The sequence below is a fragment of the Aulonocara sp. 'chitande type north' Nkhata Bay genome, linkage group LG3 (genome assembly GCF_057382095.1).
Source record: "Aulonocara sp. 'chitande type north' Nkhata Bay isolate Kocher_YH1m ecotype deep benthic linkage group LG3, A_spYH_male_GT1.1, whole genome shotgun sequence".
Classification (NCBI taxonomy): Eukaryota; Metazoa; Chordata; class Actinopteri; order Cichliformes; family Cichlidae; genus Aulonocara; species Aulonocara sp. 'chitande type north' Nkhata Bay.
Window position 1 is genome coordinate 4,207,154 of NC_141346.1, and position 111,211 is coordinate 4,318,364.

General features: G+C 42.3%; 8 protein-coding genes across 8 annotated transcripts in view; 3 read left to right on the forward strand and 5 right to left on the reverse strand.

The window, feature by feature from the left end:
• Nucleotides 1-1,560, reverse strand: part of LOC147333589 (endoplasmic reticulum chaperone BiP-like) — a 2,572-nt gene extending 1,012 nt beyond the window's left edge. Inside the window, exons 1-6 of the mRNA XM_086286348.1 lie at nt 1,446-1,560; nt 1,121-1,352; nt 887-1,024; nt 709-821; nt 217-607; nt 1-128 (exon numbers count right to left, since the gene is read on the reverse strand). The exon at nt 1-128 is cut by the window's left edge and continues 110 nt beyond it. Coding sequence (XP_086142474.1) covers nt 1-128; nt 217-607; nt 709-821; nt 887-1,024; nt 1,121-1,352; nt 1,446-1,558 — 1,115 coding nt within the window. The 5' untranslated portion in view covers nt 1,559-1,560. The remainder of the gene's footprint in view (nt 129-216; nt 608-708; nt 822-886; nt 1,025-1,120; nt 1,353-1,445) is intronic.
• Nucleotides 1,561-10,293: 8,733 nt separating this feature from the next.
• Nucleotides 10,294-11,176, reverse strand: LOC147333590 (putative C-type lectin domain family 20 member A). The gene is made up of 2 exons (XM_086286410.1): nt 10,882-11,176; nt 10,294-10,640 (listed from the first exon to the last, which is right to left on the reverse strand). Exons 1-2 carry the CDS (start codon nt 11,174-11,176, stop codon nt 10,294-10,296), a joined length of 642 nt encoding a protein of 213 aa, XP_086142536.1.
• A 5,170-nt stretch (nt 11,177-16,346) lies between these two features.
• Nucleotides 16,347-20,944, forward strand: LOC147333591 (stonustoxin subunit beta-like). The gene is made up of 4 exons (XM_086286396.1): nt 16,347-16,581; nt 17,213-17,264; nt 19,688-19,734; nt 19,901-20,944. Exons 1-4 carry the CDS (start codon nt 16,347-16,349, stop codon nt 20,440-20,442), a joined length of 876 nt encoding a protein of 291 aa, XP_086142522.1. The 3' UTR covers nt 20,443-20,944.
• A 7,596-nt stretch (nt 20,945-28,540) lies between these two features.
• Nucleotides 28,541-40,519, reverse strand: LOC147333592 (endoplasmic reticulum chaperone BiP-like). The gene is made up of 8 exons (XM_086286352.1): nt 40,395-40,519; nt 40,071-40,302; nt 39,837-39,974; nt 30,379-30,491; nt 29,885-30,275; nt 29,559-29,796; nt 29,300-29,467; nt 28,541-29,165 (listed from the first exon to the last, which is right to left on the reverse strand). The coding sequence occupies exons 1-8, from the start codon at nt 40,508-40,510 to the stop codon at nt 28,654-28,656; spliced, it is 1,908 nt and encodes a 635-aa protein (XP_086142478.1). The 5' UTR covers nt 40,511-40,519; the 3' UTR covers nt 28,541-28,653.
• Nucleotides 40,520-58,899: 18,380 nt separating this feature from the next.
• Nucleotides 58,900-60,392, reverse strand: LOC147333593 (histone H1-like; the record flags this gene model as incomplete). Its single annotated transcript, XM_086286424.1, has 1 exon — nt 58,900-60,392. A coding segment is annotated over one exon (435 nt), but the record flags the coding sequence as incomplete, so codon positions are not given.
• Nucleotides 60,393-72,936: 12,544 nt separating this feature from the next.
• LOC147333594 (uncharacterized) lies at nt 72,937-80,352 on the forward strand. The gene is made up of 6 exons (XM_086286393.1): nt 72,937-73,034; nt 75,344-75,385; nt 75,466-75,732; nt 77,509-77,748; nt 78,062-78,298; nt 79,031-80,352. Exons 1-6 carry the CDS (start codon nt 73,004-73,006, stop codon nt 79,126-79,128), a joined length of 915 nt encoding a protein of 304 aa, XP_086142519.1. The 5' UTR covers nt 72,937-73,003; the 3' UTR covers nt 79,129-80,352.
• A 320-nt stretch (nt 80,353-80,672) lies between these two features.
• On the reverse strand, nt 80,673-103,566 carry LOC147333595 (uncharacterized). The gene is made up of 10 exons (XM_086285810.1): nt 103,530-103,566; nt 94,985-95,341; nt 93,102-93,215; nt 92,327-92,671; nt 91,420-91,758; nt 82,978-83,319; nt 82,568-82,903; nt 81,884-81,968; nt 81,456-81,522; nt 80,673-81,338 (listed from the first exon to the last, which is right to left on the reverse strand). The coding sequence occupies exons 1-9, from the start codon at nt 103,564-103,566 to the stop codon at nt 81,480-81,482; spliced, it is 1,998 nt and encodes a 665-aa protein (XP_086141936.1). The 3' UTR covers nt 80,673-81,338; nt 81,456-81,479.
• LOC147333596 (uncharacterized) lies at nt 88,410-89,030 on the forward strand. Its single transcript, XM_086286411.1, has one exon. The coding sequence runs from the start codon at nt 88,410-88,412 to the stop codon at nt 89,028-89,030; it is 621 nt and encodes a 206-aa protein (XP_086142537.1).
• Nucleotides 103,567-111,211: the final 7,645 nt, after the last annotated feature.

Consider the following 111,211-nt stretch of genomic DNA (forward strand, 5'->3'; position numbering starts at 1 on the left):
ACCAACTGCTGGATTTTGGGGATACGAGTGGAGCCTCCAACCAGGACAATCTCATCAATGTCAAACTTCCTTAAGTCAGCATCTTCCAGCACTTTCTGTACAGGCTTCAGGGTGGACCGGAACAGGTCCTGGGTTTTAAAGAACACACAAGTTGTCCTACCGCTTCTTCATTAGGATTTGATATGCAATATTTTCAAAACCAGATTAATATCTTACCATGTTCAGCTCTTCAAACTTGGCACGAGTCAGGGTCTCAGCGAAGTCTTCCCCCTTAAAGAATGACTCAATCTCAATGAGGGCTTGGTGCCGGGCAGATAGCTCCCTCTTGGCCTTCTCGACCTCGCGACGCAGCTTCTGCACAGCACGGTTGTTTTTGCTCACATCTTTGCCAGTTTTCTTCTTGTACAGCTCCATGAAGTGCTCCATGATACGGTGGTCAAAGTCCTCACCCCCCAGATGAGTGTCACCATTGGTGGCCACCACTTCGAATACACCATTTTCAATGGTCAGAATAGAAACATCAAAGCTGCCACCGCCCAGATCGAAGACAAGAAAGTTCTTCTCTCCATCCTTCTTGTCCAGGCCATAAGCAATACCAGCAGCAGCTCTAAAGAATACAGTGAGAACTTATTGTTAGAAGGGAGGGCAGGGACATTTTTTACAGTTTCAAATAGCAGATGATCAAATTCATTTTGATTGGATGCTTACGCCTCATTGATGATTTGCTTAACATTCAGACCAGCAATGGTACCAGCATCCTTAGTGGCCAGGCGCTGGGCATCATTGAAGTAGGTTGGGACAGTTATCACAGCATGTGTGACCTGAGGAAAAAGGATAAAGTCAGATTTGACGATACACCAATTAATTAAGATTAGCATTTTTGTACCTTCTTGCCCAGGTAAGCCTCAGCTGTCTCCTTCATCTTAGTCAGCACCATCGCACAGACCTCCTCAGGAGCAAAGGTCTTAACCTGGCCACCACCAATGTCAACCTGGATATGGGGCTTGCTCTTCTTCTCAATAACCTTCACAGTAATATACATCAATATTAATTTAACAAGAATTTAGCTCAAACATGACCCAAAGAACCAACAAGTTTTATTTTCAGTTTACAAGCTCACCTTGAAGGGCAGGTACTTGATGTCCTGCTGCACAGACCAGTCATCCCATGTGCGACCAATCAGCCTCTTGGCATCAAAAATGGTGTTCTCAGGGTTAGAGGTCAGCTGATTCTTGGCAGCATCACCAATCAGACGCTCACCTTCACTGGTGAAGGCCACGTAGGAGGGGGTGATTCGGTTTCCCTGGTCATTGGCAATAATCTCCACACGCCCATTCTTGAACACTCCAACACTGCAAGATAACAGCTTGAATTCAGTCTGAATCTCACTTTTTTTTTCCAACAGTGGTATCGTGTCATTATTTAAAGAGTCTGAAGTGACTTACCAAGAGTATGTGGTCCCCAGATCAATCCCAATCACAGTCCCAGTGTTCTTGTCATCATCGGCGGCGCCAAACACTGTGCCGACTAACAGAATCACAACCCACAACAGCTTCATCTTTGTTTCCTCTCCAGTCTACAAGGAGAAATGTAGAAAAGAAATACAACATAAATCAATGTGGCCTTGAGATCAATAAGTGGACTAAGCCTCCCAAGTTCAAAAAGCCAATGGTACAGATGTGATTTGGTGAGTCCCAGAACCATGGCAGACTTGAAGTTGGTCTTAGAGAATAAATACTATAAATATTTTATGACTGTGTTATTGTACCTAGAGTAGAATCAGTCCAGTCTTCTTTTAGCAACTTAAAATATATTGACAAAACTGTGCAACGTTTGTTGCGATTTGTAAAAATAAAATATTTGACTGAGTGAATGACTTTTTTTTTTTAACTAATATTTTAATTTTTTTTTCACAAATCATGGTCACAATACATAATGAAAACGTTGCCATTATACAAAGAAAAAAAAGAGAAACATCCCCCCCTCCCTCCCCACCCGAGGCTCATGTAAACAGAAACAAAACAAAAACAAACAAAAAACGTATGTCACACGTCTGGAAAACACGTTTCTATATAGTCAATAAATAGGTTCCAAGTCGCAGAGAATTTTTGTTGTGATGAGAGAACTCTGTATCTAAGTTTTTCCAGTGGTAAAAAGAAAAGCACCTCCTTTAACCATTGTATGTATGAAGGAGCCTTATCAGACTTCCAGTGGAATAGAATAAGTCTACGGGCAAGCAACGTAGCAAACACTATGGCATTTTCCTGAGATTTACTAATTTTGTATTGAAATGGCATAACTCCAAAAATGCCAATGCGGAAATCAAGCACTAAATTTTGCGCACTGATGTGAGATAATACTTTAAATATATTTCCCCAGTAATTATCCAGGTTCGGACAAGACCACATCATGTGACCCTCATTTGCTGGATTATATCCACACCTGGGACAGGCAGGATCGGCTTCTGGGAAAAATTTTGAAAGCCTCTCTCTTGTATAATGAAGACGATGAAGAATTTTAAACTGAATGAAACCATGGCGCATGCAAAGGGAGGAAGTATGTATACGATTCAAACAAGATCTCCACTCATCATCAGATCAATCCACCCCAATGTCTTTTTCCCAATTATTTTTAGTTTTTTCCCAAGTAATAGGCCTTAAGCTCTGTATCAGTTTGTATATGACGGAGATTCTCCTTTTGCCAAAAGGATCCATTTCCAAAATGGTATCCACTTGATTTTTAGGAGGTAGGTAGGGGAAAGAAGGAAACAATGTTTTTGCAAAACTTCGTATTTGCAGATATCTAAACATATGTGAGGTTGGTATATTGTAATCTCTCAGCAGAGCGTCAAAGGTGTTAAAAGTTTCTCCTGAAAATAAATTGTAAAAAAACTTCAAACCATTATTATGCCAAATTTGGAATGCTTTATCTGAAATGGATGGCAAAAAAAAAGGGTTAAAAGCAACAGGAAAAAAATTACTAACCTGTTGCAAACAGAAGTGCCTTCTGAATTGAAGCCATATTTTAATAGATGTTCTTTATTTTGTTATTTGTTATTTTCTGTTTTTGATTTAGAGCTAGGGATGAGGTTAGGAGGGGAAGTGGATTTGACATCAGTTCCATTTTTACCCAAGCCTCACCCTCGCTGTTCTCATAAACATATTTCCAGTGCAATAATTTGGTGATATTAGCCGCCCAGTAGTAAAAGATAAAATTTGGCAACCCTAGCCCACCAGCCTCTTTTGGTACTTCCAAATATGTTTTTTCTATTCTGGGATTTGAATTTTTCCAAATAAATGTTGCTATTAATCTGTCTAAATCTTTGAAAATTGATTTGGTTATGAAAACAGGAATCATTTGGAAAACATAGAGAAATTTTGGTAAGACCGTCATTTTAACTATATTTATTCTGCCTGCTAATGAGATCGGAAGTGTTGCCCATTTTTTAAAATCTTGTGATGTTTATTCTAACAAAGTGTCAAAATTATGAATCCGCAACTCGTTCATTGTACGGGTTATATTTATTCCCAAATATTTAAACGTTTCTTTTTCTAATTTAAAAGGGAAGGCAGAGAAATCTTGCTCTATGTTATTAATAGGGAACAGTAGGCTTTTTGAATAGTTCAATTTGCATCCAGATATGCGTCCGAAGTGGTCTAATACCTTGAGCAGTTTAGGGATTGATCCCGTTGGATTAGATATATACAGCAATAGGTCATCTGCACACAATGATACTTTGTGCACTGTCCCGTCCCTAGAGATTCCGGCAACCTGACCGTCCTCCCTAAGAGCGATAGCTAAAGGTTCAATTACTAACTTGAAAAGATAGGGAGATAAACTACAGCCTTGCCTGCAGCCTCTACCAAGCTGAAAAATGTCAGAGGTTACTGTCATGGTCCCTGTGCCTCCCCGGCCAGCCCAGTGTGGCCACAAGTGTTTGTTGTTTTTCTCTCACTCTGTCTCTCCTACCTGTCTGCCTGGGCGGAGCTCTGATTGGGCTCCTGCCCTTGGCCCACGCACCTGCAGCTGATCTCGAGCGAATTGCAGTTCTCTGGCTCTTAAGGCTGGGGCTCTGAGCTATTCGTCGCTGGAATATTGAATAACTCTCGTTAGTATTGCCTGGCTTCCTTGCGATTCTACTGTTCCCGTGTTTTGCCTTCGACTTACCCTCGTCTGTGTAACAGGTTTGACTGGATCAGCCCTTTTGTGACCCCTGGACCCCGTGAGTAGGAGAGTGAGCTGAGCTGCTTGTGTGGAGACTGTTTGGACGAGGAGCAGAGCGAGTGCGAAGAAGTGTGTCTCCCCAGCCTACTGATCCCCGGGACCCTGGTGTTTCCCCCCCCCCCCCCCCCCCTTCACGTGTATATAGTGCACCGGTGTGATTAATAAAGTGTCGTTGAGCTGTGCTACCTCAGTCTGCGCCTGAGTCCGTTCCACCGCCGTGACAGTTACATTATTTGTCCTCACTGCTGCAACTGGAGAGGAATACAGTATTTTAATCCATTTTCGAAACAATGGGCCAAATTCAAATTGATTTAGGACCACATGAACATATGGCCATTCTATACGGTCGAAGGCCTTTTCTGCATCAAGAGAAATTATTATTTCTGACTTTTCTTTTGGTTCTGATGCATATAAAATATTAAATAGGCGGTGCATATTATAAAATGACTGTCGCCCTGGTATAAAGCCGGTTTGATCAGGATTAATAATTTTTGGCAGTGTAAGATCGATTCTATTAGCTAAGATTTTTGTGAGAATATTGTAATCACAATTTAAGAGGCTCACCGGTCTGTAGGAGCTGCATTGTGAGGGATCCTTACCCTTTTTGTACAACACAGAAATTATGGCTTGTTTCATAGTATCTGGTAATTTCTCTTGAAAGAATATTTCCTCTTGAAAGAAAATATTTCTCCATCTTTGAGTATTGGTGCTAGTTTGTCTATAAATATTTTATATAGTTCAATAGGGAAACCATCAGGTCCTGGTGCCTTGTTACTTTGCATTGATTTAATTACTTTGACAATTTCACTAATGGTTATCTCTCTATCAATTTCTGTTCTGTCATTTACAGATATTTGTGGAATCGGTAATCTATCAAGCATTTCAGCAATCTTTTTTTCATCAACCGGATCTAAAGTATAAAGACTGGAACAGAACATTTTAAACTGGTCATTAATGGTTTTCGGATCGGACGTCTTTTCTCCAGAGGTTTTACAGATTTCAGAAATCGTGTTAGCTGATATGGATTGCTTAGTTTGATGTGCCAGAAGTTTTCCGGCTCTTTCTCCATGTTCATAGAACTTTTGCCTTGATTTGAAAAATTAACGTTCTGTTTGCTGAATGGACTGAATTTTGTATTCTGAATTTAGTAATAATTTTCTCTTATAGAGGTCTGGTGTTGGATTTTCTGCATATAAGCAGTTTTTAAGCACTCTTTTATACTGTTGGCTAGGTTGTTCATTTGTTGTAAGTATTTCTTTTTTGAAATGATACATATGAAATTATCTGGCCTCTAAGATAGGCCTTTAATGCCTCCCATACAACAGTCATTTTCATCCCTTGGGTTTGATTTGTCTCTAAGAAAAACTGTATTTGCTCAGAGACCATTTTTTTTAAATGAGTCTTTAGTTAGGAGTAAAGGATCAAGCAGGCCGGTTTTTGACTTGAGCGTTCATAAAAATTTACATCTAATTGTACTCGACTATGGTCTGAGATAACAATAGAGTTGTATTGGCAATCTAAAACCTTGGGAAGAATTCTATTATCTAAACTATTATCTTATATTATCTATATTACTATTAAACTATTATCAGCATTGTAGCAATAACTGCCGTAGGTTTCCCGGTGTTTTCAAAGCCCTCCTTCACCCCTACAATGCGTGCATTGCACCGGCGTTGTCGCCCCTCGATGTCGTCCAACTTGCTGGTCAACTTAGCAACGTCCGATTTCAGTTTGCTAACCTCGTTTTCCAACTCCACTGTCCGGTCTGAAGAAGTATTCAAAGCAAACTCAACACTTTCCAAACGGGTCTCTTGCTTCTCCAGATCTTCTTTGATTGTGTCTATTTTATCATTTAAATCTTTCGTGCTTGAATCGATACGGTCCAATATCCTCTTTTCAGAGCTAGCAATAGCTCTCATAATCTCACTCATGTCATGGGGTGGTGCCTCCGGTCTGTCCTCAGCATGGTCCTGTCAGGATCTGACGGCGCCCTGACCGGTCGACCTGCCAGTGTGTGTATATCTGTGTGCGTGTGTGTGTGTTCACCCAGAGATTGACGGAGGATTTACGGACACTAAGGAAGCACTTGGAGGAGAGACGGGCACTCACTACCACGCACGGGCTTACACGGAAGGAGGGACGCACTATCACCATTGTTGCACATTTGAACTGTTGTCACCTTGCTGCACTGTAAATAAATGCACTGTCATTATTTCTGAGCTCCGCGCCTGAGTCCACTCTTTAACAACCGTGACAGGTCCGAGGCTTTTGCGGCCTGCTCTTTCCCCGATCTAGTTTTGCTCATATTTCGTACACCGTAGCCTTGAAGATGTAAAAAGTGCCTCAGAGCAGCACACGGGCGTGTTATCGTACTGTTGTTAAAAGTTCGTTAGTTTTGGAGCAATGGAATTATGAAAAAAGTTAGTCCATTGAGGAGCCCTGTACAACACGTCTTCACATGGCTACCAGACACGCCCCCCTCCAATCTGAGTGGGTGACTTTTAAGTCACTCAACATTTTTAAATAATAGCCTTTCTTACTTCTTAAACACAGACTACTGTAATTTATGATTTTGCCAGTTTAGCTCACTATGCACCAACCTAGACCCCAATTTAAGACAACCGGCACCAGTTCGAGTCTCACCTGCTTGACTTTGTTGTTGAAGTCTTGAATCCTCTCTTTTAGAAAATAAAATAGTATGAGCAGCGATAACCTTTAGAAGTTTCTCTTTCCCTTCGTGCTCTGTTTGTGGCAGCACTCAGCAGAGAACCAGTGTCAGGTTTCCTAGTAGGCAGTGCAGAGCAAAATGAAACTTCAAATCTCTGTCATCAAAATCACAGCGACTTGTGAGATAACGACTCAAAAACACATCTATATGTGTACAGTCAGTGGGAGACTAATACATTGTTCTTCTCACAGTTTCAGTTTGGTAGAGAAATGTTTCTCTCTGCGTCATTCAGACCCGCCCCATTTTTCAACTCTGCCGTCACCAGGTTCCTCGTTTCACATACTGACGCTATCACAATAATTTTAGTAAAATTCTTTCACTTTCGTTACATAAAAGAAAGAGGAATTTGGTTATCTTGGCCCATGAGAAGTCTAAAACAAATAACATGGATATGGTTAAATCTCGAGTTTTTAGCAAGGAAAGTAGGAGACTGTTGTGATAAAGTGGCTTGAGGAGAGTGGAGCTATGCACTTGCAAACAGAGTTCAGTTCCTTGCCAAACAAACAAGCTTAAAACAAGACAAAATCTGTTGTTCTGCAAATTAGTTTAAGAATTTAAAAAGACATGGTGATTTTTTTTTAACTACTATACTAACCCTTTTTAGTTTTGCAATTATTTGCTATATTGAGAGGATTTACTTTATTTCTCTATTTTTCTTTATTTTGCCCATTAATTTGCAGTAGGCCATTCAAGGATGAATTTGTTGGTGTTGGGTGTAAAGATCTGGAGGGATATTTTTGTTTTATTCTTTCTTTATTTTTTATTCTATTTTTCAGTTTTATTGTTTTAGGACTTGATGAGAGAGTTACTCCATTACACCTTGTGTCACTTAAAAATGTGAATTTGAGTGATGGCTTTGATGTTTGACTAACACTTTCTGTTTGATCACATGACCAGGATTTTCCCAGTTACAGGAAGTGTGAAGGGACATGTGCAGTGAAGTGTGCCAGGCGCGTGACCAGGACATGGCCTCTCCTCTCAGACTGATGAAGTACAATCTCTGTGCATCTTAGCTGTGCATAATAAATGAATGAAAGGCAGGTTTGTGATGATGCCTGAGGTACAAAAGAAAACCTGGGCTGCTAATTAAGTGAAGCACAACATACAGACACATTTGACTGCTTGCATCACTAAAAAACCCACTGATACAAATGAAAAAGAGCGATAATGAAATCAGCTTGTTAAAACTCTGAAGAGGAGATGTTTGCTAATATGCAGGTAAGTAACAGCAAGGCATACCTGAGGTGATGTTGCAGGAAGTTCTGAGTAATACAGCAGATCAGTGATGTATCAGAATGTTCAGTCAAAGCACTTATGGCTGTATATAGACCGATTGATCACTGTAGTTAGTTTACCTGCCTTCTACTTTAATTCTGTGTAATTAAAAACAGATGACAACAAAGTAAAGACAACAATCGCTTTTGCTGAGCTAAAGGAATCAAGTAATCAATCAGTAATTTAAGCTTCTTACTGTAAAGTGGTATTATGTTTATTATACTATATTGCAACTAACCTTCCCACCTCTCTCTATCTAACTGTATTTACCACAGGGAACAAACCCTCTCATTACCGGGAAGAACCCCAACGTACAGGCAGCAAGCCGAGGGGATATTAGAAAACCCAACCCAGCCCACCGCCTCTCACCAGGGGCAACTCCAGACTGAGACAGAGTCCAGCCGCTCTCCAGGAGACTGGTTCCAGAGCCCAAGCCATACGTTGAGGTGAGCCCGACTATATCTAGCTGGTACCTCTCAACCTCATGCATCTCGGCTCCTTCCCCACCAGAGAGTTGACATTCCATAACCCAAGCACCAGTCTTGGTAGCCAGGGTTCAGTCCTCCAGGGCCTTTGCTGCTGCCGCCACCAGGGAAACAATGCACCCGACCCCTACGACACCTCCTGTGGGTGTTGGGCCTGCAGGAGGATGGGCCCATGTCCTCTTTTCGGAATGTGCCCGCCGGGCCCCATGGATTAAGGTCCGGCCACCCGACGCTCGCCCTGGGGCACCCTACCCCGGGCAGGGTAGACTGTTCCCTCTGTGATATGCCCACAAGGGTCTTCTGAATCGCTCTTTGTCTGGTCCCTCACCCAGGATCAATTTACCATGGGGGACACTACCAGGGGGCAAAAGGCCCCGGACAAGCCCCTAGGATCACACAAATGCCTCCAGCACGATAAGGTAGCAATTCGCAGAGGGAATAATCTCTCTATGTAAAAGTCTAGAGCCTCTGAGGGTTATCTGAGTACTTCTTACATTACACAAAGTAAAGGTTTCCATCATGGTGTTCATGAAGTGCTGGATTTTGTGGTGGGAGACACCACCACAACCAGAAACAAAGGTTAGATATTATAGTTTACCAGACAACATCGAGTTTGAGAGGTCATGGATTTATAATTGAACAAAAAATTACAGCTATTATGAATTGGACTGTTCAATCGCACTGCTATGAAAGTGGTATATCCCATCTGTCCACCATTGAAAAGTCTTTGATCTATGGTTGACTGGGAAATTAGTGAAATGAGGTTGATTTAAAATTGACACAGAATTTCTGCCAAGCCATTTATTTACAGTTGAAAAAGTAGGATTTATATTTGAGTGGAGAAAACGAGAAAACCACTGCTCAGCTAAATCAGATTGAAACAAGTTGCTTTAGGATGAGGTTGATAAAAACTTCCATTGTGACCAAATTCAAACAATTCTTTAAAATAGACAAGAAAAAAAAACTCTTCCACAGTGATGTGAAAGACTCATTGACAGTTTCTGCACATCTATGTTTATGGAGCTACATGTTTACTATGCTGGTTTTACCATTATGTGGTGCTGTTTGTATTAGTTCTTGTGAAAGCTGTAACAGTGACAGACTTGGTTAAATGAAAGTGTATAAGTCATGTAGCTTCTTGCACTTACAGTGGTTTATTTGCTTCATCAACACACATGATCAGAATGTAGAACTGGAGTCATGACACAAACATGTTTTTACCTGCTTTTAGTGACAGGCTTTGTAATTCAAGCTGAGGATACAATGGAGCGATGCAAAGATTTACAGCACATGAAGCAGAAACATTAAAACCATCACCTTATCTGAACTAAATACAACAAGCATCCTGCTACAGTTTAATAATGAACCAATCCAGCAACAATGAAGGAAGAAACCAAGATGCTCCTGACTCTGGTAAAGGAGAGGACATGAAACACAGACTGCTCTCTGCAAATGTCTAAGCTGCAGGTAAAAATCTGTTGGTCATTTTCAAACCCAGAGACTGTAAACACTGAGCAGAAACACAGAGTTCACCCCAGAACATCTACATGTGCAGCTAAGAAGTGACTTTAGGTTTAAACTTTAGTGTTTTATACAAATAAAATTAAATGTCTCATTCTCCCTCTGACTGACCCACTCGTGCTGCCCTCCTGTGGTCATGGCTGCAGACATGCCACAGGCTTCAGTCCTTCCCCCTGAAGCCCACCTCTCATAGCACACTACATAATCAGTGACCCAAAGCCACAAACGTGCAGCACAGCCATACTGCAGTCCCAGCCACACGAAAGGAGTCGAGGCATTTTTGGCTCTTTCCTGGACCCATCGCTGCTGATGAGGGTTGCTGATTGTAACCAGGCCATGATGTGTCTGTCTGCAGTAATTCAAGGCTTCCTCCCAGGTTTTGTTTTCCCTGATCAGAATCAGTTTATCTGCCATAAAATCAGAGAAAACATTAAATCAGTAAAATCTGGACTTCAAGTCTCTGGATGTTTGGTCCAGTTTCACTGGAAGAACAAAAGAAAACATTTCAGTGATTCTTCAGATGAATCAGTCGCTCTACAGAGAAATCTCTGTTCCAACCATCAGCTAAACATCTTCACCTGCAGAAATAAGTGGCTGAAGAAACACACTGACCTAAATCCTCTCAGAGACAAATCTGTGTAAACTCACCATCATAGCAGAAGAAAGGCTTTCTGTGGTCACATCCAGTAGAGCTCCATCTTCCTGATCTCTCTAACAGAGTCGTTGCACATTTCCTGTTGTTTAGTCCATCATTAAATGAGTCCCAGTATCTGAAAGAGAAGCTACTCCCATCTGACCACCTCCAGCTGTCTCTGAACAGGCCGATCCACAAGGCTTTAGAGTTCTTCAGCTTCTTAAACTCTTCACTGTATATCTGATCGAGTCCACTGGCCAGGTCGGTGTGATGCTGTCTGCAGTATGCCCGTGCTTCATCCCAGCTCATCTCTTCTTTAATAAAGTGGTACTCATACAGCTGACATGTGATGAAGACACACTGACCTGAAACAGAAGAAATACTGTTGAATATCTGCTGATACAAGCAGGAAACTCATGTTCCCATCAAACTGTCCAGTTTACAGGTCAATCCTTGATTGTCTCAGTAAGAGTTCATTTGTTTAATGAGTCCTGATCAAACTAAAGGATTTCAGGTGGAAACAATCAGGAGCCCTGGTAAAAGGGCTTGTATAACATTAATCCCTGTTTCCCCTGGAGCACCGGATCCCTCTCCCTGCCACACTGTATATATTTCTACCTTGTGTTTAACTGTAATTAAACGCACACTCTTTTGCCAAAGATTTCTGGTCTGCGCCTGAGTCCGTTTCAAACACTGAAAGTCTCTTGCAAGCGGTTGCAAGTAAAAATGGATCTAGCTATGTTAATGACTCCTTTCCATGCCTCTTCACTATATTGAATATTAAGATCTCTCTCCCATTTATGAATAGCGCTCAGTGTGCTGCTACTGAGAGTCTACAGAAGAGTATAAAACACAGAAATACAACGAGTTCTGGCTTTTCGCTTAATAAGAAATGTCTCCATTTCATCATATAAAATGATTTCTAAACACTGTGGAGTTTTGGAATGAACAAAATTACGAACCTGGAGAAAGACAAAAAAAAAATGGTTTCTCGGAATATTAAAATCTGACTACAGTTGCTCAAAGTTCATCAATTTGTTGTTTTGAAACAAGTCGCCAATTACCCTTAATCTATTTTTATGCCACTTATCGAACATACCGCGAGACATTCCTGGAACAAAGTCTTTGTTTCTCAATAAAGGAGTCAAGAATGAAGTCCAGTCTTTTCTACCCAACATTTACACATTTCCCTCCAAACCCTTATTGTAATATAAATAATTGGGTTATTCGTAATCTCTGTTTGTAATTTTTTTTTGTCACAGACATCTAAGCTTCAAAGAGAAGAAGGTGAAGAAGACCAAGAGTCAAGGTGGGAATGAGAGTTTAGATGAGCATGTAGCCACTCCCATAAGAAATGGCTATGATATTATGCCCAATTATAAAAACATAATTTTAAAAAAACTCTGAGGTAATCTTAATAAACATGTCAAAGAGTTTTTCTGTGTAGTGATGGAGCAGCAAGCCCGCCCTCCACCATCACTCATCACCAGGTTGTCATCTATTATTGGGGTTGCAGAGCTCAGGCCTCGTCTCCTTCTTCCTGTCAGATAATCAGCTGCAGTACCTAAAAGAGTTTAGTCACTACAATCTGCCCACTCCCACCCACCCACTCTCTGCTGCTCTGACACAGTTTCAGAGTGTGCCCTCTTCTGTGTTTGACCTTGTTGCAGAAAAATAAACGGAGCACTCAACCCAAACAGACTTTTGACAGAAACCTGCGAAGGCATGAGTCCATCATGAATAATGATAACAGCTCCTTTATGTCCACTGTGTGGAGACAATCTTTGTTCATCTGTCAGCAGGGTAGCTCCACAACTCCCATAACTACAAACCACACCTTTAAGTCCACCAGACTGACTGTTTAAACATGTCTGTGTTCCTCGTGGGTGACTCAGACTTCAACTTTGCGCTCTCCGGTTGGACGAGGGCAACTCGCTGTAACTGATGGAGCTGTGAATTCTGCTCTGCACCAGAAAATCCACAAGGATGATGTCTGACCATCAGGTCATGGTGAGAAGGTCAAAGCACTCAGATAGCAGGACAATGATCTGAAACACAGCACCAAGTCCACCTCTGAATGGCTCAGAAAAACCAGTGGCTGAGTGTAGACTTTAAGCCTGAGATGCTTCATCCTGACCTTAAACCGCCATTCGTGCTAAAAAAAACTCCAATGTGTCTGAATTCAAACCATCCTTCAAAGAAGGTAAGACGAAAATCCACACATCTTTGATTTGCAGTTCTCGATGCCAAGGTTGACACAAGGTACAGACTTTTGCACACAGGTAGGTTTGGATAACATTTTCCCTAAATAAAATTATCATCTTTTAAAAACAACAGTTTTATTACTCAGGTTATCTTTGACGAGGTGGTGGCAGATACCTGCTAAGAACACTGCATATTGTGTTTCTTATAAGCTCATGATTACCTCTGCTCCTCAGTATCACCACCTGAATCCATACATGACACTTCTGCTTCTCTGCAGAGGAACCGAATTCATTTAAACCCAAATTACCAATAAAAATATTCAGTCACAAACAATATTTTCACAAAATGCAGATGATTTTTTTCCACACATGGATCATTGAAGTAGGAAACATTTGAGCCTTTTGAGCTGTCAGTGTTAAGCCTGCACTCAATACTCACTGCAACCAAAAGACGCCCAACAGAAAGTGTCATCATCCATGTTAAAGGATGGAACAATGTCCTCCTCATGATGCTCATAAACAGAAAATCTGCTTCACGAGTTTTTTCTCTTAGAGCTCAGACACTCACCTGCTTCCTCTGACAGATCCAGATCTTACGTGTAACTCTGACCGAGGGAGCAATGATCTCTTCAAAGTCTTCATCACCACAGTATGAGAAGAAAACATCATCAGCTCAGCCAGTAAAAGCAGGAGCTGGTGTTTCACTTGAATGTGTTTGTCTCATTGCTGACGGCAGGTCAGAGTAACTGATGATGATTTAGTTTTGGAGTCCAGCGATTCTGTGGCTCAGAATACCAGAACACAAACTCTGTGTCCTTCCATTAGTCGAGGTTTTCCACACATGCTCAGCAAACTGAACGAGGTGACCGTGGTCGGTCCTGCTCTACAGCAAAACCAGCAAAGTATGACTTTTATTCTGTTGGGTTTGCTTACACATCCTTTGTTCTTTGTGTGACTACGTCATAGCCCATCCATCTATTTTCTGTCACTTTTCTAAAGCAGACAATATACATACAGTCTGTTGTCATAGGTTACGTGGAAACGTGCTTTGTGGTCAGTTAGGCTTTTGAATTGTTCCACCACGAGACACACACTAGCTCAATCCTAGAGCGAAGCTTCGTGAAACTGTGAAACATCTGAAGCATTTGATGATGCTGTTCTGTGAAACAGTGAGGGGACAGACTAGTTAAACCAGACTGTTAATAACTGTGATCATCACGTGCTCTGAAGAAATCCTCACACACACAGAAAGCTGCGACTGTAATGATCAGTCAGTAAAATCATTCCTCTGTTAACATTTGTGTTGATCACAATAAATCAGTTTATAAGTCAAACACAGAGAGGAAAAACTGCTGCGTTTACTGTAATAAGCACACAGGGTTACAGTTTTCCATGGACTCAGTCAGCTTAGTTTGGTTGATGTTTAAGTTGTCTTTGACTTCCTGTCATCAGGTTTGTTCCACACAGTGTTCAGCAAAGCTAGAAGGTTTTAACTAACTCAAAATATATTTTTAAATGAAAAGGTTGAAAAATGTGATTTCCTTCACTATAAGAAGTGAACATTTATCACATTTTCACAGGTTAGACCAATCGCAATAGTCCATTTCACACACACCTGTGAACCTTCCTCTGATGAGTGACCTCTGAACCCTGGAGAAACTTCCTGCTGCTGTGGATGTTGTATCCTGTAACAGTGAGGTGATGTTCACTGAGTCTAGAGTTTGGGTCACAGTGAACCTGCAGGACTCCTGTTGCTTATCAGATATTCACAACAGAAGCTTCAGTGGGAATAAAAAAGAAAGAAAGAGATCACCTTGAATTAATTAATGGCATGTTTTTGAGTTTTGATTTTTACAATAGAAATATTTTCCTTACGGTGGTGCAGTGTGTGAGTAACAGGTTATAATGAGGATGACGTCACTTAATACAGTAGTTGACATTTTCTTTTAAAAGTAGAAGAAAGTAGAGCCCACACCGAGTCAGAGCTGAAACCTCTTGCTGTTATATTTTCTCCCTGAGAGAAGAGATGAGCTTTTACTGACATATTTCAATGAGAGTATACACCAGTTTTTACGTTTTAATGACAGGCCACAGTTGGGTCATTGAAACCAAGCACACCATTGTTGTTCTTGTGACAATACCAATAAGTTTGATGTGTCACATGGCCCTCTTCCTATTGAAAAAACAAAAGTTGTATCCAAGATGGCCGACTTCTAAATGGCTACCATGGTCACCACCCAGCTGGAGGAGTTTGCCCCTCACATATACTAATGTGCCACAAACAGGACTTTAATATCACCAACCAATCCCATGTTATTACAGTGTATCCATATAAATGGCCCACCCAGGTCAAAAGGTCATCGATCAAGCTTGCATTCTTTAGTGACACAAGCCGTATACATGTGGTTTTTTTAGCGTGGCTCTTGTGGTCCTCCATACTTTTATAGTTTAAAGTGTCAGAGACGAGCTGTGATGAGTTTGTTCACTCTGAGCCAGTCTGAGCAGTCAGACAACATATTTGTAAATCAGCACATGAAGGTGTCAGCTCTTATCATGTTCCTGAACCTTCTAAGCTGGACTCCTTTCTGATATTTGGAGGCTAAGCTCAGAGCTCTCTGAGAGGATTCTCAGGCTTTTTGAGAATACCAACACGGTGCGGAAAAATCCTCTCACTCCCTCTTCTCCCAGATGGCTGGGTCACTCAGATACTCAGCACCAATCCATCTGCCGATCTCCCGTGTCCTCCCCTCACTCGTAAACAAGACTTGAGACACTTAAATTCCTCCACTTGGGGTAGTAACTCACCCCAGAGTGGGTATTTCACCATTTCGGGTGCTGAATCTCATTTCCATTGCAAATGAGAGGTGAAGGCCACCACCTGAAGAAGCCAACAGAACCACACTAACTGTGAAAAGCACAGATGAGATTCTAAGACCACCCAAGTGGAAACCTTCTGCCACTTGGCTACACCTAGAAATTCTGTCTATTAAGAAGAGAATCAGTGACCCACAGTGTCCATCAGTGGGTGATGGACACTGATGGAGTCCATCACCCACTGGGAACTAGTCGGACTTTTTGCCAGCAATGCGGCAAAAAGTCCACAAAACACATGACCTCATGGTTGGTGAAACTCACATGCACCCAATTATCCTTGAGAGAATAAAGAGCTGGTCCAGTGACTGGGACAAAAACTCAGTCTTTCCTCCTGTATCCACAGTTAATGGATAATCTCTTGTTCTTTCAGATGAAAACGCCCTCTCGTATTTTACAGATCAATGATGGCGAAGTCTGTTCCATTGCAACTCCTGGAAATGCTGGATGATCTGGGAGAGGAACAGCTGAAACGTTTCCACTTTTACCTGCAGAATGAACCTGTAGGTGATTTCCAGACTATCAAAAAGAGTCGTCTGGAGAATGCAGACAGGCTGAAAACGGTAGATGTGATGATACAGAGCTATTCAGACCATGCAGTGGAGGTGGCAACGTTGATTATTATGATGATGAATAATAGTAAGTGAAAAAAAAGACATGAAAACAACAAAATAAATACAAAGGTTTATTTTATTAAGCATGTTGAGAGTCAGGTTGTGTCACTTTATGTTTTTAAATTTCTCACGTTTCTCCTCAAATTACTTAGAGGAAATATCCTAAAGATATTTTTTTGTTAGTTTTTTGTTTTAGCGATTCAGGTTAGTTAATATTTTTATTTATTTATTTTTCTTCCCAGTTACTCCCTTAATAAATAGCATGCCATTAATTTGTTAATTGTCCAGCCAAACTATTAATACATTAAATAATAACATTTCTAAAAAGATTATCCTGTTATGCCTGTTTTACCTTTACCTCTCCAAAAATTGCATGAAGAAATTAACACCTTTGATTTATTGATATTTAAGCAATTCATCTTGCTTTCATCTTTTCATTTCATTTTCATGAACTGACTTTCGTGGAAAACACGCTACACCCAATGTTATGTTTTTACTTTGTCTACTTTTATTATTGAGCTTAAATAAAGTTATAAAACAGGTAGTTACTACTGCAGGTCTCTGTGCTGTACATAGATAGCAATTCAATTGAAGTACATTTTGGAGTTGTTGCCCACTGACTCAATGTTTTCCTCTCTATAAATTGAAAAATTAAGGAAGAGTGCCGAATAGTGGTCTCGCTCAGGGCAGTGAAGTAACCCAGAAACTGTAAGTAAAGTTCAAAAATCCATTTTGTCTGTCACTCAATAAACCTTTCAGATAAAGACGTGGACAAAATGGTCGGTACCCTTCATTCAATGAAAGGAAAACTCACAATGGTCACAGAAATAACTTTAATCTGACAAAAGTAATAATAAATACAAATTCTATGAATGTTAACCAATGAAAGTCAGACATTGCTTTTCAACCAAGCTTCAACTGAATTATTTAAAAAAGATAAATGCATGAAACAGGCCTGGACAAAAATGATATTACCTACAACTTAATATTTTGTTGTACAACCTTTTGAGGCAATCACTGCATTCAAACGATTCCTGTAACGGAGACTTCTGCACCTCTCAGCAGGTATTTTGGCCGACTCATGAGCAAACTGCTCCAGTTGTTTCCGGTTTGAAGGATGCCTTTTCCAGACTGCATGTTTCAGCTGTTTCCAAAGATGCTCAATAGGATGGAGGTCAGGGCTCATAGAAGGCCACTTTAAAATAGTCCAGTGTTTTCCTTTTAGCTATTTTTGAGTGTTTTAAGCTGTGTTTTGGGTCATTGTCCTGTTGTAAGACCCATGACCTGTGACTGAGACCAAGCTTTCTAACACTGGCCAGCACATTTCTCTCTAGAATCCCTTGATAATCTTGAGATTTCATTGTATCCCGCACAGATTCAAGACAACCTGTACCAGATGCAGCAACGAAGCCCCAGAACATAACCGAGCCTCCCCCATGTTTCACAGTTGGGACAGCGTTCTTTTCTTGATATGCTTCATTTTTCCGTCTGTGAACATAGAGCTGATGTACCTTGGCAAAAAGTTAAATTTTGGTCTCATCTGTCCATAGGACATTCTCCCAGAAGCTTTGCTGCTTGTCAACATGTAGTTTGGCATATTCCAGTCTGGCTTTGTATGATTTGTTTTCAACAATGGTGTCCTCCTTGGTCATCTCCCATGTAGCCCTCTTTAGCTCAAACTACGACGGATGGTCTGACACTAATGTTCCTTGAGCTTGAAGTTCAGCTTGGATCTCTTTAGAAGTCTTTCTGGGCTCTTTTGTTACCATTCAGATTATCAGTCTCTTTGATCTGTCATCAATTTTCCTCCTGCGGCCACGTCCAGGGACATTGGCTATAATCCCATGGATCTTAAATTTCTGAATGACATGTGTAACTGTAGTCACAGGAATATCTAGGTGCTTGGAGATGGTCTTATAGCCTTTACCTTTAACATGCTTGTCTACGATTTTCTTTCTAATCTCCTGAGAGAACTCTTCTGAAGAATTAACCACATATTCACAGGCTACTGGCCCTTTCTGCCACACACATGTAGTACACATGTAGTTTAAATGGCGTCTGGCCTTTTAAACTTTGAGAGGCTGAAACTTTTTGGCATTGTTAACACCTGTTTTTAATCGTTTGAGCAAATAGAATCACTGTAACAATGCCATGTTCACTTAACTCCAACCAATCAGAAGTTGCAGCCAAACCCCACATGGGCCCAGATTTACAGCATGCGCCGTCTGTCCAGTGACGTGTCTGTAGTAGGGTCGAAAATGATGGTTTTGGACAGAGGTGGCTCTGATGTGCCCAGTTAGCCATGGTAGCTGCTGATATCACAGGGCTACTGGCTACCGCAGAAATAATGGAAAAAAGAAAACTCAGGATGGTAAGCCAACTTCTGTCTTAGTGCATTTGAACCGCTATGTGATTTTGTGGTCTTCCTTTGCAGCTCTTTCAGTGAATTATGGTCTGAGCATGATGAACATTGGTATTTGGAATCTGTGATAGCTCTGAAGGCTAGCTAGCCTTTCTTTAGCTGGTTACATGAGAATTTCTGGTTCAGTTGTTTGTTTAGTGGACTTTTACATAACTGCTCTTTTAATCATCACTTGTTTTCGTTGTTTCTTTGGATACCACACATGTTTGGACTTATACTTCTAAACCCGTGTTATGATGGATTAAATGCGATCTCCTCCCTTTTCCCCTAATTTTTGGGGTGTGGGTGCTTAACAGGACTTAAACTGCAATAAATATGTAGAAAAGGGTGTTCTAAAACTTTTGAGTTTACGTTTTGAGTTTATAGTGTTAGAAAGCATGAAACACATTTCAGATCGCTGGATGCTACAGGAAACTATGAAAGGTCATTAATAAAATCAAAGGCAGGGAGGTATCCTTTCCAGCTAAACAGAAGAGGAATATAAAAATAATGAAGGTGACAGTTTGAATCAGTTATATTTCATTCAATACAGTGTTGTACTGAGTGCAGATCATTAGCAGTTTGAGCCACATATGGATTGAAGTGTATTTGTGAAAATCTCGGACTGTTCCTTTATCGGTGTCTAACAGTATGTGTATGAAAGCCATGTAATGTCCATGTGTGCATGCTGAAAGAGACTGTGCTGGTTTGACCCCCCTCCTCCTTTCAGGGTGGAGCCTGCTGGAGTCCTATCGCTCAGACAAAGTCTAAGGAAGTGTAAGTGTGTTTTTAATGGGAGTCATGAAAACAAAGCAGCACACATTCAACCATCTTCAAACTGTCACATCACTCATTCACATCTCTGATGTCAGGAGTCATCATCAAAGTGTCAAGTGATGATGGATCAATAACTACAGCTGGATTGTGTTTGTTCTCTCATCAGATTCCTGTCAACTTACAATCGACACAATGACAGCACAAAAATACCTCAAACTGTCTGACAACAACAGAAGGGTGACATGTACATTTGATGAGGTTCAGTCATATCCTGATCATCCAGACAGATTTGATGGTGATCCTCAACTGCTGTGTAGAAATGGTTTGACTGGTCGCTGTTACTGGGAGGTTGAATGGAAAGGAGAGGTGCATGTATCAGTTAGTTACGGAAGAATCAAAAGGAAAGGAATCAGTATGGACTCTACGTTTGGAGGGAATGAGCTTTCCTGGTGTCTGATCTGCTCTAATGATGACACTCAAGGTGTAGTTCACAATAACAGATTAACCTCTGTTTCCTCCTCCTCCTCCTCTTCCTCTTCCTCTAACAGAGTGGCAGTGTATGTGGACTGTCCTGCTGGCACTCTGTCCTTCTACAGAGTCTTCTCTGACACTCTGATCCACGTCTACACCTTCAACACCACATTCACTGAAACTCTTTATCCTGGGTTTGCAGTTGAATATGGTTCATCAGTGCTTCTGTTGAGTTGAGTGTAAAGAGTGCCCTCCTGTTAGAGAAACACTGTAACAGTTGTTGAAAAGATAGTTCAGTCTGTACATGTCTGTCTCTTTCACTCAGAAACATGTTTTCAGATTCATAGATTCAATCAGTTGATGTTTGAAACTGTTCTAAATGATTTCTTGTAAACTTCTTCCTCTTCAGTCTTTTAAAGATGCAAGCTACTATTGTTCCAGGCCCACATGTTGTTTTTCTATATTTTTTCCACTCAAAGCTTCACAGTGAATATCAGTATGTTGTGTTTCTCTGAAGCTCAGTTCACACAGTTCCAGCTCCTCTGGATTTTCAACAAGTCTGAGCTCATGAAAATTAATCCAAATGTTTGATTAATGGGACTTTTTTAATGGGATTTTTCCAAACTCATCATATGTTTAACTTATTGTTGGAAGCTCATCATTTATAAACACTTTTGCCATAGAAGCTGCAAATATTGGCTCAATGGATTTTAATGCAGTTATAACGATAAAATGATTGTCTGGGAGTATCATCATCAACTAATAAATAAGAAAGACTGAATTTACCAATTGAAACTAGTCTTGTGTCTTCTTTCTGAATGTCTTTTGACAAAAAGACACAATGTCTTTAGATATATATATATATATATATATATATATATATATATATATATATATAAACTCCACCGCGGAATGCAGCGGCGGAGAAAAAAAGACCAACCAGGTACGGGAACAAACCACACGGAAAGCAGTGGTGGTGACAGAGCAGATCCGGAGGCCGACCGCGAAGCCGACCACGAAGCCAACCGCAGCAACGAACTCGTTCAGGAGGCCGCCTTTCACAGTAACAATGTCCAGCTAGGGGCCTAGAGAGCGGCCGGCAAAGGTGAGGTGGTACAGGCCGAGCGGGACCTAACGGCGGTGTAGCAACTGCCGGACAAGACAAGGCAGGACCAGACGAGGCTGGACCAGGCAAGGATGGTGCTGGATGGGCTCATCTGACCTCCAGTGGAAGCAGGCTGCAGCGTAGGCAAACGAAGGCTGAAGCAGTCCCTCGTACCATCCAGCGGAGACAGAAGGTGGAGCAGTCCCTCGGACTCTCCAGTGGAGATAGAAGGCTCTAGTGGCCCCTCGGACCACCCAGCTGAGACAGACTGCTGAACGGGCCCAGTCTGGAGACGGAGCAATACTGGAAGAGCATATGGGAGAAGGACGCAACTCATAACGGCAATGCTCAGTGGCTAGTGGATCTGAGGGCAGACGATAGCGACCTCCCTGAACAGGGTCCAGTAACCATCACAGTGGCAGATATCCAAGAAAGGGTCTCCAGTATGAAGAGTTGGACAGCACCAGGCCCTGACATGGTTCACGCCTACTAGCTGAAGAAGCTGACTGCACTGCACGAGCGCCTGGCAGCACAAATGAACCAGCTGCTAGTTGACGAGAGACACCCAGAATGGCTAACCGAAGGCCGGACGGTCCTGATCCTCAAGGACCCCAAGAAGGGACCAGTCCTCTCCAACTACTGACCAATAACCTGCCTCAGCACCACGTGGAAGCTCCTGTCAGGCATCATATAGCATCATATAGCAGCTAATATGAAAAGGCACATGGGTCAATACATGAGTGGGGCACAGAAAGGGATGGGCAAGAATACCAGAGGCACAAAACACCAACTACTGACAGACCAAGCAGTCAGCCGAGACTGCAGGACCAGACTGACCAACCTGCACACTGCCTGGATTGATTACAAGAAGGCCTATGACTCAATGCCCCACAGCTGGATACTGGAATGCCTAGAACTATATACCTGCAGAGGGTCAGGCAAGTCCTGAGAAGTCAGCTGAACGGTAAGAACAAGATCCGGGCTATCAACACCTACGCCCTGCCCGTGATCAGGTACCCTGCTGGGGTAATAGGCTGGCCAATGGAGGAGATAAAAGCCACTGACATCAAGACAAGAAAGCTCCTTACCATGCATGGAGGGTTTCACCCCAAGTCCAGCACCCTGAGGCTGTATGCTAAGCGGAAGGAAGGGGGCCGGGGACTGGTGAGTGTCAGCACCACAGTCCAGGATGAGACAACATACATCCATGAATACATCACAAAGATGGCCCCAACTGACCGAGTGCTCAGTGAATACCTCAGGCAGCAGAAACCCAAGAAAGTGGAGTAAGGCGAGGAACCATCATGGAAGGACAGACCCCTGCATGGTATGTACCACCTGCAGATAGAGGAGGTGGCTGACATCCAGAAATCCTACCAGTGGGTGGACAAAGCTGGACTGAAAGACAGCACAGAGGCACTAATAATGGCAGCACAAGAACAAGCTCTGAGCACAAGATCCATAGAGGCTGGGGTCTATCACACCAGGCAAGACCCCAGGTGCAGGCTGTGTAAAGATGCCCCTGAGACAATCCAGCACATAACAGCAGGGTGCAAGATGCTAGCAGGCAAGGCATACATGGAACGCCATAACCAAGTGGCCGGCATAGTGTACACGAACATCTGTGCCGAGTATAACCTGGAAGTCCCGAGGTCAAAATGGGAGACGCCCCCAAGGGTGATGGAGAATGACCGAGCTAAGATCCTGTGGGACTTCCAGATCCAGACGGACAAAATGGTGTTGGCTAACCATAGTGGTGGTAGACAAACATGAGAAGACAGCTGTAGTGATCTATGTAGCAGTTCTGAATGACAGCAACATCAGGAAGAAGGAACATAAGAAGCTGGAGAAATACCAAGGGCTCAGAGAAGAGCTCGAGAAGATGTGGAGGGTGAAGGTAACGGTGGTCCCCGTGGTAATCGGAGCACTAGGTGCGGTGACTCCCAAGCTAGGCGAGTGGCTCCAGCAGATCCCGGGAACAACATCGGAGATCTCTGTCCAGAAAAGCGCAGTCCTAAGATACTGCGCAGGACTCTCAAGCTCCCAGGCCTCTGGTAGAGGACCCGAGCTTGAAGGATTGACCGCCCACAGGGGCGAGTGGGGAATTTTATATATATAAATATATATATATATTTTTTTCACACATGGTACATCAGCAATTCACTTCCTACACACAACCTTCCTTTTAATTGAAGTTACACTGTTTCCAAGCATGAAAAGGAGCTGTAATAAGTATAATGGTTTCATATTAGTCACATATGTATTCCCCCATACTTCAACACAATAACTCAGGTAAGGTAGAAATAATGAAAAATATAATATTTGCATTGCCTTGTAATCTAATTTATATCTAACATTACCCAGGATATAAATACTTTTAGCCATTTTTTTTCCAACATGTTCAATATGAGATTTCCATGTTAACTTGTCATCCACTATTACACCCAGAAAATGGAATTGTGTCACTCTTTCAATTAATTCTCCCTCTATAGATGATACTATCTCTTCCTCCTTTAGACGGTTTCTGAATATCATAAACTTTGTTTTTTCCAAATTCAGCGATAACTCATTTACTTAAAACCATTTTTTTAATTCAATTATTTTTTTAATTTAAGTTAACTCATTCATTTCAATAACCATAATTTTACCAATTCTTTCAAGTTTTCTCCAGAACAATAAAGACTTGTATCGCCTGCAAACAAAACGAAATGTAACATTTTTGAAACAATACAAGTGTTGTTTATATATAAATTAAAAAGTTTTGGTCCTAAAACATAACCTTGAGGGACCCCACATTCTATTTTCATTCTTTCAGATGAAGCCTAAACACTGCACATACTGAAACCTATTATCTAAATAGCTGCTTAACCAGTTCAACACTATTCCTCTCACACCATAAGTACTTAACTTGGAAATTAAGATGGAGTGTTGCAGTGTGTCAAAAGCTTTTTTTAAATCAATGAATATCCCTATAGTATATTTATTATAATGTGTTGCTGATGAAATGTCTTCAATAGTATTCATTAATGCTATTGCTATTGATCTGTTCCGTCGAAATCCGAAATGTATCTATTATTGTACGATCTACTGTACGATATAAAGGGCCTTAAGGCGACTGTTGCTGTGATTTGGTGCTGTATAAATAAAATTGAATTGAATAAAAACTTAGAGTTCACCAGGTGGCATCAAAGACATTGAAAAGTGATGGATTTATAATTGACTGTGAACTTTTAGATATTATCAGTTAGACTGTTCTATTACATCCCATCTGTCCACAATTGAAGTCTGTGATCTGGTTGACTGGGAAATTATAGTGAAATGAGGTTGACCCAGAAATTCTGCTAAAAAGCCAATATTGAAATTAGTATTTATCTTTAAGTGGAGAAAAGGAGAACACCACTGCTCAGCAAAAACAACACAAACACTCATCTCACATCTGCCACAAACATCTGGATGATCCTTGTGGAAAACTTTCTTTGGATTGAAGAGACAAAAGCTGAACTCTATGGAAGGTTTGACTCCCGCTACATCAGACATCAAACTAACAGCATTTCATAAACAGAACATCACAGCAGCAGTGAGATGTGATGTGATGGTCTGGGCTGCTCTGCTGCTTCAGGAAAACATGAATTCTGCTCTCAGAAATCCTGAAGGAGGATGTTCAAACACCATTTTATGTCCAGAAACTCAAGAGCACTCAGGTTACGCAGAGAGACCAGCAAGTCCAACTCTGAATGACTCAAATAAATAAAATCAAGGTTTTGGAGTTTCCAAGTCAAAGTCTAAATCAGACTGAATCACATCAAGTGTATTTGGGATGAACTTGAAAAACCTCCAATGTGGCTGAATTCAATCAATTCTGCAAAATATACATAACCAAAACTCCTCCATAGTGATGTGAAAGACTCATTACCAGATTCTGCATACTTACGTTTGTGGAAATGCAGGAGAAATCTGCTCTCTCTTTCTAGTCCCTGACAGCATTTTGGATCAGCTGAAGGCTTTTCAGGGAGTTTTTAGGAGATCCTGATAATAATGAATTACAGTCATCCAGCCTGGAAGTAATAAATGCATGAACTAGTTTTTCAGCGTCACTTAACATAAAATTATTTGAACATTACCTAATAAGACTGATTCAGGACAGACAATTAGTTATGTTAAACTTTCCTAGCAGTCTTTCACAAACAGGGAACAGTCTGTCTATTCTCTCCATCTGTCAGTTGCTGCTGGCTCTTCCTCCTCCTCTTCCTCACACACTGCTGAGTTTGTCCTGGTGGATCATCAGGGGTGCAAAGCCTCACAGATGATGTGCAGCAGTGGGTCCCTCAGTCTGTCCTCACTCTGGACACTTGCAGTTGTCACACATGGAAATCAAATGTGTGATAAGCTGCAGGATTCAAAAACATGTGTAACTTATAAATACATTTTCACTGCTACACAACAGCACCAGAGAAGCAGGATTTAGTGTTTGTGTTATTACGAGTGCTAAACAAGAAGAGTTCCCAGATGGTGCAGTGGACACATGTGTGACTGCTGTGATTAAAGCATCTTTCAGCTTAACGAGTGAACCGTCAGCTCGTTCAAACACACGTTAAAGTCCGTTTGGCTCGACACCACCGAACAGAGGCAGCAATATAATACAGCTAACATTAACAGTGCAGTGAATCCTGTTTGTGCCGTGATGTTCAGGACTGCAAACCAAGCAGCATCACTGACTTTCAGCTTGTTGTGTTTGTGGATATATGACTGACTTTAATTATCCATAAAATCATCACATTCTCTGTAAGATTAAGGTTGACTATTGAACGGCGTTTATTTTACAGTAAAGGCTTTAAAACCAAGTTAGTACAAACATTAATAATAATGGATTGCATTTATATAACGCTTTATATATATCTATATATATCTATATATATATAGTCAATAGGCGGTGGTTTACGACACCAACTGTCTGCCATCTATAATCCAGTTTTGAGATCCCTTACCAGACGCCTTAACACCCACTCACATCCTGGGCCATTTCACCTCAGGAAATCACATGATAGGGTGGGGCCAGGTTTCACAATGAGCTCACCCGAAACTCTGACTGATTAGGTCCCAAACCCGCTTTCACACCTTGGCTCATGTGATTAGGTAGAGGATCATCAGGGGGTCCTTTGTCCCCGTTTGGAGGGAAACTCCCACTAGGTTCAAATCTGGGACTCTCCACCATTTGACCTTAGAACTGAAGAAGCTTCTCGGATGAGAGGTGAAACGTCTTCAAGCAACTCAAAGAAGTCCAGACGCTTTTCTTTCCAAGCACCTTAGTCTACAATGACCCGGATGACTGAGAACCTTCACAGACACTATTAATTACTATTAAACAAATGACTGATTTTAGACTTTAGTTTACTTCAGCCATATTCCATATAACTCAGGTATCATACAAAAATAAAAATAGCTTCAAATACAGTCATGACAATAAAATAATATGACCTTAAGGACTTAACAACATTACTTCAGTTATTGTACACCAACGTCTCTCATACTGTACATTAGTACTAAGGGAACACTGCATTACCTGGTGGTTTTTGTCTAAGATTACCACAAAGTAAAAGGTCTCTCAGCAAAATCATGCAACATTTTAAATGGCCTGTATTTGTATAGCGCTTTACTAGTCCCTAAGGACCCCAAAGTGCTTTACACATCCAGTCATCCCTCTGGCCCTCTGACCACCACCAGTAGGCAACGTGTAACGTATCTTGCCCACGGACACAACGACCGAGACTGTCCAAGCCGGGGCTCGAACCGGCAACCTTCTGATTAAAGACAAACGCCCAACTCTTAAGCCACGATCGCAATAGGCACACTATTGCCCCTATCAAATCAGTGAGCTGGGATTTTTTATTCTAAACATGAACTACTGTTACAGCAACAGACATGGACTACTGGTGCCCCACACAACAACTCAATGTCCACTATGTGAAGGAGCCAAACACATGCCTTCTCCTCTCATTAACTGAGATAAAGTGCTGGCATATTTGTTTTACATCTATACTGTCCAGTCTCTCCTGGTGGACATAGCATCACGTTATTCATGGTTACATACAATTTTAGACTGATGTGGGCCAAAGCCTAGCACATACTTGCCAACCTGGGATATGGTTTTTCAATTTTGTTGTCCGGGTGGAAAATCAGGAGAAATTGGGGAGAATGACGGCTCTGGGAGATTTTCAGGAGGGGCATTGAAATTCAGAATTCTCCCAGAATAATCGGGAGTGTTGGCATGTATGGCCATGAAAGGCACAGCCAATCACATTGGCCATATTTGTCACATGAGGTAGGACTCCAGTAGAGAACGTAATTTAACTCTTTTTGCACCGCTGGGTGAATGAGACGTTGACAGATCTTTTTTTTTTTTCTTTCTATCGGGTTTGTTTTTCTTTACTCGAAGAGGTCAAATTATAGGTGGGGACAATTCAATAATCGCTGGATATTGGTGGGGACATGTCCTTTCTGTCCATGCCAAATCTACGCCCTTGATCTTATCATTATCTATCGTTCACACATAGATGAATCATTAGCAACATGGGTATCTTGGGCAAGATACCTACCAATGACTATGAGTATCTTGGGCAAGATACCTACCAACCTGGTCTATCACCTGAGTTACAGCCACACACTGAAACTTATTTTAAAGTCTTAGAGGAAATTCAGTGTATCAACTCTGGTCAAAAGAATCCACGCTTCGTACTGATGTCCACAATTCTTTTTTATTCCTCTCACTTACTCTCACAATCATGAAGCACCGTGAAAACTAGAAACAAGTAAAATAATATTAAGAGCACATACGACATCCATCTCAACCAGTTATTACTTTTCACAAAGTGCACAAGTGCTTAACAAATTAGCCAGCATGTTTTTACTGTGTACGCCTTGTAAAACCAGCAGTAGAGAAGTTGTAGATTCCATGTTCCGTGTTATCGTTGTCTTGTCTCTCTTGTCTCACAACTTCCAGTTCCCGCGACTCACAGGAAGGAACTACTTCAGAATAATTTTTAACAGAAACATTTTTTATAAAAATGTATCACTGGACTCATAGATTATCTCTTTCTACTGTAAGTGTACACAAACATGAGTCCCAAATACAGGAAAACAAATAGAAAACAATACAACAATCTCAGACACGCTTCTGGTGTTGTCATGGCAACCCACACAAACATTTTATCATCAGCTACATTCAGTATGGTCACTTGTTATTGTTAGCCCCTTCCCAACCACTTCTGTTCCAATTTCAGTCCCATCAGTCCAATATGTACGCCAACATGCCAGAGGGCCAAGGAGTGTTAAGACTTCAAACCTGCCTACAACTCATCCTTCTCGTTTTGCTTACTGCCGTCTGCTGGTGGACCACCTGCACTACCACAGAGCTTACTGATAATGGACTGAACCACTTCCTCAAGCTCCTTCTTCTTGGTCTGGAAGTCATCCAGGTCAGCATCTTGGTGGGACTCCAACCATTCAATCTTCTCCTCCACTGCCTTCTCAATGGATTCAATCTGGTTCTTCAGGGAATATGCGTAGCCTTCCAGCTCATTGTGAGCATTGATCCTCTCCTTCAGCTTCTTGTCTTCTTCAGCAAAGTGCTCGGCGTCGTTCACCATGTGTTTGATGTCCTCAGGTGTCAGCCAGTTCTGGTCAGTTATGATCTCGTTCTTGTTTCCTGTGGCCTTGTCCTCAGCAGTGACACATAAAATGCCATTGATATTAATCTCAAAGGTGACTTCAATCTGCGGTATACCACGAGGAGCAGGAGGGATGCCAGTCAGGTCAAAGGTAGCCAGGAAATGGTTGTCTTTGGTCAAAGGATGCTCACCTAAGAAAAAGAAAAACAGTCACAATTAGACTTGTGGAACGTTAAATTCCAGTGTCACACATTTCTTGTCATTAAATCCTTTTTTATAAAAACACTATTTGGCAACTTTAAAAAAACAACATCCAAGCTCTTACCTTCATAGACTTTGATGGCGACAGTTGTCTGGTAATCAGAGGGTGTAGTAAACATCTGGGCTTCTTTGATGGGCACCACTGTGTTCCTGGGGATCAGCTTGGTCATTACTCCTCCAACAGTCTCAACACCAAGGGTCATGGGGCACACATCCATAAGAAGCACATTACCTGCAAGTGAGGGAAAAGGTTTACTAAACATTTGATCACATTTGAAAGCTCAACCCTATTTAATAAAATATTTGTAAGAGTCATTATTCACCAGTGTCCTCCTCTCCAGAAAGCACACCAGCCTGCACAGCAGTTCCGTATGCCACAGCCTCATCAGGGTTAATGCCTCTACATGGCTCTTTGCCATTGAAAAACTCCTTCACCAGCTGCTGGATTTTGGGGATACGAGTGGAGCCTCCAACCAGGACAATCTCATGAATGTCAGACTTCTTCAATTCAGCATCTTCCAGCACTTTCTGTACAGGCTTCAGGGTGGACCGGAACAGGTCCTGGGTTTTAAAGAACACACAAGTTAAAAAGCTTGTTCAACCGCTTTTCCAAAAGGGTTTGAATTAATTAACCAAATTAATATCTTACCATGTTCAGCTCCTCAAACTTGACACGAGTCAGGGTCTCAGAGAAGTCTTGTCCTTTAAAGAAGTACTCGATCTCAATGTGGGTTTGGTGCCGGGCAGATAGCGCCCTCTTGGCCTTCTCGACCTCACGACGCAGCTTCTGCACAGCACGGTTGTCTTTGCGCACATCTTTGCCAGTCTTCTTCTTGTACAGCTCGATGAAGTGCTCCATGATACGCTGGTCAAAGTCCTCACCTCCCAGATGAGTGTCACCATTGGTGGCTATCACTTGGAATGCACCATTGTCAATGGTCAGAATAGAAACATCAAAGCTGCCACCGCCCAGATCGAAGACAAGAATGTTCTTCACTCCATCCTTCTTGTCCAGGCCATAAGCAATACCAGCAGCAGTTCTAAAGAATACAGTGAGAATTTATTTTTCAATAGGAGGGCAGGGACATTGTTTTGCAGTTTCAAATTGCAGATGATCAAATTCATTTTTGACTGGATGCTTACGCCTCATTGATGATTCGCACAACATTCAGACCAGCAATGGTACCAGCATCCTTAGTGGCCAGGCGCTGGGCATCATTGAAGTAGGTTGGGACAGTGACCACAGCATGTGTGACCTAAGGAAAAACGATAAAGTCAGATTTCATGATAGACCATTTAACTCTTTAACCCTTTAAGACCTACCATAGAACCAAGTCCGCCACAGCTTATCTTCATATTTTTATATCCTGTAATGCCATTTTTGGGAGAATTTCAAGTTGCTATACATCAATACAATCATTATATAGCAAATTTAATGACACTGTGCTGCCACTGCTGGGGTGCAGTAGCTCCACCACCCCACTAGGGGGAGGAAGCGGGTTTGTGTACTCAAGTTTCGCTAGTAAATATAGAAAAAGTTCATGGAGTCTGGCCAAGTTGATACTAGTATTAGTATTTTTTTATTTATTGTCATTGTCAAGAACAATGAAATTGCGTTTGGGGCTTCCATACAACCCAAAAAAGAAGAAAATAATAAATACCCCTTAAAACCCAAGTGTACATATTTAACCCAGTGTGACTCCAATGCAATAGACAATCCTTAGCAATAACATGAGAACATGACAAGTAATGTTGGTAGAAATTCAGACAAAGACCTGAGAAACTAGCACACAAAATATTAGCTCTGAAGTTGACTGTACTGGAGCATGAGAAATATATGCTTGTAAGTACGATTATATTCTGTGTTCATGTTAAGCATGTGATGTAAAATGGGTTGTTGACTCTCATATTTGAAGCCGACATGTTAGCTGCACTGCCGATGCTAATTGTGTTAGCATGTCAATAGGAAATTCCATTATGTGTTAGCATCAAGCTAGCGGGATTTGGCGTTAACATGTTTTCATTTATTTTTCTTGGTTATGCCAGCTATAGTTCAAGTTGCTAAGTCTTCAGTCTGTACTTTGTAATGTGAGAAATATATTATGTTCCAGATGTATGTTTTAATATGCTTTTCTTATGTTTGTAGTTTTACAGTGCCTTCATTAGGGAGACAAATAAACCCTGCAATGAGAACTGGAAGCCTTTGCCTCTCCTTTTGAAGAACTGTTTATCTATCTGCCAAACTGGGCATCAACGTACAGGGAGGGCAGAATAGACACAAATGCATTAAGTCCTTAGTAACTATAAAGAATTGCAAAAAATTGCAATGAACTACAAAGAAATATAAATTATTATAAATTATTTATTATACAATAAAGTTGCACAAAGTAGTTTCCAACCACAGGAAATTTATTTTGAGGGTCTTCATAGTTTTATTTTTGAGATACACCAACTTTTAAATACTGTGGGGAAAATATGAATTAAATATTACATTTCAAATTTGCAAAACAAACAGCATGTTCATCAAAAAAAACGATTTCCAACAGTGCGATTTGAGGTCTAAGCATCCCAGAAACTAAACAAAAAAGCATAAAGTCAAACATAACTTTTAAAATCACCAGTATAGGCCTATAACAGTCTTAAAGGGAAAAACTACATTACCCACAAAATATGACATCACTTCTGATTTTGGGCAGGGGATGGAGGACATGCGATAATTGGCACTGACGTCTATTCCAAAATGGGAAGTGCTATGAACAGCTGATCTGATCAGCAAAACGTGTTTCTGAAATATAAGGTTTTATTGCTGCAAGTGGTTGCAATCTTTGCAAAGCCATATTTGGAAGGAGACCGAGGACAAGTTGAATGCATAAGATGTAAGTGTCATGGTCCTGGGTCGGCGACCCAGCGCTTTAAGTTTATTATTATCATTTTCCAATTTATTATCATGATTATTATTATTGTTTGAGTTCTACGTGTTACATTCGGTCTGCCTCTGAGTCTGCGTCTGTATCTCTGTCTGTCTATGGTGTCACCCCGTCTGTTTGTGAAGCTGTCTGTTTAGTTCAATGTCTTGTCTGGTTCCATGTGTCTGAGTTTCCTGTTTTATGGTGAAGGTCTGTATCGTAGGTGAGTGTGCTCAGTTCACTTTAGTGTTTGTTTTTGTACCAGCAATTAAGCTGAGGATTTTGAATTTCACGTTTGTGTCTGAGTCCTGCGTTTGGATCCTCCTCTCTGCCTGCCCGCACACAGAGCCTTGACAGAACGACGCGACCAGTAATGGATCCAGCGGACTCACTGTGGAAGCGCAGCTCCCGTTTTGACGGGACCCGGTTAGCGCTTGGAGGGCCTCCGTGCTGCCGTTCCTCGCTGGCAGCCTACCCTTCGGCCCACTCGTCTGCTTCCTCACCCAGCGATTCCATACCGCAGGAGGAGCAGCCGCTGCAGAGTTTTGCCACGTCACCCTCAGCCAGTCCCGATCCCTCTTTGACGGGAAAGCGGCGGACCCGCCGCCAGCATTCACAGCTCCAGTGGGAGCCTAGGACTTTTTCTGAACAGCTGGCTAGGGTGAGTGGTGGGGCCACTCTTTCGCCCCCTGCTGAAATAGGGGGGCAGCATGCTCTTTGTTTGTTACGTGTCCGTCTGTAATTAGTTGTTTTTAAAAGATTTTAAAAGATTTTTTTTGTATTTTGTATTTTTTAATCTATCTCTTAACGTATTTCTTAACTAATTTTTTTTTAACGTATATATATATATTTTTTATTTATTTATTTTTTTTTTAACCAGACAGTTAATATTGCATAGATTGTTTGGAAAAATGTGTGGTTGGTAGATGCTTTGGAAGTTGATGGATGCATCTTCCTGGAGCTAACAGGCCTAGCCTGGCCCTGTATCGTCCTCCTGGAGTTATTTGGCCTAGACCCGGCTCTATTCCGTCTTCCAGGAGCTAACTGGCTAGGGTCTGGCCCTGCACCGTTCTCCAGGAGTCAATTGGCTTAGGCTTAGGCCTGGCCCTGTGCCATCCTTGTGGAGCTAACAGGCTAAGGACCAGCCTCGCATTATCCTTGTGGAGTTAACTGGCCTAGGTCCGGCCTTGTACCATCTCCCACGAGCTAACTGGCTTAGGCCTGGCCCTGCACCATCCTTCAGGAGCTAATTGGCTTAGGCCTGATCCAGCATCTTCCCACAGGAGCAAATTGGCTAAGATCTGCCCCTGCACTGTCCTCCAGGAGTAAACCGGCTTAGGCCTGGCCCAGCGCTATTCTTTTGGAGTTAACTGGCTTGGGTCTGGTCCTGTACCATTTTCCTGGAGCTAACTGGTTTGCTTCACCCAGAGGTCTGTACTGTTCACTTCTGTTAAGTACTAAAATTGTGGATGATGGCAGTATTTACTATTCTTATATGCCTCTTGGCCTTTTTGGACCCTCGGATAAGCAATTGCTTATGGACACATAGCAGGGGAACCTCTGAAAATGATTTTTACCTACAAGAGAACTCTGAAAAAGACACATGCTCTATAATGTTGCAAAAATCAGAGCAGTTACCAACTCAGTTGGATCATGACATTAGTTTTATGCATATTTTGCCCAGAGACTTACCTAAACTTCAGTCTATTCTGGCTTTGCATACTTATTTTATTTGCCCATTTAATGGAGGTTTCAGCTCAGGTTCAACGTATCAAAGCATTGAACCCAAATCAAAGGCGAAACAGAGGTTGTTGATTGTCTTGCTTCTACTTTTGTCAGGAAATGTGCAACCAAATCCTGGCCCTGAACTGCAATATTCCCAGACTCCTTCTGATTTTAAAATAATGTCTGGTGTCAAATATATTCATCTTAATGTGCGCAGCCTACTACCGAAGATGGACATGGTCAAAATTTGGGTTAAATCTACAGATGCAGATGTTGTTATAATCTCTGAAACTTGGTTAACTAAATCTATTACTAATGAAGACATTAATATATATGGGTACAATGTATATCGCACTGATAGGCCAAAAAAAGGTGGCGGTGTAGCTATTTATGTCAAATCAAGATTTAATGCTTCGATTGTTCTGTCCCAATCGATATGCAAACAAATGGAGTTTTTGGCCTTGAATGTAGATATTGCTAATACTTTTTCGATAACCATTGCTGGGTGTTACAGGCCCCCATCTGCTTCAAAAGAAGCATTATCTTCATTAAAGCACCTTTTGGCTAAATTAAATTATACTGAACTACTAATGGCTGGAGACTTGAACTGGGACTGGCTAAATGCAACTTCTTGTGAATTTAAAGATTTCTGCGATTCAATTAATCTTACCCAGCTAGTCTATCTTCCTACCAGGCCAAATCTTAAATGCCCTGAAAAGTCTACATTAATTGATTTGGTTTTAACAAATGTACCTCATAAATTCTCTTCGCTTGGTGTCTTCTGTAATGACCTAAGTGATCACTGTGTTGTTGCTGTTTGCAGACATGCTAAAATTCCAAAATGTAAGCCACGCATAGTGTGCAAAAGGAATCTTAAACAATTTAATGAACAGGCTTTTCATCATGATCTGTCATTAATTAATTGGGAAAAAATCGGACTATTACCAGATGTAGAGCTAGCTTGGACATATTTTAAGGAAAGTTTTATGGGAATTGTTAATAAACATGCCCCTCTACGGAAAGTTAGAATTAAAGGTCGAGAAAATCCTTGGTTTTCGCAGACACTCGCAGATAGCATACACGAGCGTAATAGAGCATGGGACAAGGCGAGACAAACAGATACTTCCACTGATTGGTCTGTTTTCAAACAGCTTAGAAATAAATGTACTTCTCTTATTAAAAAGGCCAAATCTGAATATTTTTTGTCTGTCACCACTGAGAACCTCAATGATCCACAGAAATTTTGGAAAGTAATCAAGTCTTTTTCTGCTAATAAAATGACTCAAACCTTTCCTAAATCTGTTGTAAAAGATTCAGCCTCAATTAATGATAAAACTGAAATTTTGAATTGTTTTAATGAACATTTTCTATCAGTGGGTTCCTTGTTTGCTTCTGCAGAAACTTTTTTAACAAATACTTGCCCAGAACTCTCTATGTTTTCTGGAGACCGTTTTAACTTTGTACCTTTTAGTGTTTATGAAGTGCATAAAGCTTTAAAGGCTTTGGACCACAGAAAACCTCCTGGTCCAGACTTGATGGAACCTTATTTTTTGAAGTTGGCAGCTGATTTTATTGCAGAACCACTCTCAATTCTATTTAATTTTTCAATTAAAACCAAAGAAATTCCTTCGGTTTGGAAATCAGCTTTCGTTTTGCCTTTATTGAAAGTGTGTTTTATCCAAAGTCCTGGAATCTCTAGTTTGTGACCAGCTGAAAGAGTTTTTGTACTCTAATGATATTGTCTCCAAATTTCAGTCAGGCTTCAGGAAAAAACACAGTACTAACACTGACACTATGAAAGTGATAAATGATATTATAGTGGCACTTGATAAGAAATTGTACTGTGCGTCACTCTTTATTGACCTCTCAAAAGCTTTTGACACTGTTGATCATGCAGTCCTAAAAAACAGACTGCTCAGCCTTGGATTATCAGAACATGCATTAGCGTGGTTCTCAAATTATCTGAATAATAGAACCCAGTGCATCAAACTTGAAGGTCTTTGTTCTAAATTTGTTACTGTCCACAAGGGGGTGCCACAGGGCTCAGTTTTGGGTCCCCTTCTGTTTCTTTTATATATCAATGACTTGGGTCAAAATGTCTCAGACACAAATTTGCATTTTTATGCTGACGACACAGTTATTTACTGTTATGGATCATCTCTTGCTCAGGCCATTGAAACTCTACAGAAAGCCTTTGTTGCTTTCCAGCATTCACTTATTCAGCTAAAATTAGTTCTCAATGCTGTTGTTTTCCAAGTCAACGAAGGTCCCGGAGCCTATTCCAGTGGTGTCCACCCTTGAAGGAAATGTCATAGAGATAGTTCATGAATATAAATACCTTGGTGTCTGGATTGATGACTCCTTCACCTTTAAACCACATATAGAGAAACTAGTAAAGAAACTGAAACTTAAACTTCGTTTTTTCTTCCGTAATAAACAATGTTTTTCTTTTGCAGTAAAAAAACGTCTTGTCACTGCAACCTTTTTATCTGTGTTAGATTATGGTGACATTCTGTATATGAACGCTTCTTCTTCATGCCTTTTAATGTTGGACACGATGTATCATGCTTCCTTGAGGTTTATTACCAACTGTAAATACCTGACCCATCACTGTGATTTGTACTTAAGAGTAAAATGGCCTTCTCTGGCCATTAGAAGACAGGGGCATTGGTACACTTTTATTTACAAAGCTATGCTTGGATTGCTGCCTCCTTATATTTGTACTTTGGTCACAAGGACAAATAGTGGCTCTTACTCCTTGCGCTCAAATGATCAGCTGCTGTTGTCTGTTCCCTTTGTCCGCACAGAGCTGGGTAAGAAAGCCTTTGTCCACTCTGCGCCTTATTCATGGAACATGTTACAGAAAGACTGGAAACTGACTGAATTGTTGTCTTTAAATGTTTTTAAAACTAAACTCAAACGCCTACAGGCTGCCTCAATAATGTGTAATTGTTTTGTGTAATTTTAACTTTGTTTGTTCATATGTCTTTGTCTTGAAATGTGCTGCCTCTTGGCCAGGACTCCCTTGAAAAAGAGGTCTTTGATCTCAATGGGACATTCCTGGTTAAATAAAGGTTAAATAAAAAAAAAAATAAGAACTGTAAATGAAAGGAGTGATTATTTGAAGGACAATTCTCCCGGTTCATTGCACTATTTAGACTGTCCCATACCTCACCTTTCTAAACCTGTCGATGAAACCAAGGAGATCTATGACTCTATGCCTCAAAAGGTTCCGGGTGATTATCATGCTCCTGAACCTGTCAAGCATATAGTGACTGCTGTTCGTCCTCAACTCAACACTTCTGTGAGAGCAAACAATGTGTGTGTCACCCCAGAGACTCTTAAGCCCGTGTCAGCTCAGTTTTCTGCTCAGCAGCCACCTGTAGCACAGTTTCCAGTGTCACCTGCTCAGCAGCCACCTTCAGCTAAGTTTCCAGTACTTTCTGCTCAGCAGCCACCTGTAGCTCAGTGTCCTGTGTTTCCTGCTCAGAAGCCACCTGTAGCCCAGTCACCAACTCCACCACCACCACTTTCACCTCAAGTTCAGTCACCCATAGCTCAGTCTTCACCCCCGCTATCTATAGCTCAGTCGCTACCACAGCCAGACATATTACAAACTCTGTTACAGTCCATGGCCCAGTCGGTAGCTCAGTTGGTAGAAGAATCATTAGCTTTATCATCGGTTCCGTCTCCTCCTGTTCTCCAGTCAGTTCCGTCTCCTGCATCTCAGTCGACCTTAGTGCGCTCTCTGGTATTGCCAGCAGCTCAGCCATTAACACAGCCTGCTTCTCGGCCACCATCTCCACCCACTCACTTTCACGGGGAGAATACCCCACACAGACTTTCATTGCTCCTCAAGACCTAGCTCAATTTGGGACTTCTACTCTCTCCAGGGCCTCCCTAGAGGTTAAATATCAGCATTCAATTAACTCTGGACCCCTGGACATAAAGAAGCCAGCGCAACCTGTTTCGTCCCTGCCAGAGGCCCGTGGGCACGCTGGTCCTGTTCTGTTACTGCCAGAGGCCCGTGTGCCTACTGGTTCTGATCTGTCCCTGCCAGAGGCCCGTGTGCCTGCTGGTTCCGTTCTGTCCCTGCCAGAGGCCCGTGTGCCTACTGGTTCTGATCTGTCCCTGCCAGAGGCCCGTGTGCCTGCTGGTTCCGTTCTGTCCCTGCCAGAGGCCCGTGTGCCTACTGGTTCTGATCTGTCCCTGCCAGAGGCCCGTGTGCCTGCAGGTTCCGTTCTGTCCCTGCCAGAGGCCCGTGGGCCTACTGGTTCTGATCTGTTCCTGCCAGAGGCCCGTGTGCCTACTGGTTCTGATCTGTCCCTGCCAGAGGCCCATGTGCCTGCTGGTTCCGTTCTGTCCCTGCCAGAGGCCCGTGTGCCTACTGGTTCTGATCTGTCCCTGCCAGAGGCCCGTGTGCCTACTGGTTCTGATCTGTCCCTGCCAGAGGCCCGTGTGCCTGCTGGTTCTGTTCTGTCCCTGCCAGAGGCCCGTGTGCCTACTGGTTCTGATCTGTCCCTGCCAGAGGCCCGTGTGCCTGCTGGTTCCGTTCTGTCCCTGCCAGAGGCCCTTGTGCCTACTGGTTCTGATCTGTCCCTGCCAGAGGCCCGTGTGCCTGCTGGTTCTGATCTGTTCCTGCCAGAGGCCCGTGTTGCCTGCGGGTTCTGATCTGTTCCTGCCAGAGGCCCGTGTGCCTGCTGGTTCCATTCTGTCCCTGCCAGAGGTCCCCGCCCCCGCTGGTTTTGTCCTGTGTGTTCCAGGGGCCCCTATGCCCACTGTTCCTGAGACTGTTCTCGCTTGAGGGCCCGAGGAGCCCGCCCAGCCTCCTGCTTCGCCAGCTGGGGGCTTCATTCGCTTCGCCTGGTCCAGCCTCCGCGTCCGCTTCAGCCTCGCCTGGTCCAGCCTCCGCATCCGCTTCATCCTCGTATGGTCCAGCCTCCGTGTCTTCATCCTCATCTGGTCCAGCCTCCGCGTCTTCATCCTCGTCTGGTCCAGCTCCCGCGTCTTCATCCTCGTCTGGTCCAGGTCCCGCATCACCGGCTTCGTTTGGCCCCGCCTCTGCATCAGCTTCGCCTGGTTCAGTCTCCGCATTCGCTTCAGCGTCGCCTGGCCCAGCTTCGGCTTCAGCCTCTGCCTCGTCTGGTCCAACCTCCGCTTCGCCTGGTGCTGCAGGGGCCACGCAGCCTTCGGGTCCCCTACTACCACCTCCACATCGTCGGTCATCTGCCAGGCCGCTTGTTGGGCATCATCACCACCGTGGCCGCCCTCAGGACTTCTGTTGCCGCCACTGCCTTCCGCGTAGCCGGCCTCCAGGCTTGCATTCCCGCCACCGTTGCCATCCGCACGGTCGGCCCCCAGAACTGCTTCCTCGCCATTGCCGTCCGCATGGTCGGCCTCCGGAACTGCACTGTTTTGGCCTCCTGCGCAGTTTACGTTTCCCCTGTCTCGTCAGCTGTGATTTCTCCCAGGTGTGTTCCCCTCCTGTTTCTTATCCCTTGATTACTGCCATCTGTGTATTTAAGCCCTGTGTTTCTCTGTGTCAGTGTCGCGTCGTACCCTCAGATCATGCCTGTGTGTTTTTGTTCTCCATATTCCGTGTTCACTTTAGTGTTTGTTTTTGTACCAGCAATTAAGCTGAGGATTTTGAGTTTCACGTTTGTGTCTGAGTTCTGCGTTTGGATCCTCCTCTCTGCCTGCCCGCACACAGAGCCCTGACAGTAAGTACAACTCCTCCAGTTTCATATTACGAACCCACCCGAGGGATTAATAAAGATTTATCTTATCTCTCTCTTATCTTATGTGAAAAAAAACCCCATTGCGCTGGCTTATCTAATTGCAGTGCTACCGGGATTTAAAAATAGTTAAGCTAAATGGAGCGTGCCCGCTCTTATCGCTCTTAATTAGCCCATAAAGATAGCCCATAAGATTTGCATCTTCACTTATTTAGAATCTCTGACATTTTTGTACCTTCTCGCCAAGGTAAGCCTCAGCAGTCTCCTTCATCTTAGTCAGCACCATAGCACAAACCTCCTCAGGAGCAAAGGTCTTAACCTGGCCACCACCAATGTCAACCTGGATATGGGGCTTGCTCTTCTTCTCAATAACCTTCACAGGAATATACATCAATATTAATTTAACAAGAATTTAGCTCAAACATGACCCAAAGAACCAACAAGTTTTATTTTCAGCTTGAAAGCTCACCTTGAAGGGCAGGTACTTGATGTCCTCCTGCACAGACCAGTCACCCCATGTGCGACCAATCAGCCTCTTTGCATCAAAAATAGTGTTCTCAGGGTTAGAGGTCAGCTGATTCTTGGCAGCATCACCAATCAGACGCTCACCTTCACTGGTGAAGGCCACGTAGGAGGGGGTGATTCGGTTTCCCTGGTCATTGGGAATAATCTCCACACGCCCATTCTTGAACACTCCAACACTGCAAGGAAACAGTTTGAATTCAGTCTGAATCCCATATTATTTTTCCACAGAGACATCATTCCATTATTTAAAGAGCCTGAAGTGACTTACCACGAGTATGTGGTCCCCAGATCAATCCCAATCACAGTCTTCCCAGTTATCCTTTTGTAATCGGCGGCACCAAAGACTGTGCAGACTAACAACATCACAACCCACAACAGCTCCATCTTTGTTTGTTTGTTCTCCAATCTACAAGGAGAAATGCAGAAAAGAATTACAACATGAATCAACATGGCCTTGAGAACAATAAGTGGTCTACAGGTCCTTCTCAAAAATTAGCATATTGTGATAAATTTTTTATTTCCTGTAATGTACTGATAAACATTAGACTTTCATATATTTTAGATTCATTACACACAACTGAAGTAGTTCAAGCCTTTCATTGTTTTAAAATAGATGATTTTGGCATACATAACTCATGAAAACCCAAAATTCCTATCTCAAAAAATTAGCATATCATGAAAAGGTTCTCTAAACGAGCTATTTACCTAACCATCTGAATCAACGAATTAACTCTAAACACCTGCAAAAGATTCCTGAGGCTTTTAAAAACTCCCAGCCTGGTTCATTACTCAAAACCACTTAAGAAGCTAGCAGCTAATGGTGCAGATATGATTTGCGGAGTCCCAGAACCATAGCAGACTTGAAGTTGGTCTTAGAGAATAAATACTATAAATATATTATGACTGGTGTTTAAGAGTAATATTTGAAAATGTTGAGTGACTTTTAAATATGTTTTATTTATTGTTATTTTTTTAATTACCATTGTGCATAAATGTTTTTGTATTTAAGAGTAGCTGGCAAAGAAGTTGGTAAGAATTGCAACAAATATTACATCAGTTTTGTGACTATATTTTAGGACTAGACTGATTATACCCTAGGTACAATAACGCGACTACTTCCTGATAAAACGTGTTGTAGAAAATGTAAATAATTATCATGCTGATGATAAATGTTTTAACCCTCATATATACCTCTGTGACACTGTTTCTGAATTTGCCAGTTTAGCTCACTACGTTAAACCCTAGACCCCATTTTAACACCACTGGCGCCACTTTGAGTCTCACCTGCTCGATTTTGTTGTTGAGGTCTTGAAAGAATTTCTTTTAGAAATAAAATGGTATAAGCAGCGATAGCCTTCAAGTTCCAATCCCCACCTCTCTTTCGCTCTTTCTGTTTGCTCTCTGTTTGTGCCAGCACTCGGCAAAGCACCTCCCCCTCCACCCCCCAGCTAAACATTTAATCACTTTTAGTACGCAAGTTAGTGGGTGTCAGGTTTCTTAGTAGGCAGGGCAGAGCAAAATGAAACTGCAAATCTATTTCGTCAAAATCACACTGACTCGTGAGATAATTAACAACTAATAAATACATCTGTATTTGTACAGTCAGTGGGAGACTCCTTGCTCTAAACAGTTTCAGTCTTGTAGAGAAGTTTCTCTCTCTGTGAGCCTGTCTGCTGCATAGGAGGACCTGTGTCTGTCAGACCTAACACAAAGCACCGCCCCAGCTTTCAACTCTGCGCTTAGCAGGTTCCTCATTTCAGATACTGATGTAATCACAACAATTTTAGTAAAGTTCTTTCACTTTCGTTACATATAAGAAAGAGGAATGTGCTGATCTTGGCCCATGAGAAGTCCGTTATATAAACCATGAATGTATCAGTTAAGATAGATTTTATGTTGTTGGTTGTTAAGATTAGGATTGTGAGTTTAATTGAATACTTTGACCTCAGAAGTTTCCACCTTTCACGTGACCGAGACTTTCCCACTGACAGGAATCCTGCAGGGATGTATGCCAGGCAGGTACGTCAGAGCAAGGCATACCTGAGGCGTTGTAGCAGGAAGTTCTGTGTAATACAGCAGATCAGTGATGCATCAGAATCTCCAGTTAAAGCACAAAGGGCTGTATAGAGACAGATTTATCACAGTAGTTAGTTTACCTGCCTTCTGCTTTGAATTCTGTTTTAAAGAAACACAGTTGAAAAATAAAGTAGAGGCTGTTCCTTCAAACCATCGCTTTAGCCGATAACTCAGCTAAAGGGATAGGTTTGTAAGACCAGCCTTTACTTTGAATCAGTGCAGTAATTTAAGCTTCTTACTGTGGAGATTAACGTGGTAAAAGGTACATGTCTGTGCCTCTTACAATTATCGGCTTGCAATTTTATCTGTGAACGGAGGGGTTAATGAAGACAGAGTTTTATCACATGGATTTATAATTTATAACCTGGTGTAGCTGCTAAAATGATGACTCAATATGTTCTTTTGCCTGAACTGTCTGTATTTTGAGTGGTTGCAGGGCTCTGAGACAGAACCTGCCACTGTGTGCGTGGATGAAGTTTTTATGTGTAATGGTTTACTCTCTCACTACCACTCACTTACCCTTTTCTCCCCACTAAAACAGTAGTGTGATTCCCAAATTTTGGCTCAATAAACAAACAAAGACTCTAAAGTCAGAACAGAAAGATAGAGCAGGATCATTAAAGATTAATGATTGTGTTTTATGATGTGTAGTAAACTATCCTCTTTTTCACTGTCCTGGTGTGTGTGTGTGAGTGTGAGTGTGTGTGTTTGTGCACCTTAGACAAAGGTCAAACTAGGAAAAGTTGCATTTCCTGTGAAAATGCAGTCTGAATGCCGTGTAATGGAATGTGCTAAAAAACAGATGAAGAAGCAGAAATATCTGCTGAAAAGAGTTATAGAAGCTGAAGTGTTTGCTTAAGACAGCTTTATTTGAAAGGGTACACTGAAGAGTAAAACCGTATTATAGATAGCAGATAGTTGGTTTCGTAAACCAACAACACCAACTGTCTCCTATCTATAATCCACCGAACTCAGTTATCCATGTTTTTATGAACCTGCTTTGCGGCCATCTTGGAACATAAAGAGCCTATCACCAAACTGTTCCCACAAAGTTGAAGTATGAAATAGTCCAAAATGTCTTGGTATGCTGAAGCACTAAGAGTCCCTTTCTAAGAACCGAAAACCAAGCCCAATCTTAAAAGTAGAGATAGTGTCTGTCTCCTGAATCCAAACAGGAAACTGCTTACATAGAAGTGGGGGCTTAAAAACTGAAGGCTCTGCCTTCCATTCTACTTTTAAATACTCTAGGAAAAACAAGTAAGCCTGCAGTGTGAGAGTGCTCTAATGGGCTGATAAGGTCATTAAGATAAGATGGGGCCTGATTATTTAAGACCTTGTATGTGAGGAGAAGGATTTTGAATTCAATTCTCGATTTAACAAGAGAAAACACCAGTGTACTCAAACAGCAAGATGAAGTGATATAAGACTACAGTGAGAGCTAACATTCTTAAATGTCTGATCCGACAGATGATTTGTAATTCTTGAAAAGTTATGTACAGCATTATATTTGAGGGGAACTTTACAGAGACCTATGGGAACATTGTCTGTACCTGAACTACTGATGGAGATATTATCGCTCTTCTGTCCAAAACTGGATTCACACCAGTAATCTGCACTTGAAACTTTCATGAAGTCAAGAACACAGGGGGAACCATGAACCTTCCCAAAGCCTGCAGCTGCTCCACAGTCCTCAGTGAGTCCTCCTCTGGTCCTCCTCACTGCCCATCCATCAACTGTCTGTCCATCATCAACACAACTCAGAGACACTGAAGATGATCCACTGAAGAACTGCTGAAGGTTTGGACTGACAGACAGAAAGACTGGAGGACAGACAGACACACAGACAAACAGACAGAGTAAATGTATTTGTGTTCTTGTTGGAGTCTCACTGATTGTTTTACACTTCCATCAACTCACCTGCAGAAACAGTCAGTGCAGACTGCAGCAGTACACACACACCTGCAACAAGTGAAAAACAAAAAAATGAAGTTAAAAGTCTTTAAAGTCTTTCTTACTGTCCTCGGAGAAAAAACATGGTCCTGGGTCAGTTCAAGTAGTGCTTTCGAGTTTGGGACTTAGCCCTCTACTGCATGACTTTTTAATTTTTTGGGAAAAAAAAATATTTCTCCCTATTTTGGGGGAGCTTTAGGGTCCCTAATAATATATCAATCATAAAATTTGACACTCTGCCCCCCCAAAAACAGATATTAGTTTGTTGCTTCAAGGCAACACTGTGCGACAAGGGTAGTAAAATGCCAAGTTATTCTATAATAAGTTGTATTAGTACAACAAGGATGAACTTGCAAAGAAAAGCGTCTGGACTTCTTTAAGTTACTTGAAGACGTTTCACCTCTCATCCGAGAAGCTTCTTCAGTTCTAAGGTCAAATGGTGGAGAGTCCCAGATATAAACCTAGTGGGAGTTTCCCCCCACAGAGGGACAAGGTTTATGTCCCTCTGTGGGGGTAAATAGAACATAGCAGTGTTGGATTAAGTGCAGGAAACGCTAGTATAAGGTGTCTATGGAACAAAGCTCCTTCAACATTGACAATGACCAGAGTGGATGACTACAGGCATTTCTCTCAGTCAACTGATTGTGTTTAGGGAAAAAGCAGCTAAATACACTGAGATTGCTCCACATAGTTAGTGAGCTGTGGGTTTTGTCAAACTTGGAGTGAACAAAAGCAGAAAAACAGTAAAAGATTCGGATATTTGAAATTCTGGTTTATTTCATGAATACAATGAAACAGTATACAGAGCAAAGCACACATGATAAATAGATACACATAACACAGACAGTGAGAAGTAAAAAATCATCGTCTTACCGGATGTTATATTCTGTAAACTTAAAATAAACCCCTGAAATTAGAGTTAGTGTTTTAAGTCTTCTATTAAAAAACACGAGTCAACACTTCTTTCTCCGGTAGCATTACTGAAGTGACACTTTAACGATGCTTAAATTCGCAGTCGTTATGATGATAAAACATGTTCTCTCCTTAGCAGATGTCTGCACTGTCACTTGTCATGAAAATGTCCAGAGTTAGGGTTCAAGCTTACTCTTCAATTACCACTGATCATTATTAGAGCCCGCAAAAGATTTTTCACATTATCCCCATAAACAAAATGCTTTTATAGAAATCATTGTTTCACAAAGATTTAGATTCTTGTTTCACAATGTGCATGAACTTAAACTCTTTAGAGTTTCATACTTATAAAGTATAGAAAAGAATACATTTATTCCAATGTATGAAATACACTTCTTGTAAAACAAAAAATAAGTTGATTCGAAATGCATTAAAAAAAAATAGCTCCAGCCATCACCTTTCTCCTGTACACGTACACACACACACACACACACACACACACACACACACACGGAGGGAGAGAGAGAGAGAGATCATTAATACAAAAGATTGGATTTGGATTTTCACTCTTTGTTGGAATTAATATGAACAGCCACATAAAATTCATTCCAATTTTTAGCCTTTGCTTCAATGAAGATGTGTCTTTAAATCTACGATATCTTTCCTGTTCAGAAAGTTTGCTGACATAGTAAAGAAGTGGCTAGGGAACTCAGTAATTATGAGTAGCCACAGCTTAGGGACACTTTCTCAAATAAAGAGGATTTCATCATCTGCGGTTGGTGAAATAAGTGCCACATTAAAAACAAATCAGCAGATCCACAAAGTATGGATACAGACTCTTTTCAACTATAGAGGTAGATGTACGCTTCATGTACTTATCAACATACATTTCAAAGGCTTGCATTAGAGTGCATTGGTGCACACTTGGGCACCTTTTATTTTACATGGTTATACCACTGTGAATTTTGCTATATAAATATACTCAAGAGTCTATCATATGTTTGACATCCAGCAAAAAATTCAAAAAATATATATTTTTAAATCAGCAACTTAGCAAATGAAATGTTTTTTGGACAACAAATGAGGCACGTTTTAAAAACAGTTTGAATTTGACAGACATTTATGAAGCGCTGGCTATAACACACATGCTTACCGTGTGAAAGGACTGCGGATGTCTTGGAGCAGAAAACCGCGTTGTATTGTCACTTTTCTCTTATGCATAAGCAACGCCGGTTGGTCATAAACACGCACACACAAAGCAACGCCAGCCTGTCAGAAACGCTCTGTGTGGGTAGAAAATGGTCTGCACCGGCGCTGGTCCAGACGCGAAATGGCGAGGGTCTCACGCTCTCGGGAACGCTTCATATAGGACCGGGTGCTTCCAAAAACAATATTTGGGGTGCCTATAAGTCTTGGGGGGGTGATACACCTGCAGGGCATCACCTTGCTGTGCAAGTTTAAAACAATGAGGGTGGGGCATGCAGTTTCTGAGATCTGGCCAAGTAACTGGCCAAGATAGGCCTAAGGGACCGCTGTTGCTGGCTACTTCAGAAAATAGGCGAGACCTGGCTCGACTGGTACATCTGCGGGGCTTTTACCTTGTCGAGGAATTACAAAAAGAGCCGATACCGGCCACTTTAAACAATAGGTTGGGCCCTTGTTCGCATGGTCCTCTCAACAACTAAGTGATACCCACGGTGGGCTTTTGCAATCCTGAACAAATTCAAACAATTAGCCAGCTGTTGAAAAGTCGGAGCGGGTCTGGGCGACTGGCTTTAGAAGTATCACTGTAGCGTTTATTTTCTAAAGGGCTGAATGTTATTTGCGACCATCTGTTGTGTTAAAAACTACTCTGAAACCATGAAACCACTTACAGAAGAAATGCCCGTTTGATCCGTTTTTAAATAAATACAATGCTTGCATCGCTGCAAGGTGTGACACCAGAATCACAAAATGAGTGTATTTAAAAGACGATTAGTTTGAAAAGAGCGATACTGGCTGCTTATAGCATTTATTTTCTAAAGGACTGAATGCTATTTCTGCCATTTACTGTGTTAAAAACTAGCTGGCTTCCTCTCACTCTTAGTTCAACATTCCGAAATCCAGATTTTTAAATAAAATGATCGCATCAACCCTGGAAAGAAACCCCAGTAGATGTGTAAAAACTAGTTAAATTAAAACTTGGGGTTTGATTAAATGAAACGCTTGTGAACATGCTGACCCATTCAGAAGAAATTCCCATCTGTGACATTTATAAAATAAAATGCTTGCATCACTGCAAGCTGAGACATTGTCAGATTTAGAAAATTAGTGTGATTAAAACACTATTACCAACACTTTTGACTAGAGCACACCCTCTTTGTTAAGGCGCACTGTGAACCAAAACAGCTTCCACTCCGCCAAGAATGAAACAAGAAACAAAGAATTGCTTTTAAGAACACATATGTCTGCATAACTGAATGTTGCGATACACCTAAGTGATAAAAATAGTTTAATTAAAAAACCCTATGGTTTGATTAAATTAAAACCCAGTTAAAAACACATAAACTCAGATAAACCTATAAACTCATATAACCCCTATGATGCCCTGTGGTGTTTCCACACATGAACAAGCATAACCGGTAGCACACCTGAACGCGCATGCGCACACGCACGAAACCGTCAAACAGGTTGTCAAACCGGTTCGGTTGGCCGCCATATTGGACTAATGCCATCGTATTACTACTAGGCATTATGCAGTCTTTTCCAGTCCAAGGGCAATCCTCACTGCACTCTAACCGTTGTATTATAACTATACCCCAGTGTACACACGTGCATGCTTCGGAGAAAGGGAAAACACTATACATGCCTAGCGTCCCACACACAACCGGACCTTCTCCAAAGAAAAGGACAAAAGAATTACAGAAAACATACAACTAAAATGAACATGAAACACAGACTCTAGCCTAGAGTAACCTTTAACCCTCTGGGTTTGTTCAAAATCACTACCCTTTCAGCTTATTTTTTCCCAAAAGTGGCCACCAACAGATTAGGTCTGTAATTTTTATTTTATTATTATTTTTTTTTTACAATTTTTTCTGCATAAAGCTTTTAACTAACTTCAGTTCTTTTCATAAATAAAAAATAGTTATTACTTTTTAAATTTTTAATCCTTTAAACACCAGTTTGTCTGTCCATTGCACGAGTTGGAAGACAACCTCAAATCTCACAATTTTATATAATTGCAGTGCTACTGGAATTTCTTGTATTATTAATAGTAGAGGACATGTAATTGATTCACATCAACACTGATAATAATGCATTGTTATTTTTGTGCAGGGAGAGCAAAAACACAAAAACTCCCTCTCAGCTTGTTCGTGGCCAAAATGGCCACCCCTCATTTACGTTTACAAAATGCTATAAAATTCATATATATGAAGAAAAAATTCAATTTTCATTGACTTAATTTTTTAACCCTTTTTTTTGGTTTTGTTTTTTTTATTTGTTTTTTTTGTTGTTGTTGTTTTTGTGTCCCGTTTGGATCTATAGCCATCAGAATTGTTGTCTTAAGGCCAAGAAAGATGCCAAGCGGATTTATTTTACCAAGTGGATCATCATGGCCTTGCCATATTGGTCCATTTGAGTGACCTTTATTATAATCATGTATTTATTTCATTTTCGGTTGCTACAAACGGGACAGACATGACTGTGGGATAGGACAGGGGGAAAGAATGAAAGAAAGAGAGGGAGAGAAAGAAAACCAAAGGGGAGAAGAGATGGTGAGAAGGGGGGGAAAGAGAAAAAAAAAACAAACACCTGGATCACCTGTATGGAGAAGAAGAAAAAAACAGAAGAGAAAGCAAACAAAAAAAAGAGCAACATAATAAATACAGCACTATCACAATAAACTAGCTAGTAGTAGATAACAGTAGATACTGAATATTAAACAATATTGTGCAGCACGCAAGATAGACAGGACACAATGTGCTTTGAGGCAGCAGCCAAGAAAGGTGTAGTCCGTGTCTGTGAACACCCGTGTGTACACCTGTGTGCATACCTGTGTGGATCAGCATGCTTGTATTACAAAGGTTTCTCCATGTAACGATCTGCTAGGGAGTGTGGGGAGCCATAGCCCCGTCCACCAGGGTATGAAGCAGGTATGGAGGAGATCCAGGCCCCAGATATCCAGAGGCCCCAGAGTACAAGGACCCGAGAAAGACCACCAAAAGGGGGGGAACCGTGCCACCCTCCTGGGAAGAGTTGAGTAGAGCCCCAAACGAGAGGTCACCCAGCAGCTACGGAGCAGAGACCAGCTGGGCCACAGGTGCCCGGCCCCGCCAATCGGCCACCAGGAGTGAGCCGGTACATACATGAGCGCCCAGCCCCAGTCGACAAGGACCACCAACACACCAACGTCTGGGGGCATCAGCCACCGGCAGGGAGTGTGGTGAGGGGAGATAGGCTTCCGTACTTTGGAGGGCCTGAGATGTTCCCAGAGAGGTTGAGTCTAAGACCCAACCTGACATATAGACAAAGACGAACAGGCGCACGCGGACACAAACGTGCATTCCCACCCCATATACACAACCAAATACTCGGCACTCACCCAACGTGTAGACAGACACAAATAGACACTGCACAGACAGTCGCACTCCCCAAACATACTCTATATCCCAGCTCTAGGTACCCCCGCCCTCAGAGGGGCAAGCCGCACCCAGACCCAGGAGATGTAACCCTTCTCTCTGGGGTGGAGGCAAGCGGACCACCTCCTTATCTGCAGTAGCAGGGAGGCCCCGCAACCCAGATCCCAATCTGACGGCCAGCACCTCCTCCCAGCCCCCCAGCCCTGACGGCTAACAGAACCGGGGTGAGTGAAGACCCCAAACCTCCCTATGCCCGCTCATATATAGTGTTGCTGTGTGCTGTTCTAAAGTGCATTTAAAACACAGGAGAGGATGGTTCCTGCTTTCTCTCAGAGAGCAGCACGTCTCCTCCCGAAAACCCTTAGTGTCTATATAAATTTAAAATTGAGGGTAGGGCACCAGCGCCAGAGGTGGGTTGGAATACACCGACCATCCTCTGGATGCTGTAGAACGTGCCCACCCCCAAGGCCCTATATGTATGTGTTATGTGAGAGTGTGAGTAATGTGGATGTCTAGGTTGCAGAATAAAATTGAGGCACAGGTGGCCAGAAGGGGACAGAGGGGGAGTGCCTCCCCTGCACCCTGGTGACATCCTGCACCCCAAGCCCTGCGTGTGTGGGTGGGTGTGGTAGACCGGGAATAGGGAGGCAGCTGAGGATGGGGAGGGAAGAAAGGGAGGGGCAAGCGGCCCCTCTCTGGGGCCAGCTCATCCGCTGACCCCAGTAGGCACCCCCACACTCTGGAACCCACCAGGGCAAGGGGGCCCAGGCCCATCCGGACCGGGGCCCGCAGCAGCAGCAGCCCAGCCCCACAGAGTCCGGGGCAGCCCACCCGACTCCACCCCAGAGAAAACTGCACTCACCCCATCATCCAATCATCTCCCAAACTACACAAGACAATAGACACCCAGGTTGAGTTCATTCTCCACCTCTCCTATATCTCTCCCCCCACCTGCAGAGTGAGCTCCTGTAGTGAGGAGACCACCTACAAAGATATAACAACCTCCCCACCAGTTAGAGAGCCCCCTAGTTGGGCCGATGCACCAGAGGTCCCCTGCACTGGGGCTGAGCCCCCTGCACCCACCCGCCCACAGCTCCGGCGACACAACAGCCAGGACCCAAGCCCCCAAGGCCCAGCCAGCACCCCAGACCGGGGGCGGAGCACCCCCGGACCCTCAAGCCTCCACGCCTGTCCCGGACCCACCCAGGGGCAACCAGGCTACCAGGCCAGTAACCAACGTCCGCCAGCACAGACCATCCCCCATCTCCGCTGTATGCAGCCACGTGGAAAACACCATCTAAGAGCCACCAGAGCCCCTAACCAGGTCATGGCCACATCCCCCAGGTTAGTCCCTCTAGGGAAACGTCCCTAGGGACTCCCCAGACGCCCTAAGGCCGTCCCTACCCCCATATCCACCACAATAGCGAAGGCAGGACCAAACCATGACCCCCCCAACCCCCACTAGGTGATGAAGCCGATCAAAGGAGCCCAAAGGGATTGATCAAATGTGATGGCAGAGGCTGTTTCAAGACTAATGTGATCTATTAGATGGTTTTTATATTGGTTAGAATTAAGATTATTTTTCCAGTTAATGAGGACCATTTTCTTGGCAATGCATAGGGCCGTAAAAACAACGTGGGCTGTGTTTATTTCTGCAGTGACCTCATCCAAGTTGCCCAGCAAGCATACTTATGCTGGGCTTACACTGTGCGATTTTTGGCCCATTTTGAGCCGATTTTTGAGTCGTGCGACCGTTTTGGCGATCGGCCCGATTTTGGCCTTCATCGTGCGTCGTGCATCGTGTAGTATACGTGGGGTAACGAGACGCGATTAACACCTCACGACCAGCTCCCGATCATCAATCGTCGTGAGGGTGTCACCGCAGTTTGTGACACTGCGCACGCGCAAACACAAATGTCAGCGAAAAAGACGGCGCAGCAGTGCACTGTGTGATCTGGACACAAGCGATGGAGGTACAACTTGTAGAACTATGGCAAGCTCATCCGAGCCTTTTCGATGTGGCATCACAAAATTATCACAACCACAACAACTGTGAAAATAGTTGGATCTACACTGCTGCTCAATCACAGCTGCCTGATCAATGTTGTTCATTAGCAATTTAGCAAAGTTGATGGTGGTGGTGTGCGTGTCTGTGTGAGTGAAAGACAGAGAGGGAGAGCGAGCGACAGAATTTCTGTTATAACCTTCATCTTATGGACGCACAGTGTGAGCACTCTCACTAGTGTGAGACCCTGCATCGTGACCTATGAACTTCTAACCCCTGCGAGTCAACCGTACAGTTTGAGCAGGAGCTGAATCGCGCGACTGAAAAAATCGCAGTGTCTGCCCAGCATAATGGGGAGGCTGGAATGTTACATTTCAGACACTTTGATAAGTCTTCACATATCTCATGCCAAAACTTCTGAACTGGTGGACAGAACCAAAGAGCGTGGATGTAATTGTCCGGTGTATTTGCTGTGCCGTGTGAGCAGTTGTTGGAAGGCAATTTTTTAACCCTTTAAAGCCGGTCGGAGCGGGCACGCTCCATTTTGGGTAACTATTTTTAAATCCCTGTAGAACCGGAACCACGTAAGCTAGCGCAATAATTTTTTTTTTGCATATAAAACAAGAAAGCAAAGGTGACAGGAGGGGCGCTGCTCTTGTGGCGACCTGCAGCAGGTGTTTACTGGCGTTTTCTTTTTCTGTTTCTTTTTAACTTTGTTTTAACTCTGTTTTTAACCGTGGTTTTAACTTTTTATTAAGTTGGGTTTTTTTTGCCGAGATGGAGATCTTCTACACCTTAGTTTTATTGTTGTTGGCGATATTCACCTGGAGTCATTCACTCTCACTGATAATCACTTATACATGCGAGGAACTACTTGGATTACAGTGGTCCTGTTTGTCTATGTACGACTCTTCTAATGCTTGGACAGATGAGATTCTTGGTGAGGATTTATTTGCCCAGTCGAAGACTAATTTTGGAAAGCCCCGATGCTTGAGAAAACACGGGAAAAAAGGCAGCGTGCGTCAGCGTGTAAGAAAACTTCGGAGGAAGAATCGTGTTCCTCTGCCTTCTATCTTTCTGGCCAATGTCCAATCTCTTAGGAACAAAACGGATGAATTACAAGGAAATGTGCTTCATCTACGGGAAAACAGGGAGGCTTGTCTAATGGTGCTTACCGAGACATGGCTGACCGATATGGACAGTGACACTTCACTGCGAATCAGCAGCTTTGGGACCCCTGTCAGATTGGATCGAAACTGTGGAGTAACACGCAAATCTCACGGAGGAGGGATATGTTTGTATATCAACCAGGGCTGGTGTAATAACTTTACTGTGCGGGAGCGGTTGTATCTTCCTGACATCGAGCTCCTTTCAGTATCTGTTAGGCCTTGTTACTTACCGAGGGAGTTCCCTCAAATCTTTGTCACTGTTGTTTACATTCATCCTAAAGCTGACGTTAAAGTTGCTGCCGATGCCATTTTTAAAGTGGTACACAATCTGCAGACTCTCTCACCGGATGCTCCTAATTTTATTCTTGGTGATTTTAACAATTGTAATCTTAAGAAATCACTGAACAATTTCTTTCAATATGTCACTTGTCCTACAAGGCATAACAAAACGCTGGATTTGTGTTATGGACCAATTAAGGGGGCATATAAGTCTGTGGCTGGACCTGCGCTAGGTTCTTCGGATCACAATGTTATTCACCTCCTCCCTGCTTACAGATCTGTGATTAGGAGGGAGAAGTACGGTGGCTGGGAAGTGCAAATCGCAACAAATTAAAAAACCGCAACAAATTAAAAACCCGCAACAAATTACAAAAACCCGCAACAAATTAAAAAAAACCACAACAAATTACAAAAACCCACAACAAATTAAAAAACCCCACAACAAATTAAAAATCCTTGACGGAAAGGGATTGTCTGACACAACGTGACACAACGATTAGCCTAATAGGGCTTTTGGAGCGTGATGTCACGAGAGGGGCGTGGCCAGGATTTTTGGTTGAGGCGCCATGTTTCTGGGCCAAACAAAGTGCTAGCGAAAGAGGAGCGAATGTACACGGATAACACCAGCTATGGTTCGTACTTGCTGTGCGGTCGGTTGTAAAGTTAGATCGCACAACCGGCAAGGGAATAAGGTTGAAAATGGTTTATCTTTTCATTCTTTCCCCACCTGGAAGCAACATGAGACAGCTCATGTATCGGATGTTACCAAAAGAAGACCACGCTCCTTGGAATCAGGCCCCCATCTCCATCTCCAGAACTGCAGAAACTCCCGGATCATGGGGCCAGTCTTCTGCAAAACATGAAGGTCAAACAATGCACACCCAGGAATGACTGAGGTAGTGGCTTGAACGGCGGGGGTTACTGGTTTCCTACCAATAACCTGGGGCAAAGGGTCAGGTACTACAGACTCTGAGCCTAGAGAGATATTACAGGAATTATCACATGCTCTTATGTGTCTCATGAATAGGGTTGTAAAAACAGTCCCCTCCTGAACCTCGCCTCAGTGGTTCAGGGGGTGGAAATTTCCCTTAATGGAAGAACAAACAACATTATTTGAACTGACTTGCGTTGCTATACCAGCTGACTGCGCAGGCATGACTGTGGGCTCACCAGGGCACTCTCTGGCAAAATGCCCAACCTGCACATACCTCCACGTCCCATAATATACCCTCACGACGAACATCCATCAAGTTGGCAGTAGGGTGGGCACGGACATAATGCTTGAATTGTCTGGGTAAGAAACAATCAGGCACATTTTCCAAAAATTGATCTCTAAGTAAGACATCTGTGTTCAGCAGATCAGGAGGGGACTGTTTTTACAACCCTATTCATGAGACACATAAGAGCATGTGATAATTCCTGTAATATCTCTCCCTCCTGCCGTTTTCTTGAAAAAAAACCCCAAAAAAAACCCCAACTCCTACAGAGAAACATATGACTTAGTACACCCATACAGTTCCTGTAAAATAGTCAAAATCTTTTTTGGGATTGTTTTTCTCCTCTGGAAGCTGATATTTAATCTCTTCTCTGGGCTTGCCTTCTGGATGAACATAGATGAAAAGGGTTTGGTTGGCTGGTGAATGATGTCGTGCCCTCAAACAGGCTTGCATCTCTTCCACCACTTGGCAATACCTATACCAGTCTTATTGTTTAACCATGGGAACGTCCTCTTCTGAGGAAGATAAATCAGTCTATCAGTCACGGGAGCTGAGACAGCAGAATACCCATGGATCAATGAACCTGTAGAAGCAGCACTGGTCTCAGGCTGCTCCGATTTTCGCTCTTGCCGCATCCGCAGATTTTCTACCAAGTCCTTTAGCTGTACGAGTTCTTCCTTCATAATAAAACAGAAGAGTATTAAAATCTCTTTATAAAACCAGAAGTCCTTCCCGCTGTCTTGTCACTTCACACAAATAAACCATACAGAACAACATGATCCAAAACAACCAAAACAAAAACGCCACGTATCTGCCTGCAGATGTCCTGTCAAACAATGCCAGATTGTAGGGGCGCGAGAAGGAGAGGGTGAATCCTTCTTCTGACTCTTGGTGGCTGATAGGTTTGTAGCATAAACCTATTCGCTGGAACGTTAAGACAATATAATTACACTGCAAGCAAGACACAAGTAGGCAAACTTCTTCATGTTACTCGTGCACGGGAGAGAACCGGACAGGCACCGTTCCTTCGCTTGACCCCAGTAGCTCTCGTCCGTTCTCCCGTATCACTGTCCTTTTATTGAGGTTACATGAATATGCATAAGTTCATTAACATATGACGTCTACATACACAAAGAGTACCTTGCCTGTGTGTGTGTGTGTGTGTGTGTGTGTGTGTGTGTGTGTGTGTGTGTGTGTGTGTGTGTGTGTGTGGGGACTGCTGATCAAAGGGTCAAACATCCTTGGTCAGGAAGAGGGTAGCCTCCCCCTCACCCTAGATGGTTCATCCTAGATAACACGGTGAGGAAGTCCTGCAGTTCATCTAAACAAAGAGCACTTAGACTAGAACAGACGCAACTACGTTAATCCTACCATAAAATAATAAGACACGGTATGACCTCTCATGCTCCCAAAGTGCTGTCTAATACACACAAAGTTTGCAGACTATCAAGGATCAAAACCTCTACCAATCTACAACTAATTACAAAACTCTAAGCATATATAAGTAAATATTTCTAAGCATAAATGACAATCAACAATACAAATCTAACAGTGGCGCTGTCACTTGGTGTTCGCTCTCATTGCGGTAGAGTATTGTTAGAGTGAATTGTTAAATGTTGTAATTTTTATGCTTTCCATCTCTACATTGTTTTAACTCTGTAATGAAAGGAAGTACCTCATGTCTGACAGTTTCAATGCAAACATTTTTATACTCAGCATATGTCAAATCACCCTAAATTACTGAAAAGGTACACAGTTCAACAAATGTATTAGCAGTTATCCCATTCATTGAGCTCATCTCATGGCAAACTGCATCTTACGAGCAAACAAAGAAATTGTTAATTTAATAGTGAAAATAAAAAAGTAACATTTTCAAAAACATCTCAGCTTGGTAATGCTTCCTCCAGGTGTGCACATCACATGTCTCTCTGCAGAGTGGTTTGAGTTCTGCAGGGCGTCATGAATGTCTCTTCCAGTTGTTTCCATCGTTGTCCATAGGACCAGAGTCCAAATGTATGTAGAATAAACATTCAAACATACCAGTTGGTTTTGTTGTTTGTCAACATGGTTCTCAGCTATTTCCAAAGCTGCAGACCTCTCAGCACTCTAGTTTTATGGCCTCCCATTACCTCACTTCAGGCCTTCGTCCTGTGAGGGGGATATTTATGACTCCTTCATTGTCCTTCATTGTCCATACTCTGCAGAAAACACCTCTGTGGAAAGGGTGCAGGGTTGTCTTACTGCTATTATGATCCCAGCAGCCTTCAGAGTGTCATCATATGCACAGTACAGTGGCACAGCGTTAGGTGATGTTCATAGGAAACTGCTGTTATCACCACCATAGCTTCTGGTTCCTGTGCTTTTCACAGAATCATGATGTCATCCTCGAACTCCTTCTACGCTGTCGATGGAGCTTGGCACGCTCCTCATCCCCTGAGTGTTTATGTTCCAACGCTGCTGAAGGTTTAAGGCAGAGCACGTCGTACACCTTAGTCGTCTTCCTCAGCGTCAATATTGAATCTTTCATTGTATTTAAAATCTTGCTGTGGGAAGTCTCCTCTTGATTTCCTGGAAGCTTAGTAGCACAGCTCTCTGTGTGATGTCTGCTGTGCTGAAGATGATCTCTGATCCTCCTGAAGCCTCTCTCCCATCTTGTGGACGATCCTCTCCTCTATTTTGCAGGCAGTTTCATGGTCCTTGCTGTGGCTCCAAGGTCTGATTTCATGATGGGCCCCAATCAGCTTGATCTTTGACCTCAACCACTGCCTGGTCCTGTCAGCTATGCGCTTCTCACTGGGCCTCTGAAGATTTCTCAGGAGATTACTGCTGCACCTGTATTTCCTTGCTAGGAAGACAAACTATTTGGAGAGTATGTCAACAATCATCAAACCACATTCTTTAGTTCAGTGAACTTCACTTATAGGCCATCAAAGCCTCATCTGAACATGGGTGCACCACTTGCATAGGTTTAATATTTGTAAATAAAACGGCTAATCACACAAATCACTGCAACAATAATAAAAAACATTGTTTAATGTTAATCCTTGGACCCCTCCTCTTGACGCATGGACACACCCATGCGTCAACTCACCAAACCTGGATTCCAGTCTTAAAGAAAAAGATTAGCTAGATCATATCCCAGGCAACATCAGGGCATCTCCCCCCCTGGAGCAGCACCACCCTGGACCTATAATCCTGCAATGAAAATGTTAGTGTGCTTTGCATATTAAGTTTGCTTAACACCTGGCTCTCCCAGGAGCCTGCATACACACCATCATGGCCTGGAAAACAAAATCTGGAAGTAAAATCAAACTTCATACCTGTAAACAATTGTATCATAAGGACAAGAAGCATTCAACATCAGCAAGACAAGTGTCATGTGCAGGTTTTCTCAAATCAGTAAACTACAATTATTTTCATAAGTCGCCTCAGACATGGATCATCCCATGTACTCAGGCAACATTAACGTAATCGGTGACTGCTCTTAAGCAAAGTCACTCCACTTATATATTACTATGGGCTCAAAAGTGGCCAGCTAATGAGCCCATATCAAACTACCCCAGAAACACTGTATCTCTTATTTGTTTTACTCATGTCACTTGTCCGTTTCAGCTGAATCTTCCACAGCATTCTCAAAGAAACTAACATTAGCAATACACATTGACTGTAGTCAGACAGAGGTCAGACACAGGTCAACAGGTTCCAGAGGTGCCATAAAAACACCATAAAGTCAACCCTAGCTGTGGAAAGAAGTAACACCAGTTCTCAACACAGGAAATTTCACACAGGTTATTCACATTATCAAAGTAACCTTCACATTTTCCCATCAACACAATGCAACAGCATCACCACTCATAACCTGTAAACACAGTTTTCCTCACACATAAACCCAGAAATCCTGTAGTAGGAAAAAACATCAACCAGTTGTCCTGGTATAAATCGCATCATCAATTCACATGAAGAACTGGCATGCTGTAAGAAAAGAAAATGCAAATATTAGCGCTTGCGCAGGCGTATGCATACTTTGTCACAGTTATCTCTGTGAGCAACTCAAGCCTATGAATAACATACCTGATAAATGCACAGACACAGAAAATGGCATTTAAAAGGTTAAATCATCATGCAACCTCGAGTGTTGCTGTCATCTTTCTGCTCCTGTAAAAGGAAACACATGGGTTCATCTGCACCTTTGTCAGGTGGGGGTTAGCTTCACACAATCATGTTCAGTCAGTCAGTCAGTTATTTTAAAATTCTTACTCATTCACTCAGTGGTTCCTTCTTTTGCTAATTGTGGAAATTATCATCGCATTCGTTTCCACGCTCAGCAAAACGACGTTATTTCAAAAAGAAAAATAATTTAGACTGGATTTCCTCGTTGAATCCTTTTTGGGGGGGACTCTCATTTCCTAATTGTCCCAAATAAGTGGCTTTCTCCTGAACCCATTTTAAATGTGGAGAAACTCACTCATACCATCATACTAATCGGCAGGCTCAACTTCACAACAAAAGAAAAATCATCAGCTAGATTCACTCCAAACCAACCATCAGCTGCACAACACACAACATAAGCCTAATGTCTTATTAGCTATGAGTTTAATCACCCGGTCTGTGCTCTTCACTCATTTAAGCCACAGATCTATTTTATTCAATTTTTCCTTTTTCCCTTCATCATAAAACATGTGACATGCTGTCATGCACTTCACAAAAGACGTTTGTTCTGATGTATTCAGAGTTGTGTATCTAAATACAGGATTCACTCGCACATCAAAACAGGAAACTCAGTGTTTTAGAGTCTCCACTCAACACACAACAACTCCAACACATCTCATTCACTCATACTAGAATTCAGTCACCTTTCATTAATCTAAAACCAATCAACTAATTTGCATATCAGCTATTAACCCACTAAGTTGACAGGACGACAGAAAAGCATGTTCAAAATAGTATCACAAAAGACAATTTCCCTCATACAGTAAATTACATGTGCTGCATTAATCAAGCAGGAAGCTTCTCCCAATTTACCATTTTAACAACTAAATTTATTGTCTGATCACTGGTTGGTCAAACCAGGATCTTTTTTCCCACAAAAGTTAAACTGTTGTCCTGCAACCTGGAGAGTCAATTTTTTGCATTGGATAAATTCAGTATTTAATAACAAGTGTCTGCTAAATTGACACTATTTTAACACTGATGAAAGATAACAAGCTAATTTTCATTGCATGTGTGTTTGTGTTATTAGGCAGGTCTAATGCATGTCTGTGGAGCTGCATCTCCAGCAGAGCATGTTCTCTGCCTTTCCTACACACTTCTCTGCTATTTGATCATTTCTTAACTAATGTGCTATGAGTCTTCATGAGTCATTTTGTGTTTGGAATTGTTAGTAGGGTTAATGCATGTTCTGCTTGTGTGTGTGTGATTTTGTATATGTTTCTATTTTCGCAATGTTTCAGACTCCGTCTCAATTTTCCAACTTAAGCAGTCAGTTTTCTTTTCCCCAGGTTTGCTAACCCAAATTTTGATTTCCCACATTAAATAATTCCTATGTGTTCTCACCTAGTCTTCTCACTCTGTTGTCCTCTCACTCTTTTGTCCTCTCCCACTTCAACAGTCCCGGCAGTTCTCCTTCAGCTTTGTCCTGTCTAGTAGCTGAAGTGCTGCTGCTGCCTTCTTGGGCGACTTCTTAGCAGCTGCTGCCGGTTTCTTGGCTTTGGCTGCGGCGGGCTTCTTGGCTTTGCTCTCAGTAGCCTTGTTCATCTTGAAGGATCCGGAGGTCCTGGTGCCCTTGGTCTGCACCAGAGTGCCCTTCGCCACCAGGCTCTTGATGGCGGTCTTGACACGGGCCTTGTTCTTGTCCACATCGTAGCCTCCGGCAGCCAGAGCCTTCTTGAGAGCGGCCACAGACAGGCCGTTGCGCTCCTTGGAAGCGGCCACGGCTTTCACAATCAGCTCGCCCACGCTGAGGCCGACCTTCTTGGGCTTGGAAGTCATCGTCTTCTTCTTCTTGGCCTGAACCTCGGCGCAGGGCGCAGGGCGTGTTTATGATGGAGCCTTTCCCACCACAGCGCTGGCACGTTGAACGCATCATGAAGGGTCCATTTCTTTCATGTCGCTAGCCGCATGTGGCTTGCCCGAGTCACTCAGTCCTTTTTGAGCATTTCAACATGCTGCCGCCGCAGACCCTGGCCTCAGATCCAGCAAGTTTAGCGCGCTGATCTCCAAAAAAGTCCCGAAGGCCAGAAAGACGTCAAATAAGTGTCTCGTGCTGAGAACTCAAACAAAAACTCCTCTTCCCGCTGCCATCTTGCTCGCCCCTCCGTGAAATTCAACCAATCAGACAGGAAGATGGGTTTGCTTTCTTCTTCTGCTGCTGTTTATCCACATTGCTGCTGCTTTGCTGGGACTTTTTGTGCTCAGGACTTGCTGCTGTCTCTTTATCATGTTATTGCTTTGGAGCTGCATTCCTTATCTTCAGGGAGGAGTGAGCTCGCTTGTGAGGTTGAGAAACACATGGCACTGTAAATAAGTCAGCCAGAAACTTGGCCTGCATGTTTCCAGTGATGTTAAACTATAACTTTCTTCCGACTGTTGCATGTGGAAAATTGATACAGGTCTGCTTTTCACCTGAAAGTGACAAACTAAAACATGTTCATTATTATCATCACTGCTTAATCAACACACATCTCTCTCTCTCTCTCTCTCTGTCTGTGTTTGTGTGAACAATCCTTTCTTAAAAGCAGAAAATGACATTGTAGTTGTTTTTCGGCTGATCAACACAAAACCTTTTTCCTATGATTATTTCTCTTCGTCTACAATGTAGTAATTTGTCTCTTTTTCACTCTTTTTTTTTTCTTCACAATAGCTGGTGGTCTGCAAAATCACCGCTCTCACTCACAATCAGAGGCAATCACTTTTGCACAGTGCACAAAAACACTGTGATGTCAGACACATTCACACTCACTTTTTCATCTGCATAAATAAACCATATGGCTGGAGATATGTGCCATGGTGATCCATAAGCATGATCACCAGTTTATTTAATTATTTTTAATCCAACAAAACAAATAAACAAAAACATGATGCTGATGCTACACACACACACGAGTCAAGGTGCAGAAAAACTGCTCATGGAAACGCTGCACACTCTCTGTTTCCCTCTCTTTGAGTAGTTCTCAGACAGCTCTTGATCTGATAATGTGTAGCTTGCTCATCAGCTCAAAAAACAAAAACAAAACTGCAACGCGACATCACACAGTAGTTGCATGCTCTGCCCACAGTGGCAAAGTCTTACACTTACATATTCAACACAGCTTCTCCATCATGTATTTTTAGATGTTTCATACAGGGTTGAGCATATTAGTTGTTTTCACAGATGTGCTCTATATCTCAACAATGGCTCATAATAAGACGACCGTCTTCCACACAGGTCAAGTGCCTCTATGCACTTCATGAGTTTAAATATTTACCTATATCACTTCACCTCACATGTCATTGTACTGAATTTAAGCAACCACAAGCTTAATGTAGATTACTTTTAACAACTATCCACCTCAATTAAATCTATGGTCTGGCACACAGGCTGCTGTCGATCAGGGCAAGCTAAAGAATAAACATTGTGTCAGCAAGGGGTGGGGGGAAAGCCATTCACCAGAGCATATCTTAAGTGCTGCTGATGTGGGCTGGCCTTCTCCACAGCTCTCCAAGGCTGGTGTGTTTTCTGAAAACTTCTAACATTTGAATCTCTTCCATTTATAAGCCTGCGATTAACCGCACGGCTCAGGTCCGCGTGACCGCGCTCGCGTGAACCCGCGCAGCTGTGGAGCCGTCGCTCTCTCTTTTTTTTACATAAATACTTTGTGCTGCCAGGAGCAAAGTCCAGCACAAACGTCTGTCTCCCTCCGACTCACTCTTGGTTGCTTAGAAACCCATGATAACAACAACAGTCGGTGTCACAGACCACATGTTCTGCTCCGCACACACAACAACAACAACAACAATGACGACGACAATGACAACAACACAAAATAGGCCTACTGTCCAGCACAATCTGGACCCCGCGGAACTTCTCAACACCCCACTGAGCGGTGGAGAACTCACTACAGTACCCCACACAGCGGTCTGTATTTCGCCCCACTAAGACGGCGAACCAAAAAAAGTTCGAACTGCGCAACTCTGCGACTTAATGCTTCTGTACAAAAAACCCCACTGAGCGGCCTTGTACATCGCCCCACTTAGACGGCGAATTTTAGCCCCACTGAGCGGCCACGGACAACGCCCCACTGAGCGGCGAAGACGTAATTTTAGCCCCACTAAGCGGCCACGGACAACGCCCCACTGAGCGGCGAAGACGTACAGTTATAGAGTTGGACTCTAAACTTACTCGGTGTTGCTTAGCGTGTAATATCAGCCTCGAATCCCGCCAATCGCCATTCATCGAGGAGAAAAGACATACAGCGAATCCACAGGAACTTCCTGGCTGACGTCAGTCTTTCAGCGTGCCTCTCCTCCCCTCGGTGAATGCGATTCCAGGGCTCCGGCATCGAAGGACCAATTAATGATAGGTTTGTAGCATAAACCTATTCGCTGGAACGTTAAGACAATATAATTACACTGCAAGCAAGACACAAGTAGGCAAACTTCTTCATGTTACTCGTGCACGGGAGAGAACCGGACAGGCACCGTTCCTTCGCTTGACCCCAGTAGCTCTCGTCCGTTCTCCCGTATCACTGTCCTTTTATTGAGGTTACATGAATATGCATAAGTTCATTAACATATGACGTCTACATACACAAAGAGTACCTTGCCTGTGTGTGTGTGTGTGTGTGTGTGTGTGTGTGTGTGTGTGTGTGTGTGTGTGTGTGTGTGTGTGTGTGTGTGTGGGGACTGCTGATCAAAGGGTCAAACATCCTTGGTCAGGAAGAGGGTAGCCTCCCCCTCACCCTAGATGGTTCATCCTAGATAACACGGTGAGGAAGTCCTGCAGTTCATCTAAACAAAGAGCACTTAGACTAGAACAGACGCAACTACGTTAATCCTACCATAAAATAATAAGACACGGTATGACCTCTCATGCTCCCAAAGTGCTGTCTAATACACACAAAGTTTGCAGACTATCAAGGATCAAACCCTCTACCAATCTACAACTAATTACAAAACTCTAAGCATATATAAGTAAATATTTCTAAGCATAAATGACAATCAACAATACAAATCTAACAGTGGCACTGTCACTTGGTGTTCGCTCTCATTGCGGTAGAGTATTGTTAGAGTGAATTGTTAAATGTTGTAATTTTTATGCTTTCCATCTCTACATTGTTTTAACTCTGTAATGAAAGGAAGTCCTTTGTCCCCCTCTCCAGCCTCTCGAGGTTCTGGGGGGGATGTAGTGTTTTATTGCAGGTACATCCTTTCTGGAAGATCTGTTTATTGTGATGTTGCTTCCTGCTTTTATGACCCTTTTGGTCAGCAGGAGGTCACACACACACATTCTCACATAACACACACACAGCCTCACATGCATACAGATGTTCACACATATACATACAGTGCCTTGTCTTAGAACCATGTGGGCGTTACTGTGATGTGTATTGTGTGAACTGTTTTCCCAATAAAAGGCAGCGAGAGGAGGCTGGATTTGGGGTCATTTTGTGGTAGACACCAACGAGGCCTCCCTTGCAAATAAATCGATCGATCGCTGACTGTCTTGTTTTCTTCATGATGAATAAGTCTCTAAACCAGCTGGGCTTGTGGAAACACAGACCCAACAAGTATCACTTCCTGTTCCTGCTCAAACACAGTGGTGTTTTTGAGTAGCTTCTCCTCTTAGCAATTCAATTTAAAAAAATTTCATAGTATAATCTTCACCTGCTTCATCCGAAGCACACTTTCTGTGTACTCACTATCTAATTTAGAAGAAGTATTCACTCACTGTGTTTTTTTTATGTTTCGCTAGCTGAGCTTAGCTCATAGCCAACTTGCTAGCAGCAAGGCCTCTTCACCTGTCCCTCCTGCACTTTCCTACTCATTGTGTGAGATGCTTACTCCTCTGCCTCCTTTATCAGTAGTGATACTTGTAACAAATCTAGCATATTTGCAGCTCTGGAGGCCAGGATTACAGAATTGGGGAGTCAGCTTCCCACCTTTCATTCACCAGTAGCTAGCCAGGCCCCTGTAGCTGGTGCAGCTGAAGATAGTGTAGGCCCCGCTAGCTGTTCCCCGGGAGACCCCAAGCAGCTGGGGAAAGAGGGCGGCTGGGTGACGGTGAGAAGGAAGCATAGTCTTAAGTAGAAAAAGTAGAATTGGGCTGAAAGATCTATCGCTTTATCACCTATTCAAGTTGTAAATCGTGTTTTTAAAAAGTAACTAAGTAACTAAGTAATTAATTACTTTTGAAAATAAGTAATCAGTAAAGTAACAGGATTACTTTTTGGGGAAGTAATCAGTAATTAGTTACTGATTACTTTTTCAAGTAACTTGACCAACACTGGATGTCAGTGACATCAGGATCATTTGTTTCATTAATGGTAAAATGGCCTGTATTGATGGATTCCTAATCTTGAAGAATCTGTCTCAACTTCCTGAACTGGCTATAACCTGGAACTAGTAGATTCAGGTTTTCTGACGAACATTTTAAGTTTTAATGCTTCCTTCAGAGATGAGTGCCTCCTTCTGGTTTGTGTACTCAGATTTTTACTTTTTCATTCTTTCTAAATGTTGCTACTACTACTATTGACTACTACTATTGCTACGATTGACCTAAATAGAGGACCATGTGTTTGGTTATTGTGATTTGATGTTAAAAACAGCATGACATATTTAACATGAACCATCAGTATGATCGAAACTGAACTGATAAAGACAGGAGACGTACAGTTTAATACACTTTTATCATGTATATTAATTATACAAAATGGGATAAAAGATGAAGCATGTGTCCCTTTCCAGTTTCTTAACTTAAAAAAAAATGTTTTCTTTTTCTGGTGCAGCTTCCTCTACTTCACACCTGTCTACAAAAACAAGCTGACTTCCTGCTTTTTACCTCGTGTAGCACCAAGAAAACTAAGCATTCACAGAGTGTCTGTCCTTTAGCAAGACTCGCTCTGATCTTTGTGGGAGCTGAAATAAATAAGTGTAGAAGCTCTGTGTGACTCACCAAAGAGCAGTGTGACAACTGCAGTCTTCATGTTGTCTTGATGATGACTGAAGATGAAAGTGAGCAACAGAGTCTCACTTTAGCCTGTTACCACATTAAAGACGGAAGTCGCAGTATTACCAAGGAAGTACTTGTTGGTACTCAGGCCGCACGCGTGTCCTTGTACAGTTGAAAATAATCCACAAAGTTCCCTTGTAGTTGAAAACAAACATGCAAACATTTATTTTCACAGTCTTGAATTATAGTAATCCGTCTGAATGTTCCTGTACACTTCCAAGCACGGCAAGAAAACAGTTTGCCTCCAAAGCTAGTTAAAGCCTCTGTTACTCCATAGTGCTGATTGCGACTGCTCCCTCTGTGCACAATTACCATGTACTAAGGGAACAGTATGTAAAAATTTAAATAAGGAAAGAAAACATTACACTAAACAGAATAAAGTAAACCCTGAAATTCCCAATTATCTTACACTTTATCCTCATCCAAAATAATACAATTCAAGTTATTAACAAATATACACTCTGTGAAATGTGAGCAAAGTAAGATAAATTTAGACCTTTATCTTATACATTCCCAGCCCCTAATTGTTCTATAGACTTATAAACAATTACAACAATATTAACCCTCTGGGGTCCAGGGCATAATTGGCCACTTTTGACTACTTTTGATTTTACCTCTATATTTAACCTTTAAAAGCTGTTTATCTTGCCTTGTTTGGTATCATTATTTTCATCACAACCTCAATATCTGAAATTTTAGGGTTTTTTTTTTCATTTTGGAATACTATATTAGCACAATTGATCTAAATTCAGTCAAAAAATTCAAAATCAGAGTAGAAAAAAGTTATATTTTTTACTGTAAAACCCACAAACATGTTTAACAAATCAATTTCATAACTTGAAATGCAAATTGAAATTGTACATTTCTAAAAATTATACACAAGTTTTGCAAACAACAAAGTTATATTGTACTATTGATCAAAAAATGCAGCAAAGGCCTCAGGCGTTTTTTATATAACCATTTAAATCTATTTCCAGAACAATCAGCTGGGCTGCATCAAATAAGAAGGCACACAAATTATTTGTGCCAGTCCAAAAAAGTTCAGTATAAGACAGAGGAGAACAGCACAGGCCTAAACCCTGCAGGTCTGACAGCAGGAGGCGCATCAGTCCTGTTTTCCATGTGGAGACAGCGTTTACACTGCAATCTGCCTATGATGGCTTTTTTTGTTTTGTGTGACATTCAGCAGTTTAACTGACACACAAAACAAAACAATAACAACACAACACGCTAACAATAGCCTCCAAACATGCTAAATGTCAGGTTTATATTGTTGATTGTCATTTATGCTTAGAAATATTTACTCATATATGCTTAAGGTTTATAATCGATGTCATATTGATAGGGGTCTGATCCTTAGTCGTCTGCAAAGACTTTGTGTGCATTCCAGAGTGTTCTGGCATTCACACTCAGATCCTAGGGTCATGAGAGAGGTTATCTTCCCTTACTGATATATGGTATAGCAAACACATCTATATCTGTTTTAGTCTAAGTGCCTTTTGTTTAGGTGGACTGCTGGATTTCCAGACCAGCAGGTTTAGGGAAGTCGTTAATGGGGTCACATCTTGACACCCCCCCCCCCCCCCCCCACCCACACACACACACAGCTACATACACACACACACACACAGTACTCTTTTTTCTAATAAAAGAGCAGTGTTACGAGGGAGCGGACAAGAGCGACTGGAACCATATATGGTTCTCTCCATCATATATGAGTAACACAAAGAACTTTGCCTGCTCGTGTCTTGCTTTGCTGTGTAGCTGAAATGTCTCGTTCCAGCGGCGGGTTTGTGCTAGAAAGACCCATCACTAAACGTCACTAATGTCTTACATATGAAAACTCGCTCTCTCTCTTTCTTTCGCTTGCCCACTTTCCGTCGCGGGTGTTGCTCCTAAAACTTCCCCTTCTACCTAAACAACCAAATGCCACATGTTGCCATATTATCTTTTTGATTGGCTGACATGGTAAACTTTAACACCTATAGGGAAGGGGTGTTTTTTCTTTTTCTTTTTTCACTCACAAGCGGAGAGTGTTTGCTAGTGATGTCCATAGAAAACGTCGTTTTTTTGGGGTTTTTTTTTTTGGGGTTTTTTGTCCCGTTTGGATCTATAGCCATCAGAATTGTTGTCTTAAGGCCAAGAAAGATGCCAAGCGGATTTATTTTATCAAGTGGATCATCGTGGCCTTGCCATATTGATCCATTTGATTGACTTTTATTATAATTATGAGTTTATTTTATTTTCAGTTGCTACAAACGGGACAGACATGACTGTGGGATAGGACAGGGAGAAAGAATGAAAGAGAGGGAGAGAAAGAAAACCTAAAGGGGAGAAGAGACGGTGAGAAGGGGGGGAAGAGAGAAAAAACAAACAAACAAACAAACAAAAAAAACAAAACTCCTGGGTCACCTGTATGGAGAAAAAAAAACAGAAGAGAAAGCAAACAACAAAGAGCAACATAATAAGAAAAAAAAGCACCATCACAATAAACTAGCTAGCAATAGATATCAATAGTTACTAAATAATAAATGATATTGTGCAGCACGCAAGATAGACAGCGCACAATGTGCTTTGAGGCAGCAGCCAAGAAAGCTGTAGTCCGCGTCTGTGAATACCCATGTGTACACCTGTGTGCATACCTGTGTGGATCAGCATGCTTGCATTCCAAAGGTTTCTCCATTTAATGGTCTGCTAGGGAGTGTGGGGGGAGCCACAGCTCTGTCCTCTATGGTATGAAGCAGGTATGGAGGAGATCAAAACTCCAGACATCCAGAGGCCCCCAGAACACAAGAGACCAAGGAAGACCCACAGAGGGGCAGCCGCGCCACTGTTCTAGTAAGAGCTAAGGAGTAGGGATGGGTATCGTTTAGGTTTTATCCGATACCGGTGCCAAATCGGTACTTTTGAAACGGTGCCGGTGCTTAAACGGTGCTCAAACCGGTGTTTAAAGAATGGAGAACACAAAATTGGTCCAAAAACCTCTCATGTTCAGCTGTTTTTTGTAAAAAGATAACAATGTTAGCCTTTTCTGCACAAATGGGGCATATATGGTATCACTCTTGGCTGGAAGCTTAAACAATGGAAAAAATACAAACTTTGTCCAAAAACCTCTCATGTTTAGCTGTTTCCCTCTTTTTCTTTGGTCATTTTAGCCTTTTTGGCCAGGGTGACGGGAGTATCTGCCATCAAACAAGAAGACAGCCGCATGTAGCTATGATGATGTTTGCTAGTTCACCTTACATGCATTAATGTAATAACATGGTTAGCCTACTCAACATAAATTACACACGAACAACATTAAGCTACTCATGCAGAGAAGAACGGCTGCTGCTGCCGTCAAATACGGTGCATTTCTCGGCTTTTAAAAAAAACCCACTATGCGTCGCCAGGTGTTTCATCGGATTCGAGGTGTTACCTCCTTTGACAGTATCACAGTATCAGCTTAAAGCGCTTGTTGCTGCTGAGTTTGCATATTTTGCTGTGAAGTACAGCCAGACTTTTGACCGCTTCGCCTTGGGCATTTTTAATCTGTAGCTCTGCTCCAAAAGAACGTACGTACCTGGACCCGCCTACTATCCTCGGAAACGTAAAATGATTGGCTAGAAGTGTATCACAGCTCAGGAAAAAAAAGCACCGAAATAAAGCACCGAAATGTGCACTGCTTTTGGTCTGGTTACTACCGTTTATGTCAGAACCGGTGCCATCATGGCACCGGACACCGGTACCCATCCCTACTAAGGAGAGTCCCAGATGAGGGCTCATTCAGCAGGCGCGGAGCAGAAGCCAGGGGGAGTTGCAGTGACGTGCCCGTGAGCTCCGCCGGCAGCCAGCTGTGCCTGAGTGACCGAGCCCCAGGCCGAGAGGCTGGGGGCACCCTACCTCCGAAGTGGCCCGAGCGAGCCCCAATAAGCGGCCGCCAAGGAGTGAGCCGGTGTGTACCCGGACGCCCACCCCCAGACACAAAGAACCACCAACGCACCGATGTCTGAGGGAGTCCGCCACCGGCAGGGGAAGTGGTGGTGGGGGGAGATAGAAAACTGGTATATACAGGATGGACCATTTATATGGATACACCGTAATAACATGGGAATGGTTGGTGATATTAAAGTCCTGTTTGTGGCACATTAGTATATGTGAGGGGGCAAACTCCTTAAGATGGGTGGTGACCATGGTGGCCATTTAGAAGTCGGCCATCTTGGATACAACTTTTGTTTTTTCAATAGGAAGAGGGCCATGTGACACATCAAACTTATTGGTAATGTCACAAGAAAAACAATGGTGTGCTTGGTTTGTGTTTTGATTGCTGTCCCGCGGACGGCAATCATTTTCTGCCTGGAGCTAAGGGGGCAAAACAATCTCATGAGTGCTGCTGTTTGACTGAGGAAGAATAAAGTCGTGGTAAGCCAATCACATGACCACTTCAAGATGACAAAGCAACAAGGTGATATATACCAGTTTCTAAATTGTGTTGATAGGCCACGTAAAACCAGAGTCATGATAAACAATTTATACCCGTCGTTTTTCCTCAATAGTTTCATCATGTTTACTGTCTAAGGACAGCGCTAACAAGCACTCATAAGCACTGCTTATGAGCAAAAAAAACCCCAAACCTGCCCTTTCGTGTTGGTGGGAAAATGCACCATGTCGACCAATCAAAAAATGATATGGCAACATGACATCTGGTTGTTTAGGAAGAGAGGAAAGTTTTAGGAGTGACGTGTTGTCTTGTGTAGTTAGTGTGTAGTGCTGTGGATAGTTTTGTGTTGTGTGTCAGAACAATGAAGTGTCTCCAGGTAGAAACAGGAGTGATACACCTGCTGCTGTCAGACCTGCAGGTGTCAGGCTGTGATGTTGTTTGTAAAACTTGTGCATATGATTTTAAACATTTTCAATTTATATTTGCATTTAAAGTTACGAAATATGATTCATTAAGCATCTTTGTGGTTTGTTACAGTAAAAAATATCACTTTTTCAACTCGGATTTTATGTTTTTTGTCTAATTTTAGATCAATTGAGTTAATACAGTATGTCAAAATGGAAACATAACTGTAAATTCAGACACGTGGGGTTGTGCTGAAAAGAATGATAACAAAAAAAGGCAAAGTAAATAGTTTTTAAAGGTGAAATGTAGAGGAAACATCAAAAGTAGTTAAAAATGGCCGATTATACCCTGGGCCCCAGATGGTAAAACATTTTTTTTTAAGTAATGCAATAGTTAATTAATTACTTTTAGAATATTATAACTCAGTTACTAACTCAGTTACTTTTTTGAAGAAGTAACTATATTTTAATTACGTTTTCAAAGTAACTTGCCCAACACTGATAATAATATAATAATAACGATAAAGTTGTGGATCTCAGACTCCACCAGTGTTCCTCTCACTCATCAGCATCCACCCTCAAAGTTGCAGTGTGACTGGGGCAGGTTATTCTGATCATTCCTCCTCTGCTGCAAGACCAAAGATGATCATCATGTAGCTGTTAAGACAGTAATGGAAACTTTACACCTGACTAGAATCAGCTTCCTGTGAAGACTGCTGACCTTCTGAAGCAGAGCAAACACTGCTCTGACATCCTGTCAGCTGACACAGCTGGATGTATACCCCTGAAGTATTTCATCTTCACAGAAATGACAAAAACATAGTAATGACACTGAGAACTGTACGACAATCATCCAACACAGAGCTTCACATCATTTACAGGTACTCATAATTTCCTACACTAGTTTATTTATCATAGTTTGTGTGAGTGTTTAAAGCTGACAATCAGCAGGCTTACAGCCAAACTCTGTTCTCACAATTCCCTTTCAGTATGCTTAAACCATACAGTTGTCAACAATGCTTCACATAAATTGATAATTACACTTAAATTTAGCATGGTGGCACGGTGGTTAGCACTGTTGTCGCACAGCAAGAAGGTCCTGAGTTCAATTCCACCATCAGGCCGGGGTCTCCCTGTGTGGAGTTTGCATGTTCTCCCCGTGTTTGCGTGGGTTCCCTCCGGGTACTCCGGCTTCCTCCCATCGTCCAAAGACATGCAGCTTGTGGGGATAGGTTAATTGGATAATCCAAATTGTCACTAGGTGTGAATGTGCGAAAAAATGTGAGTGCGAATGGTTGTCTGTCCCTGTGTGTTGGCCCTGCGACAGACTGGCGACCTGTCCAGGGTGTACCCCGCCTCTTGCCCTATGACAGCTGGGATAGGCTCCAGCACCCCCCGCGACCCTGAAAAGGATAAGCGGAAGCGAATGGATGGACACTTAAATTTAATCAGTATGTCATCTGTGACACAAAATCCTAAAACAAGCCTGATGTGACATTTGAGGAAACTGAACCTTTCCATATACATGTAAAAGCATCAAGAACAGTGTGGTATTGAGTACTGATTCAAAGTGTTTGCTTTACCAGCTTGTAAACAGGAACAAAGCAGTGTCTGTTCTGTATAAGGTCCAGCTTCATGTATTGTTTTTGTGAACAACCAGTATTGCATAACATCCGAGGCTGTGGTTGGCTGGAAACCTGCATGATGGCAAGAAATGGTAGGATGTGGTCTGGTGTAGGATGTTCGTCTAAAAAGCATAGCTACTGTTTCTCTAAGCAAGCTGCAGAGTTTGGATAGTCTCTTAAGAGAATTCTGTCAAAAGAGAAGTTTAGCAAAGAATGCTTAGATAGTTGGAATAGTTAGTAGAGTTGCCAACTGTCCTCTAAAAAACGGAATCGCCCAGTATTCAGAGAAAATGCTACACCTTTCATATTGAGCTGAGAAGGAGCACAGTTTGTCCCGTACTTCAGCTAGAATGAAACAAAAACACAAAGCTGGAGTTATTCTGCGTCTTTATGCTGCACAGCTGCCTCTTCTTCTCTCATTCTCCCCCCCTCTCTCTCTTGTTGCTACTTCAATCATGAAAATGATCACTGATCAGCTGATCGGCTTTTCTCTAGTTTGTTTACCGGTCACTTTGCGCTAAAAAGGGAAACCAGCAGATGAACAACAGCAGCATGTTTAAGCTTGATCAGCTGTTGTTAGAGTTTATTTAATATTACTTTCTAATTGTCTACTTGTCATGATGTCGGTTTGGTTATTTGGTGAGAGGGAAACATGAAGATGAAACCAGGAGATGTCCTTACTGAACCATCAGAGCTGTGATGGAGAAACAGGTTTACCTTTTAGGAGACATGAATGAGTTGAAGTTATGAACTGTTTCTGAGAGACAAATAACACCAGGATCCTTTTCTAAGCAGCTGACAGCTGGTAACTGTGCAGGGGCGGGTCTATCAAAGTTTTGCCAGGGGGCCATGAAGGGCATTAACAGGGAAGGGAGGGTAAGCAAAGAGCTTTCACTCTGAGGCTTCTGTCTTTAATGTGGTAACATGCTGCCGTAAAGAGCTGAAGTGAGACTCTGTTGCTCACTTTCATCTTCAGTCATCATCAAGACACCATGAAGACTGCAGCCGTCACACTGCTCTTTGGTGAGTCACACAGAGCTCCTACACTTAATAATTTCAGCTCCCACAGAGATCAGAGCGAGTCCAGCTAAAGAACAGACACTCTGTGAATGCTGAGTTTCCTTGGTGCTACAGGAGGTAAAAACAGGAAGTCAGCTTGTTTTTGTAGACAGGTGTGAAGTAGAGACAGCTGCAGCAGAAATGAGAAAAATAAATTAAATTAAGAAACTAGAAAGGGACACATGCTTCATCTTTTATCCCGTTTTGTACAATTAATATACATGATAAAAGTGTATTAAACTGTACGTTGTTGCGAAATCAGTTTTACCCCGGTTCTTTCTATTCCTCGAGCATCCAGAGATGGCACCGGACTCAGTAGTCATTTTCACAAAATCTTTTATTCATCTTTATTCATCTTCATTTATCTTCATTTAAGCATGCACTTCTAGAAGGGAAGACGAGGCCGGTGTCCCTCTCCAAAATCTTCACCCCTTTGTTAGTTACAGCCAGCTTTATAGAAGTGACCCCATCATAAAACCCCCCACGGTGTGCTGCAAACTCTGTCTGTGTCTATGTGCACGAGCACGTGAATGCCTACATGTGCACGTTCCCACGTGTCTATGTGAGTGCTCGTGAGTGAGTGCGTGCGCATACCTGTGTGTATGTGTGAATGCACATGAGTGAGTGTGCGTGTGGATGTGTGTGCGTGACAGTTAAAACACTGTGGGTGAAGATATCTTCCTAGAGGTCATAAAACTCCCCCCACAGTTACAAATGTTAACACCCCCACCTTAAAACATCCTCTGGGGAATTTCCACTCAGTGGGGGAGAAGCCTTCTAAAATCTACTCCTAACTTCACAACCCAATGAGGCCTTTATTACTTTACAGACAGTGTCTCTACAATAATCCTACATTCTATGTTAACACATTTCTAAACTCTAAAATAAGCTAAACACTCCTACAACGTCTCCTGTCTTTATCAGTTCAGTTTCGACCATACCGATGGTTCATGTTAAATATGTCATGCTGTTTTTAACATCAAACACTAAACACATAGTTCTCTGAGTCAGTAACAAGTAGTAGCAACGTTTAGAAAGAATGGAAAAAATAATAATTTAAATACACAAAATAGAGGGAGGAAACTCCTCTCTGGCAGGAGCATTAAAACTAAATTATCTTCAGAATATCTGTGATTACAGAATGAAACACAAGATGACTTGGAAGCTGAAGTCCCAAACTCAAAAACACTGCTTAAACTGACCCGAGACCATATTTTTTTTTCTTCTGGGTTTCAGGAAGATGGATAATCATCTTAAAACAGATTGTTTAAAATTTGGTCCTACCGAGTTCAGCAACGGCATTTGTCAGTTTAAAGGAAAGGATATGAATGAGCTAAATGGGCTAATTTTTAAAAACCCAGAACCAGCTCTCTGTTTTGGGCAGCCAGTTGGCTGCTATTCTTTTAAGGACTCAGGCTGCCAAGAAAACCTCCAAAACTACTCAAAATGAATTGCTCAATTATAGGGGAAATATTGCAGACAGCATCTTTTTAGCTGTGAAAGCTAATTAGACAGCAGAATTAGCACCTGTAAGCCACTGTGTGATTGTGCTCAGGTACGTGACTGAAGAAATCTTCAATGTGAAAAGGTTTGTATCTCCCAATCACTGATGAGAAGTGCTGAGGGATTAAAAATCAGTAAAGGAGGAGCTCTGGCCCTGTAAGCTGGAAACAAACTCATTATTCTTCGTGAAGTCAATCAAACTTGAGATTTAGGATTTAGCTTGTCATGATTTAAAAGCTGTTCAGGTGCCTTTAGTGAGGAATGACTTCCTCTGATGACATTATCCCAAAAGGCCTGATACATGAAGTGCTGCACAGATGGTTGAGCTTTGGTAACCCAGCAGATTTTTGTAAAGTGCTTCTAACAGTTTACAGGCTGATGACTTGGTTGGGCTAACTTTATCCAGGCATGCCCAGATTAGGTCATGCTTTTAAATATAGCCATCTAAGACATCAAGCGTGGATATCACAGCAGATGGCCACCCCTACCTGAGCCTGGCTCTGCCGGAGGTTTCTTCCTGTTTCAAGTGAGTTTTTTCTTCCCACTGTCACCAAAGTGCTTGCTCATAGCGGGTCATATGATTGTTGAAACCCAACAATCTCTGTATGTATTATTGTAGGGTCTACCATACAATATAAAGCGCCTTGGGGCGACAGTTGTTATGAGTTGAATATCTCCTAGAAAAAGAGCAACAGCAGTTTTTTTTTCTCTGAGGACAATAAGAAGGAGTTTAAAGACTTTTAACTCTGTGGACTTTTCACCTGTTACAGGTGTGTGTGTGCTGCTGCTGTCTGCACCGACTGTTTCTGCAGGTGAGTCGATGGAAGTGAAAACAATCAGTGAAACTCCAACAAGAACACAAATAAATTTGCTCTGTCTGTCTGTCCTCCAGTCTCTTTGCATGCTAAACCAGACTCAAAGCAGTTCTTCAGTAATTGTGGTCAAGTGTCTCTGCATTGTGTTGACGATAAACAGACAGCTGATGGATGGACAGTGAAGAGGACCAGAGGAGGACTCACTGAGGACTGTGGAGCAGCTGCAGGCTTTGATCTTGATGATTCTCAATGTAATCTCAATTTGTGCAGCCCCTCTGATGGAGCTTACTTCTGTGAAAGCTCATCTGGACAGCGTAGCGATGAAGTTAACATCACTGTTTCAGGTACAGATTAGTGATGGGATTTCTGGCTCTTTTTAGAGAACCGGCTCTTTCGGTTCGGCTCACTAAAAAGAGCCGGCTCCTTCGGCTCCAAACCGGCTCTTCAGGTTGTTTTGTTGCTTTAATTAATTTAGTATTAACAACAAAATAAAATTATGCACAAAAATAATTACTAATGTAAAAAAAAAGTGGTATTATTTATATATAAATATATGCAGTTGCCCCTAGAGACAAAGCACGTACAAACTCCAAAACACATTTCTAGCGTTAACTGGACTTCAAAACAGAGCTACTAGATCACTTAAATTACACAATTGAAAGCATGTGTGTATTGTTTGTGTATTTATACACAAGCACTCATATATATTCAAATAATTTAAAAAAATGTTCATTTACCTGTTACTACCACACACCAAATCTGGTCGTTGGTACTTGCTGGCTTGTGTAGCCACTACGTAACAAAAGCTCAACACTGCCCCCTAGCATCCTGGAGCACTTCTGTTGTGTTTGTACGTGTTTTGTTCTAGTGGCCACCGTAAATATAATTTTATTTATTCACTCCACATAAAATGTAATAAATAAATCATATAATACAAAAACCAACTCTTCACATTTCAACTTTTAACTATTTAAATTTTCAGCTTTTTCCTTTTACAAATTTAAAATGAAACAACACAAAACACTGCAAACCACAACACAATAAAATATAAATTAAAATATGAAAACAAAAAGAAGATGCATATTCTCTGTCATATGGACCTGCATGAATAAACTTTCTGAATCCTTTATCATCTGCAACTGAAAATAGTTGTGGATGATTACTATACCTTTCTAATGTATAGTAATGTATAGAATCAGATCTGATTCTGAAGGAAGTGATCTTTTTCCTTATTCAAACTCTTTTCCTTGACTATAATAGAAATGTCATAGAGATCAATGAAAGGTTGTAGTTTACATCTTACTTTAACGATACATGTTCTTCCCCTGTTAATGTATTCAAGTCACATAAACTAGAAGAGCCAGTGAAATCTATCCCATTGTTACAAATGTTGGAATATTAAAGAAGGAACAAAGAGGTCCATATTCACTGTAGTGGCACAAAACCTCTATTTGACATTTAACACTGCTGGATTTACTAAAGAGACTCAGTGTCCAAAACTAAATAGATTTTGCATTTCAAATATTTCAAACTCAACCACTCTGTGCTCCTCCGCCACTGCCTTGTTTGAGTTTTGGACAAAATGGATTCTGGGATATTGAATTCCGTCATTTCAAGCTGATTGGAAAACAAAACAGCCAATCAGATTTTTTTTGCATCCAAGTCTGTGATTGGCTGGTTTTGTAGCACAAATACAACAGTGTACAGAAAGAGTTGAGCGCCCACAGGCAGAAATGTTGAGAGCGCGAGTAACACAATGTGAGCAAGAGCAAATGCAAAAACTGAGTGACAGGGGCTGCTGTTGTGTGTGTGTGTATGGACAATAGCAAACACTGAAATACAGTTTTTGCACGCAGCAATGACTTTTGTTCACTCAAATTTATCTTTTCTTCGCTCAAAATAAATTTCTCCTCAAAATGCAACACTTGCACCTGCAATTTTTTTTTTTACATGCACTCAGAATAGTAGCACAAAAATAACGCCAAAAACCAAAGTGGCTGTACTGTCTGACTGACTCCAAAGTCACAGGTGACTGATGACCCCTGCTGAAGCTTTAGCTTCTGACTGCTCTGTTAGTGTAACTCTGTCTCTCTTTATGAATCGTTTTGTCTCTTATACAGAAAAAGGAGTGATCCTGGAGATCCCTGCACTTCCTGTGATAACAGGAAGTGATGTCACTCTGCGTTGCAGACAAAGCAATGGTGACATGGTGGCAGCTTACTTCTTCTTCAGTGGACGTCTTCTTGGATCTGGATATAAAGAGCACACCATCTCCAATGTGCAGCAGTCTAATGAGGGTCTGTACTGGTGTGCTACTGATCTGGCTGGACCATCTCCTAAAAGCTTCCTGAAGATCAGAGGTCAGTACACTGACATCATTTCATGTCATTGTGGATACATAGTACAAAAGTCACCTGTTTAACATTTTCCTAAACACTTTCCTTGACCTTGATGGAAAGCATCATGAGGTGGAGGAAAGGTGTTGTCACGAAGAACTGAGGAAGAGTAGAATCATATATTTAAGACAATTCCCTATCAACAACCATTAGTGAGGAATGAAATCATTAGCAGTGTTTCTGAGCGTGCGGTGCCAAGTTTGGACCAAGTCATTTTACTTTGAGTGACAATACGATTTAATGAACTGAAATCACTCCCTCACCTCTCCTCCTACAGATCCTGTAACTGCTTTCAGATCTTCTGTGGCTCCTCATCTTGAAACCATGCGCTCCAGCTCCTCTCTTCCCTCTTCTTCTCATCCAACCAGCTCCTCCTCACCTGCTCCTCAACCTCCTCCTTCCTCTCTGTCTGTGTTCAGACTTCTCTTCCACCTGCTGGTCTTCTGTCCATATTTCATCACAACCGGTCTGCTGCTGTCTATTTACCTGGACCGGATCTCCGCCACACGCTCAGGTAGATATCTGCACACAGGTGCATCACTGTGAGCTAGGTGATGTGTTTCATTGTTTTTAGTTTTGCTTCATTGAGTTTAGATATCTGTGTTCATGGTGTTTTGAGTTTACGTTATCATAATTATTATTACTGGTGTAGGAGTAGATTGTTCCTGGATTATTTTCTCAGTTTAGTCTTCATGTTTCTTACGTTTGGAACCTTTTAGAAGTAAAATTATCGTGGTTAGAGTTGTAGTTCATTTTCACTTTCTTGTTTTTCAGCTTTTACTTCATGTTTGGTGTGTCTATGTCACTGTACTTTTGTTGTTGCTTTTTTTAATCTTTTCGGTTCTTGATTTAGTTTTGCTTCCCTTATCTCAGTGTCCCTGATTAGTTTCAGCTGTTGTTGTTTTCTGGTGTTTCCTGATTCATCCTCATTGTGACTGTGTGTAGCAACAGTTTTCACTTGTCTTCTGTTTGAGTCTCTGTTAAGATACTCTCCTGTTTACCCGTCATTCATGTGTCTAATAAAAGCTGTTTTTTAATTAGTGTGTCTGCATCTGGGTCCACTGATGATCAATCAGTAGGCAAAGGAAGTAAAACGTCTTCACACTTTCTTCATACTTATATCTAGATTAAATAAACATCTTTGTGTGAGTGCTAAATGAAGCGAATCCAGGAAACCTAAAGACACAATAGTTATGTTAGACGTGTTTCATTGTACTGGTCACTGATGTTTTTACTCTGTCCACAGGAAACAGAGTTGTTGTTTCCATGGAGATGACCCACCAGGGTGGGCAGAATGAGGAGGTTGCTGTTGATGTCACCACTGAGCATGACTTCTCTGAGTGATCCAAATTAATGTTTCAGTGCAGCAGGGACCTGAAACATGTCAATCTTCTTAAATTCTGATGAAACTTTATGATACATGATCAAAGAGAGCGACCATCTCATCGGAAGCTTCAGCTTCTTGTTTATTAGAAGGAAAACGTAATTCTGGTTTTCTCTTGTTCACTTCCTGTGAAGCCCCTGAAGCTGTTTCATCAGAGCCTCACTGAGGCTGTTAATAACTTGTTATATATACTTTATGTCTGTCATTAAAAACTATAAATAAAGATATATTTCCTACATTCACAATATTAATAAAATAAATATGTATGAAACAATAGAAAAAATAGAGTGGGCCTTTCTGCTTTATACAGCATTCTTTTAGGAGTATAACATAAGAACAAGAGCAACACTGCCCATGTCTTCTTTAAAAAAGCAACGACAGAGAAACTTTACAGAGACATGAAATTATAGTTTCATATGACTGATAAATTCAATCAAATAAAAACACATTTTTAAAAATCCTGATAAGCAGAATTAAATAATCAAAACAACCCACAACAGTGTGGACAGATTTAATGGAACTTTACTGAGCTACACATTCATCGGTCATGTTTATATGAATATAAAACCATTTATGGCTGAAACATAAATCATACATGTATATCAAAAATAAAAATATTCTGAACATTTGTCATTAATATGAAATGATGAACTGATAAACTGTTTGAGTCAACGTCCTGTCTATAAGACAGTTTGCTGGTGATTATTTGGTAATTGTGTTTTATGACATGGATCTGTTAGCAACCCACCAGCTAGTTCTTAGAAAAACATTAACATCAAAACCTCATGTATAAATCAAACAAAGTACAAAGTAGTTTGTGAAAAGACAGTAGATGTGATGCAGACGAAAAGTCGCCTGACAGTAGAAATCACCACTTGGCAGAGGTTTGGCTGGTTCACGAGTCATTATGGCACAGTACTGGTTTGGTTTCCAGTGTCTAGAAACCCAACTCAGGGGTCACAGATAAACCACATGTAAGTTTTCTTATTTCATATTTCATTCATACACTATATTTTCAACTTAAAACATACATTTAAACTATTATACACAGAATACTATTTATAAAGTGCTTTGCAAACAAATGTCACCTGATCTTTGGTGTTTATTTTTAACAGTTGATTTGTGTTTTTATGTGTCTCGTCTGAGCAGAATCCTGAACTGAGATCAGTAAATAAAGCTTGTTTCCTCTTATCCACTTCTCTGGTCAGTGTCTCAGTTTCACTATCGGTCAATGTTACTTCTCCTTTGCTTCAGCATTAATGGTCATGTCTGATAACCTGCAGTACAAAAGCTTGCTTTTTCATAAAATAAATTCATGAAAGTAAATGAAAAGATTAAATATTGACAGAGCTCCTCTGATATATACAACAAAGTCAACAGTTACTTTAAACTGCTTCACAAACCGGTTTGTATGATTACAATCACACACAGTACCACAGATATAAAACTAATAAAAACATGGCTCTTTCATGTCATAGTGTAAAGAAACAGGAGACACCTTTCCTCCAGGTGCAGACTTGATCAATGAACTCACCTTACACTGGAACATGTTGCAGTCTGTGAGCAACACACTGACGGTCGACACATGTTCATTTGTTTTTACAAGCTGGAAAACTAGCCTTACATCTATTTAGCTCCAAAGGGACATGAAGGGTACCTCAAGTGGTCTCAAGTGGGTCATTGGAACCGCTTGAGACAAAAACAATATCCATGATGTCGCAGGAGGAAATTATGTTTTCTAAAAGTGGAACCATCCATCCATCCATTCGCTTCCGCTTATCCTTTTCAGGGTCGCGGGGGGCGCTGGAGCCTATCCCAGCTGTCATAGGGCGAAAGGCGGGGTACACCCTGGACAGGTCGCCAGTCTGTCGCAGGGCTAACACATAGGGACAGACAACCATTCACACTCCCATTCACTCGCACATTCACACCTAGTGGCAATTTGGATTATCCAATTAACCTATCCCCACAAGCTGCATGTCTTTGGACGGTGGGAGGAAGCCGGAGTACCCGGAGAGAACCCACGCAAACACGGGGAGAACATGCAAACTCCACACAAAAGTGGAACCAAAGAAGAATATTCAGGGAAAACTAAGTTGCCCTGATGTAGATCTTGTGGTACTCCGGAAGACAGAAGATGAACAGATGAGATGATCAGATGAGGATCATCCTGTTCCAAATGTGAGAGAGAACAGTCAGTCAGACATACAACAACGAACCAAACCCAGATATGCATGTAATTTGAATCAAACATTTCTGAGAGGAACGGCTGTGGACGATGACTTACCTGCCAGCTCTCCTCAATTTAACATCAAGTTGTTTCATTAGCCGTGAGAGGAATAGATTCATAAATCCTGGTCCAGGGAATACAAAACAGACGGTCAGGGCAACCAAATGATCGACATTTGTAACATTGCTATTTCCAGTTTCCAGTTTAACATGACAATCAAATAATGATTCACTTGATTCAATTTCGATATATAATAGAAATAAGACAAACTTGATCAATAAAAGGGGATTGAAAGATAGATGAGCAATGCTTTCAGTATTCAGGTTCTGATGTAAGTTGAGGCTTTACCAAATATTGGATTTAAACCTGCAGGATGTGCGCTGATGCGTTAAGAATACATTTTAAATGATACAGTTTTAGTCTGTCCATTTCACGTCAACTTTGCAACACATGACAAAGAGAAAGAGGGAGGAAGATAACTTTACACAGAGGAAGAAGGTCCATCAATTATGGATTTTCTCTTCTTTCGGAAACCTTGAAACAGCTCTGTAAAGCTTGCACCATGTTTTCCTGCAGAGGAAACAGACAACTGTGATTCAAAGTCTCAGTTAATAATAATAATACATTTTATTTGAAAGCACAGAACACTCAAGGACACTGTACACAGCAGAATAATAAAAAGCAAGATAAAAAAAATTAGTTTACACAATCATAAAAGCATGAGACATAAAACAAATTTAAAATAGCAGAGTGGTTACACACATCACGTGGCTCTTAATGTGTCTTTAACCTCAGGTGTGATTCATTAAGAATATTTGAATCACTGGAATCAAGACTGCAACCAGAGAAATCGAAGAAATCTATGAGAACCTTTCCTCATTTAAACACGAAGCAGAACCAAAAATAACACTAATAGATAATGTTTGAATATTGTTTTATATATATATATATATATATATATATATATATATATATATATATATATATATATATATATATATATATATATATATATATATAGTTTCAGAATAAGTCTATTATGTGAATCTCTTTCTGACCCATCTAACACTCAACAGAAATGGATTACTTACTGTTTTCACAGCAGTTCCTCCACTAAAGTAGCAGAAGCTGGAGGAAGCTGCATTTACTGACCTCTGTGATGCATTTACCTCTGAAAGTAAGCGTCACTCCTTTCTGTGTCAGGATGTCTTCACCCTGGGAGACTGTGCACATGTAGAAACCACTGTGGTTTTTTTGGAGATCTTTCAGGGTCAGACTGAGGTCTCCAGTCCTCAGTGGCTCTTCATTCATCTCTGTGCGACCTCTATAATCCTGTCCCTGTTCTTCTAGCAGGTTTTGGCCATCCTGATAGGTGTGGACTGTGTCTCTGGAATCACCACGTCTCCACTCGATTGTGACATCATCGGGTAAATCAAGAGTGGTTTTAAAGGGCAGCAGCACAGACTTCTTCCCCTTTGTTACTTCGACTATTTCCACCTTGTAGCCTGATAAAATACAACATGAGCTGTAAATACAGACACAAATTATAAATTTACTGGCCTCAGATGAGTTTACTGACCTCTGATAGTGAGTATCACTACTTTCTGTTTCAGGATGGCTCCATCTTTTCTGTAGACGGTGCAGGTGTAGACTCCACTGTCAGTAAGTCGAGGGTAGTAAAGGGTCAGACTGAGGTCTCCGGTTCTCAGTAGCTCTTCATTCATCTCAGGGCGGTCTTGATAGTCCTGGTGTTGCTCTTCATGCTTTTTTTGGCTGTTCTCATAAACAAGGACCTTCACATCTTCAAGGTCTGAACGTCTCCACTCCACTCTGACGTCCTCAGGCAGGTCAGCTTTGGTTTTGAAGGGAAGCAGAACACGCTTCACCCCCGGTGTCACCTCCACTGTCTGAAGCTCGTAGACTGAAGAAAAGAGAAACAAGTTGTACAGACACACATAAGCTATGTCCTGCATTTCATTTGTACAGTGTCAGATCCTAACAAAAGTATATCTGAGGAAAATAACTCTACAAAATCAAAGAGAGAACCACACTGATCAAAAAATCTCCTCTGAGCAACACATGTGAGGTCAATTCCTTGATCATTAATGTGCAAATTGTCTGACCTCAAACCCATTGATCCTTTAGTGGGCTGGTTTCAGTCATTATGCAAATGTACTGTTTATAAGATTGGGGAAAACTGCAGTCAGCTGACACTGAAGAAGTCACTTGGATGAGTGACAAAACATTTCTCCCACAAAACGCTACGTCCAGCTAAACAGAATCAACTTTTTCGGCACTCTTTGTTTTGTTGACTGTGGCCTCCCCTCAATGAGTTTCATGATGTAGTCACCTGAAATGATTTTAACGTCACAGGTGTGCCTGTCAGGGTTGAATTTCTTGCCTTCTTAATTGGGTTGGCACCATCAGGTGTGTGTGCACAAGTCAGGCTGGTACACAGCTGACGGCCCTATTTGACAACAGTTAGAATTCTTTACAGCTAAGTAAAGAGAAATGAAGGTCAGTCAGTCAGGAAAAATGCTAAAACTTTGAATGTGTCTCCAAGTGCAGTCACAAAAACCACCAAGTGCTACGATGAAACTGGCTCACATGAGAATCGCCCCAGTAAGGGAAGACCAAGAGTCACGTCTGCTGCTGAGGATAAATTCATCTGAGTCACCAGCCTCAGAAATCACAATTTAGCATCACCTCAGATTAGAGCTCAGATAAATGCCACACAGATTTCCAGTAGCAGACACATCTCTTCATCAGCTGTTCAGAGGAGACTGTGTGAATCAGGCCAAATAGCTGCTAAGAAACAATGACTAGACAATAAGGAAAAACAACAAACAGAAGAGATTTGTTTGGGTCAAGAAACACAAGGAATGGACATTAGACCAGTGGAAATCTGTGCTTTGGTCTGATGAGTCCAAATTTGAGATCTTTGGTTTTTTGGATTCTCCTGCTGTTTTACGTTGGTGACATTGTGGGGGATGTATTCACAACTAAAGGCACACTGAACCAGCATGGCTACCACAACATCCTACCACATGCCATCTTATGCGGTTTGCATTTAGTTGGACCACCATTTGGGGACGGCTGTGGAGCGTGTGAGCAGCTTCAAGTTCCTGGGAGTCCACATCTCCGAGGATCTCACCTGGACGACCAACTGCTCCAAGCTGGTCAAGAAGGCTCACCAGCGCCTCTTCTTCTTGAGGACTCTGAGGAAGAACCACCTGTCCTCAGACATCCTGGTGAACTTCTATTGCTGCACCATCGAGAGCATCCTGACCAACTGTATAACAGTCTGGTACGGGAACTGCTCTGCCTCGGACCGGAAGGCGTTGCAGAGGGTCGTGAAAACTGCCCAGCGCATCGCCGGAGCACCACTTCCTGCCATAAAAGACATCTACAGGAAGCGGTGTCTGAAAAGGGCTGGGAAAATCATCAAAGACCCCAGTCACCCATCACATGGACTCTTCACCCTCCTGCCCTCTGGGAGGCGCCACAGGAGCCTCCGGACTAAGACCACCAGGTACCGGAACAGCTTCTTCCCCACAGCTGTCAGACTCCTGAACTCTGCCTCCTGACATCTGACCCACGTTAAACTCATGGACTGAACATACACACACCCACAATGGACAACTGTACCCTCAAACACAATAATAACATGGACTGAACCACCACTCACAACCACTAGCACTTTATATAGCCTCTGTAGAAACTATCTACACCCTCACTTATCTTAACTGCACTAATGTATAGCTCTGTGTAAATAATCATTCTGTACATTCGATAATCTTTAATTCTACAACTGTTTACAACTTGCATAGTTCCCATTTCTGTATAGCTGTATATCCCAGATTCTGTAAAGTTATTTATTTCATATTCTGTATAGTTTTTCATATTTATATCCTGTTCATATCCTGTACATAGCTTGTACTCACTACAGCCTGTACATACTTATAGTTATAGAATATTCACAACATATTTCATACCGTGTACATTATAACATACCATAATAGACCCATTTCTGTAATATACTCACATATCTATATTATTGCTAATATATATTGTAATATATCTATATCACTAAAGCACTTCTGGATGGATGCAAACTGCATTTCGTTGCCCTGTACCTGTGCATGTGCAATGACAATAAAGTTGAATTCTATTCTATTCTATTTATTTTTCGACACACCTCCAGGCTGTGTAAGGGCTATTTGACCAAGAAGGATGGCCTGGCCTACACAGTCACCTGACCTAAACACAATGGAGATGGTTTGGGACAAGAGTGGAGGCCGCAGAGTGAAGACAAAAGGGCCAACAAGTGCTCAACATCTCTGGGAACTCCTTCAAGGGTGTTGGAAAACCATTTCAGGAAGACATTTATGACCTCATGAAGCTCATCGAAAAAATGTTGAGAGTGTGCAAAGCAATAATCAAAGCAATGGGTGGCTGTTGCAAAAAATCAAAAATTTAAAACATGTTTTGAGTTATTTCACAGTTTTTGTTTACTAAATAATTCCATATGTGTTCATTCATAGTTTTGATGCTTTCAGTAAGAATCTGCAATGTAAATAGGTTGTATCCTCAGAGTCTGTGCTAACCAGCTAGCACCTGTGTTCACTGAGATATTCAACATCTCTTTATCTCGGTCGGTGATCCCCACATGCTTCAAGGAGTCCATCATGGTTCCTGTCCCGAAGAAACCCCACCCTGCTTCTCTCAATGACTATCGCGCTGTAGCCCTCACCTCAGTAGTGATGAAGTGCTTTGAACGCCTGGTCAGAGACTTCATCATTTCTTCACTACCAGACACACTGGACCCACTACAGTTCGCTTACCGTCCAAATCGTTCCACAGACGATGCCATCTCTCATCTCCTCCACACATCACTCACTCACTTGGATTCTAGAAGGGGAATTATGTTAAAATGCTCTTCATAGACTACAGCTCTGCATTTAATACCACAATTCCCTCCACACTCACCACCAAGCTGGAGCATCTGGGACTCAGCTCATCTATGTGTCAGTGGATCACCAACTTCCTAATTGGCAGACCACAGGCAGTAAGGATGGGCGGACATGTCTCAGCCTCCACCACTCTCAGCACTGGAGCCCCCCAGGGGTGTGTTCTGAGCCCCCTGCTGTACTCTTTTTACACATATGACTGTGTGGCCACTACCAGCTCCACCACCATCATTAAGTTTACCGACGACACCGTCGTGGTGGGCCTGATCTCTGACAACAACGAGGCGGCCTACCTGAAGGAGATTAGGAATCTGGAGAACTGGTGCCAGAGGAACAACCTCCTTCTAAACGTCAGTAAGACAAAGGAGCTGATAGTGGACTTCAGCACTAAGCAGGAGAGGAACTACCAGACCCCCGTCATCAACGAGTGCCCAGTGGAGAGAGTGGACAGCTTCAAATACCTCGGAGTTCACATCACGCAGGACCTGTCATGGTCCTGTCACATCAACACCGTGGTGAAAAAGGCCGACAGCGTCTCTACCACCTCAGACGCTTGAGAGACTTCCAACTGCCCTCCAAGGTGCTCAGGAACTTTTACTCGTGCACCATAGAGAGCATCCTGACGGGAAACATCTCAACCTGGTTCGGGAACAGCACCATGCAGGACAGACGAGCTCTACAGAGGGTTGTGCGATCAGCTGAGCGCACCATCCGCTCCGAGCTCCCTGACCTGCACTCAATCTACAGCAGGCGGTGCTGGACCAAGGCCAGGAAGATCGTGAAGGACCTCAGCCATCCCAACAACAGACTGTTCTCTCTGTTGAGGTCAGGAAAGTGATTCCGCTCCCTGAAGACCAACACAGAGAGACTGAGGAGGAGCTTCTTCCCGCAGGCGGTACGGTCTCTCAATCACACCACCACATAGTACTGACTCACACATATAGTTCTTACACACACTGGACATTCTGGACATTTGTTTACACTAGTGGCCGCTGCACAACTACACTGCGTGGACATCTAATCAAATCACTTGCTTAGTCACTTAAAGTCACTTAAATAAATCACTTTTAAGCATATTTGCACTGCACAAGGCACTTAAATATGTGGATTGCACAACCCTGGACATTACATTTCTTTCATTACCATTTATTACTTGTACAGCTGCTCCCATTGTTCTATATTTCTTCATATATTCTTATATATTTTCTATATTGTGTATTTTGTGTATTGTGTATTTTGTTGTACAGTTATTTTATTTTTAACTTTAATTTTTATATTTTATTTTATTCTTTCCCAGTTAAATTTACCCTTCGTTTTAATTTTTATATTTATTTCCTATCCTATTCATAGTCTTTTATTTTAGGTCACGAGCAGTTGTCAGAGCATTTCACTGCATATTGTACTGTGTATGACTGTGTATGTGACAAATAAAATTTGAATTTGAATTTGTCCATAGTATCTTCAACTCCCACATCCAGCTGAGCTTTGACAGTTTTCTGAGGGAGGCATCAGGCTGAAGAAGGAGTCTTATCAGGCTTTGTTTCCCTGTGATACTTAGGAGACAGCTGATGAGTACAAACAGGCTAAGCACAACATGGCCTGGGCGGTAGCTGAAGCAAAATCAGTTTGTGGTAGGAGTCTGGAAAAAGACTTTCAGTCTGTCTAGAGGGATTCTGGCAAATTGTCGAGCGACTCAGGAGGGGAAAGCAGTGTGCTACTCTCACAGTCTATAGTCCGGGTGAGTGCTGCTGACTTCTAATGACGATATTGTCGGGCAATGGAAGGAATACTTTGAGGACCTTATCCTGTCCGCCAGAAACTGTTTTTTATGTAGAGGAAGCAGAGTCTGACTGGGGTGGAGTTTCCATTCTTAAAGGGGGATCACACTCCATAGCCTCCTCTGCAAAGTTTATGATAGGGTGAACCTCAGATACTGGAAGAACAATGTAGTTTCCTTCTAGGTCACTGACCAACACTGGACCAGCTCTTCATCCTCTCAAGGATACTTGAGGTTTAATGGTTTAAAAACCTAAAGAGAATTATGGATTTGATCAACTGGTCTCTGAATGCTATTGACACCCTTTTCTCAACAAGAAGTCTGGGCTTGGGAGAGCCCGAGTGCCCTGGAGGGACTTTCCCTGCCGGATACACGATGGACAGGTGGCAGAAATGGAGGGTCGTGTGCCTGGCGGGACTGTCGATCGAGGACGCTGAAGATATCTACCTATTCGGAACCATGATAACAGGGTTCTTGCTGATTGGAGCTGGCTTGGCCCTGGCTTATCGGAGAATTAAGACAGCGGATCCGGCTGTTCAAACCCCCTCAAGGCTGCCCGCTGGGATTGAAACGATGGGACGAGCCGCGACTTCTCAGAACGGGCTCAAAAGCAGAATGGTTAAGACCTTGGAGGCGCTTACAGGTGCCGTAAATACTCAGAATAACACCTCTGAACATATAATGGGATACATCAAGGAGAGGCCTGCTCAAAATAACACCCTTGAGCGAAAGATGGATTGCATCGCAGAACGGCTCACTGCAGTTGTGAGTTCTCAGAATCGCCTGTTTGGGCAAAAGAATGAAAACACCAGCAAGTTTGATACCATCATCGGGAGGCTCGCCGTTCTCCAACGGGAGATTGAGAGACCAGTGTCGGAGTGTTAAAGAACAGCTTTGAAATTCTCATGACTTGTCGCAAAGAAAGAAAAATTACCATCATAATCCGGCTACCCCTTCGGCGCCAGCTGTGGGCTCAAGGCCAGAGCTCAAGGCTGGAGCTGAACAAAAACTCCCTGATAACGACTGTGTTGAGTCTGTTCCTTCCCATTCCATGCAAGGCCACCTGGGTTGGCTGGAAGACTGTTTACTTAGCCTGGCAGGGCGAAGGACACTGTCACAGCTGAACTATGGACACGAATACACATACATATACTGATACTGATAAGCACTCACTGATGCATCACCCTCTCTACCCCGGATCCAACGCCACCTCCAACGCTTACCTCCCCTCTGATGTGGACATTGGGTCAGTTGGAGGCGCAGTCAAAAGATTGCAGCGGTCCCAGATCAGATGTACACACTGGAACACTTTCCCATGTTACTGTCTGTGTTTATTGTGCTATGGTGTGTTGATACCTGTGCATTCCTGTATTATCCTTCTGTGTTACACATTTCGACGTTTTCTTTCCTCGCTACCTAACCTGACCTGTCTCCCCAATGTGATGTTTGTGTATTGTATGTATGGTCGGCAAGGTCTGTCATCTCGGTTGTGGGCAAAAGACCTGCAACTGACAAATAAAGGCTATCTCATCATCTCTCATTAAATTAACCAGTCTAGATGTGTTTTGTGGAGTTAAAGAAAGCACTCAGCATGAATGGATGGATGTACAGTGGTCCCTTGCTATAACGTGGTTCACCTTTCGCGGCCTTGCTGTTTCACAGATTTTTTTTGAGTGCAATTTTGCATGCATTTTTTTAACAGTGCATTGTGTACTGTGTCTTGATTGGCTCTAGACCATTGTCAAACAATCTCCTGTCCATCTCCTGTTCTTTGTCTCCTGTACAGTACAGAATGTGTTCAGCTTGTCAAACTTATAGAAATCTTCGATCGCTAGCAGTGTGACTCTGAAGTGCTGTACTGTATGCTTGTAAGTTTTCTCGCCAACAAAAACAATAATGTTGACGAAACATTTTGCACTGTCAAAGGCACCTGCAGTAGCACCCAGAAGGCAGAGGCTGATGCTAAATATCGCACAAGAAGTTGGGCTTCTGGACATGCTAAAGGAAGGTAGAAGTTACCGTATTTTTCAGATTATAAGGCGCAATAAGTGAAACAAAACAGTCAGATAAGTGAAACTTTACTCAACTTTTTACTCTTGCTTTCTCCAATTCTGCACCATTGATTCATTAATGTTGAATTCTCTGGCAGCTGCTCTATTTCCATGTTCTGGACCTGAAAACAGGGTTTGATCTTTGGTTTCCTTCTGTAATAATGGACTTATTTTTCTATGAAGGTTTGAACTTTGAGAGTTTTTAAGAGAGAAACATGAAACTGTTCATGCCTGTCTGAGAAAAGTGTATAAAGTGTGTAGTGAGGGGTATTTACAGCATTAAAACATCTATAATAATTTTTAAAACAATAACGTTGACTACTACGCAGATTACAGCTATCGCGGGTAATTTTTAGGATATAACTCCCACGATAAACGTTGGACCACTGTATAGAAAAATACCTGTAAACAGCAGGATTTAAATGAGTGTTGTGCTTACAGAGAAACTCAGAGAAATTTCAGCCATTGCTTTTCTAACCTGTTGATCAAAGGAAACCATCCATTCTTTACTCAGTACTGAAACTGATGATCTCTGTCTGTGAAGGTTCTCAGTCATGTAGGTCATTGAGGTCTAAGGAGCTTGGAATGAAAATCTCCTTAGACTTTGTTAAATTGCATGAAGATGTTTCATCTGAAAAGCTTCTTCAGTTCTAAGAGCAAATGTTGGACCTTCTCGTATAAGAGGTGAAATGTCTTCAAGCAACTTAAAGAAGTCCAGATGGTTTTCTTTCCAAGCTCCTTAGACTCTTATCTCTTCCCACCTTTCATCCTTTATTCCCATTGATTTTTCATACCAGGCCCAAAAGGAGGTTAAAATTATTTTAAGCTTTTTCTTTGTAATTAATGACATATGATAAAACATGAAAAACAGTTCAAAATGTTGCCTTCTTTTAAAAAAAAATGCCATTTACAGAGAGCTGGGGAATGCCTGCAATCACAGCACTGTAAGATGGTGAAAGATCAATGTTTCTGGCTTCAATCCTCAACCCATTGGTAGGCAGCTCTAAAGACCATATATTTTTAATACTGGCTGAGATTCAATATGAAAAAGACCTGCCAAAGATGGATCTTTTTCATATTGCATCTCAGCCAACTCTAGATAGGACACCTCTAGATTTCTTGTAAAGACCACAGATTCATGTTTTTCATACAGTCAATGGAGTCTAGAGAGTTGACAAAAGGAAATGACAACATACCACAGCCTCTCTGATGTGCTTACTGACCTCTGACACTGAGCACCACCACTTTCTGTTTTAGGACTTTTCCATGCGTGCAGACAGTACAGGTGTAGACTCCGCTGTCAGTTAGTCGGAGGTCTTTCAGGGTCAGACTGAGGTCTCCGATTCTCAGTGCCTCTTTGTTCATCTCTGTGCGACCTCTGTAAATCTCGTCCTGTTCACCTGAAAGGTGCTGGCTGCTCTGAAACATGTGAACTTTTTTGTGTTTGGAGTCTGAGCGTCTCCACTCCACTGTGGCATCCTGAGAAAGGTCATCTTTGGTTTTAAAGGGCAGCAGGACAGACTTGTTCCATTCTGTCACCTCCACCGTCTCCATCTGGCTCTCTGAGAGGAGAACACAGCAGAACATGAGACAGACAGACATCAGTGAGGTGGATCCTCCATCATGTCCTCTGCTGTGTAACCAGCAGCTCCTGTTTTCAGTGTTTCTCTGACTTGGAGCTGAACAGCTTGTGTGTTGATGTGTGAGGCTGCACAAACAGCTGCTTTCTTTAGTTTTCTGGATTTATTCTGTGACACCTGCAGACACATACAGTGTCTACCCTTCAGCATGAAACTGAGAGCGTTTTTGTTTTATCAGAGCAGAGAGGCAGCAGGAATCACAGTCTCTGCTGAACTGCATGGATCAAACCTTTGTTTGGGTTCAGTGTCATTTTTGTGTTTTTGTATTGACGGTGGTAAATTTGTTGTCATATAGGTAGAATAGGTTGCCATGGAGACCTGACATAGTATGGCCATATGTTAAGCTCCGTAGAACAAAACAGCAGTGTGGAAGTCTAATTCCTGAGTTAACGAGACGATACATTAAACTCAATCAATCGAAAATGTGTCAGCAGCAGTTTGATCTTGTACAGATATGGATCCAGAAGACAATCAAAGCTGTTCCACTCACCTCTGACAGTGAGAGACACCACTTTCTGAAGTAGGAGGCTTCCATCCTTGCTGCTGACGTTGCAGGTGTAGACTCCGGTGTCAGTAACGCGGGGCTCCTTTAGTTTCAGACTGAGGTCTTTATCTCTCAGTGGCTCTTCCTTCATCTCTGTGCGGCCTTGGTACACCTCGTCCTGTTTGTCCGGCTGATTTTTTCCACTGTCATACACGTGAACCTGCATGTGTTTGGGGTCAGTGAGTCTCCACTCCACTGTTGCGTCCTGGGGAAGATCCTCTGTGGTCTTAAAGGGCAGCAGGACAGACTTTTTCTCTCCCTCCAAGATCTCCACCATCAATACCTGGCTGTCTGTGAGGACAACAGAGCAGATCATGACATGTGCACACAACACCAACACATCAGTCTACCAGGACCTCAAAGAGCAGGTGATTTTTCAGATTGAAGTGGAGCTACTAACAATGTATCATTTAGTCACCTTCACATTAGCTAGCTTCTCCTGATCTGGTTCCAGCTTCCTCTGCAGGGAAATGAGTGCCCACAAAGCCCCGATGAGGAAATAATCATTCTTTTATTACTGCCTGTCCAGTGCTGCTTTATCGTACAATGTATATAATGTGTATAATGCACAACCCCGATCAAAATGATAATCATGATTATTTTCATAAGTATTGGGAATTCTTCATTAGATCCCTGCAAAAGTGAGTTTTGTTTGTTTGTTTTTTTTGTTTGTTTTTTTATTGCTGCTTTAAAGAACCAACAACAAACCAAACTACCATACCTGCTGGGCGTTTGATCCATTTATATCTATAACACATGATGATCCCACTGACAGCCAGGAGAGCCAAGATAGCCAGGACAACAAAGAGAGCCCAGAGCCAAGTCGGAGGTCGCTCTGTGGTGAACAGAAGAAACCTGAACATGAAACATGATAAATTCACAGCAGATGACAAAAGTGTGGGCTGGCGGACTGTACAATCTACGGCTCAGAGATGTGCCATTCCTGATAAACTAGCAAGATGTCAGCAACCTATAAGTGAAAAGATGATAGGTTTTTACTAACCAGATACTTTATTAGCATCCACTAAACTGCTGCCATGTGATTGGTTGATTAGATATTTTTGTTAAAGAACAGCTGAACAGGTGTGCCTAATAAAGTGGCACTGAGTGTATATGTGTGTTGAAGTCAGATTGCTCCCCCTGCTGGAGTCACTCGGACATCTGTTTTTCTTTCACACCATTACAGAGCCACTGTCACAGAGCCTTACTGGACACTTTATTAGGTACACCTTGCTGGTATCCTGTTCCTTTGCTTGTTAATGGCTCAGATGTGACATCATCACAGACATGCTGCACATTTATCATGTGACTCTTTTGTTCCAGCACATACCAAAGATGTTAGGATGCCTGGGTCGTTGACCCAGGGTTTTTGAGTTTATTATATTATTTATCATTTCTAGTCTTTGGTTTCAGAGTTATGTCTTATGGTTTATGTCTCTGTGTAATCCTTAGTTGCTATATCCTCGTGTCCAGTCAGTGTCTGTCTGCCCTGGTCCCATGTCTTTGTTCCCTCTGTTGCAGTGCCTGCATGTGAGTCTGTGTCTTTAGTTCAATTTGTGTTATGTTTCCTGTTTTATTTTGAAGGTCCTTGTCTGATGTTAATGTATCTGGATTTGCTTCCGACCGACCGACCCTCATTTATGTTGTGTGTGTGTGTGTGCGCGCGCGCCGGCTGCCTGCTTATCTAAGTTTATTTGGATTTTAGTTACGTTTTGCCATCCAGCAATAAAAGTTGAGTTTTGAAGTACACTTTTGCCTGCCGTGAGTCTGCACTTTGGGTCCTATTCCTGCCTGCACACAGCCTTCACATGACAAAAGATGCTCTGTTGGACTGGGATCTGTAAGCCCTCTGAGTGCAGCAAACTCATTGTTACTCATTTGTTATCCTGCAGGAAGCATCAGAGGACGGTACACTGAGGTCATTCTGGGATGGACACAGTCAGCAACAGTACTCATGGCTGTGGGGTTTAAACAATGCTCTGTTGGTATTTAAGAGGCCAAAGGTGTCTCAGGAAAATCTCCACTACACCATTATACCACCAGCAAGCTGAGCCTTTGGTACAAGTCAGTATGGATCCATGCTTTCATGATGTTTTCACCAAACTGTGACTCTACCATCTGAATGTTGCAGCAGAAACCAGTAAACATGTGTCAACCTTCTGTTGTCCAGTGAGTCTGTGCTCTGGTCTAACCTGATTGGTGTGGATAAGTGTGGTGTGCTGTGTTTCTGTGTTTCAGACCTCTGTAAACTGACTGGAGGGAAAATCCCTGCAAATCACCAGTTTGTGAAATACACAAACCAGCAATCATTGCCACATTTAAAGTCACTGAAATCATCGTTTCTTCTCCATTATGTTGGTTAGTTTGAACTTCTGCAGGTTGTTTTAAGTGCAGTAAGTTGGTGTCATGACATTGGCTGATTAGATATTTAGATCAATGAGCAGCTTACAAGTGTACCTAATGAAGTGCCCAGGAACCTTTAGTCAGTGTTTTGGAATGTGTATTATTAGTCAGTCATGATTTGTGAGCTCAGAGCAACAACATCTCAGACAGACAATATTTTAAAGGCATCATACTGAGTACTGACTGATTTCACACACTGACCTTTGACCTTCAGTTGCACATGGGTCTTGCTCTGATCTTGTCCATATTTGCGGACGATGCAGATGTAGGTCCCACCATCAGAGACTGTAGGGTTCCTCAGGGTGAGGCTGAGGTCTCCAGTCTGCAGGGCGTCGGCTTTCATCGATGTTCGGTTGGTGTAACGATGGTTCTGATCATTCAGAATATCATCTCTGCTCTGCACACGCATGTGGACTGTTGGGATCTTGAACTCATCACGGTCCCAGACCACTGCTGTGGAGCTACTGGAAGCATTAACAGGTACCTGACAGGGCAGCAGGACAGACTCCTCCCCCTCATACACCTGATACACCTCCACCCCTGAGGCATGATGGGAAACTGAGGAGAGAAACAGTGTCCCATCATTCAGTCTGTCCACAGTGTGGGTCACATGTAGGGATGAGTTCTAACAACAGGTTTTAAATTAGTACCAGTAATGACGACAGTGTGCAATATTTGCAAAGCTATAAGTGGAAGGAAACCATGACCTAGGACAACCCGATGGCATAAGATATAGGCCTAAGTACAACTCCTTGGGTTTCATATGCAAAAACCTTTATTGTGCTAGCTTACGTGGTTGCAGTGCTACAGGGGTTTAAAAATAGTTAGGCAAAACGGAGCGTGCCCGCTCTGACTGGTTTTAACTAGAGATGGCACGATACCACTTTTTTATGTCCGATACCGATATCATAAACTTAGATATCTGCTGATATCGATATGAATCCATTATAGTGTATTTAATAATCAATAAAACTTTTTTTTATATCTTGCTTCATTTTGTATAAGTTCATACTCAAGTTTAAAAACAAAACACTAAAGCTATTCTGTTATACCTGTATGTAAAAAAATAAATAAATAAATAAAAAAATACACTGCACCCAAAATATTTCATAGTTCAGCGATACTGATCAATCTAATGAACTTAAACCTGCACCATCCTCCCTATTCTGGTATTTTAAAGAGTGCTTAGCAGAAATATTAAGCAACCTAACTAATAGGGTTCCAACTCCCAACAAAAAAAAAAAAATAGGGAACCACCCTCCACCCTCTGCCTCGTGATGCTTAATCAACGCAATCAACATTAATTTAATGCATGTGTGTTTAAAAAATAAAAATAAAAAAAGCACAGAAATCAATTATTTTTCTACAATATTTAAAAAGATTCAACATCTTTCTTCAACAGGACTGCAGACTGCACAGATGGTACCTTCCCAAAGGAAAAAGTACTACAGCTTGCTGGGATATATATGAAATGGTAAATGGCCTGCATTTTTATAGCGGTTTTTACTCAGACAGAGGCGAGGCTGCCAGTCACTCTCTGACCATCACTAGTAGGCAAACATGGATATTTGGCATGCAGCCAGGAGGCAGCCTGGGATCGAACCACCGACCTTCTGATTAGTGGCTGACCTGCTGTGCCACCTGAGCTACAGCCAATTAGATTTAATTATATACAGCAAAGGACTTCTATACATTTTACATCAGATTAAAACTTTGGGTGTAAGATTCAGATAATTATTTATTAAAAGCTCGACATTTTAAATGAGAATAAGAAAGAAAAGTATGTCTTTGTGCCCCCTTTTCCCTGTTGATGCCCTACCTGGGCCCCCCTGGCTAAACTTTGCTAGATCTGCCCCTGCACAGTTACCAGCTGTCAGCTACGTAGAAAAAGATCCTGGTGTAGAAAGTAATATTAAATAAAATAAATTCTAACAACAGCTTCTCAAGCTTGAACGTGCTGCTGTTGTTCAGTCGCTGGTTTCCTCTTTCTGGTGCAAAAACAAACAATAGAGATGGGAGTCCGACAGAAAAGCAGATCAGATGATCATTGATCAGTTTCATGATTGAAGTAGCAGCAGGAGAGAGAGAGGCAGTCGCTCCATATATCTGTTGTTAATCTTAACGTGGGAATGCTTTACAAACATTCAGAGATGAACTTGCTTTACTTCTCTCTGGGATCACTTCCTCGGAAATGAAATGCCAGTTTATAGCGAGGCTCCTAATACTAAACCAGACCGCCAAGAGGTCTCGCACAGCCGCTCTATCACATGAGCACACTGCTCCGAGGTGCTAAGGTTATGAGCTGAGTTACGCTAGTGATGGGTCCAGCAACACTGACGCGCCGACGCATGTATCAAGCTCATTGAGCGAAACCTGTATCAATGCGTGCGTCGCTTTAAGAAAAAGTCAGGTGATCGATACAGCTGCTGTATCGCTCATTGGCAACGCGCCAAACTATGTTTAAAAGGTACCGCATCTGCCAACGGAATGAGTTGCCACCAAAGAAAAAACACAAAATTACTCTCGCAAAGATATATAAAAAAATACATATCTCTCTACAACAAATGACAATACACATCTCTCCATAACAAAATGGAGCCCGAAAGAAAAAGAAATGTTACTGCTGTGTGGGATCATCTATCTTTTATCTGCAAATAAGGGAATAGTTTGACCAGACTGTTTGTCTGTCTCTGTTTCAGTGTAATCTATCAGAATAAGAAAAACAACAATGTGACTTGCAGTGTAAATTATTTATTTCATTTTATGCAAGTTGAATGTCGCATCTGTTCTGTGGAGCTTTTTACACAAACACAAGCACCTCCTCAGTGTTTAGGTATTACAGAGCCAAACATGAAAATGAGGAGACAAACACACTGAGAATGAACACAGGTCCGCCTATATTGACACTGAACAGCTTTATCATCAGTTTTTTTAATGATATTGGTTTCATTATTTTGAAATAATTGCCAACCCCTGGACTGCCAACCCCTTAGTATTGTGTCGAAGAGAAACATTCCAAGATCAGAGGATCCTTTAACGTACTGGGGAATGAGGAATACATCTTATCAGAACCTTTTCCACCTGGCTTTACAGTTTGTGTACCCCAGCTTCATCTATGCCTGTGAGTTTTCCAAAGCTGGGGAAATGGTGTAAAGTAAATAAAATAAATAAATTAAAAAGATGCAGATGTGTTTTCATGGAAGGCCTTAATGTTTGTCCCTATTGCCAGTCTTGGCAGCCGGGGGTCAGTCCGCCAGGGCCTCCGCTCCTGGCCGCCACCCGGCACACAATGCACCCGACCCCTATGGCGCCTCCTGCGGGTGGTGGGCCTGCGGGAGGATGGGCCCATGTCTCCTCTTCGGGCTGTGCCCGGCCGGGCCCCATGGACTAAGGCCCGGCCACCAGACGCTCGCCCTCGGGCACCCTCCCCGGGCCTGGCTCCAGGGCGGGGCCCCGGTAACCCTATCCCGGGCAGGGTAAACTGTTCCCTCGATATTCTTTTCATAAGGGTCTTCTGAATCGCTCTTTGTCTGGTCCCTCACCCAGGACCAATTTGCCATGGGAGACCCTACCAGGGGGCAAAAGCCCCCAGACAACATAGCCCCTGGGATCCCTGGGACACACAAACCCCTCCACCATGATAAGGTAGCGATTCAAGGAGGAGGGAGACTGGGGACATTGAGTCTGAATGGACCATGTTCAGCGTCTCCATTGCCGAAGCTGCTGCATTGAGCTGCGGCCGCAAGGTGGTTGGTGCCTGCCGTGGTGGTAATCCCCGAACCAAATGGTGGACACCAGAGGTGAAGGGAGCCACCAGGCTGAAGAAGGAGTCCTATCGGGCATGGTTAGCCGGTGGGACTCCGGAGGCAGCCGACAGGTATCGACAGGCCAAGCGGAATGCGGCTCAGGCAGTGGCTGAAGCAAAAACTCGGGTGTGGGAGGAGTTTGGAGAGGCTGTGGAAAAAGACTTTCGGACTGCCTCGAAGAGATTCTGGCAAACCGTCAGGCGTCTCAGGGGGGGAAAGCGGTGCTCTACCTGCACTGTGTATAGTGCTGGCGGAGCGCTGCTGACGTCGACTGAGAAAATTGTCAGGCGGTGGAAGGAATACTTCGAGGACCTCCTTAATCCCACTGTCACGTCTTCCGAGGAGGAAGCAGAGTCTGGGGATGAGGGGAATGACCCGCCATTTTCCAGGGGCGAGGTCACTGAGGCAGTTAAACAACTCCTTGGTGGCAGAGCCCCTGGTGTTGATGAGGTCCGCCCCGAGTTCCTGAAGGCTCTGGACGTTGTAGGGCTGTCCTGGTTGACACGCCTCTGCAATGTTGCGTGGAGATCAGGGGCAGTACCTGTGGACTGGCAGACCGGGGTGGTGGTCCCCATCTTTAAGAAGGGGGACCGGAGGGTGTGTTCCAACTACAGGGGGATCACATTCCTCAGCCTCCCTGGGAAAGTCTATGCCAGGGTGCTGGAAAGGAGAGTTCATCCGCTAGTCGAACCTCAGATACAGGAGGAACAATGCGGTTTTCGTCCTGGTCGCGGAACACTGGACCAGCTCTTTATCCTCTCCAGGATACTTGAGGGTGCATGGGAGTTTGCCCAACCAGTCTACATGTGTTTTGTGGACTTGGAGAAGGCATTCGACCGTGTCCCTCGGGGTGTCCTGTGGGAGGTGTTGCGGGAGTATGGGGTGTCTGGCCCATTGCTACGGTCCATTCGATCCCTATACATACAACCGTTGCAAGAGCTTGGTTCGCATTGCTGGCAATAAGTCGGACTCGTTCCCGGTGGGTGATGGGCTCCGCCAGGGCTGCCCTTTGTCTCCGGTTCTGTTCATAATTTTTATGGACAGGATTTCTAGGCGCAGCCAAGTGGCGGAGGGCTTTCGCTTTGGTGGCCTCAGAATCTCATCTCTGATTTTTGCGGATGATGTGGTTCTGTTGGCTTCATCGGGTGAGGGCCTCCAGCTCGCACTGGAACGGTTCGCAGCCGAGTGTGAAGCAGCGGGAATGAGGATCAGCACCTCCAAATCTGAGGCCATGGTTCTCAGCTGGAAAAGGGTGGAGTGCCCACTCCGGGTCGGGGATGAGTTCCTGCCCCAAGTGGAGGAGTTCAAGTATCTCGGGGTCTTGTTCGCGAGTGATGGGAGAAGGAAGCCGGAGATCGACAGACGGATTGGGGCTGCAGCTGCAGTAATGCAGACGCTGCACCGGTCCGTCGTGGTGAAGAGGGAGCTGAGTGTAAAAGCGAAGCTCTCAATTTACCGGTCGATCTACGTCCCTACCCTCACCTATGGCCACGAGCTGTCGGTAGTCACCGAAAGAACGAGATCACGGATACAAGCGGCAGAAATGAGCTTCCTCCGAAGGGTGGCTGGCCTCTCCCTTAGAGATAGGGTGAGAAGTTCGGCCATCCGGGAGGGGCTCAGAGTAGAGCAGCTGCTGCTCCACATCGAAAGGAGCCAGCTGAGGTGGTTCGGGCATCAGACAAGGATGCCCCCTGGGTGCCTCCTGGGTGAGGTGTTCCAGGCATGTCCCACCGGGAGGAGGCCCCGGGGCAGACCCAGGACATGCTGGAGAGATTATATCTCTCGGCTGGCCTGGGAACGCCTTGGTGTTCCCCCGGATAAGCTGGAGGAGGTGGCTGGGGAGAGGGAGGTCTGGGCCTCTTTGCTTAGGCTGCTGCCCCCGCGACCCGGCCTCGGATAAAGCGGATGAAGATGGATGGATGGATGGATGGATGGATTGATGGCCTTAATATTTGAGCAGAAGAATGCTAATCTGCAGATTGCATCTACTCCTGCCTGCAGTTCAGACCTGTCACCAGCGACAACATCTGGAGCATCATGAGCTCAACGACAGGACGAAGCAGAGCCAGGACTGCTGGAACAGCTGGAACCCTCCATCAGACCAGAACCGCTGCTGTCCCGAGGTCACAGACTGATGTTAGAGAGGACCAGTGTTGGGCAAGTTACTTTGAAAAAGTAATTAATTATAGTTACTAGTTACTACTTCTTTTAAAAATTCTTTAATTGTTTAATTATTTATATAGCACATTTAATTACAACAGGAGCGTTGACCAAAGTGCTGTACAAGAATACAACATACATAATAAAATAACACAAAAAAGTAACTGAGTTACAATATTCTAAAAGTAAGTTAATTACTAGTTAAATTAAAAAGTTAATTACTTGAAAAGTAACTATCGCGTTACTTAAAAAAAGAAAAAACATTTAACCCTCTGGGGTCCAGGGTATAATTGGCCATTTTTAACTACTTTTGATCTTTACCTTTAAAGACTATTTACTTTGCCTTGTTTGGTATCATTCTTTTCAGCACAACCTAATGTGTCTGAATTTACAGTTATTTTTCATTTTGACATACTGTATTAACACAATTGATCTAAAATCAGACAAAAAACACAAAATCAGAGTAGAAAAAGTTATATTTTTTACTGTAACAACCACAAACATGTTTAATGAATCATATTTCATAACTTTAAATGCAAATATAAATTGTCAGTTTTAAAATCCTATGCACAAGTTTTGTAAACAACAAAGTTATTTGCATCCATTTATCTTTTACCCTTTTTTTAAATAACCATTTCAAACTATTTACAGAACAATCAGCTGTTCTTCAATAAGATGCCACAATTTATTTGTGCCACTCCAAAAACATAATTTCTGTCCACTATAAACGAGAACATCACAGCCTGATACCTGCAGGTCTGACAGCAGCAGGTGTATCACTCCTGTTTCTACCTGGAGACAGCAGTCGCCTCATTGTTCTGATACACAACACAAAACTATCCACAACACTACACACTAACTACACAAGACAACACATTAACTACACACTCCAGACACGCTAAACGTCACAAATCTCTCACATTTCAAAACCTGCTCTCTCTCTTTTTCTGCTCTCTCTCTCTCTCTCTCTCTCTCAGTCACTCCTAAAACTTATTTTTTTGGTTTGTTTGTTTGTTTTTGCTCATAAGCAGAGAGTTCTTGCTGCGCTAACATTAGACAGTAAACGTGATGGAATTATTGAGGAAAAAAACACGTGTATTGTTTATGATGACTATGGTTTTTCAACACAATTTAAAACTGGTATATATCACCTTGTTGTTTTGCCTTTAAGTGGTCATGTAATTAGCTTACCACGATTACTTTATTCTTCCTCAGTCAAACAGCAGCACTCATGTGATTGTTTTGCCCCCTTAGCTCCAGGTGTTGTGCTAGATCGTGAAAACCGTCCGCGGGAGCGCGCAGCTGCTTAAAGCTGTAGCGCCCAGATTACTTACGTAGTCAGCTACTTCCTGCAGCTAATATAAGGTGCAGTAAGCTGAACACAGCTTCAACCGTCTGTTTGTTGAAAAATAGTAACGGACCGCATTTTCTTGTTAGTAACTATAACTTACGTTACTGAAAAAAGTAAAGTAATAACGCCATTACTTGTAACGCCGTTATTCGCATCACTGGAGAGGACACATGGAACTGTAATACTTCAGAGACAGCTGAAAAATGTTTTGTTTTCTACTGTAAACAACTGTAAATTGTTGTTTCATGACATTTACAAATCATTGCACTCTGTTTTTATTCAGATTTTACAGTCAGGACTTTTGTGGAACTGAGTTTATATAAAATGAAATGAGTAAACTTCCCATTTTCAAACTCCAGCGCTTCTCTGAGTTTCAGATGTTTCATTTTCGGTTTTCTGTACTTTGAGCATTTCTCGGGAAGCTCATATTTTTACCCTCTATCTTTTTAAAACTCCACTTTTTCCTTTCCAGCAAGCTTGTTGTTTCACGTCAATGCAAACCTCCCCTTATTAATCTGACCTGAAACTCAGTGTAAAGTCCTCTCACATGACACGAGTCATGCTTATTTCCTTTTTTTTTAGTAGCTGTTCCGTAAAAGTAGCTCCTTCAGCACATGCACTTCTCTGTCAGACAAATCCTCACACACACATTTGATGTTATTTAGCAAAAAATGTATTGCCTGCATCCAAACTGCTGGAAATGACTTGTTGGCCTATAATTTGTCGTGAATGATATGGAGACATTTTGAGCCTGAACATTCCTGCCACAGGGTAAAAAATTCCTTTTTATCCAGCTAAAAAAAACACGCACGGAAATTTCTTCCTGGCACACAAGCAGCAGTGAAATGCAAACGTTTGATCACGGCAGAGGGTGTGGAAGCATTCAAGATTAGAGTTCAAGCATTATGACGTATTTATGAGGTAATGCAGAGACGAAGGAAAAGAAGGGTTGTCTGTCCCTGTGCTAGTGCTGAAACAAAGTGAGTGAAGTTGCCCCCCTCCCTTCTTCAAATCAGACCAAACTGATGTCAAATGTTTGTGCTGCTTCTGTTTTAAAAATATTAATAAAAGTTTCTACTGGTCACCCAAGGTCAGCCAACTCCTTGCTTTATTGTGAAAAGGTTGTGAAACATCCTGATCACACGTTTTAAACTAACTACATATAAGAGTTAAAACAAATTGTGTGTTCAGTTGGAGAAAAAACTTTATTTATAAAATATAAAACTACTTCACATGTAGGCCAGGAGCCACCTGCGTCTTTTGATGAAGACTGGATGGATTGAAAGCAGATAACCCTGGAGAGTAACGGATTGAGAGTGGCTCACCCAGCACTCTGTTATTCACTGACTGCAGCAGGGAACGGTAAATACTGAAAACATCCCCCTGTGGCTGACGGCAGCCCAACTACACACGGGTTCAAAGTTCTTACCGTGCACGAGCAGCAGGAAGGGCATGAGGCTCTCCATCCCCCTGTGACAAAGACTATAACCTGGTCCCACCTCTGCTCCACCCAACACCCAAATACTCACACGGCTCTAACTTTCCAGCTGTAATGAGAAAGTTTTACTTTCAGTTTCAACCTTCAAAGTAAAAGCTCGTAGAGACGTATTCAGAGACTTCATTCTCCCATTTGAGAGAAAAGTGCTGCAGTGGCAGCAGGAACTCTGTTAAAGCTCTATTTTTATTCTCTCTATCATTCTTTTTTTACGCACACCCCAATTTTAAGTTATTTATTTGTAAAAAATGTTTGGAATCATGTCTGATTTTCGTTCCACTTCTCACGTGTGCACCACTTTGTGTTGGTCTTTCACGTGGAATTCCAATAAAATTGATTCATGTTTGTGGCTGTAATGTGATAAAATGTGGAAAAGTTCAAGGGGGCCGAATACTTTTGAAAGCCACCGTATCTCCACGAAAGAAACTTTCTAGATGGTGCCACGGATGGCAGCCTCGGTACTGCGCTCTCTTGCACTTTTCTTGTTTTTGTTTATTTTCTACGCTTTTGGTTACTCAGAACACATCACTTTCTCCAGAGATCAACTGCTAAACATCAGGCAGTCGTGTCACAATAGTTCTTATCCATTTTTCACAAACCCAGAAAGTTTTTGGGAGATTTTAGTTGGATGCGCAGCAGCTCTCTGTGGCTCCTGGAGGAGACGTAGACGGGGGAGTCGCCCTGGTGCGCTAATGAAACTATGTTGGCGTCTCCGCTCTCTTCCAAACAAAGTCCACGAATTACTGCTCTTAAACCGGACTGACAAGGACTTTGCAGGCTCTGCTGAACTCTGCTTCACTGAAACCTGGTTCAGTGAGTGAGTCCCAGACGCTGTCTTAAATCTGCCGGGCTTCCAACTTCACCGGGTGGACTGCGAAACGAAGCTCTCAGGGAAAACAAAGGGTGGTGGAGTCTGCTTCTACATTAATGGAGGTTGGTGTACTGATGTCACAGTGTTACAGAAACACTGCAGCCCAAACTTGGAAACTTTTTTCATCAATTGTAAACCGTTTTAGGCACGGTGGTTAGCACTGTTGCCGCACAGCAAGAAGGTCCTGAGTTCAATTCCACCATCAGGCCGGGGTCTTTCTGTGTGGAGTTTGCATGTTCTCCCCGTGTTTGCGTGGGTTCCCTCCGGGTACTCCGGCTTCCTCCCGCCGTCCAAAGACATGCAACTTGTGGGGATAGGTTAATTGGATAATCCAAATTGTCACTAGGTGTGAATGTGCGAGTGAATGTGAGTGTGAATGGTTGTCTGTCCCTGTGTGTTGGCCCTGCGACAGACTGGCGACCTGTCCAGGGTGTACCCCGCCTCTCGCCCTATGACAGCTGGGATAGGCTCCAGCGCCCCCCGTGACCCTGAAAAGGATAAGAGGAAGCGAATGGATGGATGTAAACCGTTTTATTCACCGTGGGAGTTTTCTTCCTTCATGCTGGTCGGAGTTTACATCCCTCCTCAGGCCAAACAACGCACTGTGCGAGCTGGCTGACCAGATCACCACCCTGGAAAGGAAATTCCTGGATTCTATTTCAGAAACAGAAGCCCAGGAAAGCCCCCGGACCAGATGGTGTTTCACCCTCCTGCCTCAAAACCTGCGCTGAACTGCTGGCTACTCACAAATCTTTTTTACACATACAAATCTTTTTTACAAGTACAAAATATTTATGACCACATTTTGAGCCCATACCCCTCCCCCAATCTACACTTTCATATTTTGTTGAATTCTTGTTTTTACGATGGAGCTATTTAATTTGTGAGTTTTATTGACTTGAGTCTGAGTGTTTAACCCATTAACACGTGTTGTATTCTTCGATTTGCAAATTTGCAATTGCTGTAAAATGTTTAGCATTGAAAAAAAATCCCTTTGATCCAGAGAGTTAGCTATATCATGTATTAACTCAGTAACTGAAACTGCAGTATTTTAAATGTAAGCTTACCTTGTTCAGAAATCAGATTTAACACGCTGTTCTAGGAATCCTTCAGACACAGTAATGCCAATAAATACTAATTTCTACCAAAAAATGTGCATTTGATGCAAAAGACTGCTAGCTTGTTCGTTTCTCAAAAAGTGTTCATGGGAGTGTAAAATGTTCAAATGTAGTTTTCAATAGTTTTTTTAATCCACTCTAAAAAAAATCCTCAAGATTTGCATCGTAGGTTTATGAACGAAAAGTGATTGAAGTAAAGAAATTGAAATTAAAAAAAAATTACACTCATTACAAATTTAGCTGATTAAATAGAATAACACAAGTTTTTTTTAACAAAACTTTATTGAACAAGTGAACACACAAAGCGCAAAGTCATTTTAAAAAGACATTTTTCAGCAGTAATACCATAACAGAATATCTCAGAAACCGTAGCAGCACAAACGCTAATATTTATTGATCCCTGTGGGGAAACTACTTGTTTTTCTCTTCATTTGACTCACTCACTCAGTGAACCTCTCGGGGAGCAGTGAGGGTACCTCAGGATAGCCATTTAGTGGATTCGAACCCCCGACCTTCCGATCATGGGGCGACCACGCTACCTACTGAGCTATCCCTGCCCTGCTAACTGTCCCTGCCCTACTAATTTTACCTGCACAAATCTGCACAAACGTAGCACTAAAAAAGGAGACCATTTTGGTCTGTTTTGGAGCAGTCTGGGGGGATGGTGACATTTGAATGACCTATAAAATAAAGTAGCACTAACCGCTCCGCCTATTTGCCTTTACGTTTCAAGTGGGTGGGGGGTCAGCTTCACTCTGCTGTCACATCCGCACTTCTCGTACTTCCTAGTACGTGCTGTACCTAGTACGCGAACTGCGCGTACTCCGGAGCGTGCGGTCGCTGGATTGGGACACAGCTTATGAAACCAACTGTGACCTCTTTCTCTGAGTATAAAGACCAGAGCTCAGAGTCTCTGGAGCGGCTCTCTGGACGACTTCATTCCGCATTCAATGTGTCAGCTGCTGACCATCAGGTAACTCTGCTGCTGTTTCACAGAAGAACTAATGCTGAATAAAGCTGATGTAAGTCAGGAAAACTTTAGACACTGCCTCACTTACTTTCACATGGAGACGATCAGCATCAGGAAAGACACAAACATCAGGAGAGAAAAAGTTTGGGAAAGAAGGAAAAACCCAGAGTTGTTTGTGGGTGGGCCTGAGGGGCCAGTAGTGATGTGTCGGTCACGAACGAAACGGCTCTTAGATCTGACTCTTTGAAGTGAACGACGTGAGCCGGCTCCTTATTGGGAGACGTGTTTTTTTTTTTTTTTCTCTCACCCTCTCTCTCTCTCTCGCACGTTTTTTCCGCTTCACTCCGCACGTGAGCCTTGTGCTTTACGCTGGGAAGGGGAGGAGGGGCGGTAGTTACACTCGCAGTAGCACAGGAACAGAGACAGAGGGAGAGAAAGAGAGCCAGGGACAACAACGTCACATTAGAAAGGTATAATATAGTATAGTATAGTATAGTATAGTAATATATAAAGGTACAGTAATCATCCACAACTATTTTCCGCTGCAGATGATAAAGGATTCAGAAAGTTTATTCATGCAGGTCCATATGACAGAGAATATGCATCTTCTTTTTGTTTTCATATTTTTTCATATTTATATTTAATTGTGTTGTGGTTTGCAGTGTTTTGTGTTGTTTCACTTTAAATTTGTTTAAAAGGAAAAAGCTGAAAATTTAAATAGTTAAAAGTTGAAATGTGAAGAGTTGGTTTTTGTATTATATGATTTATTTATTACATTTTATGTGGAGTAAATAAATAAAAGTATATTTACGGTGGCCACTAGGACAAAACATGTACAAAACACAACAGAAGTGCTCCAGGATGCTAGGGGGCAGTGTTGAGCTTTTGTTACCTGGTGGCTACACAAGCCAGGAAGTACCAACGACCAGATTTGGTGTGTGGTAGTAACAGGAAAATGAACATTTTTTAAATTATTTGAATATATATGAGTGCCTGTGTATAAATACACAAACAATACACACATGCTTTCAATTGTGTAATTTAAGTGATCTAGTAGCTCTGCTTTGAAGTTCAGTTCATGCTAGAAATGTGTTTTTGAGTTTTTACGTGCTTTGTCTCTAGGGGCCACTGCATATATTTATATATAAGCATATATAAATAAAACAATAGTTTTTTTTACATTAGTAATTCATTCTGTGCATAATTTTATATTGTTGTTAATAATAAATTAATTAAAGCAACCAAAACCTGAAGAGCCGGTTCTTTTTAGTGAGCCGAGCCGAAAGAGCCGGTTCTCTAAAAAGAGCCAGAAATCCCATCACTAGGGGCTAGAGCCCGCCTCCCTCACCAGGGACTGAATTTTCTTCTTTTTTTTTTAAGGAACAATCACAGCTCCCCAAAATTCACTTTGTTTGTTGCGTTTCTATTTTTTTCTGTTATTTTTCTCACAGCAGTTAAGTACAGTCAGTTGGTGGCTGTGCTGAGTGTCAGTAACAGTCAGAGAGGAGGGACTCATTGAACGCAGCACATAAGATTTTCTATTAAAAGTAGAAAAACACAGAGAATACGTTTAGTCTGCATTAAATCTGTTGATTTAAGAATTAATGGATCTTTGTATCAAACTGGCAAGACCCCAGATACTATAATACCCAGCTTGATGAAAGCTTCATTATAATGAGTTGTCTCTTCAGTAACCTTTGATTTGACGTGAATTCTCCTGTCAGTGAGCAGCATCTCTAACAGGGCTTCTTCTTTTAAAGCTCACGCACAGCTTCATTCATTCGATTCAGCTCAGGCTGAAAACCCTGCAGCTGTTTCAAACACAGCAGAGTTTAGTGGATCTTTACTGGCTCACAGTCACCTTCACAGCTCATCTTGTAGACTGGACTTCAGGTGTTCAGTCAGAGTCAGGAAGTCTTTGTTCATGTGCTTGATTCAGTTTCTCAGACTCTTCATGTTGATGCTTTGATTCTCTGTGTTTACTCTCACTGAAAGCTTTACATGGATTCATGTCATCTTTAAATTAAAGCAGGCGAACTTAGAAGCAGGACAGCCTCAGTTAATGAGCACAGACTGCATTTATACTCAGATACATGTCAGGAGGAACAAACTGCAGGACCAGGTTTGATTCCCTGCAGTGACACTCCTGGAAGAAAACATTTGACCGCAGAAATCAAAGAATGATATGTTGTGTTTGTGGAGCAGAGCTGTGAATATTAGGAGTCAATATTACTACAAACAGAATAAATCCTAAACTTCAAACTGTGACAAAAATAAAAAAGTTAGTTTAGTGAATATTTAAAATATCTTCCCAGAACCTGATAAAGGTAATATTTTTTGCTATGAGACAAACTCCTGAACATCTGAAAACCGTCAGTGATGGTGAAGGATCACATTTGTGTAACTGTGAGAGGATTTTTATGAAATCAAGTATAATCAAGTGTGCCTTATAATCGAGTGTTCATATATTTTCACATAACCAAGCTTATTGTTAAGGAGAACATAATGCATTCCTTACTTCAGTGTCTGAGATGTTTGACAAGTCATGATATAAGATGTATTCTTTAACCCAGTGTGTGTGATGTCAGATAAGCATGATATACTTCTATGTTTTTATTTTTAGTTTGTGTGTAGAGGTCAGATAAGCTGAGATAATGTCTGAACTTTCCCCTTTCTGTTAAAAGAGGAAGTACTATGTAACCCATTTTGCCTTATAAATAAAGCAACCAGCCTGCGCTTGAGTGTGTGTGATTTTGCTGAGAGGCACACACCCATGCGCATGTCTTAAAACTCTCTGAGTCGGTCTGCAGTGTCTTATTTCTCTTACTTGTGAACAAATGTCTGCACCCCTGACAGTAACAGTCACAGAAAAAGAGGAAAATCCAAAGTCCACTCTTTAATCTGGGCGGAGTCACAGAAAGAAAAGTCAACAACTCCACACATGGAATAATAACTGCTGCTTAGCAACACATTCCTTTGACTGTGACCACAGGAATGAGCTGTTCTGCTGGAACTCCTTTCTGTTCTGCAGGCTGATTCACAGAAGCAGATTTCCTCTCTGTAAACAGTGAAACAAGAGCTTCTTCGTGTGCTTGTAATAAACACTCCTACACAGTGCTGTGCAGACATGTTAAAGCTAAAAACAGGTGCATAGAACCAGGCTGAATAACAACAACCCACACTCATAAAGAATCTAATATGAATCCCACTATATCTATCATGGTCCCCCATTTTGATGCAGTGTTTTGAATTTTCATGCAATTTTGATAATTCTCTATTATTTTTGAGTTCACTTGTATTCTATGGTTCCTAGGTTATTCTGTCCAGTATGGTTTATTATATTTTCCCTTGTGTCTTTGCCCTCTGTATTTATTTAGTTGTGTGAGTCCTTGTGCCTGGTTTCCTCTCCTTGTGTTTTATTCCATCATGTTTCCCCAGCCTGTCATGTCTGTGCTCTACCTCATGTTCCCTCACTCGCTCTTGTCTTCCTCTCCTCCACTTAAACCATAAGAACCAAGTGGAGCTGTGATGAGCCGAGCTAAGTACTAATGGAAAAGGCGTAACAGAGACTGTGAAGATTTAAGGTGATAGGAAATATAAATAACTAAAACTTGAATCTTTACTGAAGCTCAGTATTCGACACAGAGTTCAAGTTCACTGCTGTAATAACTAATAACGATTAATGTAATAATAACTTTCATATTGGCCATATTATATTTACATTACCAAAGTGAGATGATTTTGGTCTCATGAACAACATAAGCTAATTGTTATTTACTAACTAATCTTAAATAACTGTTCAGTACATAAATGAAGCCCAATAATCAAGTTTTACAGTCCTGTGAAAATACATATAATTGCAATATTGACTTTGTGACAGTTTTATTTGTCATATGCTAACTTGCATAAAACTGAAGCTGATTGTAGTGGAAACACTTTAAAGTATTTGTATAGATGATAGCTGAGTTTGCATTTGCTTCATTTCATGTAAAGCTTGTATATAGACTTGAAGCTTTGAAGTTCTAAAAATGATTCATTAAATACATTTGCTGCTTTTAAAAGTCAAACTTTTCTACTGTCAGCTGGGATGATTTCAGTGAGCCTCCAAACATGACTGCTGCTTCGTTTTCCACCTGTGTTTACGTCCAAAGCTTGACACATCTGTACACATCTGTATGTTTCAGCTTTGTCCTTCAGGCACAACATGGTTCATCTTAACTTCCTGCTTCTATCATGGTTAAAGCTGATTAATCCTCTGGACATCAAACACTGATGGTGTTATTGGAGCTGGGTGAAGTTTGATGGCTTTATTATCCAGGCTGTGACACATGGCAGCTGTCAGAGCAGAACACAGGAAGTCAGCGGCTGTGTTTGAATTCAGCCTCTGCTTCCTCTGAAGGTTGATGACATAACAGCGAGGCCACAAAGGCCGTCCAGACTCCCAGGCTCCCAGGCTCCCACAAACATGTCCTCCTTCTCCCTGGATTTGAAGGACAGGTGGGCCCACCCTATCCCAAGATCTATTGCAGCGTGGTGTTGGAACATATATTTGGGTCTAGAGATGGAGCAGCGCTCTCTCTGAGTCTTTGAGGCTGTTTTCTGTTTGAGTCTGGCTTCAGTCTAATTTAGCAGCTGTGACATCAGAGATTGTAGGGGA

Excerpts from the sequence above, each read along its gene's own strand:
- LOC147333592 (XM_086286352.1), bottom strand. The coding sequence starts at position 40,510 with ATGGAGCTGTTGTGGGTTGTGATGTTGTTAGTCTGCACAGTCTTTGGT. Across the intron at positions 40,303-40,394 it reads CTGGGGACCACATACTCGTG|TGTTGGAGTGTTCAAGAATG; the intron begins GTAAGTCACTTC and ends GTTTCCTTGCAG. Across the intron at positions 39,975-40,070 it reads TCAAGTACCTGCCCTTCAAG|GTTATTGAGAAGAAGAGCAA; the intron begins GTGAGCTTTCAA and ends ATTCCTGTGAAG.
- LOC147333591 (XM_086286396.1), top strand. The coding sequence starts at position 16,347 with ATGATGGCGAAGTCTGTTCCATTGCAACTCCTGGAAATGCTGGATGAT. Across the intron at positions 17,265-19,687 it reads AGTGAAGTAACCCAGAAACT|GGTGGAGCCTGCTGGAGTCC; the intron begins GTAAGTAAAGTT and ends TCCTCCTTTCAG. Across the intron at positions 19,735-19,900 it reads CAGACAAAGTCTAAGGAAGT|ATTCCTGTCAACTTACAATC; the intron begins GTAAGTGTGTTT and ends TTCTCTCATCAG.
- LOC147333590 (XM_086286410.1), bottom strand. The coding sequence starts at position 11,176 with ATGAGCTGGGATGAAGCACGGGCATACTGCAGACAGCATCACACCGAC. Across the intron at positions 10,641-10,881 it reads GCCTTTCTTCTGCTATGATG|ATAAACTGATTCTGATCAGG; the intron begins GTGAGTTTACAC and ends ATTTTATGGCAG.
- LOC147333594 (XM_086286393.1), top strand. The coding sequence starts at position 73,004 with ATGAAGACTGCAGCCGTCACACTGCTCTTTG. Across the intron at positions 75,733-77,508 it reads AGTTAACATCACTGTTTCAG|AAAAAGGAGTGATCCTGGAG; the intron begins GTACAGATTAGT and ends TCTCTTATACAG. Across the intron at positions 78,299-79,030 it reads GATCTCCGCCACACGCTCAG|GAAACAGAGTTGTTGTTTCC; the intron begins GTAGATATCTGC and ends CTCTGTCCACAG.
- LOC147333595 (XM_086285810.1), bottom strand. The coding sequence starts at position 103,566 with ATGGAGAGCCTCATGCCCTTCCTGCTGCTCGTGCACG. Across the intron at positions 81,969-82,567 it reads AGTGACGCTTACTTTCAGAG|GAAAACATGGTGCAAGCTTT; the intron begins GTAAATGCATCA and ends TTTCCTCTGCAG. Across the intron at positions 81,523-81,883 it reads GATGGACCTTCTTCCTCTGT|GATTTATGAATCTATTCCTC; the intron begins GTAAAGTTATCT and ends TCCCTGGACCAG.
- LOC147333596 (XM_086286411.1), top strand. The coding sequence starts at position 88,410 with ATGGATTTGATCAACTGGTCTCTGAATGCTATTGACACCCTTTTCTCA.